The following is a 144,179-nucleotide window of genomic DNA, read 5'->3' on the forward strand; positions in this document are numbered from 1 at the left end:
TTTTTCATTTCCGACCCTATAAAGTATATATATTCTAGATCCTTATAGATAGCGGAGTCGATTAAGCCATGTCCGTCTGTATGTTGAAATCAATTTTCTGAAGACCACAGATATCTTCGGGATCCAAATCTTCAATAATTCTGTCAGACATGATTTCGATAAGTTTGCTATTTAAAATCAGCAAAATCGGTCCACAAATGGCTGAGATATGAGGAAAAAACTTCTATTTTTATATTTGACATTTGCAACGACGTACATAAGACCATAGTAAGTTGGACCTACAATGGGTCAAAATCGGAAAAAAAATATTTTTTTAACCCGAATTTTTTTTTCACAAAAAAAAATAATTGAAAAAACAAAAAAAAAATGTTAAAATTTAAAAAAAAAAAAAATGAAGGTGAAGGGTATATAAGATTCGGCACAGCCTAATATAGCACTCTTACTTGTTTTTTTTAATATGCGATTAAAATAAGTAGTAGTATTAGTGTCTGATCACTTTCTGAAAATAATCAAAATATATGAAACGGTAACAAGTTATCATTAAACACGTTTTATAATCGCCAAATCTGTGGCAAAATATATAGTACATACTATATAAAATGTCCAGTTTAGGAAAAGGGATGACACTTTATTAGGCTTCGACTGTATTTAAATAATTACTAATTAATAGTGTCTATGCTGTATATGAATGGGTATATACAGCATAGACACTATTAACAAACGGTTTAGTCTCTATTTATATTAAGTTTAGACATAAACCACTGTACAATATTAAAGAATGCTCAAATCCAGTTTAGCACGCACGTAAAAACCTTACGATAATGGGTTTTAGAATGCGCTTGAGCTAGCAATTACTGAAACCAAAATTAATATAGGTTGATGTCTAGGCTAAATAAAAAATGCGCTATGGAGGATTAAGATTTAACAAAAGTTTATTTTTTATTTCTTTATCGTAAAACTTATATAAACAATCCATCTTATAAAATATCAAATATCACAGTTTAGTTACAAAGGCAGTTATCAGGCATATGAGTTTTTTGTACATTTTCATATTCAATTTTATTTTGTTTTAAAAATGTTAATTTAAGAGAAAGAAATATTAAAGAAAATAGTAGACTTTAGACAAAAGCACTTATATATATCAAAGAAGATCTAATCTTTTAACTTTAAGAAAATATCCAAAAATATATAAAAAAATAACAAAAGTGAAAAATAGTGAACTGTAAGTTAGCGCTTAGGCAAAAAAAGGTAAATATATTTTATAACTTAACTTAACTATTTAATTAAAACATAACAAAATTCAAGTTTTATTGGTTTCTAATCGAAAAATAAAGTAATTCATTAGGATCATTTCATGTTCAACGTAAATACTAAGAGGCAAAAGGAACTTAAACATATTTAAATATTAAAATTTAAGTGATTTGCAAGGCAATATCCGGTATATAACTAAAATCTAGTTCACCATTGGAAAACGATAATTAATTTTTATCACAAAAGCACAATTGTAATTTATGTAATCTTTTAACATCATCTACATCTTTTTGTCTTTGAAAATACTCTAAAACATGATTAACGCATTTATTACTCTTAATAGTAAAAGTTATTAAATCTTCGGATAGGTTGAAACATAAGGGAGCTTTTTTATTTGCAGGTGTTGATGTTGGCACAGTCTCTTTTCGAAATGATCGCGATGTTGAAGGTATATTGTCATTAACATTAGATTTACTTTTAGATGGATAAAAAACTGTGCTGTATGTACCATGAATATCTTCATGTATTTGTTTCCTGTGACTTTTAGAGTTTTTGATAACTTCTATTGGTTTTAGTAAATCACTTTCCTCATCTTGTTTGTCATAGTCAACTGTTTCATCATCGGATACAATTTCTAATACTGTTATAACTTCCTCCTCCTCTTCCTCCCCCTCCTTTGCAGCATCCTCATCTAGAGGTTCTTGTTCAATTTCTTGTTTATTTCCGTAATGATTTTCATATGCACAAATTTCAGGTTTAGTATTTTTATGTTTATTAATTATTTCCATTAATTCATTTTGTATATCTTCATCGGATTCTTCTATTTCATAAACAAGTTCTATCATTTCACTGTCATCATCTTCCCCAACAGCTGGTGTATTAGTTGTGGTGCTATTTTCTACCTTAGAGGTTTTTTCCGACATCGTATCTAATAGTTTATCATTTTGTTCGATTTTAATTTGTGGACAACTGTAATTACTTAACTCTTTTTTAATCAAACTTCTTTCAATTTCAGTTTTATGCAAATCATCGGATTCTTCTATTTCATAAACAACTTCTAGCTCTTCATCTTCCCCAACAGCTGGAATATTAGTTGTGGTGCTATTTTCTACCTTAGAGGTTTGTTTCGACAGTGTATCTAATAATTTATCAACATTTTGTTCAAGTTTAATTTGTTGACTGTAATTAATTTGACAACTGTAATTATTTAACTCTTTTTTAATCAAACTTCTTTCAATTTCTGTTTTATGCAAATCATTGGATTCTTCTATTTCATAAACAAGTTCTATCATTTCACTGTCATCATCTTCCCCAACAGCTGGTGTATTAGTTGTGGTGCTATTTTCTACCTTAGAGGTTTGTTCCAACAGTGTATCTATTAGTTTATCATTTTGTTCGAGTTTAATTTGTGGACAACTGTAATTATTTAATTCGTTTTTAATTGAACTTATTTCAATTTCAGTTTTATGCAAATCATTTGCATTTTCTTTATTATCAAGACCTTCATCATCTTCGTCTTCAGTGTCCACAATTTTATAGATATCAATGTACTCTGTTTCATCATCCTCCATAAATTCCAATTCTGGATTTATTGTTTGCTCATCTAAAATATTCAGAAATTCTTCAAACTCATCAATTTCATCATCAATTTCATTTTTGATTTGTACTGGTCGAATGTTAGTTCCATTTTCAATATACTCCCAGGATTCCTGTTTAATATTGTGACTTTTTGTATTTTCTCGTTCCAACTCCAGCTTTATGGTCTTCAGGGGTGGAAAATCTGTGAATTTGTTGGTTTTTTTTTAATTGATTATTTTATTATTAAAACAAACACATAATTGTTTTGCAAACTTGCATACAGTGTTAGTGCAAAAGCAAAATTTTAGAAATAAAAAAATATTTATTTACAGTATTGCCATTAGCCAAGGTTATTAATAATTTTATTAATGAATTAAGAGAAAATATTTTCTATTTGATACATATGTATGTAAATAATAAAACAAATATTAGTATAAGCGTAATTAGTATACCCTTCACCATGAGTGATATATATTGTTACCAAGTTGCAATAACGATTTGAAAATGGACTGCAACGGCTGATTGCAACATTCATCATGTTTATAAACATTTCCAGTGCTCGATACTTCTACTTATCAACAATGTTGCTAACATGCTTTTATTAACATTGTTTGTGGGTATGGCAACATTAACTGTTAAAGTTGCTGACATTAAAATTAAAGCTTCTAAAAGCTCTAGTAATAGAACATTCTAGTTTTGTCCGTTATAAGATAGTTCATGAAACTATTTAAATAGTGGCAGCGGATTAGAATAAACATCAACTGCATTATTGTACATTATAAACTGTGTAATTTTAGTGTGTGTATTTCTGAGAATTATAAACGTGTATTTGTATAAAAACACATATCGCTGGCTTAACATGCAAAGGCTCTAAGTCCATATTTTAAAATTTTACAGAAGAGACAAAAAACATTCAAACTTTTTTTTGCGTAAATATTTTTGAATTCTGTAAACGCAATTTTTTTTGTATTTTTCTTTGTTTGCGATGTGCGTAAAAGAAAAATGATAACATAAATTTTTGCCGAGATAAATGGTTTTTTGGACTTAGAGCTTTTTCTATTGCTTAGTTTGTAATTTTTCTATGGACTTAGGTCTTTTTCTTAGAACTTGTCTTTCATTTCTTATTTACTATTTTTTATATCTGGATTACTAAGTCATTAATATAGACAATATTGGTATCTAATGATAGAAATTTGAAAGTACTTTGCCACGATTTATATAAGGCTAAAAGTTTGACCTACAATGGGTCAAAATCTGGAAAAATTTATTTTAACCCGAATTTTTTTTTTTCATCAAAAAAAATTTTTTCCCATAAATTCTTTTTTTAATTTTTAAAAATTTAAAAATATTTTAAAAATTTTTAAAAAATTTAAAAAATTTTTAAGAAGGATATATAATGTTGGTATACACATAAAATTCAACGCAAATAACTTTGATGGCGATCGGTCCATAATTAGTCATAGCTTCCAAATAAGACCCTCTTCCGAAAATTACTTTTTTAAATTTTAAAAGAAAAAAATGGTTGGGCATCTCCAGATAAACAGTGGTTGACAATATATACAATGAAACATTTTCCAAATATTAATACCAACACAAAAAGAAAATTTAATGGTGAAAAAAAAAATTATTTAAAAATTTTGTGAAAACAAAAATTGGTGAAAATAATTTTTTAAAAAAAAATTTGAGAAAACAAATTTTAGTGAAAATTTTTTATTGAAAAATTGTTTGATGAAAAAAAAATAGCAAATGAACCAGGACTATATTAGATATATTGATGTATAAATCATATTTGTAAGTTGGGGATATTCGAAGTTTGATTTCAACAGACTATGACTATAGCGACATAACAGCCGGTTCTACGCACCGGAATGACCCGAGTTCACTCGGCCAAGGGCTGTCAACTCAGCAATCACTGCTGCTACAACAACATATATATTTTATGAGGTCGCAAATGAAAAATGTAGAAATTACTAACGGAATGACTAACTTAAACATATGGGGGATTTCATGTCAAGAGAACCAAATTTTGAGATAGTTCTCTGAGTTAGAGGGGGTAAAAATTTGACATTTTGGCCAAGCAGGTGTTTTTCTCATCCATGTAACTTATTACCTATTGTTCTTAGCAAAATGTGTCCCAAAAAGTTTAGATGAACTTGGGGTCCAGTCTCTTTTTTTAAAGAGTAGTAACACTCAGGCAATTAATGACTATTTATAATTGTGTTACTTTCATCCGCAAGATGAAGAAAAAGGTGGTGAAAGAAAGAGAAAAGCTCTCTTTTTCGTCTTACAAATGTTCTAAATTGCATTTCGATTCATCAGAAAAGAAAATACGAATCCATTGCTATATCGGTCAGTTTAAATGTTCTTTGGCAAATAGTATACGAGTGCACGGTTTTTTTTTAAGAAATAAAAGTTTTTTGCAGGCAAAGCAGTTTAAGAACAGTCTGGTCTTTAAATAATTTCCAATTTTAGAATATTGACAACATCTTGAAGGTAATTTCTTAAATTATCTTGTCTTGGGTTAGTTTTAAGATACTTGTATCTCGAAATTTGTATAAAATTTTTGAAATAGCTGATAAATTAATTGAATATTTATCACCAGGGAAACCGAAAATATGCTCTAAAAAAAGCGTTTTAAGCGCTTTAAATATGCAGTAAAAACTTTAAAATATGCTCTTAAAATTTAAAAAATATGCTCTTAAAAAAACAAACTTTTACATAATGTTTAACCAAAAAAAATTTACTTAAATTTTCAAATAAAAATCGTTGTCTATTGGATCTGAAAACATTTTTATACATAGAAAATGTTCTTTCGACATCAACTAATGTTACAGGAGCAAATTTAAAAGACAATATTTCTTTAACACTTAGAACGGTTAAGTTTGAATTAGAACTAAAATTTTATATTTAGATGGCGCTATTATTAAACTAGTGCTTATTTATTAAAACAAGTAAGAGAGCTATATTCGGCTGTGCCGAATCTTATATACCCTTCACCAAATTATACTTCAAAATAAAAAATTTAAATATTTTTAGATGAACAAAATTTTTTTTTCAGTTTTTTCAATTTTTGGAAAAAAAATTTTTCGAATTGTTTTTTTGATTTTTTTTTAAATTTTAAAAACAAAAATTTTGTTTTTTAAAATTTTTTTTTGGTGAAAAGCCATCTATTTTTTAATTTTGAATTATAAACAAAGGATGTAAAAACCTGTAACACAACAGCGAAAAATAAGTAAGACCAAACTTGTTTTTGATAAAGTCAAAATATGCTATTAAACAGTAAAATATGCTCTAAAAACGCAAAAATATGACATAAATATGCTCTTAAAACAAATATATGCAAAAATATGAATTTAAGGATAAAATATGCAAAAATATGCACTAACAAATCGATGCCAAAATTCTTAAATAGTTCTGGAACGTGTAAATATCTTATCCATGTGCTCATTCGACTCACCAGAAAAAACATGCATTTGCATATTTTGGTTTCCCTGTTTATCACACATAGTTTTTTTTCTTCAATACAGCACTAAAGTAGTTTATTATTTTGGTTTTTACATTTTCTCAAATCTTTACTCTAGCCACTTATAATAACTAATTAAAAAACTTATTGTACGATAAAAAATTACAAAAAGAAATGATAAAAATAAAATAAATACTGATATAACGCTACAACATGATGATTTTTGTATCGTTTTCTTACACAATTTTTTTGTTTTATTCTTCTTTCAGAATTTTAAAAATTTGCATTGTTTTGGCAATGCTAAGAAGTAAAAGCACATTCTAAAATATATTTTTGTTAAACTTTAAATTAAATTTAAAATATTTTAATTGAAAACCTAGTAAATTTGAATTTATCTTAGAAATAAGCAGATGGGGTAAAAGATCATGGCTTTGAAAACTAAAATTACGGAATATAAACTTTGTTTAACTACAAACGAGACAACAAGCAGAGGTAATAATGTTATATGTGAATTGTAAATATAAAAATTAATAAAAATGTTGATTTATGACAAATGTTAATATAAAAACTGTTCAAATGGCAAAATCTTAATCTACAAAAGTGCAAAATTATATATAAAATAATTCTAGTTAATTTGTTAACATAAAACTAAATCAATATACATATATATAATCAAAAGAAAATCACTCACCCATTAATGAAGTCGCATATCTTTTTTCTTTACGGACCGAGACAGGTGAAGAAGGCTCTTTTTTAATTTTAACAATATTATTATAAGCAGCAGTATCATCATTTGTAATGTCTATACACTTGATAGGCGTTTCAATAAAAATCACATCTTCATTACTTTCATTTAATATATGTGTTTCTTGATGTTCCATAGTTCTGCTTGCATCGTTATTTTTATGTTCGGAATTTCCTTCTTTTATGGAGGAACAAGATTTTTGTAGTTTGATTGGGTCTAGATTTATATTTTCAGAGGACTCTATAGCTATTCCATTTAAATCTGCTATTTGTCTCCAGCGTTCTAAAATTTCATTTTGATTTTGTAGTATAAAATGGATGTTTATTAGGCTTATATTAAATGTCTTCTTTATATCCAAAGGATTCTTTACCCGTTTCGAGAGCGATATGACTTTAACCATTTGCTCAAGATTAATAGATTTAATGTTCTGTAACTTATGAGAAAAAATTAAATAAATTATGGACAACTAATTGGAAAGGTTACATGTTTTCGACAAGATGTTTTAGTAGAAATTTTATACAAAATTTGATTGCAAATATGTATGCTAAAATAAATTGTTATTAAACCCACAATAAAATACAGGAAAATGATCCGGACATCCAAATACCTATATGCGATGACATACATATAACACAACTACAAATAGTTTAATGTAGCGCTAAACTGAGCTCCCTATTAGAATAAACACTATAATAATGCGCCACAAAAATTCCAGCATGCACTTTCTTGTTTAGTACCCACATAAAATACTTACCTTATCCATTATATGTTTTATCCCCAGGTGCGGTAAAAGCTTTATTGATTGTGTTTATTAAATATTTAAGTCATTTATAACGAATTTTTTATATTATTAAAAAGATTTTCAGAATTAATCAAAAAATTAAACAAACCCGTAAACAAATTGTTGTAATTGTAGAAATAAAATATGAGTTGGCAATGCGGCCACTACAGAAAGTCTACATAAACAAACAGCTGTAGAGATAAATGTAAACAAAATTATACACTGTAAAAAATAGTTGTGAAAAAAACAGTTGGCTTTCAAACACCGGCTCACATTGAGCAAAACAATTTTTAAATTTTTTTTTCGTAGTGAGAAATTGGAGCTCTTCAAATCAACCAGTCCCTATGGATTAACAAGAAATTTTCAAGTTTGTTTTTTTAAATCCAACGTTGGAAACCGATTTGAAATGGCAAACGGTATTTTAGCTGTAACGGTAATTTTGGTCTGACTTAAATTTATAATAAAATCTACAAGAATTAAAAACAAACTGACGTACATAGGTTATATTAAACATTAAAATATAAAATTTGTATTTGTATTTGTAGCAGCAACGATGGAAGTGATGGTATCGAAGATTTTATTGGTAACGGTATTTTAAAGGCTATTGCAGTTATTTTTTTAACGATATCTTAGCGATAACGGTAGTCAAGCTGCATGGGTATTTTAGGGGTAACGGTAGCTTAGCGGTAGAGGTAGTCAACCTTGGTAAATACATTTTTCCTAAATAGTTGAAATGTTATCATTTGGTTGAAATAATCGAGTTTATTTTGAAACAAAAAAATTAAATTTGACTTTTGAAATCGGCATAAAAAATTCGCTTATATTTTCAAAATAAATTGCAACAAGATTAGTAAAGACACAAGCCAATATTTTATAAGATTTGTTATTATGTAAACTAATTATTCTTTGTATTGTTAATTACACTGTCCTCGAAATTGACACTTTTTTCTGTCAAGCGGTCACCCGGCGGGTTAACTAAATTCGAGTACGCTGAATCCAGTGGTGCTAACCGTTTTCTTAGGTTAGCTCTTGTTTTCGAGATATACCGTTATTTCGGAAATGTAGGAAGTTGTACAACATATTCGTGTAAATCAAAAACGGTATAACTTATTGAATAAACTAAAAAAACGAAATTCCGGAATAAAATTACCTTTAATTAAGATTGAAACTTTTTTTAATCGGCTCAGTCATTTTAGAAGTTAAAACTTTTGGCAAAAAAAAAATATTTTTTTTTAGTTAAATTTCGAAATTTTTGTTTCAAAACGGCAAAACCGTTGCTTTGACCAGGGCGGCTATTTAAAGAAAGACTGAGTCACTATAAGGACCAGACAGTTTTTTTTTTAAATTTACATACAAAATTTGTTTTATAAACCTATAATCAGAGCTTCAAATTAATTAATTAATTAAATTTGAGCTTGATTCACTAACCCCCAGTAACACGAAGTCTGGTTATGTGTTAACTAATAGTTATACTGACAGTTTTCATACAAAAATTATTTTAAACGACAGTATAACTATTAGTTAGCACCTAACCGGACTTCGTGTTAATGGGGGTAAGTAGGTATGTGAACTCAAATGTAAAATTTCCAACTACATTTGCATTAATTGTGCATAAAAGTAAAAAAAAATAAATTTTTTAATTATAAAAAATTCATCCCACTGGTCACATAATAAGCTTATCTATGAAATTTCCCAATAAAAACTTATTTTTCATTGAAAAATGTTGCGTTGAAAAAAGAAGACTAATAAAATTATAATGAGAGGCACAGTTTTTAATATTGTGTAATATGTCAAATATTTATTTCTTTCTTCAATGATTCTACTTCGTCTAGTGACGATATTTTACGTTTTCGAACATTATTACTATGTTTATTACTATAATTATTTCCAAGTTCCCACCATTTCCTAAGTAAATCATCTTGTTCAGCTACAATACCGTATATATCTTCTACACTGAAACATCTCTCCATGATAGCAATTACTGATTTTATAGAGGGATATTCTTCACAATAGTTTAAAACAAGAAGTTTGCGATAAAGTTGCAAGGTATCCGGTAAAATTGTCTAAAATTTATAAATTAACTTAAAATTAAAATATATTTGAGTTAATGGGTAAAAAAAAACTTACATGATTTTTACCATTGACTTGCTTAAAAGCCAACCGCAAATATATTTCACTGTATTCTGGTAGTTTATGATTCGATTGCGTTTTACTGTAAATTCCAAAAGAAAATTTCTTTAAGTGCATTAAATGTAAACAACAAAAATGGAGTTCATTTTACTCACTCCAGCATATTGACATAAGCACTTATTATAGAGTCCCCGGCAAACTTGGTCATTTTTTTTTTAATTATGAATATTTAGTTTTCTTCTATATTTTTGTTCTTTTATTATTATTTTTTTATTTGTTTGTGATTGTGTAGCAAAAATAAATAAACAAAACATGTAAACACCCAATGAATACAAAAAAATCTATAATGATGCCATCTATAAAATTACAAGTCTCCAAAATAGTGTTGGAAAGTGTAAATTATTTAACTGCTTGGGTACAGAGATGTAAAAGTGCATAATTTTTAGAAAATTGGAAAAAATTAGTGGGAAATTTATGTTATTTTAAATCTTTTTGAACTTTTAGAGTAATTTTTATAAAGTTTTAAGAATTTATTTGCTAATTTTATGCTATTTAATAGTTATTATACAAGTATATAAACGAAATTGGATCTGTAGCAACACATATTTTGATTTAAAATAGTTTTCTAAATGTTAAAATGGTGTTCTTGCCAATATCGGTGGTAATAATAAAAATGTTAAGTCATAACCCATAGGAAAATTGTTTGTCACACATGAATTTGTCTAGTGTGGAAAGGAACTTATTATTGACAAAAGGTGTCCAAACAAGAAAAATACATGTGCATACAAGAATTATTCTCTGAGTGAACAAATTGATTTCGTGTCAAGACGTGTCCAGGCGTTATATCTTAATATTATAAGAAACACTATTTTTTTTAACAAATTTCAAAAAGATGCTGCCTATTTTTGTATTGAGGATGTGTTTTTTTCCTCAGTGTAATAGTTTGTTGATAGAATAATCTTAAATTATTTATTGCAATTTCCTTCCTGTTTTATTACTCTAAAAATATATACATTTAAAATTTCCCTAAATAACATTCTAAATTTTCTAGAATCTTAAATATTTTTAGTATACATACTTGAAATTCAGTAAGAAAATGCATACAAGTTTGTATGTATCTTGGAAATCCAGTTCAAACTGGAGTTTGAAACTGCTTTTGCCCTTAACAATCTCTACACTGTCCTGTGACAGTGTATTTATATATTAACGTATTGCAACACTCTTTTTTAAGTCATTATTCTATTGCAGACGCGCAAATTTTGCCGCTGTGTTGTGAAATTTCATTTTGCTGTGCAAAAAACAATTTTTTTCAAATTAATGTTTGTGTATTTTTGTTTATCGTAAATAATAAGTGTAACTCAAATATATATTTATCGAAAGTATTTGTTTAAAAAACCCAAAAGTGTAAAATAAAGAGTGTTTCAAAATGTCTACCATAGAAAGGCTTTCTATACAGGGCATTCGCAGTTTTGGTGGTAACGCTGGTGATGCACAGGTATACATTGTTGTTTTGTATGCAACTCTTTTTTCATTTGCTTTTTTTGGTTTACATACACTATGCTAATGCTAATAATTGCAAACAACAAAAATACAGGTTATACGTTTTAGTTCGCCGGTTACTTTGATTTTGGGTGAGAATGGTTGTGGCAAGACGACTGTCATTGAATGTCTTAAATATGCATTGACGGGCGAATGTCCGCCCGGCAGTGACCGCGGTAAAAATTTCATTCATGATCCCAAGATTTTCAGTCTCACCGATGTCTTGGGACAAATCAAGCTGGAGGTGCGCAATGTCCAAGGAGCGCGACTTTCGATCTGTCGTTCCATGAAGTTGGGCCTGAAGCGTAATAAAATCACCTTTGAAACGTTGGATGCCACTTTGAACTATTTGAATGATGACGATAAGAAGAGCAGTGAATCAATAAGCAAACGTTGTGCCGATGTTGATCTGGTCATGAGTCAATTTATGGGTGTATCCAAGGCCATTATTAATAATGTGTTGTTTTGCCATCAGGAGGATTCCAGCTGGCCTCTGGATGAGCCCAAAAAGCTTAAGGAAAAGTTTGATGCCATTTTCGGCATCACCGAATATAACAAGGCTTTGGATCGTATTATTAAAATGCGCAAAGATGAAATGGAACAATTGAAAATTAAAGGTAAGTAGTAAGTTAGTGTTGTTTTTATGTATAAATTGTACAATATGTCGTCCTTTTCACTATTTATAAAGAATCTGATTTACGGTTTGTGGAGCATTTGAAACAAGAAATGGAGGGAAAATCTTTGGGTCTTCAAAAATATCAACAAAAAGCCAAAACCATTGATGACAATTGTAAATTGTGTGAAGAAGAAATGGCTCCAATTGAGGAGCGTTTGAAGCAAATTCATAAAATTGAATATGATGTGGGAAAATATCAGGCCCAAAAGGTGGAATTGCAAACCAAGTAAGTATCCAAGAATTATTTATACTTTTAATTAAAATTAAAAAAAAATCCTAACAAATTTAAATCAAAGTTGGCCGTTACCGAAATTACATCAAATTTTGGTTACGATTAACTTGTTACATTTACTTGTCTAAAAGAGCTTTTGAAACTATAGATGGAAATATTACACAAATTATAATTTCATTTAAATTAAAGTTTATTTTCTTTTTTTAGAGCATTTAAATGAAATTTTGTTTTAAAAAAGTTTTTTTTTTATTTCAATATTCGGAATTTTCGAACATAATTCGAATCTTTGAACAAAACTTATATTCTGAAACAAAGAAAACTTCGGAAACTACATTGAAAATACTTTTCTCCAAAATTTGTGCGTTCGAAATTGGAAAAATTTAAGAAATTAGCCTAAAATAAAATTAAAATTATTTTTTCAAGAATTATTGTAACAGCTTTCCACAAAATATGCCTAATATACATCGAAAATTTTAAATAATTCTTTATGCGAACTATACTCTAATTTTCAATGAATCGGAAACAGATGAACAGTTAAGTCTAGCACAAATTCAATTTATGCTGTAATAGCTAAAACCCGTTGTTTTTCGCTACCCGTATCGTAATGAAATAAAAGTTTAGAGTTAAACAATTATATGTAAAATGAGTAACTGTTTACTTTGTATGGGAGGTGCCATACCCCTAGTACCGATGCCTCCCAAACTACGTATAGTGATAAGAAATTAATTTGTACAAAGTTTAAATTCTTTTACGATTATAGTTCTTGAGATATTCGAAATTAAGGATTTACATTGTATGGGAGTTGCCACGCCCACTAATACAATACCGCCCATTTTCAGCCAAACTATGTACGGTTATGTAATTGAAGAATTAATAAAAATAATAACAATAAGGGAGATATTTGAGTTAAATTTTATGACTTCCACAACTATAGTTCTTCAGTTATTCGAAACTAACTATTTTGTATGGGAGGGACCATAGCCCATGTTCCGATCCATCCCATTTTTGAGTAAACTTCATGCAGTGATAAGAACTTGATTATAAAGTTTGTAGATTTGTATAAAGTTTGTAGACTGTCACAATTATAGTTCTGCAGATATTCGAAAATAACTATTTACTTGGAATGGGTGGTGTCACGCCTATTTTTCCAATTCCACTGCATTAATTATTTTGGCCTTTTTAGGCTTTGTATTACAAATAAATGAAATAAAATTAAATTAAAAAATTAACATATACAAACAATATGGAAATTCAGAGCGAAAATGTCTCAAAATCGGAAAACATTTTAAATCCAATTTTTATACCCTTCACCTTCGTGAGAAGGGTATATCAATATAAGTTTGTCATTCCGTTTGTAATTTCTACATTTTTCATTTCCGACCCTATAAAGTATATATATTCTGGATTCATGCTTTCGAGAAGTTTGCTATTTAAAATCAGCAAAATCGGTCCACAAATGGCTGAGGAAAAAACCAGGACAACCTCGATTTTTGACCTATATCTGGATTACTAAGTCATTAATATAGACAATATGATATCGAATGATAGATATTTCAAAGATTTTTTTTCACCAATAGTTTTTTTTTTGCTAAATATTAAAAAAAAAATTAAAATTTAAAAAAAAAACAATTCGAAAAAAAATTTTCCCAAAAAATTAAAAAACTAGAAAAAAAAATAAATTTTGTTTACCTAAAACTATGTATTTAAAATTTTTATTTTGAAGTATAATTTGGTGAAGCGTATATAAGATTCGGCGCAGCCGAATATAATAGCTCTCTTATTTGTTTTTCCATAAAAATTAGTTTTTCACCAAAAGTGTTTTAAATTTTTTTCGATGAAAATTAAAATTAAAAAATATAAAACATTTAAAACTCCAAATTAAATAATAATTTTGTTTAAATAATAACCTAATTTCATTAATGGTGTTGTCGGAGGGCATCCATAAATTTTTGGTTGCCAATTTGGCAACAGGAAATGATTGGAAACAGACAACGTAACTTCAGTTCGGTTGCCCATAAAATTCCATTAATATTGCCCACATCGATAACACTTCTTGACTTTTAATATAATACTACCCACAATCATTATTTTCAGACAAAAAAATTGTACTGAACAAATGAACGGACTTAAGAAGAAAATTAAGAAAATGTTCGAAGGTACCATGGAAGAACTAGACACTGAAATATCATCGTTCAACCAGAGAATCTCTGAAAAACGTGTGGAACGCAAAGAAGTTGAAGACAAACTCAAGGGACAGAAAGTGGAGGAGAAGGGAATGCAAAGCAAGCACAATGAAATCGACAAGAAACGTGTTGTCATTCAGCAACAAAAGCAAAAAGAACAAGATTGCAAGCAAAAAAGAGCCGATAAATTGAAAGGTCTCTGTCAGGAATTAAATATACCCATTGAATTTGATTTAATGAATTCGGTCAATGAAATCACTGAGTTGTTAGATGAGATACAAGCAGTTTTAACGTCCGAACAATGTAAGATAAGCGAAACTGTAACACAACACGACAAGGAGGATCAAGAGCGTCAAACTAAAATTGATCAACTTAGAGTTGAGCTAACCAAGTTGCAAGAGTCTGTCTCCACCATGCAAAAGCAGAAAAAAGCCTACGAAAAGGAGTCCGAGCAGATAGAAAAGAATATTTTACAAACAGAAAAAGCCACCCAACAACTTAAAGTGGTTACCGAAAAGCTCAAAGAAACTGAACAATGTTATGAAGAGTCGCTGGCAAAATTCAATCAAAATGAAGTTCGTGAAACTTTAAAGAATGACAAAGAAACCATTAAGAAATTGGAAGCCCAATTTCGTAAAGTAGATGAACGTTTAACATTCCTTAATTCCATATCGAAACTGGTGGCCGAATTGAGCATTAAAGAGAAAGAACTTGAGAAACGTGAAGATGAAATGCGCAAGGTCAAAAGTAAACACAGTGACAACTTCCGCAAAGTTTTCGAAGAAGGCCGCAACATAGAAACAAATTTCCATCGTCACTTAAAAGCGTCCTATGAAAAGTCTCGCATTAAAATTAAGGAATACAATGAAAAATTAAATTCTCTAAAATTGAAGCATCAACGGATTGAGATTAAGCGCAAAAACCTTAAAGATGACTTGCAAAAATGCGAAAAGGAGTTGGAAGATTGCAAAGAGAAAATCTTTGAAAAGTGTCATTCTACGCCCTACGAAGAGATGCTGGCCAAATCGAAGGCCTCAGTCAGTAAATATCAATTGGAACATGGCGCCCAAAAGTCAGCTGAAGTATTTTATAAAAATTATTTGCAAAAGATTGATGAGGAACCCTACTGCCCCTTGTGCCAGAAGTGTATGGACACAGATGAGGTAATAGAAAGATTTTTTTTAATTTTTATTTTCTAACTTCATTAAATATCTTTTTTCTTTAAAGGCCTCTAATCTAACAACGGAATTAACTGATAAAATACAAGATTTACCGCAAAATATTGAAAGAGTAGAGAAGTTACTCAAGGAAGAACAAAAGAAATATGAAAGTTTATTGCACTTAAAGCCAGTCATCGATAAAGTGGCTCGCCTGGAAGCGGAAATACCCCAAAAGAAGGAGGTCCTGAAAACTTTACAAAATCAATTGGCCGAATCCAGCAGTCTGATGGAAAATACACAAACCCTGCTGGCCGACCCCACTACCGTTTTGGATACCGCCAATTCTATGATGGGAGATATGTCACTCTTGGATGAGTCCATTAAAGAATCGAATCGCCTTAAAAACGATATCGAAAAGTTGAAAAGAAAAATGCCCCAGGGCACTGACAGCGACAATGTCTCCATCGATGAAGTACAAGCGGAAAAAACCACAATTTCTGCAGAATTGGAGGAGAAACGCAAAGAGTTGGAAAAGAATCAGCAATATTATGAAAAGAATATGGATGCTCTTAATAAATTAAGAGAATTGAAAAATTCGTAAGTAGTTAAACTATTTAAAAGGTTACAATTTATGCAGTTTTATTTTTTTTAATTAGTTTGAAAGATCAGCAAATAAAACTACAAGAAGGCATACAAAATCTACCCCAACTTAAGGAACGCAAAAGCGAACTTAGTAACCTGTTAGTTACCATGCTGGCCGAAATGCAAGAGAAGCAAACAAGAGTTGCCCCCTTAAAGCAGCAACTAAGTGCAGCCAATTCGGAAAAATCCCAGCTGAAGGAGAAGAATCGCGTTAAAATTAATCAAATGCAAAAGAAACTGGATAATTTTAGAAGAATGGATCATGACATTAATAGGTAACTCTATCATTCATATATATTTGTTGAAATATTTCCTTAAACAAATAGTATATTTAAAGGCTGGACAACGAAGTTTTGGATTACCAACAATTAAACTTGGATCATAAATTAAAAGAGAAAGAGGAGGCCCTAACTGCCAGCAAAGAGGAACTTAAGAAAATAGTAAGTAAAATTTAACTATATTCGTCAGTGCCGAATCTTATATGTATCATTCACCAACTAAAAAATTTAGTAATTACAAACGGAATTAAGTGAATTTAACACTGACAACTTGTTTGCTTTTTCAGGCTCAAACCATTTCCGAGACCACTGAAAAGTTGGATGCCATTAAAGTGGAAATTGCAAATCAAGAATCTATGGATCGTGACTTTAAAGACAATCGCGAGCTGAAAATATTGGAGGAAAAACAAAAAGATTTAAATGTTAAATATGAGGCCCTCTGCGAAGAGCTGGGCAAATTAGATTTCTCCACTGTCTCCAAAGAGAAATCAGAGTTAACGAAAAAGCGTGACAAGATCACCGTACGTAAAGGTGAACTATTGGGTCAGCGAGGTGAGGTCAAGCATCAAATACAAAAACTTGAACGTGAGTTGGCCGAACCGAAATACCGCGATTCGCTGGTAAATTATCGTCGCATCTTCTATGAAGTACAGTTGACCAAGAAAGTGGTCAATGATTTGGGTCAGCATCGTGTAGCTTTGGAATGGGCCCTCATGCAATTCCACACCGAGAAAATGCAAGAAATCAATCGTTTGATACGTGAATATTGGCGCCTTATTTATCGTGGCAATGACATTGATTACATACAAATTCAAACGGAAGAGGGCAAAGATTCTGCCTCACCCATGGATCGTCGTCGCAGTTATAACTATCGTGTTATACAATCGAAAAACAATTCGGAAATTGAGATGCGTGGTCGCTGCAGTGCCGGTCAAAGAGTTCTGGCCTCGCTCATCATACGTATGGCTCTGGCCGAGACCTTCAGCAGTAACTGTGGTGTTTTGGCCTTGGATGAACCCACCACCAATTTGGATCGCATGAATATTCTGTCATTGTGTGACGCCCTCAATCGCATTGTCGAAGATCGCCAGGCTCAATCCAACTTCATGTTGATCATAATCACTCACGATGAAGCCTTCATTTCCACCTTGGGCAAAATCAATAGCTATCACCGCGTTTTCCGTAATGATGAGTGCAAATCGGTAATACGTCGTGTTGAAGTAGCCTAGATGTCCGTTCTGTCGTACGTACATACAACATACAAATATGCGTAGTGGTAAGCAATGTCAAAGTATAAAAGTTTTATTTATGTGAAAATAAACGGATAGAGATCTAATTAATTTTATTCAAAACTTTTTGTTCATTTACACAATCTAATAGCTTTTGCTTAATACGATTTTGATGAAATCTGGGTAATTTTAGGGTAGATTTCAGCATGTTTTCAAAGTATTCTTTTAAGATTGTATCATCCTCATCTTTATCTAATAACACTAATTTACTACACTTATTAACTTGCTGTTGCTGTTCTTCATTTTCATGAAGTAGTTCCTTTTTTTGTGATGGTTGAAGATCATTGTCAAGCTTTGCGTTGTGTTCATTTTTCCTATCGACTTCTGCCTCAATGCCATCTATTATCAAATCTATTTCACTGGGCGTTATTTCCATGCGATTTCCGCCATTAGTGTTATGTTTGCTAGCTGCATATTTAACGTATGGCACCACAAATTCCAATTCTTTGTAGAAGGACCAATCGGTTAATTGTACGTATTTATCTTCGGGATTATCGGTGACGGGTATATAACGTCGTATTTTCTTTTGGGAGACACTATCCAGATGCTGGCGCAGATAATTGATTAACGAACGCCATTTGCATTTTGCGTCTTCAGCTAAAAGTAAACGAAAATAAAAAGAAAAAAATAAGCTGGAATTAAATTATGTGTTTTTAGTGATAAAAGAAATTTTTGGTTGGTTGGATTTGTTACACTATGCTCGTGTTGCAGTTGTTTTAACAGGTCCGTCGATGTTCGAAATACTGCTCCAACCCGCTCTAAATTTTACCAGAATCATACGATTACCAATCGTCAATTACGCTAACTATTCCGAATCAATATAAAAGATGGCATTGACTAATTTATGGAATCAATACCCATGATGTCTTCTGTGAACTACATATGAGATCTGTACAAATGACAACAGGACAACCAAGGAGGTTCAAACGTTGATTTAGTTGGCACGCGGTAAATTAATAGAGGCTGTCTGAAATTACCCCTAGCTATCTTCGTTTCGGCAAATGATCTGTGATAATGCTGAATGGCTTTGTTATATTTTTAAAGTTGTTAAAAGGCAGGCATTACGGCTGTTTTAAAGCCAACTGTATGAGTAAACACCACCAATCATTAATAGAAGACCGCTTGCAGAAACCGGAATGTACCTGTCCCGGATAACAAAAGAAGATTTAACAACAGAATGGGTTTATCGTTTATTTTCATAAAACTATGAATAAACAAGTTAGAAAGAAATAATACCATACACTAAGTAAAAGACCAAATTATTTTTCTTTTAAAATTTCAATAATTTATATTTTTGAGTGAGTTTCGGAAGTGGGCTTTATATGGGAGCTATGACCAATTATGGACCGATCACCATGAAATTAGGTCGTGTGATTTATGTCTATATTAAAGTTAACTATGTTGAATTTTTTGTGTATACCAACATTTGTAAGCGATTTATGCACGTTAAAGTGATTTTCGGAAGCGGGTCTATATGGGAGCTATGACTAATTATGGACCGATCGTAACAAAATTTGGTGACATGAATTTTGTATATATAAAACTTATTTGTAGCGGAATTTGTGGAGATATATATACAAATTAAACATTTATGACCGATAAAGGTGAAATAATGGACCGATTTCAGCCAGTTTCAATAGGCTTCGTCCTTGGGCCGAAAAAATAATATGTACCAAATTTGATCGAAATATCTTAAAAATTGCGAGCTGCATTTTCTACCCTACCATTAATAATCTTGCATATCCAAGATCAAATGTAAACATCATCAATATAAAAACATTTATGTTTCCCGCTAAATTGTATACCTATTTTTAGAATTGCTTTAAGTCCACTGTAAAAGCTTTTGTTTACCATTCTATATGTATGCATTTTTTTTTATATGTACGCTCATTCATACTCACTCTTCTCAAATCCCGACTCTTGTGCAATTGTATCCCAAATTTGTTGTTTCTCATGACGATGTAAAAATGGCGTACGCAAAAATTCATTTTTGTACAGGCGAGGATGTTTACCAACATTTTGTATAAGAGTTATACGTTGATCTTGCGCTCGAGGAGTTGCTTGTTGTGGTTGATATTTTACGGTAGATGTTTGTTTACGAGACATTTTTATGTGTGTGTTTAAATAAAACAAAATAAATAAAAGCAGCCAAACAACCCTCCTCACCACATGAAGAATACAAATGAACTAATCCAAAACAAATACATAGTATGTATAGAATTGTGTTGTTGTTGGTGTTCTTATGTGTTTATAAAATGAACACGTTCATTTTAACAACTTTAGTTAATTCAGCAAAAGCTTTATTTATATTAACAAAGCTTTCAAGCTCAAAAACAATGGGATGGTATTTGATTTGTGCAAAGCTTAAAAGCTTGAGAACTTTTTTTTTTATAAATAAAATGGCGGAATAAATGAATTGCTTGTTAGAAATGTAGAAGAAATGAATTTGTTAGATATTTTTCAAACATTGAACAAAAGAGTAAGATAGAGAAGTAGGTAAAAAGAAAGTGCTAAGATAAAGGAAATAGATTAATATGTATTTTTATATATGTATAGAACAGTGTATGTACATTTGGCTGGGTCGAATTGTATGGACGATAAAAAAGTAAAAAATCGTATAGCAGAAACGCAATCTACGGAAAATTCTAAGAAAGTTTCCTCAAGAAACCATAGGTCTAAAATGAAATCCTATCTTCCGCATTTCGACTTTTATCCAATGATATTTCAGTATACATATTTGTTTTAATAGTTTTTTTATTGGATAAAAGTCGAAATACGCAAGATAGGATTTGATTTTAGACCTACGGTTTCTTGGGGAAAATTTGTTAGAATTTTCCGTAGAATGCGTTTCTGCTATACGATTTATTATGAAAAAAATCTACCCAGCTTAATGTACATATTTTTTTTTAACAAACACAAACTGCGAAGCGTTTTGCTTGTCTACAGATAAACCCAGAGTCTCTGGCGGGAATCGAACCCGCAACCCTCAGATTGATAGTCCAGCACACTAACGTGTAGTCTATCTGGGCACCCGAAACTGACTTGATTTATTAATAACGATTCAATACGGCATATTACATTTATGTATACAATTTTTAACTTATGCTATCAAAAATATCGACAGTCGAAAATCGAATTTAGTTCATAATAGGCACCATAAGTGCACTTAATGGGGTGTCATGTTGTTGTAACAGTTCGACTGTGACCGATTGTTCTTTCCTGGGGAAAAAACTTTCGGTTTGTACCTACAGCTGTCGCTGAGTTGACAATCTTTGGCCGAATATTATTCGGTTCGTTCCGGAACGGAGATCCAATTGTCGTGGGAACGTGGGTATGAGGTGTCATCGGGGTCACAGCTGATTATTGAACAATAACGCTAAAATGTCAAACTACACATATACAAATATTCGCTTGAACGCTTTTATGCCAAACTCCACAAAAAGAAAGAGTTCGCCTATATTTCCTTGTATTCGCCTCTCAGTGTGAATATAATAAGGTGACAGCGCCACGACACAAGTACTAGGCAAAAACATCATCCGTTTGTATTTAAGAAAACCTGCAATCAAGGCGTATTTATAGAAGGTGACCTCAGAAGAACAGCTGATTATTATACCCTTCACCATGAGTAAAGGGGTCAATTGACCCATTTGGATTATAGTGAGACTGGTCCAAAGTAGTCAATGCAGTGGATTCACATAATGGAGAGTCAGTTACCTTACTAGCTACCTAACTGGTAAGTTGTTCATCAGCTACATATTAAGTAATTTGAACATGTAAGATAAATAAACGTTTAAAGTTACTTTTAAGGTTACTTTTGGTTTCAGAAAACACAAATTATCATAATGACATACATAAGACTCATAGCATTAAGAGTACTTTAAAAAACATTTTCAACAGTCCCACTGTATACTACAGTGGGTACAGTCTTTAGTAATTTAAAAATAAATAGTAGAACCACGACAAAATCAAAACCTATACATAGAAAACCAAAACAATAAAAACCGTTGCTATTGTTTTTCTTCTGTTTTGCTTTATTTATGAATTTCTTTTTCAAAGAGATAAATGGACAAGCATTTCAGAGCGCGCACTTTAAAAATTCAGTTTAATTTTGTCGCTCAAGCCAATCGGTTTGTTTGTCAAGCATATTAGTTGGAGAGTAGTGCTTGCTTTGGCATTTTCTGTACATTTTATACTAAACAACAACAACAACACAAAAAATACTAAAATAAACAAAAGCACCAACCGACTGAATAAACAAAACACAACAATAACAACGTTAGCAAGAGGAAGTATTCTATAAAACCAAAACAATGTCGACTACACATCGGCAATCAATACATTCCATACATAATAAGAAATTTTGGACAGAATTCTTTTATCTATACGAATCGTTGCCGGCCCTCTGGGACATGAACAATCCGCTGTATAAGAATCGCCAGGTGAAATGTGATGCCTACGACATAATGGTCGATAAGTTGAGGGAGATTGAACCGAATGCGGATCGTGAAGATGTTTTGCGTAAAATCAATATATTTCGCACAAACTATAGACGTGAGTGTTCACGCATTAACACGAGTCTACAGGAAGGTAAACATTACCAGTCTACATTATGGTATTTTGATTTATTGTGTTTTCTACAAACGACCGATACGCGACGTGATAGAAAACGTAAATTGGATGATGATGGTGAGAAAAGTATAATGGTGAGTTTTTGTTTTTTTTTTCCTTTATTGTTTTTGCATATTTGTTTGCATTTTATTGTATGTAGATAGAAGAGAGTTTGCTAGCAAACTGTAATTAAGAGTAATACATTTCAGTAGTAAATAAGAGAAATTAAAAGCATAATAAAAAAGGTCAAAGAACAATTTGCCAAGGTCACTTGTCAAATAAAAGCAAAATTTTGTTTATGCCTATGATGATTTCTTTGCTATAAAATTAACTGATTTATTTACTAACTTCATTTATAACATTTTTTTAAATCTAATGTATTTTAAATGAAAATATTACTAAAATTTTTACATATTCAAATTTATAAAAAAGACTACTGCATTTCCAGTTCAAATATACAGTATAATAAATTAAAAGTAGGGTCCCTAATCGGGAAAAATTCCAGGAAACTTAGTTATAAGATTTCATTTGATTATCAATAAGTTCGGTTATCGCAACCAAATCTATTTTCTCCGTGTGACAAAAACAGAATGTTTATTTAAAACAGGAAAATTAACATTTCTAGTAGGTCGACTTAAACTTTCTAGTAGGTCGACTTAAACATATTAAGTTCTTAAAGGAATTATTGAGATGTTTTTCATTACAACTCTCTACAAATTAATAACTACCTAGGTATGTTGATTTGAAAAAAACAAATATCTTTCGAAACGATTAACACATTTTTACCAGAAAGTTGACGATCATGAATCCGGAAATAAGAACCGGCAACTATATTCGGCATAAAAAGCTAAACATCTTTTAAAACAAATTGGTTAAGCCCATAAACTAGATTTGATCCTAAAACCCAATAAATGAAAGAAATTTTTAAAAATTTTAATTTTGTTTTCTTCAATATTTCAGCGTAAACGACGTGGCAACAACATTATGCATAACTCCTCCGATCAGTTTATGATTACTCCAAAAAAGGAACATCTAATCGAATATCCAACACATTCCACGCACGAATTTGAGTATGATCTCGATGAGGATCCGGATTATGACTATGTACCCGATGAATTAGCACATACGCTAGTAGAATCTAAAAGTGATAGTACCTCAGAAATACAACAAAATCCTTTAGATGATGAAGACGAACAGTCGCAACAAGACTATCAACGTCATCAAGATGAATTTCAGAGTTACGCATTACAACGAAATATTCAAACAAATAATAATCAAAAAATCCAACTTACCGGCGAAATTATTACCACAGAGACCTCGCTAGAAATGAATGATGAATCTCAAGAGCAACACGAATTCCAGGAATATGCTGCCGACAATGAAAATGAAACGATGCAAACTGCTCAATGGTGTATAAAGACAACAAATGCTCAAAACATAGCATCAATACAAATGCAGAAACCGGAATTACATAGTGCTACGAACTGTGTAAACCTTAATGAAACAAAATTTGTGCGAGATGTTAAAACAATGACTTCAAGTAACTCCCAACACTGTTGCAGTAAACTTTTAGAATCATCCGAAATTTTGGCCAAATCATGGGCTATACAGTATGGTGAACTGTCTCAAGATCAAAAACTTTTGGCACGCAAAGCTATCAGTGATATACTCTTTGAGGGATGTATGGGTAATTTAGCTATAGGCAGCAATGGTCGTGTTACTATCGATGGTGCAGATTATAGAAATGTAAAAACTAAAGAAAGTTCCGTAAATGATGATGTTGAAAGTGGTGAAATTTATGAACAGTCAACAAACGTAGCAACGCCTACAAAGTCTGGTATAGGAGCTGGTGCAACTGGAAGTGTAGCCTCTACTTCTAAAGTTCATACGGCTGATGAATGGCTAAAATTATGATTAGTTGGTAAATGTAAGCTAATGCAACAGAGATATTTATTAAATAGTACTTAAAGGTAATTTAATTAGCATATTATTTTGTATATTAAAGAAAAATATATTAAACCAATTAATGACTATTGTTCGATTAATCAAACAATATTTTGTTTGATTCAATTAATTTTATATATCAATTTAACAACAGCCATTACAGTAGATTATTATATACAGTGAGCGAGAATACACTAGAAACTTTATTTAAATTTTCAAAAACATGACTGTTTACTAAATATGTCTACATAATTATGTTTATTTAATTTATTCAGAATCAAACCCTAAGGGCCTTTGTTACGCATTTTAGAATGTAGTTATACTAGTCAGCATTTGCAAAACAATTAAACGTTTGCTAGAAGACTAAACAAAAATAATATTTATGAAAACCATGGTAAAATTTACGAAATTGTTGTGAAAATTGATAAATATTTGACTTTCTCACAATGAAATCCAAAGTTTCTTGGAATGATCCATAGAACAAGAATCGAGATGCGCCTTGGAAAATTTTATCGGCTATCTTCAATTTGAACCACCCTGTAAGTTAAATGTATTTTAAATAACATACATTATTATTAATAGAGGGAATTAATATAATAAAATATAAAACTATGATTTTATTATATTAATTCTCATTTAGTTTTGTTTATTTATTTAATTATTTTCCAAAAGTACAGTAAGAAGAGAATTTAACATACACTTTCCTGAATTCAATTTATTGTAAATAAATGTGTATTACCGTGATATTACGATTTTTAAATCTTGTAAATTCTTTCACCTATTCCAAGCATGGTTGGGTACCATTACCTTTAAGCTACCGTTACCCATATAATACCTTTTCAGCTCAATTACCGTTTGCGAAATAACTGCAATTACCGCTACCGATGTAATCGTAAATACCGTTACCGATATTCTAGAAATAATTTAAATTATAGAAATACAAATTTTTAATTTGAACCCTTTAACACTAGGCAATTTAGTTGCGCAAGTCTATTTATCATTTTCAAAAACATGAATGAAAAAACAAACCAACTTGCCGTGTATTCGATTCGAAATTTTCAGGTGATGGTTTGTAAAAAAAATAATTCAATAATTCGAAAATTTTAATTTTCAATATATTGCCTCCTTTTTACTTTTTTGGAGAAACTTGAAAAAAAATTCTCCATAACCCGACCTTACCACTGACATCTACATTAAAGTGTCCAAAAAACCGCCATATTTAAAAAACCGGTTTAACCGAAAAAATGTGTTTTTTTTAAACCGGTTTTGATTATTGTCTTTTAAGAAAACCGTTTAAACGGTTTTGAAATAAATACAATATAAAAACAATATGAACTTAAGCTATATAGCTTATATATATATAGCTTTTCATATGAAAAGGCCTCGAGAGGTATTTTTTGATGATATTTTATATAAATATAAAGTCACTTCTTCAATTAAGGTTATTGCAATAAATTACAAAATATTGACTTAAATTCTTAAATAAAAATCGTTGTCTATAGGATCTGAAAACATTTTTATACATAGAACTGAGGTTATAGGAGCAAATTTAAAAGACAATATTTCTTTAACACTTAGAACGGTTAAGTTTGAATTAAAACTAAAATTTGATATTTAGATGGCGCTATTATTAAAATAGTGCTTATTTTATATTAAAAAAAGCCATCTATTTTTCAATTTTGAATTTTAAACAAAGGAATTAAAAACCTGTAACACAACAGCGAAAAATAAGTAAGACAAAATTTGTTTTTGATAAAGTCAAAATATGCTATTAAACAGTAAAATATGCTATAAAAGCGCAAAAATATGACATAAATATGCTCTTAAAACAAATATATGCAAAAATATGCACTAACAAATCGATGCCAAAATTCTTAAATAGTTTTGAAACGTGTAAATATCTTATATACACATCTGCTCAAAATAATAGATACACCTAATTGGAAAAAATTTAAATGGCGGTAACATTGAAAATTTCCTCGCAAGCGTTAAGAATACATCATATTATTAAAATTTCTATCTGGCAATGTCATGTCAGTCAAAAATCTGGCAACTATTTGCTTTCATGTTGATTTTTAAAAACGAATTTATTTGAATTACAAAAAATTATTTGCTCATAAAAATAGATACACATCAGTAATTTGTAATTTGTTTATATACAATTTTTTTTTTGTGCAATTTTTTGTTCCTATTTACGTGAAACAGTAAGTATAATTTAAATTTTAGCAACAATTTTATAAAAAATAGGACTCTTTTGAAGAAAATGGGACGAAATCATCATTGTACCGAAGATGAGAAAAAAATTGTTCAAACGATGAGAAATCAAGGAAAATCATTACGGGAAATAGCAAAGAGCATAGGAAGATCTTTACATTTTGTCCAAAATGCTTTATCTAAAAAACAAAAAAGAGAAACTCGCGGTAGACCAAAGAAAACCAGTCCAGAAACAGATAGGCGGATCGTCCTTATGGTTAAAAAAGACCCTTTCATATCATCGAAAGCTATTTCTGCGGAGCTATGTAACGAAATCAGTCCACAAACAGTTCGTCGTCGTCTTTTACAAGCTAAATTGCAGGGAAGAATTGCCAGAAAAGTGCCACTAATGCGCCAAAAAAATATCAAGACAAGATTAGAATTTGCTAAAGAGCACTTACAATGGTACGGGTGTGAAGGCGAAAAAAAATGGAGAAATATTTTATGGAGCGACGAAACAAAAATAAATTTGTTTGGAAACGACTGCCAAAGAAATGTACGCCGACCAAAAGGAAAAGAATTCCACGTTAAATTTACAAAAAAAGACGGTAAAACATGGCGGGGGAAACATAATGGTTTGGGGTTGCTTTTCATGGAATGGTGTTGGTCCGATATTCCGAATAGAAGATACCATGAATGCTAGTGGGTATAGAGACATATTGGAAAACGTAATGCTTCCATATGCATCGGAAAATATGCCATTAATATGGACATTCCAGCAGGACAACGACCCAAAACATAGTTCAAGATTAGTTAAAAACTGGTTCTTGGAGAATAACGTACCTGTTTTAAGCTGGCCCAATCCCCTGATTTAAACCCAATAGAAAACTTGTGGAGTGAATTAAAGATAAGGCTTTCGAAGGAAGTTTTCAAAAATAAAGACGATTTATGGGAGAAAACGCAAAAAATATGGTACGAGATTCCATTGGAGAAGTGTCAGAACTTGATATCCAGTATTCCCAGAAGAGTGGAGAAAGTTTTACAAAACAAAGGTGGATATACTGGATACTAGCTTTACTTTAATAATAAACTAATTTTTTTAAGATAAAATTTATTAGCTTTTGTTTAATAAGAATTTTTAAAAATGTATCTATTATTATGAGCACCAAATTTTTCGAAATTTAAGAAATTTAATTTACTTTATAATATTTATTATTAATTATGAAATATTTTGTTTTTGTTTTTTACTCTCCTTTTAACTATAAATAAAAATCGACTGAATTTTTTTTATAATTTTACAATATACCATTATTTTTTTTCGTTTTTAAAAAATAAATTTTGGTGTATCTATTATTTTGAGCAGATGTGTATGTTCTCATTAGACTCACCAGAAAAAACATGCATTTGCATATTTTGGTTTCCCTGTTTATTAAAAAGGTGGTCATTTCTATAAATATAATGAAGTGCTATATTAAGTATATTTTAACATAAATTGGTAAAAAAAACTGTTGGTGAAATTTTTTTTTTTTTAAATGTTGGTGAAAAAAAGATATTTTCAAAAACGAATGGTCGAAAAATGTTTGCTAATCATGTGGATTCGATTTACAGAACACCAAAAAAAGAAGATTCGATTTATAGAACAGGGGGTGGTATATCTCAATCATTTGTGGGCCGATTTTGAATAGAAATTTACAATTTATGTTGTTTGTTCAATATTCAGAATTCTGAAATAATTTTTTTTGATATCTTACGAATAAAAAAAATATTTTTTTATTAATTTTGTTGACTTGAATTAAAAAACCGAATATTAATGAGAGTCACTGGAGAACTTTATGGCATCGCAAATGAAAAATGTGGAAATTACAAACGGAATGACAAACTTATATATCGTTATAGAAAGGTTCTTGTTTTTTTAAGTCGAGAAATAAACGGTATAAAAATGAAAAATTTTAGATATTTTGATTCTTAGCGTTTTTTTTTTTTTGTTTAAAATGTAGTATTGAAATTTATTGTGTGAGACAATAAGCTTTGGCCTTCTAAGACCATGCTTTGCCCTTTCAACCCCGGTTTTCGGATCTGGTAGTCATTGTGATTAATATTTTAAAGGAACCATTACTTTACAATAACTGCATCAATGTCATATTGAATTAGATATGTTCTTTCCAATCGAAATTTAAGTTTGATTTCTTAAAATACTGTATTACGTATTAATATTATCTGGAAACATGAACTTTTGATAAAACTTGTAATCTTTTGAGGACTACACACATAGTAGGCAAAACGCAATAAAAACTTTTTATTTTATCCGTTTTCTGCTTAACAATAGACACTGTTTTGAGAGCTAATCCAAAAAGAAACCGTCCTCGGAACACTCTCATGTACCTACTATGAAGCAATAAATAACAAAGAATTTTTATTTTTACGATGTTTCTTTTTTTTTTTTGCATAACAAACCCAGCATACATTTTCTGTAGTCTTTAATAAGTTAGTGTCACTACCTGGAAATGTATTCCAATACTTATATTTTATCAGTTTTGTTTACTTGGCACACTGTATGCAATTTTCTGCAAACAATCACACAAAATATAGAGTGTAAATGGCTGGCTGGCTGGCAGGCTCTCTTTTTTGATTTAAAAAATAAGCAAAACAAAAAAGTGGTGTAATGGTTGGAATTTACGAAATACACTATGTACAAACACTCACTCTCCCTTTATAAACACAAACAGTTGTCATGCCTTTGCCATCATCATCTGTTAGCAGGCACACAGGCGGGCATTTCTTTCTGTACGCTTTGCCTAGAGCTTGTTTATGAGTCTCACATGTTGTGGCCGGGCGGTTTATTTAGTTCAAATATTCTTAGTTCCATAGCTCGTCTCTTTCTGTTGCGCTCTCTCATTTACGAGTGCATAACTGTGTGGATTTCCACTCTCAACCTCTTTTTTTGGATTCGTATATTGTGTGTATTTGGACGCTGCCTTGTGAGACACTTTTTGCAATTTATACATTTAGTTGTATTTCACAGTCCTTGTGTAGTTCACGTGTTGGCGTTGCTTTTTGTGGATTCGGGAAAGTGTTTTTTTTATCTGTTTTTCTTTAACTTGTTTTTGGTGCCAACAGAGAGGAGGGTTTAAAACAAATTGTGTATAGTGGTGGTTAGCAGCTGGCACGGTGGAGTTTGTTTTAGAACAAGTTACATTGAACAGGCAGACGAGTGAAAACATCATAGCGAGACTTAATAAAATGGGAAAAAAGGTATGTAGATATGTGCTCGATGTGCTTTAAAAACACACAGAAACAATTTGAACAAGTTTGAGGGAACAATTGCCATTATATCGATTAAAATATTAGAGGCACAGCTGTGTGTCTTGAATATTTTGAATGCGAATGATAAATAGGGTTATAAATAGAGTGAAGGTTTGTTTTCTTTTTTTATTTTTTTGCATGTATGTTTTGTATGTAATTTCGTTTTGTGATAAAGGTTTTTTAGTTGAGATGAGACTGCAGCGGTAATCTCTTAAATATGATTTCATAAGCGACCTTGTTATTTGTATGATTCTCATAGAGTTGCCGTGTGGACTAGATTAAGCTTTTTTCAATCAGCTCGAAAATCAAGAAAAAAATTTATACATAAGAGATAATTGTTAATGGTCCGAAAATTGCTTGTATAAGTTTAACATGATTACAGCTACATATATCGCGGTAGAGAATTTAAATTATCTGTTTTTTTTTACTCAATTTGGCTGTAACATTACAAAGAAAATTCGCACCAAAAGAGACTAGACTCGAAAATGTTTATGACTAAATTTAATAGAAAATTTCAAAATTTTTTTTCCAGTTTTAATTTTTTTTAATAAATGGCTGATGAATATTTTTTGAATTTATTTCGGTAATATTAAACCTAGTATTAAAAAAGTAATAGAACTTTTGGGTTAAGAAAACTTATGTGAATCACATAATAAATCAGGGGTTCTCACAAGATTTTGCTTCACGGCCTCAGACCCATATTCATATACACCGAGTACATCATTATAAATTCTTTTAAAATTTATATGGGAGCTATGAATAATTATGGACCGATCGTTACAAACTTTGGTGACATGATTTGCGTATATATGAAACTTATTTGTATTTTATTTGGATACTAACATATTTCATAGATTTATGCTCATTAATGAAAGTAACTTCCGTAGAAAAACTTGGCTTTAGAAAAAAAAATTTTAATTATTTTCTGAAATCGTAAAAATATAGTATATTTTTTTTAGAACTTATAATATCGTTAAACTGATCTTAATGAAAAACCCAATGTATTTTCTATCACTCCTAGCCCTGTCGTTATGTTTTGGAACGTAGAAAACTTAAAGACAGGCCACGTAAAATTCTTAACTTGGAAGAACGTGTTCAAGCCATACGCATGTACGATGAAATACCAGTATATCAGAGAGTAGCATCTGCGTTTAAATGCAGTTGGGAACAAATTAAAAATGTCGTTGCCAATCGTAAAGATATACTAAAATACTACGCCAGTTGCCAAATCATAGATGTCATGAAGGACGACCCAAAGGTAGTGCGCCATAAGAAAATCAACTTTTTGGGCAATTGCATGTACGAGTACATAAAAAGAGCTCACTATCATAAAATGCAAACGGTAACGGATGATGTTATACGTGATCGTGCCATGGAATTTAAAGAGATCATAAAAATTGAGAAATTTTTTCCGAATCGAGCCTGGATCAGAGATTTTAAATCGGTGTTTAATATCAATTTGGATCACATTAATCAGATTATTATAACAAGAAAACCTCAAAGATCACTAAACTGCAAAGATATTATAACATATTGTGCCAAAGAAGTTGATAATGCGCTGTCTTCGCAGCCGGGAAGTTCAAGAAATCAAATTATACCAGAAGGTGATGGTAATACCATAGAAATCGGCGATGAAGGTGAGAATAATGATGAAGATGATCCATTGGAAAGTTTGGATGATGACGAAGATGTCGACGAGGAAGGCGCTGATGATGAAATGATTAATGAAAATGAAGAAGGTCCTACTATAAATTATGGAGACTATGAAGATTACCATGACGAGTCACAGGAAGATGTCAAGCCCGACATAAAAGAATTGGAAGATAAACTAAATAATGCAAGAGATATTGCAGATGTTATAAGCCCTGAAAATATTAAAGAAGAACCTAATGACAATCCCTCTATATTAGAAAGTTGTCTTTTAGGTATTGACAAAAATTCTAAGCGAAGTTTTCAAAAACCACCCTCTAAACGTCCCTCTTCCTCCTCATCTTCCACCTCAACAACATCTAAGCCAATACCCTCATCTATAAGTAGTTATGAGGAAGCATTGAGATTGATGCGGCCCCTGGAGGAATTTGCCATATTCGAAGAGGATTTTAAGGCCATAAATCTTTTAAATCAATTGGCCCAAGTGTATGAAAAAGCGAAAAAACGTAAACGTTTCGAGTAGTAAAGATGTGGCTGAAAATTTCATTAAGATTTTAAAATAAGATTTTTTTTAATAAATGTGATAATCATAAATGTATTATATCCCGAAAATATAAATTCTACTGAAAAACAAAACATTTTGTATGTATAGCTTTTGCAAAGGGCAACAAAATAAAAAAAAGATTAAAATTCATTCCACATGATATTTTATATTCTTAAAATTGTAAAGTTTATATGAATAACTATTAACATTAATTATTAAATTAAAAATTTTGATTAACAGTTTGTAGATTAGAAACTAGCATTTCGATATGATTTTCTTTGATTTTACGTCTACAATATAAAAAATTGGTTTAAAAGTTAATAATGAAAAAATGCCTACACTGGGTTGTATCGGAAACTGGATTCTCTGTTGAATTGCGTACAATTTAATTATTCATTATATATTCTAAACAAAAAAATAATATAAATTGTGAAAAATTTCGTTTATAAATATAAAATTTTTTACGTTTTTGAAACACTCTGTCATTCATTGATAACACAGTGAATGCCCAACGAATACATCTCTGACACTTTGAAAGAAGAAAAACAAACGAGTAACTATTTTCTTTGGACAGTTATTCGTTGCTATTTTTTATCGGTGATGCTAACTTTTTCATCAAAACCCGCTAGAAAATTAAAAATTTGTCTATACGTATGACCAAGGAGTATTAATTATTTCGCCTTGCGTATAACAAAGGAAAATGGCATTATTTAAAAATGTTTCCAACAAAAAGAGCTCTATTTAATACAATACCTCATAGACCTTTTTGTCTGATGATACCTAGGTGTAGGTTAAATTTTGATTATATTTTATAGCTATGGAGTTTTGAGAAGTTTGAAGAAACTTGTTGAACATTGTAAAATTTCGATATTTAGATGTTATTTTTAAGTAGAAAAAAGTTCATCCAAGGCTAATTGCCTTGAACTCATCTATTCAATATGTGCGTCAGGAAAAATAACTATTTAACAATAGCAAAAATTAAGTATTAGCTTTTTTAGATATATGTAATTAAGATGTCGTATGTAAAGTATGACTTCCATTATTTTTTTGTTGGATAAAATTTTAATAAGACATTTTAAAAGTTTAGTTTTTTTGACAGCAGAATTAATTTTGTTAATATTAAGTATCTGACTCTCAAGGTATTAATTCTCTACAGCATCTTTTTTCTTTGTGTGAAATTTTGTAATTTTTATCAGCTATCAAAAATCGCTGCATTACCATCATTGTATAAACAGCTTTTTGCATTTTTTGCACAGTTATTCGTTGCTGTTTATTTTTGTATCGAAAGGCGGATTTTTAGTTTAGTAGTTTTCATTTAAATTCCATTTAATATCAAGTAAACAAAGAATACCTACAGAAATATGTCCACAACACAGGCTACCAAAAATTGCATCACTTTAAAAGGGTCAGCCCAAATTATAGCAGAATATCTAAAGTACGGCATCAATTCCATACTCTTTCAAAGAGGCATCTACCCGGCGGAAACATTCGAAAGTACACAACAGTATGGCCTGACCATACTAATGTCAAAAGATCCTAAAATAGAAGAGTTTTTGCAAAAAGTTTTGGAACAGACAGAAGGTAACTAATCACAAAGAATAAAAGATGTCGGAACATTAACTTTTATTGTGTATATTTGCAGAATGGTTGGCCAAAAATATGATCAACAAAATATCGATGGTCATAACAAATGCCCATACCAAAGAAGTGCTAGAATGTTGGGATTTTAAAATGAATGCCGAACTGGGGGATGGTGATACAAGTGATGGCAGTAAACTGACCTCTTCCAAAGAACTGAAACGCATACAGAATGAGATTCGCGATGTTATGCGTCAAATATCGGCCACTGTTACCTATTTGCCATTGTTGGATTGTATTTGTACTTTTGACGTTATGATTCATACGCTACAGACCTGTGATGTACCAGAAAGTTGGGATGAAACTGGTCCGGCGTTTATACAAAATGCCCAAGCTGTACAATTACGTTCCTTTTCGACCGGCTTGCATAAGGTCGATACTGTAGTTAATTATAAAATGGCGTCATAGGATTGAGTTGGTTGTGTTTGAAAACAATTCCAACAATCATTTGCATCGACATCAACCTCATTTTGTTTCTCGTCTTAAAGTATGTAATTTATTTTATGTGTTTCTATTTTATAAAGAAATTGATTTGACTTAAAAATTGATTATTAAGATTTATACTTTATGCAAACAAGAGTATGTCACTGGCAATTTAACTAAAGCAATCAATGAAGATTCTTTATTGAAGAATGTGGTAAGTGATGTTAGAAAACCGAACCGAACTATAGTTGCTTTGTTCTGGTTGCCAATTTGGCGCCAGAAAATTGTAGCTGTCAGTTGCCATCTGTAACACCATTTTGGAAATTGACAAATCAACTTTAGTTAATTTGCCATCCATAATAGACCCATTACTTTTTGTTGATAGGTGGGATTTTCATCTAAAAATGCATAAACAGTATACATTAAGGTAGATCGTTTTAGAAAATAAAAATTTTAGTGGCATTTTCTAAGAAAAATTAAACTATCGTTTTGCGATAACCGTTAGTGTGCTGGACCATTTTTAAAAACTGTCTCCTTTTTAGTTTTTTCAAGACATTTTTTTCGTTCCAAGAAATTGTATACAAAAGGGGTATCAAATGAAAAATATTTTAAAGACGCATATATTAGATTACATATAGTTTTGGTTCAAGTGTTATAATGCAAATCGTTAAAAATTAATCGAGCAACTTGATACTGATTCAGAAAAATTGTATTAAATATTATATACCCTTCACTAAAGTATAACTACTTTAAGATAAATATTGAAAACAATTTTTGTTAAAACAAGAGAGCTAGATTCGGCAGTGTCGAATCTTATATACCCTTCACCAAATTATACATTAGAATAACAATTTTAAACATTTTTAAATAAACAAATTAATTTTTTTTTAAATTGGTTTTAAATTTTTTTCAAAAATTTGGTTGACTTTTAAATTTTTTTTTAATTTATTAGTAAAAAGAAATTATTCAAAATTATTTTTTTTTGGTAAAAAAAAAAATTGGGTTAAAAAATATTTTTCCCCAGTTTGACCTATTGTAGGTCCACCTTACTATGGCCTTACATAAGTTGATGCAAAGGACCATGAAATATCTATCATTAGATATCCATATTGTCTATATTAATGACTTAGTAAACCAGATATACATACACTGATAAAAAATAGGCTTTGTTCTGGTTGTTTCTTTATATCTCAGCCATTTGCGGTCCGATTTTTAATATCAACCGAATCGGGTCTATGGCTGATATATTGATGTATGAACCATGTCTGTAAGTTATTTGGGAACTACGGAAAGTTGATTTCAACATACAGACGGATATGGCTATATCGACTCCGTTATCTATAACGATCGAGAATATATATCGCTATCTTAAATGCGAACGGACGGAACTACATAAAAATTCAAAATCAGACCCCTGCGATCAAAAATTACAACTTTATTAAAGAAATTACAACTTTTTATACAATTTATTATTGATTGTATAAAAAGTGTGGTTACGTCCGTTTGTAAACGGAATGACAAACTTATATATACGCTTGCCACACATAGTGAAGTATAAAAAAAATAGTTGGTGAAAGTATTTTTTCCGAAAAAAAATTTTCAGTAACTAAAAACCTTTTGTTTTATAAATTTAGAAAATTAATTTGAATAAGGTGGTCAAAAAATAAAAGTTTCTTAAGAATTTTTTATGATTTCGACCTATTAATTGAATATTGTAAAAGTTTCCTTTGTATTGTCAACCACTGTATGTCTTCCTCTACTTAATCATTTTGAATTTAAAGTTCATTTTAATCTGCATACAAACCATGATAGTGTATATGTATAGACTATTAGTTCATCTCTTTTCTGAACGCATATTTAATGCATAAATAATTTCATCCCATCAGTATCAAGCGAACAGCTTTAGTCATGCGATTACTTTGATGCATCTTTCTAATCATTAAAAGTTAACTTTTAATTATTATCATCTTTAATAAACTACAAAATTCCGAAGTGTTTATTGTAAACGTTGGCCTTTCCGTCTGTCTATATTTCGTTCGTTCAATCGCTATCAGCAAACAAATAAGTGGATTTAATTCTCTTATTTTTTAGTGTGAAATTTTTGTTTATTTTAAATAAAACATACATAAATGTCGTTTTAATGAGTTTTTTTTTTCCATTTGTGGTTGTTGTACTCTAGTTGTAGACCTGCGCACTAATTATCTGATATGATAAGTATGTAGAAATGAACGTAGAACATGTGGCTTTATTTTTATCAACACAATTATTTTTTTAATGCGTCTCCGCTTTGGTTTATTGGATATATTTATTTAGCTGTTTTATGTACATATGTATATGCAACTCAAGACTGAAAAAATTTAAGAAATTTTTAAATAGCTACGAAACGAAAAATTTCGATCAAACAAAGAATTTGTTACTCTTCTGATTTCAATAATATATGTACTTGTTTTCCATGGCCATTTCATATTCTCCAGAATTTCGATATTCGCTTTAGTTTGGTTTTTATATAGGTTCAAGTGCAAAAAAAAAAAAAAGTTGAAGACAAGCCAATGCGAATTTGTTGAGCAACTTCAAATTTTGTATGACCACAAAAATCCTGTGTACCAAATTTTTACAAATTTGGAACACGCAAGGTCCGTGTCTTTGTCCAACATTAGTATTTCCTTCCAATAAGCAATTGTCTGATGATGTTTCGCTATTAAATTGTTTACTATCGCTGTTAAAATAACTGAATCCAAATGAAGTCAAATATTCGTAATAGAAATCACTGAGAATTCAAACCAAATTACACAAATTATTTAGAATTTTTTTTTTATTTAAGCACAGCTTGGTTTTTTGTATTATTTACAAACTAAATTACATATAGTATAGAAATTCATTTTCTTAGAAAATTTTGTTTTAATTTGGATCATGTTTAATCATATTTACATATAAAATCATTTGAATATAATCACAAACTAACTTAAACAACTATGTTAACAATAAACACACTTTGGCATTTAATTTTTGGTACAAAAATAGAAATAATGAAAATGTATTGTAATAAAAACCACCACACCACCTCTTATCTAATCTATATCAACATCATCATCTTCATTGTTTTCTTTACGATCTAATTCTCTTAGTACTTCATCGGCTCTGGTTATTAGGCCGATCAAACGGAAATTCTCACGTTCCAAAGCGAAATCTTCCAAGAGTTTCAAATATTTTCTACCCTCGGCATATGATCGAATTGGTGGTAAAGCCGGCTGGTCTTCGTTCGATCTTAAACGTTTATGACTAGAGCGGTTGGTAGGTGGTACAGGGGTAAGAGAAGGAGCTGGAGTTTCTTTAGGTGATGGCGTTGAAGAGGTGGTATTTCTTTGGGTAGGAGCTTTAGTTAAAGGAGGCATAGGCGGCATTTCCACAGGTCTTGAGGATGATGAGGCTGCTGTTACTGATATTGATGCCAAGGGTGGGGGAGAAGAATTTCTTTCTGTTGGCATAATCTGTTCGGCCGAAGGTTCTTCAGTTTTGATGCGTTTTCTTAAAGATGACAGTGTGAGATCATCTAGGGAATCATTTGTAGACTCTTCTATCATATCCTTGTTGGCTAAAGGTATAGCTACAATATGTGTAGGTGTGTTGGATTGTAGGGCAGGTGTGTGTTGTTGTTTTGCTGGAGTCTCTGCTACATCTTCATCATCTGTTAGATATTCTTTCTTAATTTGTATAATTTCCTCTTCGGTTTTTTTCAATATATCATCATCTTTGGGTTCCTCTTTGATTTCTTTTTTAATTTCCAGCAATGGAGGCGGTACAGCTACTTGCTGATCTTTTACATAGTTGTTGCTACTATTGTTGTTGTTATTATGGGAGGTGGAGCAAGTTGTTACAGATGTTGTGGCTGTATTTATAGCATTTGAGGGTTGAGCTAAAGAGGCCAATGGTATAATAGTCATGGTCATGGGTGTTGAACCCTGCTTTTGTCCCGGAGCCACTATTGGCGTAGCTACCAGAACCTTTTGAGACATGCCTGGTAGACCATTTGATTGTATTGGTAGTCCCACCAACTGTCTTAAGCTCTGCAATTGGGCATGTGGCATTATTTGCACTGTTTTAGTGGTGGCCTCATTGTTCGGCATTTTCTGAACATTTTTATCCGTTATTTTCTTTCTTAACTTGCTCTTCACTTTCATCTCCCCCTCATCACTGTGAATGCTTATGCAATCGTTTTCACAATTACCATTGTCCTCGTCATCCCCGTCCTCAATATATTCCACTTCATCATCATCATTGTTGTCATCGTGATCTGGAGAGCACTCAGATAGCACATCTTTCATAACATCCTTTATTTGCACCGATTGTCCCTGCGTGTAGCCAATATTTAGCAATTTACTGTCGCATGTGGAAATATTATAGGTTGAACGAAATTTATCACACCACTCCTGGTGGGGAAAGAAATTCTGCAGACCCATGGAGCTCTTAAACTGTAAAGCCATCTTTTGTATGAGACCATCCGTTATTAAAATATCCTTGTAATACATCATTCTACGGATCCATTCATAGACGGCCTTTCCCAACATTGACACCTTGACCACTTTCATTTCCAATGTCTTGGCATCACGACATTTGCGCGTTCTCTGTTCCCACGCATTTAATATCTCACCTTTTTGCTGTACTATACGTTTTATTTGATCGGGACTGCAGTGAAACATGCGTCCGATACGTTTGTAGACGGGACGTTTTTCATATTCCCGTATGGCAGCAACTTTCTCATTTAAAGCCAATACATTTTTGCGTTTGATGCGATTGTCAAAGACCACTTTTTCCACGCGTGGTACCTGCAAAGAGATGGAAAATTTGAATTAAAGAAATCTTGAATGACTCAATAAGTGATGAATTCTATTAAGAAATAATTCAATACGTTTGAAGTACTAAGAAATTAAGACAACGAATTAATTCGTACTGAATGGTTTAAAGGAATTATTAAGAGGATATATAATTTGATTTTTAATATTGAATTAAGAAAAACATAATTCTTTTGAACCTTTGCTTTATATGGTCACCTAAAAAGCAAAAGGGCCTATCATCACTTTTTAAAATTTTACAGGAGAGACAAAAAACTTAATAAAATGAAATGTGTTTGGGTTACAAATATGATTATCTTTATTTAATAAAGTCGTTATTTAAAAAAAAAAACAGAAAGCTAAAAATTTATGTATCTTGATGAGCTGTGTCAATATCTATCTTTTGCATATCAGGTGACGATATGTACTCAACAATACGTAAGAGAAGCCATTAATAAATACACATAGATTGGAAACTCTCCTGTCAAAGACCTAACTCAGTTGTGAGAGTGAATTAGTAAAAAAATTAGTGATTATTTTGAGTAACTTTTATACCCTTCACCTTCGTGAGAAGGGTTTATAAATTTTGTCATTCCGTTTGTAATTTCCACAATATAATTTTCCGACCCTATAAAGTATATATATTCTAGATCCTTATAGATATCGGAGTCGATTAAGCCATGTCCGTCTGTCTGTTGAAATAATTTTTCTGAAGACCCCGGATATCTTCGGGATCCAAATCTTCAATAATATTGTCAGACATGCTTTCGAGAAGTTTCCTATTTAAAATCAGCAAAATCGGTCCACAAATGGCTGAGATATGAGGAAAAATCAAGGACAACCTCGATTTTTGACCTATTTTTGTCAAAATCGGAAAAAATATTTTTTAACCCGAATTTTTTTTTCATCATAAAAAAAATTTAAAAAACAAAAAGTTTTTAAATTAAAAAAAAAAAAATTTTTTAAATAATTTTAAAATAACAATTCAAAAATTTTTTTTCCAAAAAATTAAAAAACTACTTTGGAAAAAAAATAAATTTTGTTTACCTATAATTTGGTGGAGGGTATATAAGATTCGGCTCAGCCGAATATAGCTCTCTTACTTGTTTAATTTCAGTTTTTTCTAGTTTCTGCTCTATGTGTTTTCTCTATGACAGTGTGACAGTGTGGATCATGGAGTAACATAAAGCGGAAACTAGAAAAAAAACTATAACAAAAAAAATTACTAGGTTTCTGAGGTGATTGAAATCATTTTAAACTAGATTTCGGGCAGATATAAATGGACTATAAGAAAGAAAATACTAAATATAACATTCAAATTGGAACAATAAAAAAACTGTAAACAAAACTTTTCACGTTTAGTTGATAGTTTCTTCAGTTATTAATTCCCGGGATTCCCGACTAAACATCCCGGGAATCGGGTAGTGGAAAATTGGCAAAATTCCCGGGAAATTTGTACCGGGAATTCTCGGGATAAAAACCCTACTTGCAAGCCACTTGAGCTAAAATAATTTTGTAAATTTAATGGGAATTTTTTATTAATTATATCAAATGAATTATGTGGAATAAGGGAATCTAATGGAGTGATAATTTATTGAACTTTTCGTCCGAAAGTGTGGCAAACATTTTATATTTCTTGGCACCCAAAAAACGGGAAGCATTTAATAGGTATGAGTTTAGAAATAAAGTTATAAAAAAAAGAAGCTGGGAGTGTATGGTAGCAACTAAGTTTTTTTTACTTCTGAATTTAAGAATTTAATTTAAATTTACTTTTCAAATTATGTACTTTGTATGGTGCACTCAAATAGCATGTGCCCCAAACAAAATGTACAGACACATTTACAAAATAAAATGTCCATTATACATGCAACACTTAATGTAAAACGAATTATAGTTTCTGCTTCGGCGCAGTTCCATTGTCTGTTTTACAGCAGCAAAACAAATAGCTTTGGACACAAATTAATACAAATGAAAAATACCTGAAACTCATGAAAAACCTAAAGTGTGGGGGGTAAGAGGCATAATAAAAAAAATAAATAAAATAAAAAATAAACAAGACTCACCTTATTGTGGTCATTGATGGTTGTAATTGTAACATCTTTAGCATTATTGTTATTATTATTTGTAGTTGTTGTTTTCGTTGTGGGTTTCATGTTGTTGTATTTGTATTCGTAACAACAATAATTTGCACTTTAATTTATGCAAATTTAGCAAAACTGATTAATTTTAAAGTGCAAATTTTTTTTCTTAAAATTTTTGCGATTAAATAGATTTTTGATTTTTGCTGATTTTATTAAAGTCAAGTACAAAATATATAGCAATGTTTAAAATCTATTATAGGTAGGTAATTATGGAGTGTGGAGCTTTATTTTGGAAATATGTAGCTACTCCTCTTTTGGTTCATATAGTGACGTTTTTTCTTCTTTTGTTTTTGTTATTTCATTCAGTCAGTTTTTAATAAATATGTAAGTGTATGAGAGTGTGTGCTTTGATTTTCACAACTGTGTTGTTGATTTTTTCTTATTTCGATTCCATTAGTTTTTTTTTTTTGTTACTTTCCCACCTCCCTACTTTGCGCCTGTGTTGTTTTTCTGTTGTTGTATATATAGAACAGAACAGATATGTACTACATACGTATGGATGTAAGCAAAACCGAGGGCTTTTTCGTTTTTGAAAGCAACAACACTAATAGAAAGACAGCTAGTAGAAAAGTATGAATGTTTGTATAAAGTCACAATGGTACACTTTTTGTATAATAAATATGTAAGTACATATGTATTTCACTGTTTGTTAATCACTTCCCAGCCACCACACACGTTTATAACACAACGTTTAATATACAACTAGAACATTGCGTTTAGTCAAAAGCGGAAACAACCCGTGTATCGTTCCGTCGTACTATGTGGTGCTCACTTAAATGGAAATGTTCGTTTTCCACCGCTAAGCGGAGAGTACATTAGCTTGTCAGAGAGAGTTTTTCCACATATAGATTTTGCTCCATTTTTTTCTATAGATTTTTCCCAATACACATGCACTGCTCTCACGCTCATTTATCATTGTCATAGATGTGATAATGCGCCGGTGCCAGGGTGTTGTATCAGCTCTTTTTTTTCTTCTATATACAAACATTCATATGTACACACCACGTACTTTTTATACATTCATTATTACGAGGTTGGGTTGGGGGGTTTATACATGCTTACTGTATATTTTTAGTCAATGTGTTTTTTTTATTTTATATATGTATGTATATTTCAGCAGCCAGCCAGCCAGCCAGCCAGCCTACCTGCCTTTCAGTCAGTCAGTCCGATATTGTAGAAACTGATAAGCATTCGTTTTTATTTGTTATATATACTATGTACTACATATCGTGTTTGATTTGATATTTTCATCATACCACCACTTGGCTTACAGGAGAGGGGGTTGCTTGTGACTATTATTATAATTTTTTTTATTTCTACAGTGCAATTTAATTTTATTTTTGTTAAACTCTCTTTCTCATTTCTCTCACTTTCTGGGAGTGCAATGATTATTTATTTGTAAAATGCATTATTACATATTTATATATTTCTTTGTTTTTTTTTCCAGTGCACTTGTTAATATAAAAAATTCATATTTTTTATTTTCTTTTCATTACTCGTCTCTTTGTTAATTTCTTGCGCATAATCAGCTCAGTGACTGCTGGACAGAACTTACTTATTGACTATACATACCCTACAAAAGGTATACCCAACACCCAGGCATACCCATAATAAGTTCGGTGTAGTGGGATGTTTAAAACAAAAAAAATGCTCCCACGATGTATACCAATAGACTTAGAACTATTTTTGATACTAGAGCCGAGCCGAATCTTATATAACCTTCTTAAAATAAGAATTTTAAATATTTTCAAATAAATATAATCAAATTAAAAAAAAATTCCAATTTCTTTTTTGATAAATTTTAAAAAATTTAATGTTTTTTTGATTTTATGGCAATTTTTTTTTTATTTTTTTAAATAATTTTATTTGTGAAAAAATTTTTTGGTGAACAAATTCTAGTTAAAAAATATTTTTCCCGATTATAGGTCTGAAGTACTGTGAAATATCTGTCATTAGATATCCATATTGTATATCCAGTTATAGACAGATCAAAATTCGAGGTTGTCCTGCTTTTTTCCCTATATCTCAGCCATTTGTGGGCCGATTTTCTCGATTTTAAACCTTGTCTATAGCGGATATACATATTGATGTATGAACCATGCATATCTTTCGGGGCTACGGAAAGTTGATTTCAACATACAGACGGACACGGCTATATCGACTGTTATCTATAACGATCCAGAATATACTTTGGGGTCGCAAATGAAAAATGTAGAAATTACAAACAGAATGACAAGGGGTATAAGGGTATAACAAGTAAGAGTAAGGCTGTGTGAATATTCTATAGCCACCATCAATCAACATGAGGGTATTTTTTATTTATTGACAATAAAATATTTTTCTAATACATAAATGAGTAAGGTCAATTATAGACTGTTCCTCACAAAAATTCGTGGAAAGATTTAGGTTCATATAAAACTTATTTATGTCAAATTTCATAACGATTATTAAGTACAGTAAGCGATTTTCAAAATGGAAAAAAATAAATTTATTTAATTTATTTTAAATTTATTTTAATTTATTTTTTAGTTTTTATCATTACAAAAAAGAAACATATATTTAAATTGTATACACTCAGGTCTCGTTTTATGCGGATTCAAATTTATGCGGTTTTTAAATTCACAATTTTTTTTTTGGAATTTTAACAGATTCTAAAATTTTAGATGTTTTTTTTAAATTCTAGTGATGAAAATGATATTTTACAATATGATATATCATCTAGTGATGAAAATAAAGTTGAACCAATTCCTAAACTATACCGACAATTATTCAGTCATTCAGATTGATCATACATATTTACAGAATTTCCTTAAAAAATGTTTTAGCTTATTTTTTTTGATAATTTTCTGTTTTTTCTGTTATTAATGAATTAATATTATATTTTTGTTTATTTTTTGTTTTTACTGTTTAACCCCCATTAACATGAAGTCTGGATATGCCTTAACTAATAGTTATATTGTCGGTTAAAATTATTTTTGTATGAAAACTGTCAGTATAACTATTAGTTAAAACATAACCAGACTTCGTGTTACTGGGGGTAAGTATTTTTGCTCTGGATTTTTAATTAAAATTTGAATTTATGCGGTTTTTCAGAATTTTGGAACGAATCATTAGTTTTTATATGACGCTAGAGTATCGCTTTATGCGAATTCAATTTATGCGATTTTTTTTGGAACTAAATTGTGGATTTATGGCATAAATGGCTGACATTTTTTAATTTCGAATTAGGATTTTAGTACTTATGTGACGGAATATATGATTCGTCACAACCGCATATACACTCTTATTTTTATACCCACCATCAAAAAAAATTTTCTCATTCCGTTTGTTACATATCGAAATAAAATAATAGTGTATAATTTTTTTACCATTTCGAAATAGGTAATTGAGTTTAAAATGTTTGGTGTTAGTAGACATCTAGAACAAAAGGAATATTTCAATTGATTTTTTGACCCACTTTGTGGATGAATTTCACAAAATTTTGACCACATATAGAATCAGTTATGTAGATTCTTATGCAATAAAAAAACAAGAGAGCTATATTAGGCTGTGCTGAATCTTCACCAAATTATACTTCAAAATAAAAATTTTAAATATTTTTAGTTAAACAAAATTTATTATTTTTTTGCTGTTTTTTTCATTTTTTGGAAACAAAATTTTCGATTTGTTTTTTTAAATTTAATTTTTTTAATTTTTTTTAGTATTTAGCGAAAAAAAACTTGTTGAAAAAAAAAAATCTGGTTAAAAAATATTATTTTCCGATTTTGACCCATTGTTGCTCCAACTTACTATGGTTTTATATATATGTATATGTCATTGCAAAGGTCTTTGAAATATCTATCATTAGATATACATATTGTCTATGTTAACGACTTAGTAATCCAGATATAGGTCAAAAATCGAGGTTGTCCTGGTTTTTTCCTCATATCTCAGCCATTCTCGAAAGCATGTCTGACAGAATTATTGTAGATTTGGATCTAGAACATATCTACCCTTCTCAAGAAGGTGAAGGGTATAATAATGGTGTATATGCTTATACACTATTGTTTTATTGAGGGGACGATATATTCTGGGTCCTCATAAGACGATATAGCCATGTCGATCACACCACAATAGGGTTTGTTATTGAAAATGGGCAACATCGGTTCATGATTTCACCTATTTTTTTACTCTGAATTGAAAACTATTCACAATACAAACTTCAAAATATAGCTGAAGGTAGTTGATCTTGACATTTTTTTTATTTTTCGCGATGAAATATGTATTGTGCGTTTGAAATTTTCCTTCACCCGGGAAGTTATATTTAAAAAACAATGGAATATTGTAAAAAAAAAAGTGTGAAAAAACTTGACTGTCTAGAAGTATTCTTTTAAGATCCAATAAATTTAGTTAGCAATATGTATGCCCTCGTTAAATATGCGCTTCTGATGTCAACTAAATTCTCATAATCATGCAAACACGATGATTTAAATTTAGAATTCCATGTTGTACAAAAATTTAGTTGATAATGTACATAAATACATACCATACATACTGCCCATTGTTTTATGTGTTTATTATTTACACGTTCATACTTAATTCACTTCAATTAATTTCATATAAGAGAACTACAAAACAAAATAACAAAAAAAAAGAACTCGTGTAATGACGTGTGCCCAGAATCTATGAAAAATACAAAAGTGATGCGCATGTCTAGCAAATCTTATTGGCGGCATTCATATTCTCACTCTCATTTGTACATAAGCAAAATAAAAAAAAATATGAACAATTAAAAAAATACACTTTGTTGTTTTTAGGGGTTAATGCAGTTTAAAGACGATGACATTTAATGACTTACAAATGTAAACAAAACAGAAAGCTGTATGTAGTTGAAGGTTTTTTTCTTCATTGTGTGCTTTCGTTGTGCTGGTTTGTTTACATTTTTTTTATGTAGCATGTATTTATTGTTAGTGAGAGCTTAAAAGCTATAATTTTTCTTTGCACAATGAAAACTTTAAACTTTATATAGCTTTTAAAATAAAAAATAATAGCTGAATAAATGAAAAACTTTAAGAATGAACCAAGGGGTATTAATAGAAGGAGACAACAGAACTACAACATTTACAAAAACAACAGACACTTTGTTTTGGTAAAAAATAGTTGAACTGCTACAGCAAACACAAGTGAATTTGACAGATCAAACATCTACATAAGTAAAGAAAAAATTAATCAGCTGTTCTTCTGAGGTCGTCTATAAATTCTCTTTTGATGAACACTTTTATAATCAATATACAAACATACATTCATTTTTTAAGTTATGTGCGGCAGTTTAGTAGTTTATCTTTTCACTTGTGATTTAGGTAGACTTTTGTCGTATTTCTTTCTGTTAATTATAAATAAATGTTAAACATTTATGTTGCTTGATAAATAAATATGTTCGTACTTATTTGAATGTATAAAAAAAACTTCGTAAGTAATGACCAAGAATGAATGATAAACTAAAGATTACGATATGCGCATGTTAGCTGACGCAGTTATTCCTTCTTAAGGGTTGTCAATTCTATTTCATATATGAGACTGACACCTTTTTTACTTGATATTGGCAACCCGGCAATTAAAATTACATTGACAGTTTTCAAAAAAATATTTCAAGAACCGATATAAATAACGAATTTCGCTTTAAATTTATTGAAAAACACTAAAAAAATAAAATTAGAAAAGAATATTTGGTAAATAGTTCCAGCTCCAAGAAAAACTAAACAAAATATAACATAAACATGAAGTGTGCTGTGGGCAAATGCAAGCAAAGTAACAGCATAAAAACAAGTGAGAAATTATGAGATTAAAATGTTGCGTGTTTTTAATGAAATATTTATTATTTTTAATATAGCTGTATCCTTTTACAATTTTCCGAAAGATGCAGCACAAAGAAAGTCTTGGGTAAAGTTTTGCAATCGATGGAAACCCATTAATCTTCAAAAAGAGAAAATTTGTGCATTACATTTCAAACAGGAGGATTTTGAAAGAAATATGAAATTTGAAATGGGTAAGTTATCATAAATTTAATTTATGCAGTACATTACTTAATACTTATGAATAGGATATAGTAATCGGCGTGCACCAAAATTGAAACCGGGAGCAGTTCCGACAATAGAGTCCAGCGCTACTGCAAATGTAATTGAAATTCCAAATGAAATTGAAACATGCGACAAGAGAAGCTCTCCAATAACGACTGACATTAAGGAAGATAGTTCACAGCAGTACATGTTTGTAAGTATTTACAAAGTTCTCAAATACTTCATTAAAATCGTGTCTAGAGATGCTTTGCGCTCGGAGAATGCTTAAAATTTTACAAAGTCAATCAGTAATCAGAAAATATTTGTCTCATCAGTTTTGCAAACGTAAATCTAGGGAAATAATTGAGACGTCAGTTTACTAAAGCCAAATAAAAAAACTTAAAAACGGACAAAACTTTACAAAAGCAGATATTGCATAATCAATGTCTTTGTATTCCACAAGTGACAAGGCTTACAGTTTGTTAAGGAAAAAATATGTTCCTCTTCTGCGGTGAGAACATTGCTACAAAAAAAATTGTCGTGATGAATAATAACTTGTCCCACTGTTATATTTGCACATAAACATAACCCCTGCATATACATGACATATAATTATCATAAAAATTAATGACATTTGTTGTCAGGATAAAGTTATCTGAGCATAAGCATTGACAATTGTGCCATAACACAGCAATAACACTAACACATGGATTCTATACCTGATCATTTTTTTAAATAGACAACCATTTTCACGTTATGTTTTGTATACATATTTATTTTAACAAATTCCATATCAATTTTTTAATTTAAGTGCATTGTTCATACATAAGAAACATACGATTTCTTATTAATAATATTAAAAGTAGCTAAAATAGAGTATATTTGTCATAATTTTTAGACGGAAAAAATCACAAATCTCTAGTTGACAACACGGATTTGTTGTTTTGTTTATAAAAAAATGTAAACAAATGAACAAGGCGAATTCAATAAGGTGGTGTCAGTTCTACAAAAACAACGATTGGTCTTAACAAATGTCAAAAAACCAAAATGAAAAATTCAACAAATAAGTATTTAAACTTAATATAGTGTAGATAATTGAATAGTGAGGGCTTTAATTATTTATGTAAACAATAAATTTTTTATTAATAAGCTTAGTATATGTAGATATTTAAATATAAAAACAAGGTTTGACAGTTGTTAGAACCAAAAAGCGAAAAAAGAAAAAATTATCAGCTGTTTGACTGACTCCACCTTGTATAAATTCGCCTTGCAAATGAATCTTTAGTTGAAACGTAAACTTCAAACTAAAAATGTCCAGAAAAAAGGTAACATCTTTATCAATAAAAGAAAAAATTCAAATAATTAAAGAAATTGAAGAACAACAGATTGCAAAAAAAAGAATTTGTTTAAAATATAAATGTGATATTTCAACTGTAAACCGTATTTTAAAAAGGAAAGATGAAATTTATAAAGCTGCTGGTACAACAAATTTAAAGCAAAAAAGAAATCGAAAAGGCCTCCATGATAATGTTGAAAAGGCACTGAGACAATGGTTTGATCAACAGAGAAGTAAAGGTGCTGTTGTAAGTAGTATGGCACTCCTGAAAAAATCTAAAGAGTTTGCAGTAGAGCTAGAAGAAGACTTTGAGCCAGACAAAAATTGGCTATTTAGGTGGAAGAGACGTCAGAATATTAAAATTCGTCCAATTCACCGGGATTATATACACTGCTATGGACATTTAACTGAAACCGAAATAATTGATGTTATCGCCAATGACAACTCAGATATTGGCATAGAAAATGTACCCGAAGATGATGAAGGCGATGAGGAGGTAGATATAGTTCCTTGAAAGCATTAAATGTTGTTCAAAAGTATTGTTTTTTGATATACCCATTGATCAAATAGAAACAGAAGTGGAGAAATAATCTATAAAGCCAGTTAAACAAAAAACTTTAACTGATTTCTAGTTAGATTTAGTTTTCATATGCTAAATTCCCAATTTAATTATTGATAAATTCACTGAAATTTATTGTTAGGCTATAAGCTAGTTCCTATGTGCATTTCATTGGTTGCTTAGGCCAGATCATCAGGAAACCTTTTCCCAAAATGCATTAGAAAAACTAAAGACTTATACAAATATAACCATAAAGTGAATGAGAATTACAGACACTCAAGCTTTATTTATAAAAATATTAAAGCTTAAAAAAAAACATATTCCCTACTATAATTGTGTGGTTTCTTGTCGACACAAGTTGTAGTTATTGTTATCGCAAGAAAATCAAAATAAAGCGAGTTGCCAGTTTAGTCTTGAAAATCAGAGCTATGAAGAGTCATATCGACCCCTTTGCGCGAAATTATCGAATGTTACATTTATACATAGTAAAATATTATAATTTACTAAATCGGTTATTGTATCGCATATAAAATTTGGTATTGATGATACCAGCCAAAGCAAAGAAATTTAATAATAAAGCTCTCCTGTAAAATTTTGTTTTTGTAACATACGATAATTTCGCGCAAAGGGATCGATATCTTTAAGCCTGAATCGATATATTTAAGCCTGAAAGCCCCTAAGTCACGCAAACAGCTGCTTGACTAACGGTCCTGCGCAATGCTTAATCTATTTATTTGATTATAATGTACCGTATAACTCAATCCGAAAACCCCATAATTTTCGAATTTGTGAGCTAAATACATTGGCGCATATTCATAAACGATCACCAAGTGTTGACTTTTTTAAGTACCTATTTAAGTTATTCACAATTGGTTACTTTCAGCACAATTAGTTAGCATTTAATCATGGGTGAAGTTGTAACTAAATGCCAACTACTAATACATTCAAAAAACAGCTGATTGATTTCATTTTAATACATGTACCTATACAAAAAGAAAATAATCTTGAGATGTGTTTTTTTTTTGTCAACAACATTCTATTGAAAAATTTCATTCTACATACCCTTATTTTAATTGATTTACATACAAACTATAACTATAAATTTTTTATGTACTTTTGGAGAACAAAAATAGTCTCTTAATAGCTTTATAAGCCTTTTAATTAATTACAGTATATATCGATCAAAATATTATCGATATTTTGTTTTCTCTATATGTCAAAGCAGTAACTAAGCTAGTTATGAATTGTGAATAAGATCTACAACTATATATGACTATTTTTTAGTTTCTGTTTTACTAGTTCCGACTTTAGTTATGATTTCTGAATATGCGCCATTGAATTTGAAACGATTTCCTTCTTTTTTCGCAATTTTCATCTTGTTGCTTCATATCTGGCTGTCAAATTTCTGTAATGTAAAAGCTGTAATCTGTGGTAAAAGCTTTAGGCAAAACCAAAACAGTATTGAAAAAATGTCTGTCTATCAATTTTGTGTGTGTTTTTTTTAAATTTTAATTATGAACATTCTCATCACGTAGATTTTTGATAATTAGTTTGCATCTCTCTCTTACCCCATGTTTTATTCAGTGTTTTGTTTTATGATTTATATGACATAAGCTTAAAGCTACTTTTTGTTCGAGAGCCAATATGAACTTTAAGCTATAATATAGCTTTTAAATATATATATTTAATGCTGAATAAATGCTAAACTTTTAAAAATGAACACTTTATATAATTCTAGGTATTCATTCAGTACATGTTCTTTTTTTAGTTTGGTTTCTATTCATGTGTGATTTGGGAATTTAATGTGTGTTTCTTTATGAATTAATTTTCACTAAAACAAATAAAAAAAAACAATTTTAAGGATTAATAAATTAAATGCTTTCGAATAGGTGAGCTGTAATAATTTTAGGTTTATTATTTAAATTCTCTCTTAATATGTACTCCAGATTTTATTAACAGCTCTCTCTCTCTCTCTTTATCACAGTGGGCTTATTTTGTACATATTTTATTAATATTTATTTTTTTAAATACCGAAATTTTATGAAATAATTACTTTTAAATATTTTTTTCTTTCTTTATTTAGCTACCAACAGAAATGAACTTAAAATATGATACTTTTATAAAACAAGAGTTTTTAAATGATGAAGACGACCTACTAACAACTTTACCTAGGTCAAACTTAAATATACTGGTTAAAAATGAACCGATCTCAGATGACATTTCACCATTGGTAACGATAAAAACTGAAGAATTCTTGGAAGAACCATTAATAAAGGAAGGGGTAACAGTTAAAACTGAAAATCAATTAACAGCATCCGAAAACAGTTTTATAATCTATGAATTGGAAACACCGCCGCCATCAACTCGCACACTACCTCCACAAATCTTACAAAATGATAAACAAATAATTACAGAATCAAAACAAATAAGTCCGCAAATGCAAGTCTTATCTATACCACAACATAATCAACTGGCCATCAATACAATTCCAGCAGTAAAATCCCATTTGCAACATATACCCATAAGCAATAAAACAGTACCTGCAGTAACATCATCCCCGCCAATTTTATTAAATTCTCAATTCAGAAAACGTCATAGGGTGATATTACCAGCAAACGCTATACATAAAAAAACACGTTACAATATTGACAGTACTACCACTGAATCATTAGCCACACAATCTGTTAAAAGAGATCCTATGAGTTCCACAAAAACTTTAAATAAATGTCGATTATTAAATACAGGAAGCAGAAAAATTATTAATCATTATTTAATTAAACCTAAACGCAATCAAAGCCAACAGGAGGAATCGCCCAAAATCTTAGATAATGCTTTAACACAAGAAGACTCAACTGAAAAGTCAAACCCTCTTATAGAAGAACCAATTATAGAACCGCAAATTGAACAAACATCAGGAATTACCACACAAACTGAAATTAATCCATCATATTCGTTAATAACGCCTGCAAAAACAGAAAATTCATTAATTCTTCCAAAGGAAACAAACGATGATCCTCCTGTTATGCCTGAATTGAGAGTGAAATGTTTATGCAGCTTAACCGCTAATAGTGATACCTCAATGGACACAACTGATTTAAAGGCTTTCTTTCAAGAAATGTTTGAAAAGACCCGACGTCTCAGTAAAAAACATCAACGTCTAGTGAAAATGACTCTTTTGGAAGCTGTATCAGAAGCTGAAGAGTTAATGGAACAAGGCAAATGTTGCGGTTTTTAATAATGATAAAATATTAATTAAATAAGAGATAGAAAGTTATCACAGAGAACTCAATTGGCTAATAACTGTTATTATTTTAAAACAATTCTATAATTATTATATTTTTACATATTAAATTGAAGATATTTAATTTACATTAAATAAATAAACAATTTTTAAGTTTTTAAAGTAAAGATTTTCTAGTAAATAATCGGGAGGGAACAACAATTTTGGATAAGGTAAAGGACCATACTCGTTCCATATTTGTTAAAACTTTGTACACAGTTCCTTTATAAATAAATTTTATCGAGATTCAAATTTCAAAAACGACAACTTTTTTCAAATATATCCCTAAATTTCAATTATCTCTAGAATACCCCATGGTCTCATTCTGAATTTTATATATAGATGTTAATCGTACAATTGCTCACATTTAAGGAAAATCTTGGGAAAATGGAAGACACCTTTTTTGATATCTTCTTTGTTCAATGATGATCTATGATATATCCTGTTTCGATGAGAAATGGATTTCTAGAAAAAACCTTTAAAATCTATGATTCATTAGCTTTATTATAAAATCATAATGATAAAATCTAACAGTTCTAAAGTTATTAACAGTTTCACTTTAGATATTTTGTACACATCTACTAAAAAATGTATACTTCGAACCTGAATTTCGAAATTCTCGACAACTTTAAATTTAGTATGGCCACGGAAAACATGTATACCAAATATCAAAATCAGAAGAGTAAAGTTTCAAATTTTTATTTTATTGAAATTTTTCGTTTCGTTAGAACAATGAAGCTCTCAAACCTTTAAGTGATTGGTCTAAATTTGTATGTACCAGCACTTTTGTTGTGGATCTAATTTAATGTTTTTACAGTAAAAAATAAATTTTGGTCAGCTATATTCAAGCATTTTCCTTTTCCCTATACAAATTAGTAAAACTTCTCAATATTTTTATGTTTGTAAACTTAAATATTTTTGTTTGTTTATTTTCTTGTATAATATAGTTGCTTATAAAACTAAATTTTAAAATGTATTACATTTAATTAAAATAAATAAATTAACATTTAATGAGATTATTTGTATTTGTGTGTTTTATACAGTTGTTACTAATCCTACAATAAAATTAAAATGTATTTAAAATAAATTCAGTCATACAAGTACAAAAAAATAATACATAAACAAATTAACAAAAAAAAATACTTAAGGATCTAATAATTTTCAATATAAAATCCACAAAAGATCCTTTGATTAAATTTAAAAATAAATTATTAAAGAATTTTTAATTTTTTATACAAAAAAAAAATTGTTTTGTTTGTTGTCATTTTCCAAGTTAATGGAGGGGTTTTAAAAACTGTTTTGTTTTTTGTTTAATCTCTAATTTGAGGAATTTTATTTGTATTTTAAAATTAAATAATAAATACTATTTACAAAGTTTGCTTTTGGATAAATTTGTTCATTCGGCTGCAATACTTTTGGTTACTGATGGCTTGTTGGCTTTTTTCAATATAATCTCTAGTTGGGATATTAAACCAATGGCCCGGAAATTCTCTTTGAATAAAGCAAAATCTTCCAAGGGCTTTAGGTATTCGAGGGCCTGGGCGTAAGTCTCTAAATCTTTTGTAGCATTAGTCGATTGACTGGGTGTGGGTGAGGTGTTGCCATTGGTGGTTTGGCCATTGAGGGATTTGGGTGAATTCGAGCGGGAATTTAGGATATTGCCTTGAGAGTTGGGTGTAGAAGAACGCTGAGAATTGGCACCGCTACTGCCGCCACCGCCGCTACCATTTGCCAACGGCAATTTGATTTTAAAACTATTATCAATGTTGTTGTTATTAATGCTTTTGGTTTCTCCAACTCCATTTTCTATAACCGTTGGAGGACTTTTAGATGTGGGCCGTGGGGGTGAGCTTGCTGCTGAAACATTGACTGGTGAAGTTCGTGAACTTTTCGTGGGGGGTGGTATTTCAGTATCTGGTTCGATGGAACGTGGTCTTTTAATTGCGCTAGGGCTAGCGCCATATGGGCTGGCTCTGTCGGCCATCGCTAAACCATTCTGTTGTGGCGGTGAATGGGAAGGAGGTCGGCTGGGCGTTTGCGGTTGTTGCTGGTGCTGTGCTGCTGGCATAGGGACTTGTGTTTGTTCAAGATGTAGCTGTGGCTGTACAGGATGTGCTGCATAGGCACCATTATGTTGCTGAGGATGTTGCTGATGATGATAATGCTGCTGGGGATGTTGTGGACGTTCATTATAGTAATCATGATAGCTGCTGTAGGGCGCTCCGGGATGCATGCCAGCATGTGGATGATTGTTATAGTGATGATAGCCATTTTGTTGTTGCTGGTGATGTTGCTGCTGCTGTTGGTGATAATATGATTGGGCGACTTGCTGTTGTTGATAGTAAGATTGAGCTGCCAATTTGGTATCCTGACCATAGCCATTATTTTGCTCCTGTTGATAAGTCTGTGTCGGTTCTTGTTCACTGGGATCATCTTCTTCCTCATATTCACCATACTGTTTCATATAGCTGATGTACTGTTCGGGAACATTTTCAAAGTTTTCAATACGCTCTGCACTGGTGGGTGGAAATAGATGGGCCAAATCCTGCACAATATCGGGTATCCATAGGGAGGGTCCTATGGGCTTCAACTGATTGGAAGCCAACTTTTGGGCAAAACCAGTTAAGTGGGTCTCACGGAAGCGGTTCAACCAACGATTATCGGCCGTAAATGAATCACAGCCTATAATCTGCTTGGCCGTTTCGGCTTTCTCCTTTATCATGCCATGTGTTATGGAACCTCTAAGCTGGGGATTTAGATTCGCCCTTACAAGCCATTCGTATACAACAGCATTGATGTAAGCACATCTTCTGCTTCTCTCAATTTCCTCTACCATAGCTTGCTGTTCGACGGCCTTTAAATTTGAGGGCACCTCCAGCTTTAAAGTGGGCACCGCACTGCCTGTCAAACGTCTGCCTCCTATGCACTGGGGATGGAAGTGTAAAGCACACACAACCGGCTTCTTAAAAGGTAAAATACGGCTCAGTGAGGCCTGGCAGGCTTGTGTCCAAAGTTTGTAGAAGGGATTATCTGGTCGGGGGAATTGAAAAAACTGCAAACTGGGAGCTTGTCGCGAATTAGACATACAGCCCACTATACAGCATCGTCTAACAGTAGGCATTTTTTAACAATTAACTTTATTTCTTATTCTTTATGTTTGATTTTTAATAACGGTTTAAGTTCTGCAAAGAAAAACAAAAGAAAACAAAAAAAGAATTAGTTAAATGTCAAATAACAATGTTGCATTTTGCAGGCAAAACAACAACAAAAAGCTTTTAATATGAAAAAAATATGGCAGCATTGTTCAGTTTTTCTTTTACATTTGTGCAAATCGGTTGGTTTTAGTGAACGGGAAATTTAGTTTTACAAATTAATTAAAATAAAGTGTTGTGATGTTTTAAAATGTACGCAAATTTGTTAAATATTATACAATTTATATAATAAAAGTGAAATTAGTGTTATAAAACAATTATTTGCTAAATAAATTGTGTCCAAACAAAGTTGTTCACCGGCAATACTAGTTGCATGTAATAATTTTTTTTAGCCGGCATATATGTGACGTTGGGTAAGTGTGTGTGTGTAATGAGAGTGCATTAATATGTATTAAGAGAAAAAGCGCGGGAAATGTTCTTATTGGATATTTGTTAGCTTTTGTTTTTTTGCGTCCGCTGTTTGAACGGAAATGTCAAAATGTTTGTTTTGTTTTATTACCAGCATTATTGTTTGTATGTAAAGAGTAGGATAATAACAACTCTGTTAGTGTACTCTAAATTTGGCAGCATTTTTTAGTGATAAGAAACAAACGAACTTGCTTGAAAATTTTATTTATTAATACATAAACCCGGTTTTCTGTAGTAGAACAGCGATTGTCTGCGTACTGCGGCAGCAGAGCCAGAGATAATGCAGGACGACGACGACAGACAGACGAGACAGATGGACGGCCGGGGAAAAATCCCTCCCGGCCGCTGAGAAAAAATTCGTTGCAATTTTTTGTGGTGAAAAAAGTGAAGTGAATAAAAAAAATCGTGTTGAATTTTTAGAAACTCACCACAAATACCGTTATGTCAAATTTTTCAAGTGTATTCATTGCATAAAAGTAGACAATAGTGTTTTTTCAGTTTTTTTTATGAATTCGAAAGGTAGTCCATCCTTGAAAAATTTCCAAATTTGTTTTCTTTTTAAGTTCGCATAAATACCACGAACCAACCAACCCATGCCGGTTTTCTAGAATGTAGTGTTTCTGCTGCGGCAGCAGTGCCAGCAGCAGCGACAGAAAGAGAGAGGCGGAGGAAAAACAAACCAGACGAACGGACGACAAACGTTAGTCTGGTGAACTGTAGAATTTTTAAAAAGTATACTAAATAAAAATCGTGGTGAATTTTTAGAAATTCAGCACAAATACCATTATACAAATTTTTCAAGGTCCATTGCAAATTTTTCAAACACCATGTTTGCTTTAACTCAACTACAGTACACACACAAATTTGGCAGCACTGTGAAACTGCACGTTATTTAAATTTGAATTTAAATAGTTTAAATTGCAATTTTCTTAGCAAATTAACTTTGCTTTATTAATTAGTTGCTAACATACATCATATTTCAAAGTTTTGAGTTTAAGTACAATATATTTTATAAAAATATAAAAATACATTATTTATTTTTCTAATTTTTTTATATTAAAATTAAAAAACTTAAAATTTTATTTCAAATATTAAAGTGCTTAATATAATTTTAAATTGAACATTTTCTTTTAAGCCTTTCTTCGTACATATGTATGTATTTCTATTACTCGAAATATTGATTATTTTTATTCAGAATTCTACCTACCTACATATATTTTGTGTATACACACAAAATTGCTTTTCTTTTTTCTAATTTTTGAAAAGTTTTGCAAGTGTATATATAAATATCCTTTTGAAATAATGCCAAATTAAAGTCCCTTCATTACTTATGAAAACTTTGCCCTATCCTTCAAAGCTAAGCATATACCAGAATATTTTCTCGTACATACCAACAAACACAAACATTTTCTATATAGAAAACTCTTCTTTTAAGGTAACACAAAAATATGGTTAAAACAAATTTTAAGACAGGGGATAAGATAAAACCTTTCCATAAATTATTTATTTATCTATAAGTACACACACATAATAAAACTTTTTCAAAACCTTTTTAGAAACAACCAAGGAAAGAGCCAACAAGAAATGAAAGACTGAAAGCAAAAAAAAACCTACTCTATCTGGTTTTATGTTTCATTTCTGTATAGTACTTTTTCCTATACCCCAGTTACTAAGGGAACATTTCAAACACCCAGGGCTTTATATAGTTACAACAATACTAGTTCGAAGAACACGCAACATGATAAAATACCCAGATAGAATCGTACAACGTTGAACGACTAAAGCAGCAAAACAAGAAAGAAATAACAGCAGCATGTTTGGCAAGCATGCCTCCTCTCGCCTTTAAAGCGCCCTATAGAGAGGAAAAATACAAACATATCTCGTTCAAGGGAAATAAATATTGTACACGTTCCACCTTTGTGTTTTGGGAAACTCAAATTTCTTAGCGTCATTGCTGCTGGCATGGAATGAAGTATTATATCTTAGGAATTAGTTAGTAGTGATGGTGGATGAATAAATGTTGGGGTGTTTGCTCAGCTGGCAGCCATTTTATATTTTAGATATTTAATGATGATGAAATATGATGAATGATAAAAAGATTGAATTTAATACATAGAGAGATATATACCTATACATCTTTGAAATTATTGAATGCAAAACTTAATTTATTGCTATGTTGTATATAAGAATAATTATTTCAAATATTTGATTGAATTTGTTGAATATTTTGAGATCAGTTTGTTAAAGAATTAATTCTTAAGAGTTAAATGATTATTGGGGACATTGAACAAAAAGATTAGCCTGTAGGGAAGATTTGAAACGAACATAGATTTGAAAAACTTATACATTTTAAAGAGTTTGAAGTTTTTTTTACGACTTACATTCATTTTAGGCCAATAGTAACCACTATGGTCAAACGAAATTGTGTTATGAATATATTTTGTCGTTTGAAGCCCTGGCAACTGGAAGATTAAAGAAATTTTTGAAGCAAACGATTTTAAAGCGATTTTTATATTTGCTGTATTATTTATAAAAATCGACTTAGCATGTTTCCACAATAAGCTATATTCTATAAATCGTCGTCGATTGGTTTTTGTAATTTTGAATTTTCGAACTTAATTTTAGGGCATTAAGAGAGTAGTTCTCGCCAAACCATAATTGAATCGTCTATTTCAAAAACCAGTCAAGTAACATAAATTAAAAAATTTAGTTATTGGCCGATTACTGTTTTGTAAAGGTTAATGCATCGTTTAATGCAAAAAAAATTTAATACTGCCTCCCTATTATGGTGAAGCAAAGCCGAGAAAGGCTTGACTGGTTTCTGCCTATGTTATACTAGGACGTAATTTTTATACCCTTCAGTGGCAAGGGTATATATAAGTTTGTCATTCCGTTTGTAATTTCCACATTTTTCATTTGCGACCCCATAAAGTATATATATTCTGGATCGTTATAGATAGCGGAATCGATATAGCCATGTCCGTCTGTGTGTTGAAATCAACTTTCCGAAGCCCCCAAATAACTTATATACACGATTCATACATCAATATCTCCAAAATTCTTCAGGCTCGGTCGCTATTTAAAATCGAGAAAATCGGTCCACAAATGGCTGAGATATAAGGAAAAAACTAGGACAACCTCGATTTTTGACCTATTTTTTATCTATATCTGGATTACTAAGTCATTAATATAGACAATATGAATATCTAATGATAGATTTTTCAAAGACCTTTGCAACGACGTATATAGTAGTTGGACATACATACAATGGGTAAAAATCGGAAAAAAATATTTTTTAACCCGAATTTTTTTTTCATCAAAAATTTTTTCTTTGTCATAAATTCTTTTTCCAAAAAAATTAATTAAAGAAATTTAAAAAAAATAATTTTGAAAAAAATCTTAAAAAAAAATTTAAAAAAATTTGGAAAAAAAAAATTTAAAACATTAAAAAAAAAATTTGATTTTGTTTAAATAAAAATATTTAAAAATATAATATTTTTAAGTATAATTTGGTGAAATGTGAAAAAAATAAAAGATTTACAAGCTCTAAGACCTTACTTGGTGGGATATAAAGAGTTTTATCGGAATATTTTTCAGTGGCCTACAACGGAACCAGAATGCACTGTAGAAAGAGTGTATAATGCTAAAAATTCTTTAAAAAGTTCATTTGTCTTTTTACTTTCAAAGTTCCTAATAAAATTTGAATATTTCGTATGAAATTTACAATAGTGATGATTGTTTGTTTCAGGAACTAGTCAAGTGTAAACTTTATATTAATTTTTAATTACCCTAGGTCTCCACGTGGCAATTTTTATTGCTACACACAAGCAATAACGTCGGCAGAACAACAGCACAGCGATTGCTTGTTGCTTTAGGTGGAGGAAACGTTCGTCACAAATATAAAATTTTCAACGAGAGAAGTTCTATGAAAAACTGATGTGTATTTTGCGTATATTTTATGTTGAATGATTTTTTTCACCAATTTCTTTGTTTTTTTACTTTTGGTACTTAAATAAATTAAATATGTATGAATTAATCGCACTGAATCATAGAAAGATGAAATTTTGAATTAATGACAACTGAACTGACAGCTTATTGCTTAGCAATAATTGCTCAATCAATCAGTAAAGCAATCATTGCGGAAAAGAATGCTACATATGGCAATTTGCGGTCTACACTCGCAAATATCATTGACGCAATCAAATTTGACAATTGCAGCAATAAATATTGCTACGTGGAGACCTAGGGTTATATGTTAATGTGTTTTATGTTTATGAAACAGTTACATAAATGGATAAATTTTATAGGAAAAAATATAAATTTTGTAAAAGTAATTTTTAGGTTGCTAGGAAGTTTTCTTTGATTTAATTAAAATCATTAATTTGTTGCTTGACTGGTTTTTGAAATAAACGATTGAATTGGAGTCACTGCTTTATGTCGAACGTATTATAATGCAATTGGTTGGCGCAGGTACCGAAAATAAGGCGTCCACTTAATTGCATAGACAAATTTTAGACTAATTTCTATAATTTCCCCGAATTTTATTACTTTTAAAGAAAACATTCCTTTTAAATTCTGCCGAAATACCTAAATCATATACAAATTTTCCTTTCCTTTTTTTAAGTTAGAGAGTTTCAAGGATTATTTAAGAAATAAAAGGTAATACTATACTTTATTTAATCCCCTAACAAAATGACGAAAGGAATATAACATTAATTACATTCTTAGAATTTTGTAGTCATACAAATAATTTCACAAATATCTTGGTTGTGTCAGCCAGTTAGAGAGCAGAGTATATAAGTAAGTAATACAATGTACAACTTATAACTAAGCATCGACTCTCGATTGAGTCATCAAGTATTTCCACTTTATATACAACATTTGAGTCAGTGTCAATTACTTATGTGGCCTCATTTGGCGATGTCGATACAAAATAAAATTACCTTTTTAAGTAGACTATAATGAGATTTGTTTTTAATATTCGTATGGCATTTTATAAACTTGTAAAGATTTACTACTTCTTGTTGGGCTGGTAGTTTAGGTAAAATCAATATATTCATTAGAAATCGTGCTCTGCTCTTCTTTAGATTGTAATTCATTTTACTCAAATATGGAAAAAAAATAAGAAAGAGTATTTTTTAGGTATGACTAAATCTGGGGGTTTATTAATCTACATAAATCTTGTAGAATGTAATAAGAAGGGGATTTTTGTTGTTGTTTAAAAATCCAATAAACTGGTTATTGCTTTAGCCAATTCTCTAAATCTCTTCAAAATTTTGTATGTATAACTACATTTTGAGTTAATGTGGTTTCCCTCTAGCAGACTCCTCTCACCTTTGGGTATTTTTTTGTCTTTGTTGTTTTTGCTGGCCCTCTAGGGGTTTCTATTTTATTATCAAGAAAAATTCTTTGACATCATTATCATCTTCATCATTAGCATGACAAAACGTTGGCAAAAATCGTGAGCTACATAAAATCTCTAAACGAACGAGATATCTTCTATTACTGCACGCTTTAATAAGCAGGTAGTCAGCCAGTCAGTCAGTCACTCAGGCAGCTTGTTGTTCGTTAGTTGCCATTTTTCATTTTATATCCATTTTGTACAACTCATGCTCATGCCCATGAGCCGTTTTGTATTTCCCACTAATTGTCTGAACGTCCAACTGTTGTTCAGTCTGTGTACCCACCCCTCCTCTAGCTATAGTTTATTTATGGTTTCTCCATGTCTAACTCTATACTCGTATAACTAGTAGTACATGGAGATTCATAATATCTTTCTTTCAACTCTACGAGTACCTAACTACAACTGACAAACAATGGTGACTACTAATATTTATATGTACGAGTCTATGTGCCACGACGACCAACGTCTATTATTACTGAAAAATTATTATTTATTTTTCTTCTTACTACTATTTTAATATATTACGGCACGATATTATATTACGTTCTACTTTTTCATTTTTTATTTTTATAAATTTATTTTCCACTTTATATCGTTCGTTCGTGTTTTATTTTGTATATCTAGCATTTTAAGAACTTTAGACCTTGACGAATTTGTAGAATTAAGTCAGCACACAATATACACACAAAAATTTCATATAGAATTTTTCGGATTTTCGTTTTAGAATATAAAATATAATACTTATAATGAGGGTTGGAAAGATACGTATTGTAGTTGTACTGTGTGTATTAACGATGATAAAATCGCATTTGATTGGGGTGTTCGAGTAGGTACATAGAGGTTACAATGAAATGCATTATGTATATAAGGATTTCCAGTTTTTTTTTTTAAATTTATGGAACCATATGTGCACTAAGATAAGAAATTATTTTAGAACCAGTAGGGTGCATTAACGTATAATAGTTTTTGTTTTGAACGAAAGTATACAAAATTTATCTTGATTGCTGATAAAAACTCATTGCTTTGAAAGGGGATTATAGAAATATCGAATAATTTATTATTTAGGATACATATATTTTTTTATTTTTATAAATTATGTATATAGATACACCTAATAAAGCAGAGTCGAAAAATATAGGTTTTAAAACGTTGGAACATCAATCAGAGGTCGGAGCCCTTTGCCGAAAATTAGATTAAGCTCATTTTCGAACAATCAGTGGAATGGGGAAGGGGACTTTATATTGCATATTTATAGACTTTGCAAAAGTCTTCAATATTTGTGGAATTCCTTTGCACTGTATCACTGTGGTTCCAAATCAAAATCTAGGTGGACAAAATTATTTGGAGCTCTTTTTATATAGAATTGGTATCTCCGATTTCAAAAAAAAAATGTTTAAAATATCAATATTAACTTTTTTTCAAGTTACAGTAGGGTCTAGCTATACATATAAAACTCATTAATAAAACATTTAAAAAAATACGTTTTCATGTGTTTCTGAAACTAAATTTTTAAAAAGATCTGTATTTACTATATTTCAAGTTACAGTAGGGTCTAGATATATAAAATTCCATAATAAATAAAGAAATATTTCTAAAAATTCCATTCCATAAAAATTAAAAAAAAAGTATTTCGGCGAGTGCTGGCGGCTACAATTTTTTTACAAATACATTCCCCAGAAGTTTCTTTAAATGATGTATATAGTCATTGGACGGGCTTCGACGGTCTTTTTTTTTGGCAAGCTATATCACATTCTTAGAAAAAAAAATATCAGTATATTTGAGACCCAAGTTTAAAGGACTATAACTGGAAAATGGAGAGGCCCATAAATATAAGATATACACTTAATAAAAGCCTATATCAATGTTTATCTATGTTTTGAAGTATGAATTTCTATATGGTAAAACAATTGAGATATATCTAATTTAGTAAAGCAGTAAAATATTAAAAAAATTAACGAAAATATGATTCAAAATTTGTTGAACTTCTGGCGCTTCTGTCGAGAAAACGAAATGTCCAATTGAAAAACCCATTTGTATTTGACGAGAGCAGATTGTCAGCTTTCGAAAAAACTTAGTTTTTCCAAATTCTGAAAATACCGATTTTCATAATTTTGTCCACCTAGATTTTGATTTGGAACCACAGTGTGTATGCATGAATTGATCTAATCCGTGTCCTAAACCGGGATTACACATTTATGGTCTTACATGAATGAAATCTAGGAAGACCCTTTAAATTTAACGCAGTTGTACGACAAGATTGTGTTTTATCTCCATTGCTGATCAATATAGTAATATAGATAATGCTTGAAGCAACAATCAATAGAAGAGCCATCACTTGGAGCCTATCTCCTAGCCCACATATTCAACGATATGGCAGCCAAACTAGTGAAAATACAGACCACGACAAGTGATACTGGTTTACATATTAACATAGTAAAGACCAATGTCTGGCGTTTAAATTCCAACAACTCCCAAAAGTTCCAAATAGACAATGTAGATCTTGAAGATGTCCAATCGTTTATATACCTGGATAGTGGCATAACAGCATCAGGCGGCTCACAAGAAAATATTGCATTAAAAAGACAAACCAAGCACTGCAAAAAGTATGGAAATCAACCTAAATTCATTTGAAGACCTGGAACAACATAGCTAGCGACATGCAATCCTCGTTACGAAAACTGCTCAAGATATTTTGGCCGAATGTTATCTCAAAAAGAGACCTGTGGGAATGAGCAGGTCAAGCACCAGATCATCAATCGTAAATGGAACCCCCAAGGCTGTAGAAGAAGAGGCAGACCCGCTAAAACCTAGAGGAGACAAATCGAAACTGAAACAAACTCAACTGGAAAGTGAAGCTGATAGCACATGCTAGATCACAATGAAATAACTTTTTTTTGGAACCACAGGAATCAATATAATATAAGTCGGCTTGAAAATAGTCACGATGTGATGATTTTGTCAAGGAAGACGAAGACTGCTCAGGCCAGACAAAAAAAGTTTGAAGTCCAAGAATTGAAGGCATTACTCCATGAAGATTGTTGTAAAACTCAATAAGAACTTGCAAAATCATTGGGAGTTACTCAAGCAGCAATTTCAAAATGCTTGCGAGCAGCAAGCAGGATCATTCAAAAGCAGGGAAATTGGTTACCATACAAATTGAAGCCGAGTGACCTAAAAAGACGATTTTGCATGTCCGAAATGATGCTTGAACGCTATAAAAGAAAATCATTTTTTCACCGAATCATTACTTGCGATGAAAAATGGATCCATTACGATAACTCGAAGAGTAAGAGATCGTATGCCAAATCGACATAAAAGCTAAATATTCATGGCGCTAAGGGAATGTTCTGTATTTGGTGGACCAAAAGGGTCCTATCTGCTTAAGAAATTTTTTATTTGCCGAAAAGCGCACAGAATACGCAGCCAGACTTAAAACCGTAATATTCCATCATCACAATGCTCGGCCACATGTTGCAATACCTGTTAAAAAGTATTTAGAATAAAGTGGTTGAGAAGTTTTGCCTCAGCCGCCTTATACTCCAGACCATGCCCCGTCCGACTACTATTTCTTTCGATCGATATTTCTGCTCTCTCTGGGATATGCTTCTCTTTAGAACAGAGTATCCGATATTGTTGCTTGATTCGTTGTTGGCCTCAAAAGATGAGCACTTCTTATGGCTCGGAATCCATATGTTACCAGAAAGATGGGAAAAGGTCATAGCTAACAATGACCAATACTTTGAATAAGTTTATATTGTACACATTTTTCAAAATAAAAGTTAAAAATTTCAAAAAAAAAAATTCCGCGATTTTAAAACACCCATTAAAAAGTACGATCGTATCTACTTTTCCATCCATCTTAATCGGAGGAGCCAAATTGTGTGACCTTGTTGAATATCTAGTTAATATTGATCTAGTTTCTTAATACCATAGATTGATCCTGTCAAAACGCAATCATATCGATTCTGCTTGATTGCTGGCGTGCAGTGTGGTACCACGTAAACCAGTGGTCGGCATAAAGACAGTCATTCTAATTTTACTGACTGAGTCTTAAGGGCACTGCTACACGTTCAATATATATTGACCGCGATCAAGTATCTCGATATTTATTGAACGTGTAGCATGAAGTATTGATGGATCGGGATCTAAATCGCAGAATAAACTAATCACAAATATCACAATATATATTGAATGTGTAGCAGTGCCCTAAAATATGTATTTATAAAATACAACACAGGTGTTTTTGGCCACTGCTACACATTCAATATATATTGACCTCGATCAAGTATCTCGATATTTATTGAACGTGTAGCATGAAGTATTGATGGATCGCGATCCAAATCGCAGAATAACCTAATTTTGCGTGATCCATTACAATGGATCGCGATCCAAATATCACAATATATATTGAACGTGTAGCAGTGCCCTTTGATTTTAAAGTCTTCTCTTCAACTTCTACAAGATTATCAATATGCTATTGTCAAGCTTCACAACTACAAGCTATTCAGAAATAGAACCTTTTAGACCTACAGATCTAAGCTCAAACCATTTTTTTTTATTAATTTCAATTTAATTTACAATACTTATTTGCTAAAGATAAAAAAATCATTATTATTTTTTTCCCCAGTGCTGTTTTATAAATTCAAATATAATTTCAAGCTGTTTTGAATAAATCGATTAACCCCAAAAACACATTAAAAAAACGTTACGATCAGTTAGTTGTATTTTCATCATGATCGTACCATACTATCTATGTAACTTGTATTTTCAGTTGTATGATGTGGGTATTAATAGCGACTGAATATCATGAGTAATAAAATAAGAATTCTTTTAATTAAACCTCTTTTAAAATGCTGATGAATCAGAATCTAGATCTGCCGCATGAGCTAAGCTTCTAATGGCATCGAAAAAATATAAAAGATAAATAGTAGATTGTCGATACAACATGGTTTTAAGCAAAAGACACGATTCTGTTTTAGGAAACACTGAGAGAAATGTGGATAAATGTGATAAAGTTTAAAGGTTAAATTAACAATAATAAATATCTTAGTTCTCTTTGCTCTAGGTAATCTAGTTGACAACTCTTAACATTATTCTCAATAAAAAAGGTTGGCAATATTATGCCAATTCTTGATTTTTGAATTTCAATATAAAAACCTACTCATTATTTACATATAATTTTTATTATTTATTTTTGAGAATTGTTATTTATAGCAAAAAGTTTGGCGTAAAATTTCCAAAAAAAAAAAAATATGAATTTTTTTCTTTTGAAAATGCTGGGAATTTGAGAATTTTCTTTTATAGCTAATTGCAGTTATTTCATTTCATAGGGAAATGTGTTGAGTTTGCGCGTTTTTGAAAATGCAAATTGAAATTCTTTGTATGAGTACTTTAATTTTTATCTGTGTATTAAGTATTTTGTGATTTAATCAAGGCTATTAAATCACTATGGGCTTGCAATATTCATATATATATAGTATGAGATATACATATGTAAGTATCTGTGAGTGTGTTTCAGCATGAGTATGAGTGTAAAGATACTATATACAGGTGTGAGTGAGTCAAGCTCGAATTCTTAAAATGGTTAAACTAACGGTAATGCAATCGATAAAGAAATTTTACTTTATCAACCGGAAGCTCTATAAATATACGTAATAAACTTTAGTTTAGTTGAACATTTATTTTTGTAAAATGTTATTTTTATTATAAAAATGGGGAAAAACATCTATATATTTTTAAAATTAATTAATAGGAATGGTCAATTTGACAAGTATTTTTTTAAATTTAGGATTTCTGAGAATTGTATTAGTGGTTTTAATTTTCACTTATTTTGAAGCAAATAACTTGTATTATTCTTATATAGTGGAAAAAACGAATTTTTATGTGGTTAAAATAAGTCTACTCATGAAGAATACCGGTTCGAAAGTATAAAGGTCAGGAAATCCATATGAATCATCTCATCTGACATTCTAAATTATTAATTGAGAAAAAGTGGAGAATATTTTGCATGAACGTCACTTAATCGAATACTATGTAACTAACTCTTGCTAAGCTTATAGTAGGATTAAGCTCCATTTTCTCAATCCCTGGTTATTTTTTAAACTGACAGTTTATATTAATTGAAAGTATATCGTTATCATAAACGATTACCAGAGATTGAGTAAATGGGATTAAGAATTGTGAGGGGAAGCTGCCGCTTTTTATGTCAAATAGTTATTATTGGGTTATTATTGGAATACATCAGGTCATCTAAATAGAATGCATAGACAGTATTTGAGAACATCAGAAGTATGGCTTTCAGAGTGGAAAAGGAAATGAAAGAGGAGAGGAAGAAAAAAGGAATTATAATAAGACCTATTGGGCTCTATGGACGCTGGTTTCTTATTGGAACCTGTTTCACTCTTATAACCCAACCTAACCATGACAATATCGAAGAAATACTTTAGAAGTAAAATTAGGAGTTTGGCTTTCAGAGTGGAAAATGAAGTGAAAGAGCACAAAGAGATTAAAGGGAATTATAATGGCACTTATTGGTATCTATGGAAGCTGATTTTTGATTTGAAATTGTGTAATTTTTATAGCCTAACCATGACAATATCGATGTAATATTTTAGAGAAAGAGTCTAAAGAGTTGGATTTTGAGAAGGTACTTCAGTGTCATATGAATCACTTTATTTTGAACTTCATGGCCTTAACCCTCTAATACCCAAGCATACCCAAGACACTCATCTCAAAAATGCCAATAAATGCAAAACTCATGTAACAGTTGTTAAAAAAGGCACTTAAATAATTTTAAATAGTTTTCGAAATGAAATACCAGTTATATTTGCATTTATTCGCATTTCGCGATGAGTGCCTAGAGGCATGCTTAAGCATTAGAGGGTTAAGAAATGGTGGAATATCGTGATATTGACTACTGTTGTGATATTATTAAGTTATTTGAGAAAAAATGGAGAATATTCTGCATCAATACCAAATGTATGACAACATCAAAGGGGTACTTGGGTAAAGACTTGTTGGAACGTTTGGAGAAAAGCCGAAAATTGTAAATTTTGAACCGTCGCATTAGTTCCATGTAAATCGCCTTATTTTAAACATCTTGGCCTGATTAAATGGTGAAGAAAAATAGTGATATTCTTCTAAATTATCACTTTTATGTTAGTTAAGTTATTTGGGAAAAAGTTGAGAATAATTTGTACGAACGTCGGCGTATGACAACTTTTGAAGAGGTACTTGACAAAGGAGTTATTGTAATGTTTGAAGCAAGAGTCGAAAGTGGTGGATTTTTTCAAGGCGCTTCAGTGCCATACAAATAATCTCGTTTGTGAACTCCCTGGTCGGAACAAATAATGAAAAAAATCATGATATTCACCCCTATAGCGAATCAATATTTCACATGAAATATGTTCCCTTTTTCCCATTTTTCGTTCAACAACTTTGTTCACGTGAAAAAATTTCCCATGTTGTGCAATTTTTAGATGGAATTTTGTAAACAATAAACAGCTGTTACCAACAAAATCAACTATTGTGAATGAAAAGTTCATGGGAATATCAAGATAGGAATTTTAGCTTCGAGGGAAATGGATGTTAAAGGCTACTGAGCAGAGACCGGCGCCAAACTGCTGTAAACCGAGTGAACCTAATCAATGAAAATTTTTCATCTTATGTAGGCTTGAGAATAGCCACCTTTAGTAATTTCATTAAATTTTCGGAATTACACTTTGTAATTTTTACAATTTCAGTAATTTTCTTTAGCCGGCTGACAGGCGTTTTGAGCAGTCGCCGATCTTTTTTATAGTCTGCCGCCGTCAAATTTGGTCACTGCAGGTCTTTGTCACTGAGAGTAAAGTTGAGAACATATGTATTTCAAGAACACAATCCATGGTAGACATAGTAAGGTTGCACACATGCGTAGACCAATAGGCGTAACATATAGTCCCCTGCCACTGAGTTTTGTTGCCAAAATTAAAGAAATAAATGGAAATAGATTAGGCTCCCATAAGAAAGTAAACCACTTTTTGACAGCATTTGACAAATATGTATTTATAAATTTTGAACATTCGGAAACCATTTTCAGATGGCCCTCGTACATTAACAATTCCACAAATGATCACTTATATTTCAGATAATTTAGAATTTTATTTTTTTTTATTTTTAATCGAAATGACGATTCCAATCCAATTTGCCAATTACATATTAATAAAATTTAAAAACACTTTTGGGCATTCAAAATACATTTTCAATTGGCCCTCGTACATTAACATTATCACAATTTAAAAGGGTTGGCTACTGATTCAAAACGGTATAAAAGTAAAGATAACTCTAATTTGGATTATTTCGGTAACGGTATTTCATCGATAACAGCAATTTCATGCTGAATTAAATTATTAATACAATTTACAAAAAAAAAAATAAATTAAGTTGAGAATGATGGCATTTTTAAAAATCAATTTTTAAAATAAAAAATTTTATTTTTATAATTTAAAATTATTTATAGAATATCGGTAACGGTAATTGCAATTATTTCGCAAATAATCATTTATATTTCACAATAATTTTCAAATATACCTCGTACATTAACATTTACACAAATTGTTTTAAAAACTATATTATTTTCAAACTGAATGCACTTTTTAGCCGCCTTTTTTGTTTATTTGCAAAAACAATGCAAAATATAAAAGGAAAAACAAAACACAAACAAATTGTTTACAAAAAAAAACATAATAATGTTTATTTGTTTACCTTCTCTTAGTTGAAATGCTGTTGTTGTTGTTGTATGCGTAAAGAAAATACACACATACACATGTGTAAATCTCAAGACCCCGTTTGTTTATTTGTTTTTATTATTGTTGTTGTTATTTATTATTGATGATGATGATAATGATGATGTTGTTGCTGTAGTATTACTGTTTATTTGGTGAATGTTTTTATTTTTACATACACTTTCACATAAAAACCGTTTAGTTTTAGTTTGTTTTTTTGTTTATTTACTCTTACATTTGTTATTGTTCTACCTTCACACACTCTGATTCATGCTCATATAGTATGCATGCACAAAAACAAGTACTTCATTGATACACTTTATAAACAACAACAAAGAGTACATGCACTCTTGCTTTATGTATTGCTATATATATCTACTTATGTATAAACACAAACAATTTTCTTTAAACCACGAGAGCGACAAATAAAAACACGAAGAGCATAAAGTAAATGTGAATATAAGTTGTAGTGTGGGTCTCTATATGAACCGATTTTATATAGAAATTTTTATTATACTCAAAATGTGAATTAAAAAACCAGAAAAGTTTTTCAAAATATGTATTTCGCACATCCGATATAGAATATTATACAAACGTACCCAACGACTGCTCAACACAAAATGAGACGAGCCAAAAGACCCAACAAACACACGATTTTCTACGACTCGTACATACCAATCAAGCTAAAAAACTATAGCATTGGATGATGTTGTTAGCAGTACGTAAAAACTCACACAGATACACACACACACATGCACACACACCCATATAAAATTCATTCAAACATCCAAACATTCAGGCACACACAGATACAACATCACCGCACAGTCACACACACACACCTAAACCCATCTGAACATTAACAGCAGTTGTTGTACGTACGACTGACTGCCTGACTACTCAAACTGAATACTCTGTGTGCGAAGGGAAAGACAAATTTTTATAATATATAAATCCCAATATACCAACCATACCAGGCAGACCAGGCCAGACCAACCGAACCAAATATAACAAAAAAAATATATAAAACAACCACTCGACGAACGTTTAAACGACAAGAGACTAAACAACGGAACGTCAATCGTTAAGATGGTGAGTGAGACCTAACGACCGTCTGAACGTAGTGGTGGTGTTTAATGCCCTGTTTACTACATACAGCTGGGTAGAAAATGACTGGTAAGCGAGCATGCAAACCGTAATAATAATTACAGTATTACTTCGATATAATGCATTTTAATACAACTCATATAAGACAAGAAGAGTTGAAAAAGAAAATGTTTGTAAAACGATGACATTAGATTTCCCCTACTTTAAATAGCAACCGAACCGGGACTAAGTTATTTTGGGGTTTCGGAAAGTTGATTTCAACAGACAGGCGAAAATCGCTGTATCTATTCCGATCCAGAGTATATATAAATACTAATCTGCTAGACCCGATGTATTTCTTAATGTATTTCTACTGACGCTGAAAGGAAAGTTTGTCGACATTTTAACTAGTGCAATTGTCTGTAGAGAAATAGTATTGACATAGAGACATATGGTCCTAGGCTGACTACAGGGTAACGAATTTGTTTTGTTGGTAATAGTTTTGTTGAATGAATTACTAATATCATTTAGTTCTGATTTACGAACTAAATGATTTTAGTAATTCATGTTAGTAAATTGAATTCATTAATTCAAAGCTCTGGTAAAGGAAAATTAAAAACTTTGATTAAATTTACTCATTGTTTGCAACACGTACGAGCCAATTCTTCTTTATTTTCCAACCTAAGATGGAGAATGTTAGAAATTGCGAAACGAAACTGTTTTCTCAGTATAGGTTCCTATTTCAGTTCACTGGATTTCCTGGTAATGAAGATAGTGTAACGAGATCCTCTACATGATCCTAATCGAGACTAAACTAATCAGTAGCATATTTAAGCAGATGTGCCTATCAACTAACAATACAACAAGCCTAGTAAAAGATAACGGTCAGCGTTTAAATCGAATGCTAAGATGGCGTAGATGAAAAGGGTGACTGAAAAGGACGCTGTAACATCTTCTACTTCTCATTGTGAAAACTCTTACAACTCTTACTTGGATCCAATCATTCCTTTCTAGATGAAAATATATTTATACACAACGTATTTTCTCAATCACGAATTAATTTCTCTGTGGACATGCGTGTCAATTATTTTAAAATTTAAATGCACTAGCCACATGCAATTTTAGCCCCAAGGAACCAATCACGTGATAAGTTCTGTGTCGGTTCCCTTCCCTTTATTGTTTATTAACACAAACGTGAAAGTAATTTGTAAAACTTGTTTTCATATTAAAAATGCGGGATTTTTTCAAATGTTTATCATTTATTTCGAAATATTTCTACAATATAAATTTATTCAAAATATTGGCTATTGTTAGCTATGACCTCTTCTCGTCTTTTTGGCAACGTATGGATTCCGAGCAAAAAGAACTGCTCATCTTTTGGGGCCAAGAAGGAATCAAGCCAATTTCGGATACTCTGTTCTGAAGTGAATCGTTTCCCAGAGAGATCGTTCTGCATCGATCGAAACAAATAGTAGTCGAACGGTTCACGGTCTGGACTATAAAGTGGGTGAGTCAAAACTCCACAACCACTTCATTCTAAATACTCTTCAACATGTGGCCGAGCGTTGTCATGATGGAATATTACGGTTTCATGACTGGGCGCATATTCAGGGCGCTTTTCGGCCAATGCTCGCTTCAAACGAATCAGTTGCGTACGGTACAGGTTCCCTGTGATGGTCTGGTGAGATTTCAGCAGCTCGTAATGGATAGGACCATTTTGTTCCCACCAAATACAGAGCATTACCTTAGCGCCATGGATATTTGCCTTTGGTGCCGATTCAGCTGTTGGGCCGAGCTTCACATACGATCTGTTACACATCGGGTTATCGTAATGGATCCATTTTCCTTCGGATGTAAAGATTCGGTACAAAAATGATTTTCTTTTATAGCGTTCAAGTGGGATTTCAGACATGCAAAATCGTCTTTCAAGGTCTCGCGGCTTCAATTCGTATGTTACTCAATTTCCCTAATTGTGGATGAAACCTGCAGCTCGCAAACGTTTTGAAATTCAGGCCCTAATTTTGTAAATCACGTCACCAAAGTGATATTTATGTGCAAAGCAAAAACAACATTTAACACATTTCAAAAATTTGTTTTTGTTTTATGTACAAATTCTGAACCAAACAAACGCACAAAAATTCAAGCGTTGATTTGCCTTTCATAATTTGAAAATTGTGTACACAAAACAAAAACAAATTTTTAAAATGTGTGAAATGTTGTTTTTGCTTTGCACATAAATGTCACTTTGGTGACGTGATTTATAAAATTAGGGCCTCAATTTGACAATAATCTTCATGGATAAAAGACACCCACCATATGCTTTTGTGAGCAACTTTTTCAAATTAAAGAAATAAAGCAAAACTTCCAGCATATGACGCTTTGTTGGTACAGAATTCGTCATTTTCAAAGCAAAACAAACTTTGTTTATACTATAATGTTCAATAACTAAAGCTACGTTTCCGCATACACCGTAATCGGCACCGAAAAGTTCGTTTAAGCGGAAACGTAGCTTAAGTGAGAACAAATTATATACTACGTTTATACGTGGCCTATTCGCAAATAAAAATTATTTGTAATTAACTAACTCACTGTTTATAAGTCACTTTGGTTACCGAAATTTTTGTTTTTATGAGATGCCGGATGGTAAACTTTAATAATTTGGTAGCAATGTTATTGGTAAAATTATGATACATTTTTAATTTTTTTAAATGCGAAAATGAAATAATCTAAATTTCTTGTTTGGCTTGCAATAAAATTAATGATGATTATGTTGAGATATACGAAGAATATGATCTTCAAAATAATATAAGTGATGTTATACGACACTCATAACAAGGGTGTATTTAATCAATTGACAGTGCTCTTCCAATTTGGATGACCTTAGGCACATATTCTTCTTCCATGTTGTCAATTCTGGCCATTGATGAGGTACACACAGCCTCAGAAGTGGGTTTACACCAGTGATTTTTTGATTTTTTTAAGATCATAAAAATCATTATATTCCGACTTAAATCTTTTTTTTTTTGAGAACCGAATCTATTATTCAACTCAATCTCCAACATACCGAAACTTTTTAATTTGAATCGATGGATAGATTTTAGGATTTTCAATATCTTAAAAAAAATCAAATAATTTTTGGTGTTTACTCACTTTTGAGGCTCACTGTATATTCAAAATTTCTGTTCTAAATTTCATACTGGATAGTTGCTGTAAATGTTCTATTTTGGTTATTTTCCAGACTGTGACGTATAATTTAGATTAATATCTTCATAAATATTCATTCTACTATCTAATTTCTTCTATTTGAAAAGTGCATTGCTCAAAACTTTTAAAGAAAGATTTCATAGAAAGTACATATTATTAAAGTTTGAAATGAACCTGAACCGTTTGAACCACGATTCCAAGAAAACAAAAACATACAAACACCTTATATACCGATGCAATTACAAAATTCGTGGCTTTTGCTACTGTGATACAAAAGGAAACCAAATGAAAAGAGTACTGAACATTACTTTAGCTATTTTTATTATCATCATCATTTTGAAGATTTCATTATATCAACGTTTCACTGTAATTACTGTGAGGTAATCGCAGTAGTAGTATTCGAAATAGAGGAAAGCAAAGCCAAAATTAACTGAGTATGGATGGCGATGTTGATGATGAATGATATTTTTGTGAGGGTAAAATATTATACATTCTACTCGTACTCGAATGCTGGCTGTAAGGCTGGGTTTGGCTAAAAATGCTTATAACATTCACCAAAAATACATATAAAAACTTTGCCTGACTGCCTGACATACTTACATTAAGAGCGATGTAGCTGAATTGTTAGTTGTCTGACAGACAGTCTCTTCGTTCGCTGTTTCGTCTAACTGACTAACTGTCCGTCTGATGTTGAAGTAGAGTAGAGTGGAGTGGAGAAAAAAAGGTTTAGCTTATAGGTCGTAGAGACAAACAGTCGTTGGTTGGTTCTGTTCGGTTGGCTGTTTGCCTGATGTTGAGTTCTACTATATATTTTCAATGCCTTTGGGTGCAGATTATCTTGATATTTTGTCTAAAACCATCTCTTATTGTCTTCACTACAACAACGACTATGTCGTAGCCATAGTAGTCGATGTTGACGATGATGATGATGAAGACGACGACGACGTCGTCGACTATAGCGACCTTTTTTTTCCATTATAATTATTTTTTTGCTTTCGAAATATGGAATTTTAGTATACAGAAAATTGTATACTATTGTAGAATACATAAAAAGTATGTATCTCTACTTTTTGAGATTTTTGTGTTGTTGAGCCAAACCCTCTAGAAATTATTTTGAATGTGCAGAATGTGTTTTATTTTTCAGTTTCAGTTTTAGTTGTTTTTGTTGTTGTTTGATTTTGGTTTTTGTTTTCAGTTTAAAATCGTCTATATACCAGGGTTTTAATTTACATTTTCTGAGTAAATATTCGTGTGTATTTATATCTATAGTATAGAATTCGTTTTGTGAAAAAGGAAGCCGTAAAATGTGCAATTTCATAAGTTGGGGTTCTCATATTGTGATGCAAGTTGTATTTTAAAGCACCCTTCTACCGTTCGACTGCTCGATTTTACTAATACAAACAACCACAAGTCGTCGATCCGAAAACATACAAAAATTACAATTATTATCATGCACACAAATACATATACTATAATATAATATAATATAATATAATATAATATAATATAATATAATATAATATAATATAATATAATATAATATAATATAATATAATATAATATAATATATACTACATGTTTACTTGTACATAAGCACATACATACAAACATACATATATATATATATGGATGGATGTGTGCATACAAATTTAGTTAGTTATAGTTATATCCGCCTATATAAATATATATATTGATAAAACCCAGTTTTTCAACCAAAGATACAGGGCGTTTAAACGAGACAAGTCTTAAAAGATCTTTCATACTAAATCAATTTTAGGAAAAAATATTTTGTCTGTCTATAATACAAATTTTTAACAAGCGACGCAAGGCTCAAACGTTTTTTCTAACCAAAAACAAATTTCAGAAAAATTTTATAAATCTATCTTAACAAAACGACTCCATAAAGTATTTGTCCGCTGTATGTTGAAATCAACTTTTCGAAGCCCTCAAATAACTAACATACCTAGCTTTTTTTAAAAAAAAAAAAACATTTGCACAATATAAATTCATTCAAAGTGTTGGCCCCGAGAACAATCCGGGAACTGAATCTCGAAAATTCGACTATACATATCCACTTAGACAGCCTTGCATCAATCAAGGCTCTTAATTCCAATGTTATTAGGTCGAAATGTCTTCTCAATTGTATACAATCACTGGCACAACTGACACAACATCACGTCGAGTTGATATGGGTTCCAGGACATGAGGGCATCCGGGGAAATGAAGTATCTGATGAATGCGCAACCAACGGGTCGTCCCTAGACGTAACTCTTGTGCAAAGGGACATTCACACTCACTTGATGACCTTATCGAAATTGATAGATGAATGGGCTTTAAGTGAGACAGAACTCAGGTGGTCAAATATCATCACTTGTAGAATATCCACAATACTCTGGCCCACTCTGGCAGAGGATAGGACCAGGACTCTTTTGTCTTTTAGTATTAATTTGATTAGGCTTCTTACGGGTATAATCACCTTCTAGTCAACGAAATTAGGGAGGGAAACTATTCTCCCTTTATGTATGAATTCTCAGCATAAGGGATAGTGTTTCCAAGGGTGCCACAATGCCTCCGAGTGAACTCGCTTACTTTCGAGCAACCCATTTAACCTAACCTAACCTATTGACCATTGTTAGCAATGACATTTTCCCATCTTTCTGGTAACATATGGATTCTGAACCAAAAACTGCGCATCTGAAAGAACGAATCAAGCCAATATCGGATACTCTGCACAGAGGGATTTTGGTGTCAAAAAGTCAATTTTTCAAACACTAAATTTTAAAAATCAAATGATCCAGTTTTGTAGAGAAATGTTTAAAGATGAAATGTACACTTATTGTTTTAAGAAAAATTTAATTTTATTTTTAAAAAATTGAAGGAAAGATATCCCACTCGCATCCCACTAAGGGACTAAAAATATCTTAAAGGAATGGACCTAGGCTTTCTTTTGAGCAAAAAAAAAATTAAAAAAGGGCCCATATTGGAAAAAAATTTTGATTTTGCAAAAAAAAATTAAAAAATTGTATGTCTTGCGTTACAAAGTATTTATTTTGATAGATATCCCACTCGCATCCCACTAAGGGACTAAAAATATCTTAAAGGAATGGACCTAAGCTTTCTTTTGACTACAAAAAAAAAGGGCCCATTTGGAAAAAAAATCGTATTTGCAAAAAAAAAAGTCAAAAATTGTAAGTCTTGAGTTAAAAAATATTTATTTTGATAGATATCCCACTCGCATCCCACTAAGCGACCAAAAGGGTCTTCAAGGATAATATCTAAGCTTTTGTTTGACCTAAAAAAAAAGATTAAAAAAGGGTCCATTTTGAAAAAAAAAGTCAACAAAGTTTTTGATTTTGCAAAAAAAGTCAAAAATTTTATGTTTTGAGTTACAAAATATTTATTTTGATAGATATCCCACTCGCATCCCACTAAGCGACCAAGTAGGTGTTCAAGGAAAATATCTAAACTTTATTTTAAGAAAAAAAAAAAAAAAAAAAAAAGAGAAAAAATTTTAAAAAAAAGTCAAAAAAGTTTTTGATTTCGGAAAAAAAATATTAAAAATTTTTTATTTTTTTTTTTAAATATTTTTTTTCGAAAGATCGAAGAAATAGCTATCTATACTATTTGGGACACATTTTGCTAAGAACAATAGGTAATAAGTTACATGGATAAGAAAAAACCCCTGTTTGACCAAATTGTCAAAATTTTACCCCCTATAACTCAGAGAGTTCTCGACCGATGTTGTTGAAAAATTGTGTCTGAGTTACTATCCAATAGAGCTAACCTTGGTGCAAATTTCATCCCGATCGGAAGACATCGATTTCAGAAGTTGGTTCACTTGACATGAAATGCCCCATATGTATAATTTTTCTAATGATACCATTTACCTTTAACATATTTGAAAAATATAACATTTCTACATAAATAAAAAAAATTATGGGGATATCATAAACCGTTAAGAAGATATGCCCAAATCTATAAGTCTCTAAAATTTATTTTATTTTTGATTTTCCATGGAGAAAAAAAATGTAGCCCAAAATGAAAGTTGGGAGTGTCTTGTTTCGATTAAAAGAAAAAATAGTTTTCGGAAGTTTTCGGAACAGAATGAAAACTTGAAATTTTTTGTCGAATAATAAACGAAATATCCAAACAATTCATATCTATGTATGGGTTTCGTGGCGGCATACGTTCTTCTTTTGTTTCAAAAAATATATTTACCAAATTTCTAGACTTTTACTTGGATAGGAAACTGCCCATTTGGACTGTATGGGCAGTGGGAGTTGGGCGTGGTCGATTTTTATAAAATTTTATTTTTTTCTTAATTTACTCCATATAATTCAACGCTTTACGACCACTCCTTATAATTTTTGCCAAAAAATGTATGAAGCCATCCCTCTGTGCTCTGTTCCAAAGTGAAGAGTATCCCAGAGACAGCGAAACAAATAGTAGTCGAACGGGGCAAGGTCTGGACTATAAGACGGGTAAGGCAAAACAACTTCATTCTAAATACTTTTTAATAGATATTGTCCGCATACACGGGGCGTTTTTCGGCCAATGCTCGCTTCAAACAAATCAGTTGCGTTCGGTAAAGATTCCCTATGATGGTTTGATCAGATTTCAGCAGCTTTTTGGGCAAACAATTTTTATTCTCCAAAATTTGTTTTTAATATTTATCACGATCGTTTCGAAAAATGGTCTTTGTGTAGATTAACATACCTGGACATTTTGTTTATATTTGTCGAAATAAGCATGATCACTAAATATAGATGTTTCTCATTCTTTAAACAAATAATGATTTAATTAAAAATATCTTTAATTATAAAATGATCACATCAACCTATTTATAAATGGTCACTAGCTGTTTGATATAACTAAAGTAATTTTAGATCAAATAAGCAATTGGTATTGTTATCACCCCCTTTTGTGCTCCTTTGATTATTATTTTTACTGAATAATATCAATAAAATGAGAACTGGCTAATTGTCAGTTTTATCCATTGTGTTGACATAATCATGATAATAAGTTGCCAATTGGTTCAAATGATCACGACTGTGATTTAACTTATGTGTCGATTATGGATGGCAACCGAACTTCATGAAGTTGCCATTTGTCAACAGAAAATGATGCTGCCAGTTGCCATCTGTAATACCATTTAGGCAACTGAAGTTCGTTTGCCATCCATAATCGACCCATTATATTTCAACTCAAAAAGTATTCATATAAAATTCTTCATGTACTTTCACTGTCGAGATTATCGCATGTGCCAGATTTCAGTGTGGTACCCTTCCTAGGTGAGGACAGTGATACCCAAATTCGTCCATTGAGGAAAGGGGTTAGGTCGTAATTTATTGGATGTAATACTCTCGGAACTTATGTAGATCGCCCGAAAATCAATATTTACCAATTATTCTTTTCCTTTCAATTTCAATGATTTTTGAACATATTTTTATACCCTTCACCATTAGTGGCAAGGGTATATATAAGTTTGTCATTCCGTTTGTAATTTCTACATTTTTCATTTCCGACCCCACAAAGTTTATATATTCTGAATCGTTATAGATAGCGAAGTCGATATAGCTATGTCCGTCTGTATGTTGAAATCAACTTTCCGTAGCCCCCAAATAACTTACATATATTATTCATACATCAATATATCGGAAATTCTTCCGGTTCGGTTGATATCTAAAATCGACGAAATCGGTCCAGAAATAGCTGAGATATAAGGAAATAACCGGGACAACCTCGATTTTTGTCCTATTTTTGATCTATATCTGGATTACTATGTCATTAATATAGACAATATGGATATCTAATGATAGATATTTCAAAGTCCATTGCAACGATGTATATAAGGCTGTATATAGTAAGTTGGACCTAAAATTGGTCAAAATCGGGAATAAAAATTTTTAACCCGAATTCTTTTTTCATCAAAAAACTTTTTTTTTTGTCAAAAATTCTATTTGAAAAAAAAAGAATTTGGAAAAACTTTTTTAAAACACAATTTCGAAAAAAAATGTGAAAATCAATTTTGAAAAAAAAAATAATTTTGTTTACTTAAAAATATTTAAAAAAATTATTTTAAAGTATAATTTGGTGAAGGGCATATAAGATTCGGCACAGCCGAATATAGCTCTCTTACTTGTTTTACCTTGACTTTGAAGTCATCTTACGGCAATGCTGATCAGTTTCCAATTTAGATAATCTTTGCAGACATTCGTCTACTTTATTACCACTATATTATCTGGCCGAATTTTTGGATAATGCTAGGGCCAAATTACCGCATTCGATATCGAGTAAAATTTATCGTAATTTTCTTATTTGAAAAATAAGAATAAATATATAATAGAGCAAGAAATTTAGTACATTTTATCATAATTTCGATATCTAAATTATTTTTCGATTCGATAGCTCATTCGATCACGAATGGACTGACTGTGAAATCAACTTGAACAATCTTCCAGCTACCGTTTACGAAAGTATACGGCAAAATTTAGTTTCTTAAACAAACCCATGGCTATAAATCATTGATTTTTACTCCTTGACATAAATAACGATTTGTGCGATCTACCAGGAATTCTATCTCAAAGTCACGATCCTTAACCTGATCAGGAATGATACGTGTTATGTAGACACGTGGTAGATTTTAAGGCTTCAACATTTGATCATCTTCATTAATCATTACCTGATTTCAATTGCAGGTTGTTGTGAATAGGTTAGCATCAACCTCGCATTCCTGCATAATACGAGATGAGACTCTTCACATTGTTCGAGTGAAGAGTTGTATGACATTGCTTTCAAATTCACGATTTTTTCACGTTCAATAACACAGCACAACCAAGTGGAGGTTTCTTAAATTTTCTGTAATACAAATGGGTGCCAAAACTACGCGGTATCTTTACGGCAACGGTAAAGTGGGAAAAGATCCATTCTTAAATTTGCGACACCAATGATCTGGCTGGAGTCCCGTAATCATCCTGGCCAAGATAAACGAGTAATGGAGTGAACGATATCAATGAAGATGATGAGATGGGACCACCATATGAAGGTAGATTATTGCTGGAATCTTTGTTGTGATCTTAAGCGTGCTCTTTATTCATGAAAATCCTATAAGAGACAAATTTTTAAGTATTCTCATTGACGCTGTAAAATAAATTTTGTAAGAATATTTTATTTTTATGTGAAGAGTTGTTTTCTAAATATTTTAGGACCTTTTTATTGGATTTACATTTTTTTTACTAAAATTAGTTCGTTGGAATATCTAGATTGCGCATACATTGAATAATGGGTGAAAAAATTTTACATTTCAATGTTTTAAGAACGAACCTTTAAAAACATAATTTTGAAAATCCTTTGCAAGTTATACTCACCAATGTGACTCCACTTAAATAAAGAGATGTGACTCCACTCAAATGAAGAGAAAATATTTTAAGGTTTGGAAATATTAAGCGAATTATACATAAAATGGTGAAAATTATGCAAATATTAAATGTCACTATAATTCAACTGGTTTCTACGCTGCAGCGTAGTGATTGCACTTGTATGGAAGAGAGTGACAAAGATATTAGGAATAAAGATATAGTGTTAAAGGGCCGGATTTATATGCAAATGCATATTTTTTCACGAACATCCAAATACAATGGTGATTAATTATCTATTCGAATCTCACATTTTGCTGTAAAATGGCATCGATTTGGTGCATATTTTTGCATATTTTATTAATAATGCTTATTTTGTTATATTTTACTTTAAAATGCATATTTAAAGATATAATTTTTTGTAGTCAATGGACAACATATTGTCTGGGCAACATTTTTTTTGTCAAATTTATTATAGAAATAGCGATAAAAGTTATCGACTTATTTCTTTCGATATCGAAAAACTGGCATTATGTTCTTCATTTCTCTATCAGCAATTAAAAATTATAATTTCAAAACATTTTGCTTCAAAAAAGTTTAAGGGTTTTTTTAAGTATGAAAAATTCATTAAATGTATGGAAAACATTCATATTTATTTTCATTTCAATTTTGATTTATAAGAGATTTCGTTATCGAAAGCTTCACAGCCATTTCCCAGCTGTTTTAGGAGACTGTCCTGAACTAGCGATTTTACCTATCTTTTAGGGTGACAACTAGTTACATAACTAGCTACGTGACTAGTTATCTTAACACATGCATGTACTAAGCAGTAGGTCAATTGACCCTTTTTGATATCTTAGCACTACCCAATTAACCTTTAAAGTGACTACACTATAGATTACTAAGAGACACTTAAGTGACAATTGTCTTTACGCTAGATTTTATGGGACCAATTGACTTCTATCTGCGTTACAAATAGCACATACATCAAATGGCTTAATATATATAAATTGGAGTCAGCCAAGTCATAAAACATTAAATATTAGTGACAATTACTGTATATTTTACGATCCATAATTTATTATTTTATGTTTCTGCACAAAAATATACTTGCATATTTTTTAAATTAGGTCATATTTTGATTTTTTTATGCATATTTTTCAATAATAAATGCATGAATATCCGCCCCCTACTGATGATATTAAAACAGCAGCGCTGCTGCTGCGATTTAATTTCCTTTAGTGGATTGGAAAGAAAACATTACAATGACAATCGTTTTATTTTCGAATTGGTTTTCACTTACCTATGATTTCATGATGTTGAACTTCTTCTTGGGTTCGTTACAATTTGTTTAATTTTCTCATTTCAGTAATATGGCAATAGAAAACAGACAAAAGAAAATGTCAAAATAGCTGTAGTTTGGAAAGAGGAATAAATATATATCACACTCGTTGCCTATTGAACATTTTATCCTCTCGCTCTGCAAATCACAATCATTGAAAAGTGGTTGTAGAAAGTCAAAATAACCATACGGTTTGATATTACATTTTTGACAACTGTCATTTGTTGCATATCTATAATAATCTGTGCCGAATTACCTAATATAGTCCCTCAATACTTTTAAGATTGCCCTCATAAAATATAGGTATACCATTAAATAAAATATAGACAGATGCCATGCCTCTGCCCATTATTTTCTAATCGTATTTCAAAAACAGCTGCAATTCATCGTAGTCGTCGTTGCTTTTGTGGTTGTTGTATTATTATTATATCTATCATACTATTTTTTTGGTATTTCAGTGGGTTTGGGTATTCGATATATATAAAAATGGTTGCTAAAAACATTAATAATTCGTTATGGGGCCTGAGTATATAGACAAATTTTCTCTGACAAAAAAATTTCATTATAGCTATGTACAGAGGCAGAATTGATATTAAACACGAACTATTTGACGACGAACCATTAAAAAATCGTGGCACGTCTAAACGAAGAACATCACGATTTTTTCCTATACATATTGTATGAGTACCTATCATTGTTATTGTTGTTGTTGTTGGAGCTTACATTTCAGATACACAAAAACAAAATTAGAGAAAATGAAATAGCAGCAACAAAAACAATACAAAAATCATTCAAATTCAAATTACCTTAGGCAAAAAAAAATCAATGATTAGCGGATATATTCTCATATAAGTAGTACCTACATATAATAATTGTGACGCTATGACGCTAAAAACCTCATTCCCCGAACTTTTGTTGTACGTATGTATAACAAAAGTTTTATATTAGGGTGGGCAGATTTTGTTCACAAAATATCATAGGGGGAGCCCTAGAAACATAGATCCAAAATGGAGTTTGATTTTGAGAAAATTTAAAAAAATGCATAAAAAAAATTCAAAAATACAAAAGTTTTACTTCTGAAAAACTTTGCAAAATTTGGAGGCAAATTGATAAATGAATGAAAACACTCCAGAAATTACCCTAATTCCCAACACTTGCCTGTCAACGCAAATTTTACCCAAACTTAGCCGTGCTTCACTACTTACAACCTATTTTTGTATTTCCGCAAAATCAAAATCCTTTCTAAACCTATGGTTTCTAGGGCTTAGGTACTTAGAATTTTTGATAGAATCAAAGATTTTTTATTTTATTATTTTGCCTCCATACACATCGATCCACCCTAATATGCATCTATTTGTAAGTGAGTGTTATTTGTTCTAGCGTCAGCAAATTTTGAGCTGAAATGTAGGGGCCTATAATTATACATATTTGCTATTTTTCAGACTTTATTGATTTGACCTTAAAATGATAAAAAAAACCTGCATACGAGTGTGTTTGTATGCACTATATTAAATACATATTTCAAAATGCCGATAATCGTATTTGAATAGATACATATTTAAGATTGACAAGCGATTTTTTTAAATACACTTTTAAGTGTAAAAGGAAAATTTTTCAAAAGTTTTTGTGTATCTCGTTATGGAAACGAGTATTTATTAAATGTCTACTTACATATATAAATATTTGTTTAAAACAAATTATAAATAAATATGAAAATAACGCTTTAGATAGTTATAAAGCTATTGTGGTTTTAAACTTGGGGTCATTAGTTTCAAGATTTTCACTTGTAAGTGGATACATACATTGTTTAATACAGCTGAAGGCAAAAGTATTCGTGCATTTATGACTTAAAAATGCAGATTTTTTTTGAAATTTTTATTTTGAAATATTTCACTGTGGTTCCAAATCAAAATCTAGGTGGACAAAATTTTGAAAATCGGTATCTTCAGAATTTGGAAAAACTAAGTTTTTTCGGAAGCTGACAATCTGCTCTCCTCCAATATAAATGGGATTTTCAATTGGACATTTCGTTTTCTTGACAGAAGTTCAACAAATTTTGAATCATATTTTCGTTAATTTTTTTAATATTTTACTGCTTTACTAAATTAGATATATCTCAATGGTTTTACCGTATAGAAATTCATACTTCAAAACATAGAACAGTGATATAGGCTTTTATTAAGTGTATATCTTATATTTATGGGCCTCTCCATTTTCCTGTTATAGTCCTTTAAACTTGGGTCTCAAATATACAGATATTTTTTTTTCTAAGAATGTGATATAGCTTGCCAAAAAAAGACCGTCGAAGCCCGTCCAATGACTATATACATCATTTAAAGAAACTTCTGGGGAATGTCTTTGTAAAAAAATTGTAGCCGCCATCACCCGCCGAAATACTTTTTTTTTAATTTTTACGGAATGGAATTTTTAGAAATATTTCTTTATTTGTTATTGATTTTTATATATCTAGACTCTACTATAACTTGAAATATACTAAATACAGATCTTTTTAAAAATTTAGTTTCATGAAACACATGACAACGTATTTTTTATTAATGATTTTTATATGTATATCTAGACCCTACTGTAACTTGAAAAAATGTTTATATGTATCTTTTAACTTTTTTTTTTTGTAATCGGAGATACCAATTCTATATAAAAAGAGCGCCAAATAATTTTGTCAACCTAGATTTTGATTTGGAACCACAGTGCATTTGTACAATATAAATTTACTCAAGGTATTGGCCATTGTTAGCTATGAACTTTTCCCATCTTTCTGGCAGCATATGGATTCCAAGCCAAAAGAACTGCTTAACTTTTGACGCCAGGAACGAATGAAACAAATATCGGATACTCTTTTCTAAAGTGAAGAGTATCCCAGAGAGAGCGTTCTTCTTCGATCGAAACAAATAGTAGTAGGACGGGGCAAGGTCTGGACTATAAAGCGGGTGATGCGAAACTTCCCAACCACTTCATTATAAATAATGGAATATTACAGTTTCATATCTGGTCGCATATTGTGGGTGTTTTTCGGTCAATGCTCGCTTCAAGCGAATCAGTTGTGTTCGGTACAGGTTCCATTTTCTGGTCTGACCTTTTGGTCCCACCAAATACAGAGCATTTTACCATAGCGCCATGAATATTTAGCTTTGGTGCCGATTCGTCTAGTTCGCCGGTCTTTACATACGATTTCTTACGCTTCGGGTTATCGTAATGGATTCATTTTTCATCACAAGTAATGATTCGGGGCAAAAATGATTTTTAGCGTTGAAGCAGAATTTCAGACACACGAAATCGTATTTCAAGGTCTCTTAGCTTCAATACGTATGGAACCCAATTTCCCTGCTTTTGGATGAATCCTGCTGCTTGCAAACATTTTGAAATTGTTGAGTTTGAAAACAATCTTCATGTTTGAAGACCAAGCATTGGAGGCATATTTTTGGTCCTTAAACTTTTTTGGCTGGCCTGGGTGATCTTTTTCTTCCGTGTCAAAATCACCACTTATGAACCGCACAAACCATCTCTCGCATATTGTTTTGCTATTTCTACTTTAAAATAAAACAACATAAATTCACAATTTTAAAAATGTTTATTAAAACATTAAAGTTGGTTTCTATTACTTTTTAAGATGATATCGTCAAGTGTTCACCGATATTATCGATGACCAGTTGGAATATTCTCACAGCAATTACAAAGGATCTGATGAGAACTTTGGATGATAAGTTGTATGTATTTAAAACCTTAACTTCAAAAAACCTAATTGAAAGAAGTTTAGAGCGATCAAATCTGACGATCTTGCCATGCTCTGCAAATCGGCAAAACGAGAAATTAGTGACCTCACATAATTCGAAATGTTTTTAAATTTGCAGTAATTTTTTAAAAATTCCGGTCTGATGAGACTTCCGTAGTAAATAGTGTGATTTTGAATGGACGTGGATTTTCTGGGCCACAGAACCTGTAATTATGTTGTCTTCATGCTCGCTTCAAACGTATCAGTTGCGTTCGGTACAAGTTCCATGTGATGGTCTGGACAGATTTCTGCAGCTCAGAATATACATATAGGATGTTTTTTGCTCCCACCAAGTACAGATCATTACCTTAGCGCCATGGATATTTGGCGTTGGTATCGATTCGGCAGGTTTTGCCGAACGATACGATATCTTACGCTTCGGGTTATCGTAATTGATCCATCGTCTTTCAACGTCTCTCGGCTTCAATTCGTATTTTACCCTATTTCCCTGCCTTTGTATGAATCCTGCTGCTCGTAAACGTTTTGAAATTGATGCTTGAGTAGCTTCCAATGATTTTGCAAGCTCATGTTGTGTTTGACAACTATATTCATGGAGTAGTGCCTCCAATTCTTGGTTTTCAAACTTGTTTGGCTGGCCTGTGTGTCAAAATCACCACTTCAGAGCCGAGCAAACCATCTCTTGCACGTTGAAACCGATGGAACACATTCACCATAAGCTTTGGAGAGCAATCGGTGTGCTTTAGCTGCACTTTTTGTCAAAGTAAAGCAAAACTTCCCGCATATGACGCTTTGTTGGTACAAAATTCGACATTTTCGAAGCATCACGATATTAATTATTATAAGACAATTATGAATGTTCAAGTCATTTTCTGAGGGGGGCCTTGTATGGGGACTAGGGACAATTGATGCACGATTTTCAGAGTACTTAGAACTAATTTGTGCAAAATATTATGAGGATATCCGCACAATCAACCGATATTGCCAAACAAACCTTATCAACAGAGATTATTTGTGGAAAATTTCAGCCAGCTAGATCCTTTCGTTGGGGCCCTATCATAATTTCAACAGACAGACATAGCTAGATCGTCTTAGAATCTTATGAGGACTCAGAATATATGTACAAATGTGCGACAAATATTTTGATGTTTTACAAACGGAATGACAATATTTTTGATACAACATACATACTATTTGAAAGTCTAATACAATTTTTGTTTAGACGATTTTTGGTAGAATAATTGAATTGTTTTAGGGGTTTATTCTAGGAATCTTCCTAAGTAAGTTGGGGGCTTCGGAAATATTATTTCAGCAGACATAAGGACGGATATATATCGTCTACCCTACCCTAAGATAAACTAAAATGATACAGAATGTAATTATCGAGATCGCAAATGAATATTGTGGAATTCCAAACTTATCACTTATAATTAAAAATTAAAAAGTCATTGTGACCTTTCATTTTGCTCTGAGGTGTAATTTCACCACACACAGTCGGTTTGAATAATGTGCATAAGTTGATTTTAAGTTTAATTGTAAAACATCTGTGAAATACAACTGGTTCATAAAGGTCATATTCCACACAAATGGGTAATGGCAATTTTTTTATAATGATTATTTTATATTTCTTTTTTTTTTTGCGAAATTATGAAACAGCTCACGAATTTCACAACAGATAATCAGAATCTAAAACCTCTTAACCATAGAATATAGACGTCATAACAAATCTGACAATTAAATGATGTTTTTATTATTTAGTATCTGAGTATTTTCAAAATTTGAACGTAATTAAAACACATTTAAACATATATAATACGAGGGTAATCTCAACAATTACAATTATAGAGGAAGCTTTTAAAGAAATTTAAGAACTTGCTGAAATGTGGCAATAGAGGGTAATACAATTTTCAATTACATTATACTCGAATCAGTACACTTATTAGGGCACAACGATCAATACTCGTAAAAAGGTAAAGATCGGTCAGCTTCCATTATCATAAAGATTATTTTTAGAGAAACGTCTCTGACGAGAGTCATGATGGTCAAACGGGCCTCACCTTAGAGGAGTGGTAGATCAGTTCTACGTTAGTGTCTGTGCGAGATGTCCTGCAAGCGTGTTCGGATGGTTTTGTAGTTTTATCATATATTTTTAACTACTGCTACGTGTAAGTCCCTAAGGATGTTCTCATTTCTTATGTTCTATGGTGAACCAGTCATGGACCTAAGAAGTTTTAGCACTCTATATAAGTTCAATTAGAATTACTGAGCGTAGCCCAAAATTAGATTCCATATGTCCAAATTGGTTTTAAAACACTGTTATATAGCATGAATTTATAGACCAGGATTAATTTTGATTGTTCATTGATTAACCAGTGAAGGCTATAGGCCTTTAAGTTCATGTAAAGTCTCTTGAATTTTATATGACAACGTCAAATAAGTCGTCTATCCAAGTATGTAAATACTATCTGCGTGTTTGCATGAGAGCAAAGTATTCATAATTTTCTGTTACATAATCACAATATTTCACTCTAAAACTCCATCTGATATGTAAATAGTCTTTCATTGAGCGCTTCTTATCTTTAAATTTAAATAAAACAAAGTGTGTGTGAGCTATCATCGACATTTTTTATTCGTTTGAAAGGTCTATCGATGTCATTTTGTATGGAATACTCGTCTAACGTTTGAAAGGTCTATCGATGTCATTTTGTATGGAATACTCGTCCAAACATCTACCGCGGCTTTGCTGGGTTCCTCGCATATTAAATATCCAAATTCCCATGACTATGGCGCATAAATCATACTGAATTTGACCGATGGCATGAGTTTTGTTGGCTTGTGGCATATTCGCATAGACCTGCGACTTAAGAAAATCATACAGAAAGTATAATGGAGTCAAATCGAACGATTTCGGAGGTCATCCACGAGAGATGACCATGCCCACAAATCGCTCGTGCAGAATGTCCAATGTGGCATGAGCTGTGTGGCATGTTACAGCTTCCTGTTGAAACAACATGACGTTGGTGACCATACCATCCAATTCAGACCAAAATATGTTGGTAATCATCGACCTATAGCGCTCGCCTTTGACTGTGATGGCCTGGCCAATGTCGTTCTCAAAAAAATATGGACAGATGTCGAAGCCAGCCTAAAATCCACACCAAACAGTCACTTTTTCGGGATGCATTGAACGCTCTTGGATCTCTTGTGCATTGGTATCGTCCCAAATTCGACAATTTTGTTTGTTGACATACCAGAAATTGGCCTAACCGTAAAATGGGCTAAGCGCGCGGAACGTTTCATGTATTATTGAACATTATATCATGCCATAGTGATTGTAGCTTCAAAATATGCGAGGAGTTTTGTTTTACTTCTTTAATTTGAAAAAACAGAGCCGCTGAAGCACACCGATTGCTCACCGAAGCTTATGGTGAATGTGTTCCATCGGTTTCAACGTGCGAGAGATGGACAAAGATCGCCCAGGCCAGCCAAACAAATTTGAAAACTAAGAATTGCAGGCATTACTCCATGAAGATTGCTGTCAAATTCAACAAGAGCTTGCAAAATCATTGGGATCTATTCAAGCAGCAATTTCAAAGCGTTTGCGAGCAGCAGTATTCATCCAAAAGCAAGGAAATTGGGTACCATACGAATTGAAGGTGAGAGACCTTCAAAGACGATTTTGCATGTCCGAAATGATGCTTGAATGCTATAAAAGAAAATAATTTTTGCCCCGAATCATTATTGGCTATGAAAAATGGTTCCATTACGATTACGCGAAACATAAGAGATCGTATATGAAGCCCGGCCAACCAGCCGAAACAACACCAAAGCCATGGCGCTAAACTAATTCTCTGTATTTGTTGGGGGAATTAAAAACTATTATGAGCTGTTGAAATCTGACCAGACCATCAAAGGCAACCTGTACCGAATGCAACTCATTCGTTTGAAGCGAGCATTGTCGGAAAAACGCCCAGAATATGCGGCCAGACATGAAACCGTAATATTCCATCATGACAATTTTCGGCCACATGTTGCAATACCTGTTAAAAAGTATTTAGCCCTATCCGACTACTATTTGTTTCGATCGATGCTGAACCCTCTTTCTGTGGTACGCTTCTCCTTGGAACAGAGTATCTGAAATTGGCTTGATTCGTTGTTGGCCTCAAAAGATGAGCAGTTCTTTTGGCACGGAATTCATATGTTGCCAGAAAGATGGGAAAAGGCCATAGCTAACAATGGCCACTACTTTGAATAAATTTTTACTATACAAATGTTTCAAAATAAAAGCTAAACATTTAAAAAGAAATCCGTATTTTCAAAAAATTAAGAAATGTTTTACAAGATCAATCGCGTCCAATCTTGCCAATTCCAATGTGTTTAGTCATGCACAAACCACTTTCTATTCAGACCTCGTATACACATATCAAATACAAATACAGAAACTCCAAACCGGATTTTGTAAATTGTTAGTCATTTCCAAAAAAAATTTCAGAAAATCTGTGATTTTTCAAATTTTTGTATAGCACAACAATAAAAACAACTTGTATCGATCGATATTCCAAAACTTATATACCAACCAATTGAGTGCCCTGGTTTCGTCAGGGTACTTATGTATGTGTTGCGCATACCATCCATCTACTCGTTAAAATTTTGCTTGTGTTCTTCAAATGGAAATCCAATCGTACACTCCAGACCCCTAGAGTAAATAATAATAATACAAAAAATAGTATCTACATGTTTTTTTCCACTTCAGTACATTTCATTCCCTTGACTTGCCCTCCCCTTTCAGTTTTATTTTTCGCATTCCCATGAGTTTTTCGCTTGATTTTTTTGTTTGTCGTCCCCCATTATTTGAACTCGTATTATATTTTCTGTATACCCAAGCCAATGACTTGGTAGTATAGGAGAACAAGTACTGTGGCTCTGTTCTGTACGCTGTATGTCTCTCTGTTATACACACTTGAATCGCAGCCAGCCATATCTGAAATTTCACATCAACTTTTTGCCGCCGCTACTGCTGGCTGCTAAGAGTGAGGTACTGACTGTTTGCTGGTGATAATGATGATGACGATAATGATGATGATGATGGTAGTGGTGTTGTAGTTGTTGCTGTTCCAAATATAATCATCATCATCATCTTATGACGATGAATGAATTGAAAAAAAAAACAAATCTAAAAATGGTTTTAACAGAGCAAACATATATAGTAGTAGTATGTACTTAGAACCAACTCTAATAATGGATGGGTCTCATGATTTGACGTCGTAGCTGTTGTCGTAATTGTTGTTGTTGTTTCTGTTTTAGTCATTATTCGTGCCAATTTAAAATGAGAAAAGTTGATAATACGTATTACCAACTACAAATACTGGATAGTTTATACCTATAAACCGATGCATAGAATAACAAGAAATAGAATAGAGAATATAAAACTAGCTTTTGCCAAAAAAAAAATCTATTTTATAAATGGCAAATAATGCCATCATAGTTACTGACTCACTCACTCTTAGCAAATGGCTCGCCTACAATGGTTTAACCCATACCCACATAAATATTTTACTTACCAGGTTGGGAAACTATAAAGCAACCAACTATAAACTCGTACCTAAAACTTAGTTACATATAGAAATCATACCAAGTCAAGCCAAACCAAAACTAAAACCAAACGAATGGCTGGAAATCAAGCCAACTGAAGTCATGGCGAACACAGTATGGAAAAAGTTATCAAATCTTTCTAGAAATTTCTATATACGAGTGGAAGTATTGAAATATTGATGCTATGTGCCAAGAAATAGTCTTATACGAAGTATGTAACTGGAGCGTTCGTTATTAATCGGCTTTTCGTGAATTGTTGCTGTTGTTCTTGTTATTTATAATGCTGATATATTGTTTTCGTTTGGCACGAAGCTGCTGAATTAAAAGCAACAACAACAACAAAAACAATCATGATAACATTAAGCAAATAAATCTACTACGATTACTCTGTACATTAACGTCACGCTGTTACAGTGCACAGTGGGTTAGATGTGTGCGAAAAGTTGTTTTAAAAGTAATGTTATGCATTTCCGTAATAAATGCATAATGGGGGGTAGGGTCAGTTATTAACAGATCCTCACAAATGTTAGTGAAACGATTTAGGTTCATATAAAACTTGTTTATGTCCAATTTCACCGCTATAGTAATAATTTGAGATGGACCTTGTATGGGGACTAGGGACAAATGTTGGCGGATTTTCATCATACATTAGAGTATAATTTCAGAGTACTTAGAACTAATTTGTGCATCATTTTATCATTTAGGATTACCGCAATACCCCCAGTATTTTAGGGGGGCATTTGTATGGGGGCTATGTGAAACCGATATTGTCCATTTTTAATACCAAACAAGTAAGAAAGTATGGTCGGTCAAGCCCGACCATATAATACCCTACACCAAGTAAATGAGTAAAAATATTTTTCTTATAAAATATCAATAATTTATATTCGTGAGTGATTTTCGGAAGAGGGCCTTATATGGGAGCTATGACCATTTATGGACCGATCACCTTAAAATTAGGTCGTGTGATTTATGTCTATATGAAAGTTATTTATGTTGACTTTTGTGTATATACCAACATTTTTAAGTGATTTAAGCACGTTAAAGTGATTTTCGGAAGCGGGTCTATATGGGAGCTATGACTAATTATGGACCGATCGTAACAAAATTTGGCGACATGAATTTTGTATATATAAAACTTATTTGGAGCGAAATTTGTGTAGATACATATATAAATTAAACATTTATGACCGATAAACTCCAATTTCGAGAGGACATTTGTATGGGGGCTATGTGAAATAATGGACCGATTTCAGCCAGTGTCAATAGGCTTCGTCCTTGGGCCGAAAAAATTATATGTACCAAATTTTATCGAAATATCTTCAAAATTGCGACCTGCACTCTGCGCACAAGGTTTACATGGACAGCCAGCCAGACGGACGAACGGACGGACATCGTTTAATCGACTCAGAAAGTGATTCTAAGTCGATCGGTATATTTTAAGGTGGGTGTTAGAACAATATTTTTGAGCGTTACACACATCTGCACAAACGCATAATACCCTCCCCACTATGGTGGTGTAGGGTATAAAAAGACCTTATCAACAGAGAGTATAGTGATAAAAAATTTTTTCATACAAAGTTTAAATACTTTTACGATTATAGTTCTTTAGATATTTGAAATTAACAATGTGCAATGTATGGGAGGAGGTGCATAATTTGATTACTTCCACAATTATAAAATAGTTGTCACAAGTTCTTGGTTAAGCGTATCATTCAGATTTTGCATCATTGCCCCAATCTCCGTCAGGCTTGGTTTATAATTGAATAAATATAAAAATTGCAAATGTTGCTGTCATCTGCAAATGACTAGATAGGTTTGAAAGTTTGACTTAGAAGAAATAGAGTAGTAGAAAGAACGGAGCCTTGCGGTACCCCTGAATTGATCTAGAACTCGTTTGATGAGATTCCAGCTATAACAACACGCATAGTGTGATCTCCTAACAGTGAAATTGTTATTGCTGTTGATTTTAATGTTCACAACTCCTCTTGGCTTCACCATTCAGGTCATACAACTACAGAAGTCCAATATGTTGAACTATTCGCGGCGCACAATCACGCAATTAGTGAAATAACCAACGCATATTTCATGTGTTGATGGGCATCATAATAACACCCTCGACCTTTTTCTAACTTCACACCCTGACAAGTATGAAGTAGATGTTTTTGCATGTTTAACTTCCTACAGACCAGCTACGAAACGTTCAACTTATATTTACGAAAAGGCTCGATGGGCTGAGCTCAACGAGTTCTTTCGGCATTTTAATTGGAAACTCTGTTTCTTAGACAATGCCATGGCGAAAATGGTCGAAAACAAAATTATGATGGGAATCAAAACATTCATTCCATCAAGGAAAATTTCGATTAAAATTATGGAAACATCCTGGTTAAAACAAAAATGCAAAAACTGATTCGCTGCGCTAAAGGGCGAGGTGTGAATTCTTACTCTTTTAAGGGATGGCCAATCATTCACTGACCCGGTTGATAAAGCTAACCTTTTGGCTGAATTATTTGCAAATAATTCGAACTTTCCGGAAAGCACTATCCGAGCTCGAAAGAGTATCAATTACTCTACCGAATATATTATTTCGCGCTAGCGCAGTTAAAAGGGTTTTAGCGGATCTCAACATAAACAAGTATCCTGGATTTGATGGTCGATTATATTATTTCGCGCTCGTGCAGTTAAAATGGTTTTAACGGATCTCAATATAAACAAGTCAGTCTCCTGGGCCTGATGGTGTACCAGCACTGGTCTTGAAGAAGCTTTCTTCGACGATAACTCGTCCATTAGCTAACCTTTTCAGCAATTTATACCGTGCCGGCAAATTTCCTGTATGTTGGAAGGTTACTAGCCAATTCCTAAAAAGGGAGAGACAAATAACCCTGGAAATTATCGCCCAATTGCAATTTGTTCTGAACTTTCTTTTAAAAAAAGTAAGAGTCTTATATTGGGCTGTACCAAATCCAGTATTCCCACCATCAATATGTATAAAATATTTTTCTGATTGAGGTTATATGGGATCAGCTATGGAACGATACTCACAGAAGTTGATAAAAAGACTAAGGTTCATATATAACTAGTTTATGTACAATTTCATCACTATATTAATTATTATCAGACTATTATGAATGCTCAAGTCACTTTCGGGGGGGGGGACCTTGTATGGAGACTAGGAACAAATGTTGCCCAATCTTTGCCATAATTTACAGTATAATTTCAGAGTATCTAGAATAAAATTTCTGCGAAATTTGATCAGGATTGCCTCATAATCAACATATTTATGACTGCTCAAACAGAATTCTGGGGGGACATTTATATGGGGTCTAGGTGAAATAATGGACCGCTATGGGCAATTTTATATACCAAACAAACCTTATCAACAGAGAGTTTTTTTCGTTTGCTCCCTATCGTGCTTTCAACAGACAGACAGACGAACGGACATGGCTAGATCGTCTTAGAATCTTTTGATGACCCAGGATATATATACTAGAGTGACAGCCGATTTTTTTTTTTAGATTTCAAAGAGTGCCGGGTGGAATATTGTGACACTAGGCCTAAATGTTAAGTGCTGAAAATTTGAGCCAAATCGGGCAACGATTTCTGGACGCGCATCGAGGCAAAGATATATGCAACATTTTACTGTTAATATGGAATAAATAGGTGAAACTCGTTAACTTTCTGCATTGTTTTCTAGAAATATGTAGATTTATTTATATTAATGAATATTACATTAAAAAAAAGTTTTGGAAATTAACCCTGTTTCTCCTTTGGTTCAAAATGACCTAAAAACTGTATTATCGCCAAAATTAGAGAAAAATGCAAATTTTTCAGTTTTTGAAAAAATTTTACTACTAAATAAATACTTTTGCATTTGAATGCAAAAGAATCGAAATATGTACGTAATTATCGTTGTAATGAGATATAAATGACAAAATTTGATTAAAAAATTTTAAAGTTATTACAAATTCGCCAGACCATTAACGTGTTTCAGGCCACTTGAACAAAAAATTTAAGAAAAAAATTAAGATATTTTGAGAAAAATTAAAATAAAAGCTATTTTTACTTAAAATATGTCCATATTTACTTGTATATGAGTTTTTGTCTTCGTAGGATACCGTTAACCTATTCGCAGGTATGGCCAACAAAAATAATTTTTTTAACGGCTGTTTCAAAACTCCATTTTCGAATTTTTGAAAATTTTGTTAAACAAATTTCAGATTTTTTAGATCATCACATTGGGGTTTATTGAGATCAAAATAGGGAATAAAAATATGAAAAAATTATGTCAATACCTCTTACAGTTTTTCCGTACCTACGATTTAAATTTTGCGTTTTTCAAGAAAAACTAATTTTTTGTCCATATTTAGGCGAATAAGCCCATTTTCCTTACTGTTATAAATTTTAAGTAAAACTTATTCATAGTATTATAATCCTGGTAATTTTAAATATGGTCTGAAAGTTTTACTAAAATCGGAAAACGTTAACCTTTAAATCGTGAAGGTCAAAGGTAAAATTTTTCAATATTTGGAATTTCTAATGAAAAGATAGCGAAATGTTATATATTTTTGGGCCGATTTTCATGAAACTTGAGGAAAAAATCTGTAGTGTCCAAAAACAATATAATTGATCATTAGATTTCCTTTACTCAATGTCTGAAAAGGTTTTATTGTCAGGTAATGATCTTTGAACGAGCCGCAGTTCCTCAACTAGTGTAATGATAGCATAAGTAAAAGAAAATTTTGTATAAGAACTAAAAAATAAACTGAATGGTTTCTTAAGTATTTAGCCCACTGTATAACAACCATCGTTACAGTGCTGCAAACTGTTCATCTCTATAGATACTTTTAATATAGTTGCTGTTGTGTGAGTGTTTTTAATGTTTGTAGCTCAGTTTGTATTCAAGCACATCTACCGGCTAAACGGACTTAACGACTCAACGACCGTCTGACTAACTGAGTGACTGTCTAACTGTTGTACAAACACACCAAATAAAGAAGTATCTTAATGTCGGGGTTCTTTGGTTTATAGTCCCGCGCGCGCACACTACCTACTTTCTATGAATGAGTAAGCGCATAATAATGGGCTCCTCTATATACGTATTCTCTATATGAGTTGAGTTTTTTGTACACTTTTTTTGAAAATTAAATGGAACGCTTGTGGCACCATCATTATATTTCACAATTGCTTCATGGGTATGGAATATAATTTTTCGAAAAATTATTATACGATTTTTGTATACTTAGGTATATACGAGTACACACTCGTATAGCTAAAAATGGTTGTCTGTCTGACTGACTGGTTGGTTGGTTGGATGATTCGCGCTAGCTGACTGTTTGGCATACTGGTTCGTTTGTTCGCTGGCTGCCAGTTGTTTTTATTACTCTAGGGGCAATAATCACTGAACACAGAGTGAGTGGCAAGGACAGAGGGAAGCAGTGGCATGCATATGAACCATTTCCATTTCTCTAAACGACTAAAGACTACGACTACATATTGGCTGCATCTAGTCGTAGTCTGTGTAAACTTTAATGGCTTTTTCAGTTTTTGTTGGGGCGTTCGGTATTTCGTTTTAATTTTATATACATTTTCTGTATACTATAGCAGTCAGTAGAGTGGTCTGGTTGTACATACAGACTTTTGTATGTTTCCAATAAATATCGATATTTTTCTATATTAAGTTCAGTTGATTTGGGGTTCTGTTTAGTGTGTATTCCTAAAGTCTTGTTATCTCAAAAATGCATGAAAACTTGTTCAACACCCTCTTCAGATAGATTATTTGAAATTTTAAATATGAAATTGTACATAAATGTAGGTAGAACGAGTGTCAGCGACTGATAGTCATGCCAATCAAGTGTGGGTTTTTATTAATCCATGACTTTTAAACAATATGCAGCTGTTATGATGATGATGATGATGGCATCATGCTCTTTATTCGTATACGTTTGAAGAACGACTATGAAATTAAAGATGTCTTGAAAACTACCAGCTACCCATCATTCACTTTAACCAAACAAGACCATCTGCTCTTTGTGGCTGTCAAGTCTTCTTTGTTCAATGCTGGGTCTTATTTCTTCTTTTTGTTTCTTTATTCCATCATTCAGTCATTAAGACTTGGCAATTTCTTGCCAGAGGTTCAAAAAGGTCTTACTAACAAAACTGTATATATTTTCTTGGTAAAATTTAAGTTTCATTTTGATTTTCTTTTCTTGATAACCCAGAAATTCTTGGTTTTCTTGTTTCTGTTTCTCGTTAAACAAAAAAAAACACAACTTTATTCCTCTTGACAGTCGCTTGGGTCGTTGCTTCCCTTTTCCAAAAGGAAAGAAATTTTCTGCAGAGAAGCTCAACTTTGAAAAAAGTCCTTGAAACAAGTTATTTGCTATACGATATTTTGTATGTGCCCCAAGTGTTAACGTCAATATAATCTATCCTCATTTTTAATGTGTTTTTTTGAGGAGGGTTGCAAAAATAAAACTTTTACTATATACCTCAACCAACCATTTATATAACTAAGGATACGAGTATTATAATATATACTGTGTTATATGTACGAGCGAGCGAGTATTCCCCGCTTTGGTGAAACTTGTATTAACAAAAAAAGTGGGTGGCATGCGTTAATTCGCCTTCTTGGGCTTGGTAACCAGTTCTAGTCAGTTATTCTCTGTGTATGGTTAAGTTGTTTCATTCATTTTGGGTATCTGCCATTTTTAATATTAATGACCTTATCTCCTATGGGGTCATTTTACCGTTATTTTGTATAAAACATTAATTATATTTAATGCTTAGAGAGAGAGAGAATATACGCACATCGATTGAAATTCTGTTATAAAAGTTAGATTAAGCACACGCTATATTGGGTATTGATGGAATTTGGCGAGAGGAGGAAAATGTTATTCAGCTACCTTTAGATTTTTAGTTTTCATTAAAACGGGTTTTTAATTATTTCTTATATATCCATGGCGCTAAGGTAATTCTCTTTATTTGGTGGAAGCAAAAGGGTCCTATCTATTATGAGCTAATGAAATCTGACCAGACCCTCACAGGGAACCTGTATCGACAACTGATTCGTTTGATTGGCCGCAAAAAGCCCAGAATATGCAGCCAGATATGAAACAGTAATATTCCATCATGACAACGCTCGGCCACATGTTGCAATATCTGTTAAAAAGTATTTAGAATGAAGTGGTTGGGAAGTTTTGCCTCACCCCTTTATAGTCCAAAATAGTTGTTTCGAACCGATGCAGAACGCTCTCTCTGGGATACGCTTCACTTTGGAACAGAGTATCCGAAAAGATGGGCAGTTCTTTTGGCTCGGAATCCATATATTGCCAGAAATATGGTTAAAGGTTGACAATATTTTGTATAAATTTATATTGTACAAATATTTCAAAATAAAAGCTAAAAAGTTTTTTTAATTTCCAAATAGATCAATTTAGTAAAAGCATTGCTTAATGTGAAGTATGTTACTGTCTTTCGGGGGGCAAGGAACCTTCTATCCATATTTGGAAACCTTTCAAATCAATTCATTGAATAGTATTGATCATATCTCCTGACAATATAACTTCAAAGTAAACTAGTGATAACTGTCACAGAATTAGCCATGTATGTGGTTCCTAGGCGATGTTGGATACATCATCGTTGCTTTGATAAAAGTTCTGCTGAATAAGGAGAAAGGTAATTAGAATGTAAGAAGCGGAATAGTTTGGGCTGTATCTATCCAGTCTGTCAAATTTCTATTGGACTTCCGTGTATTATTATTTCATTTTATATTGTTGAAACAACTCAAACGATTATTGATCATTCAAAGCAATTGTTTCACTTTTTCAAAATTCATTAACTTTTTTCTTAAAAAATATAATTTTGGGCTGCTCCTTTATATCAAGTCAGTAGGTTTATAGTCCGTCTTTCTACATATCTATAAAAATCCAACGGCACCTTATATATATTCACTGAACTTAATCCACTGAACTAGAACCTGAATTAGAACCTGAATTAGAACCTGAATTAGAACCTGAATTAGAACCTGAATTAGAACCTGAATTAGAACCTGAACTAGAACTGAACTAGAACTGAACTAGAACTGAACTAGAACTGAACTAGAACTGAACTAGAACTGAACTAGAACTGAACTAGAACTGAACTAGAACTGAACTAGAACTGAACTAGAACTGAACTAGAACTGAACTAGAACTGAACTAGAACTGAACTAGAACTGAACTAGAACTGAACTAGAACTGAACTAGAACTGAACTAGAACTGAACTAGAACTGAACTAGAACTGAACTAGAACTGAACTAGAACTGAACTAGAACTGAACTAGAACTGAACTAGAACTGAACTAGAACTGAACTAGAACTGAACTAGAACTGAACTAGAACTGAACTAGAACTGAACTAGAACTGAACTAGAACTGAACTAGAACTGAACTAGAACTGAACTAGAACTGAACTAGAACTGAACTAGAACTGAACTAGAACTGAACTAGAACTGAACTAGAACTGAACTAGAACTGAACTAGAACTGAACTAGAACTGAACTAGAACTGAACTAGAACTGAACTAGAACTGAACTAGAACTGAACTAGAACTGAACTAGAACTGAACTAGAACTGAACTAGAACTGAACTAGAACTGAACTAGAACTGAACTAGAACTGAACTAGAACTGAACTAGAACTGAACTAGAACTGAACTAGAACTGAACTAGAACTGAACTAGAACTGAACTGAACTAGAACTGAACTAGAACTGAACTTGAACTGAACTAGAACTGAACTAGAACTGAACTAGAACTGAACTAGAACTGAACTAGAACTGAACTAGAACTGAACTAGAACTGAACTAGAACTGAACTAGAACTGAACTAGAACTGAACTAGAACTGAACTAGAACTGAACTAGAACTGAACTAGAACTGAACTAGAACTGAACTAGAACTGAACTAGAACTGAACTAGAACTGAACTAGAACTGAACTAGAACTGAACTAGAACTGAACTAGAACTGAACTAGAACTGAACTAGAACTGAACTAGAACTGAACTAGAACTGAACTAGAACTGAACTAGAACTGAACTAGAACTGAACTAGAACTGAACTAGAACTGAACTAGAACTGAACTAGAACTGAACTAGAACTGAACTAGAACTGAACTAGAACTGAACTAGAACTGAACTAGAACTGAACTAGAACTGAACTAGAACTGAACTAGAACTGAACTAGAACTGAACTAGAACTGAACTAGAACTGAACTAGAACTGAACTAGAACTGAACTAGAACTGAACTAGAACTGAACTAGAACTGAACTAGAACTGAACTAGAACTGAACTAGAACTGAACTAGAACTGAACTAGAACTGAACTAGAACTGAACTAGAACTGAACTAGAACTGAACTAGAACTGAACTAGAACTGAACTAGAACTGAACTAGAACTGAACTAGAACTGAACTAGAACTGAACTAGAACTGAACTAGAACTGAACTAGAACTGAACTAGAACTGAACTAGAACTGAACTAGAACTGAACTAGAACTGAACTAGAACTGAACTAGAACTGAACTAGAACTGAACTAGAACTGAACTAGAACTGAACTAGAACTGAACTAGAACTGAACTAGAACTGAACTAGAACTGAACTAGAACTGAACTAGAACTGAACTAGAACTGAACTAGAACTGAACTAACCACCACAAGTGGTGAATGAGGGTATATATAAGTTTGTCATTCCGTGTGTAACATTGAGAAATATTCATCTGAGATCCAACAAAGTATATATTTTCTTGATCCTTATGAAATTCGATTGAGCCATGTCCGTCTGTCTGTGTGTCTGTGTAAAACACGCTCACGTCCAAAATACGCAAACAAAATTGGTAGACTTGGAAAAAATATGTTTATTGTTGTCCTAAGCAGTTTCGTATTGAAAATCAGCAAAATCGGTTCAGTAGAACCAGAGCTATGAACCAAAATGTATACCGTTCTAACTTGTTTAAACTAGAATGTTACCCCGGAAGAGAGTATTGTGACATGTGATAAGAGGCTAATTTTTGGCTTAACGCGTTTGTTAATAAACAGAATTTCAGCATATGGAGTGAGACCGTACCTGTCAATTGATCGTGCGTCAATTGGTCGTGCGATTTGACACCTATCGATTATTTCCTGTAGTGACACGTGAATTCACTAGTTTATGACAATAAACCAGCAACAATTGAGGCCAATGCTGTTCGTGTTATTCGTGATATCCGTGTCTCAAAATTGGACGTTACAATTTTTTTTTAAATATTTGATTAAAATTTACTTTTTTGTGTTATTTTTTACAATTTCAATTGGGCTTAAAAAACACCCTTTATATTCTGGATCGTTATAATGGGTCTTCAATAGGGACTTCCGAACTTGAACAGTTGATAGCGGCCATATTGTTGAAGCTAAGTCTGTCGAATTGATTCTAACTGGTTTTGCCAAATAACCATTAAAGGATATCAATTGCAAGTGAAAACGATAAAATAGTTTTATCAAAATTAATGTTCTGTTCGGACAACATTCCGCTCACTTTGTCAATTTTACGCGATAAGGCTAATTGATCTGGATGGATGGGTATGTTAGCAAACAAATTTTTCGAATTTGGGACGGCATCAATCCATATGAGATCCAAGAGCTTCCTAAGCATTCCGAAATAGTCACTGTTTGGTGTGGATTTTGGACTGGTGGCGTCATCGGTCCATATTTCTTTGTGAACGACATTAATCAGGCCATCACCGTCAACGATGATTACAAATTTTTTGGGCTTGAATTGTATGATATGAACACCAACGACATGTGGTTTCAACAGGAAGGCGCTACGTGCCACACAGCTCATGCCACATTGGACATTCTGCACGAGCGATTTGAGGGCATGGTCATCGCACGTGGTAAACTAGGCACCATGATTGTGCGATTTGAGCCCATATTCGATTTATCTAAAATATGTAGGTTAAACATTAAAGTTATCACAAATATGTTTTAAGAACTCTATTTTAACAACTTCTGTAGAAGCTGTCATAACTGTTCTCGATTAAATGAGATTTGCTGATCTATGTCATTTGAAATTTTAACTAAATCTATAAGCAAGATAAACCATAACCATAAACCATAAACCATAACCATATAAACCAGACCATTTGAGACCTTAACCTAAAATATAATGTTTTTTTCCAAATATCAATATTCAATTACTATATTGTTATTGCATGTCTTGAAACTTAGCGATACTCATATCGCAATTATTGTATTACATCAGAGATAAGAACTAAAACAGGCCTCAATTTTATTTTGAGCTGTATACATATTTTAGACTCTCCATAACGTAATCTAGACTTACTTAACATACACAGATAGATAGATACTCATGCATACACTACACTGGTTTAAAATTTTAAGCAAAGTATCTACATCTCTTATAATACTTATGTACTTAAATATATAGTACGACTATTCAAGTATGAAGTAAATGTAATTATACTTTGCCCAGACCGAGTCTAAGAGCAGAACATGTTTTACCATCCACTAAAAATAAAAATAAAAAAAATAAAAAACGTCCGTCTGTTCGTACTCGTAGTGCCAATATGTACTACATAGACGATGACGGATGTGCTGTTTAATGGAAAATTTTGTAAATTAAGTTTTACTTGTACGAGTTTTTATTTACTTTTACTACTTACGATAAACCCATTTTTATATCCATAATGTGTATAGAGGAGCATAGTGTATAAAGCTACAAAATCCAACTGTGAGATACATCAATTTTGTAGATACTTAATCTAAAAGATACTCGACATGGATGGCATCTATGTATTGGTAATGATGGAAACGCTGCAAAAGAAGGGAGGGTTTTCATTATTAGTATTTATTTTTTTTTGTTAAAAATATTATGGATTAATGGCATAAAATTTGATGTCATGAGGTTTCAAACATCGATTCGTTCAGTTTATTGTGAAACGAGAAAAATATAAAAATTGTATGTGCTACAAGTTGAAATGTTCGTATATATTTTAGGGATTATGGCAATGGCTCAGCAATAAGTTGTAGTAGTGGCACTAAAACGAAGACCGTAATCAATTCTCAAACTCACACACATACATACAAGCAAACACACCTACACATACATTCACAAATTTATATAATTTCATTATGTTGGTGTATTTGTGGATTTACAGTGTTGGACAAAATTTGCTTAATTAGAGGTTGATTTTGACATTTACCGTACATTTTAACAAAAACAAATTGCCTGTTGTTTTTGCATTGTTGTATTTGTTGCCGGGACGCACTCACCTTGTTAATACGCCTTGTAACAAACTTTACTCATAACTAGCATAACACGATGTGCTTCGCACCCCAATCGTAATAAAATATTGGGTGTATGAATTAATATTGAGGGATTTACTATAGATGGAGTATCATTGAACGCAGTTTTTGTTTTTAATAACTTTGAATGTTGCATAACTGTCATTTAATCTCACTTAGGTACTGAACATTGTAGTGTAAACGACAAAGTTTTTTTTTGCTTCGTAAATGTCGAATTTCGTGCCAACAAAGCGTCATATGCGGGAAGTTTTGCTTTACTTCTTTAATTAGAAACAAGTAAGAGAGCTATATTCGGCTGTGGCGAATCGTATATACCTTTCACCAAATTATACTTCATAATAAAAATTTTAACAATTTTTAGATAAACAAAATTTATTTTTTTTTCCAGTTTTTTTTTATAATTTTTTGGAAAAAAAATTCGAAGTGTTTTTTCTTTATTTTTTTGTTTTTTAAATTTTGTTTTTTTTTTAATATTTAGCAAAAAAAAACTTTTGGTGAAAAAAAAATTCGGGTTAAAAAAATATTTTTTCCAATTTTGACCCATTGTAGGTCCAACTTACTATGGTCTTATATAGGTCGTTGCAAAGGTCTTTGAAATATCTATCATTAGATATCCATATTGTCTATATTAATGACTTAGTAATCCAGATATAGGTCAAAAATAGGTAAAAAAAATCCAAGTTGTCCTTATATCTCAGCCATATGTGGACCGATTTTCTCGATTTTAAATAGCAACCGAACCGAACGAATTCCGTAGATATTGATGTATGAATCGTTTATGTAAGTTATTTGGGGACCTCGGAAAGTTAATTTAACCCATTAGTGGACGAAGTTCCCTGGACACTTTCCTCAACTAATTTTCACCAACTATTAATAAAAATGATCCCATTAATTCATTTTGAAAACACTTTATCCAAAAAAAGTTCAAGTTTTGGAGTTATGGATCGTCCCTTATAAGGGACACTCCGCAGTAGGTACACTAGGCGTATGATAACTTTTAAAGCATTTTTTGGGGTGAAGCCCTTTTCATATTTGTTGCAAATAGAGTTTATTTTTTCCCGCAATGTCCACATCGTTTATCAGATTTTGAATATTCAATATGGTGGTTTCTTCCATCATATCGTGAATCGTGGCCACTGCTACATGTTCAATATATATTGACTGCGATCCAGTATCGTGATATTTATTGAATGTGTAGCATACAACAAAGCCAAATATCCATTGCGCTAAGATTATGCTCTCTATTTGGTGGGACGAAAATTGTCCTATCTATTATGAGCTGCTGAAATCTGGTCAGCCCATCATATGTACCGAACGCAACTGATTCGTTAGAAGCGAGCATTTGCCGAAAAATGCCCAGACATGAAACCATAATATTCCATCATGACAACGCTCAGCCACATTATGAAATGCCTGTTAAAAACTATTTAGAATGAAGTGGTTAGGAAGTTTTGCCTCTTCCATCTTATAGTCCATACCTTACCCCGTGCGCATAATATTTGTTTTGATCGATACAGAACGCTCTCTCTGTGATACGATTCACTTTGGAACAGTGTATCCGATATTAGCAGAATTCGTTCTTGGCAGTTCTCACAATAATAGCTCAACAAATATTATATTCTATCTAGGATGCATGACCATTGTTCCGATCTCGCCCATTTTTAGCCCAACTACTTGCAATCATCGGGAAGTAATTCATACGACGTTTGAAGATTCTCACAATAAAAATTCTCCAGATATTCGAAAAAACTAAAGGGTCTTCCAATAGGGACTTTTGAACTTTGACAGATAATAGCGGCCATATTGTTGAATCTGCATCTGACGAATTGGTTGCCATTTATTCAGTTTTGTTTTGCCAAATCACCAATGGACGGAGATAGCGTTCAACAGTACATGCAAAATGATGAAATTGTTTTATCAAAATGTGTAAAATGTTCCATTTTACATTGGGGCCCATTTCTGCTACATCAAAAAAAAATTGTCGAGTTTGGGACGTTACTAATCCACATGCGATCCAACAGCATCCCGAAAAAGTTACTGCTTGGTGTGGATTTTGGGCTGGAGGCGTCATCGGTCCATATTTCTTTGAGAACGACATTGGTCAAGCCATCACCGTCAACGGACCGAAAAAATTTTCTGAAACGAACTTTTTTTCGGTGCAAATGTATGGAATTTCGTTTTCGGTTCCGATTACGGTGTATGCGGAAACGTAGCTTAACGCTATAAGTCGATAACTACCAACTTCTTTTGGTCTGAATTGGATGATATGGAAACTAACGACATGTGGTTACAACAGAACGGTTCTAAGTGCCACACAGCTCATGCCACATTGGACATTCTACACGAGCAATTTAAGGGCATGGTCATCTCATATGCGAAAAATTCCTACAACGAAATTTTCTTTTGTGGAATATTATTATTAACAATGTCCCTCAAAGCCAACATAACCCATGTCATCGTTAAAATTCAGACTGATTTATGAGCCAGAGTCATGGAAAATTGGACATTTCAGATGCGCGATGTACGATATTATATTCTATACATAATGGCATCGATAGCGATTCATGAATTATCTAAGAGATAAAACTAGAATGTTCTATTTCTACAGCTTTTAGCAGCTTTAATGTTAACGTTAGCAGCTTTAACAGTTAATATTGTTGTACTTATAAACAATGTTAATAACAGCGTGTTATCAAACAAAACATTTTTTAAATTTTCTTTTGATACTGCATTCGTGTCCACACAGTGAAGTTTGTGCTTTTCAGTTTTTGACATTTCTGTACAGAACGAATAAATGTGGATGACATACTCAATAAAAACTTCATGTACATGAAACAGAGTACCCTTTTCCATTCCTCTTTCCCCTTTCCACAATAAACTCAAATGTGTCACAGTACACAGAGAAAACAGATTCGTGATAGCAACCGAATTTGTTTCCATGTTTCCAATCGAATGATTCTGCCTTAGTGAACGAATTTTACAGTTGTGGCTACAAAATTTTAGAAATGGTAACAAAAGTTTGGTTGCTTCAACCGAAATTATTCTTTATCCACTGAATTTCTGTTGCTAGTAATGAAAAATTCTATGTGTGCAACCGAATCATTCGATTGGCAACAAATTCAGTTGCTATTACGAATCTTTTTTCTCTGGGTATGGATAGGGACTTACAGATCATTATATTAAAATTTATAATTCAATTTCGTAACAATATGTCATGTTGATCAGTATCATTTATATTGACAAATATTGGGATATCATTTGCAAAGTGAGTGCTGTATTCCGATCTCAGGAATTCAATTATCAATCGATCCTTTGAGCACGATGTTACGCAATCGTGTTGACAATTTCGCAGAGAGATATTTTATTATATACTTACAAGGTTCTTCGTTGTCGTTTCGAAGCTACAAAGCTGGACCCCGTTAAACTAATTCTAGATTTTTATGAATTTCCCGCATAAAAGATCGCTAATAATTATGTATAAATTATTATCGATTATTCTTATAAAATTTTGGACACAAGTATGAGTGATCACAGATCGAGAGATCAAACATTTGATTTTTGTCGCAAAATGTTCAGTAAACGTTTTAGTTATTAGTAATGATTAATGATTTTCGTATAATGGAGGAAGATTTAACACTTTTTTTTAATTAAAGATATAAATAAAATATAATTTTCATATAGCCACTAATATTTGCCAAACTCAACTACTAACTTAACAATTTTGCTTGTCACTGTAAATATATACGATGTTGTCGGTTTCCTGCTTGGTTGCCAAGTCACTCATTCTGTTACTGATTTAATCTGCCTCTGGTCGGTCGTTCGGTTGCATGGTCTGTATGTCAGTCTCTTTGTTGTTTAGTCATTTAAACCGATTGGGGTTCTACCCATAAAAAAAAAATATATTGTACGATAAATGACAGCCAGTTTTAAATTGCTTAATGCTTTATATGGAATACATACTTTCAAAAACGAAAAAAAGGCAAGGTTCAAACATTGAACAGAGAGCGTCAGCTCCAAAACACATCATGTAGTAAAGGCAAATAATTTTAGTTAGATGTTCGTGCTAGTACTTGTGTACATAAGTGGGCAGATATTCAAACTGAATTCCGACTGATAAACTCAAACGCCCATCCGGTTGTTGGCTCTCTGGTTTTAGTGTATGTATTCGATGATGATGATGTTGTTGGGACCATTTATTTTAATTTGATTAGAGTTTTTCCTGGTTTACAGTCTTAGAAAATATAAAAGAATCCCTTTACAGTTTCAAAAATAATACTAAGTATTCAAGGCAACCAAACAGAACATGTCACGTTCTTAATTTATATCCTTGAAGTTGGGTCGTTTGTTACGATTATTATTTACTTATATATACACCATTCCATTTCCTCAGCATGTACATAAATATTTAATAATGTATAGTATATAGAATGCAGAGAAATATCCTTCTTTTTGGGCAATGTTTTTTTAGGGGTTGTTGGCTGACTGACTGGCTGGCTGCCTGGCAGGCTGCCTGAATGGTTTGCTGTCTGTACTCTCGTATATAGAAACGGCATCCTTCTGATTTAATTTGTCAGAGCTATGGGTGTTTTGAAATACAATTAAGATTCTGTATTGGTTGCCTTGTTTGATAATTTATGCAAAAACATTTTTTGTTCGGAGTGGAAAATTATCGATTTTTGTTTGTCGAGTTTTTAGGTGTTGTTTTTTGTGGATGGCGTGAGAAGTGTTCTTTATAATCTTATCAACTGATATATATAATAATTTAAATTATTTGGAAACATAATATAATGAGCGAATAATTCTCAATAATTAAGACAACACCTTAAGAGCTTCATTGTCTGGAATATAAGTGATCACAGATCGTGCTCGTTTTCTAAATTAAATGCATATTTACAAAGTTATTGATGATTTTAGATACTTTTACAAGATATCGATTTTTGGTCAGAAATATCAATGATCGATTTATATATTTACATACAAAGTTACTGCCAATTTAAGATTTTCTTAGAAACAATAAATTTTTATTAAGAAATATTCATGATCACAGATCGAGCTTCTCTTATTGGAAATTCTTATTTACAAAGTTATTACAGAATTTAGTTTTTTTTTCAGTTTTTCCTATAAAATATTGACTTTTGGTCAGAAATATGAGTGATCACAGATCGATCTCCTTTTTTCTATTAAATGCTTTTTTGTTTCAGTAAAAAATATGATCGAACTGTTTTTTTTTTTGATTTAACGCCTGCTTACAAAGTTATTACTGATTTTAGATTTACATATAAAAGATCGGGTTTTGTTGTGAAATATGAGTGATCACAGATCGAGTTTTGTTTAAGATTTTTGATCAAGTTCCTTTTCTCTTATTAAATGCATATTTAAAAAGTTATTGGTCATTTAGATTCTTTGATTATGATATGATAAGACAACTATCGTCCAGGCCAGCCAAAAAAGTTTGAAGACCAAGAATTGGTGGCACTACTCCATGAAGATGGTTGTCAAACTCAACAAGAGCTTGTAAAACCATTGGGAGCTATTCAAGCAGCAATTTCAAAACGTTTGCGAGCCGCAGGATTCATTCAAAAGCAGGGAAATTGGGTACCATACGAATTGAAGTCGAGAGACCTTGAATGACGATTTTGACGAAATGCTGCTTGTACGCTATAAAAGAAAATATTTTTTTGCACCGAATCATTATGTGCGATGCAAAATCAATTACGATAACCCGAAGCATAAGAGATCGTATGTGAAGCCAGTCCAAAGCAAAATAGCCATGTCGCTAAAGTAATTTTCTGAATTTGATGGGAGCAAAAGGGTCCTATCTATTACAAGCTGCTGAAATCTGGCCAGACTATCACAGGGAACCTGTACCAAATACAACTGATTCGTTCGCAGCGAGCAATGAAAAAGGCCCAGAATATTACATCATGACAACAGTCTTCCACATTATGCAATACCTGTTAAAAACTATTTAGAATGAATTGGTTGGGACCAGCTTTATAGTCCAGACCATATCCCGTCCGACTAATATTTGTTTCGATCGATGCATAACGATCTCTCTCTGGGATTCGCTTCACTTTGGAACAGAGTATCCGAAATTGGCTTGATTCTTTTTTGGCCTCAAAAGATGAGCTGTTCTTTTTACTCGGAATCCATCACCCCTCTAGGCAATTACATGTGAAATTTATGTTCCTATGAAATATTCATTTCCCTCGAAGGGAAAACTGCTATGGTGATATTCCCAAGAACTTTTCATTCACAATAGTTGATTTTGTTCTTCACATCTGTTTATTGTTTACAAAATTACATGTACAAATTTCACAACATTTGCGAATTTTTTCACGTGAACAAAATTGATGAACGAAACATGGGAAAGGAAACATATTTCATGTAAAATATTGATTCGAGATAGGGGTGCATATGTTGGCAGAAAGATGGGAAAATGTCATAGCTAAAGGCTAAAAATTAGATAAAATTCCGCAATTTTAAGTCATAAAATTTAGATTATTGTTCAGAAATATAAATGATCACAGATATAGCTCATTTTCCAATTTAACGTTTATTTATAAAGTTATTAACGATTCAAGATTTTCTAATAACAATAAATCTTTGGTTGAAAATATGAGAGATCATTGATCGTACTCCTTTTCATGATTAAACTTATTTATGGCGTATTGAGTTATTGACAAATAACTAGAAAATCCGACTTTGTCGGGTTAAAATATACAAAAAATCCGATTTTCGGTAGATATCAGATCAAAAGATTTACGTCTCGGCAGCTCGAGGTTGTGTGGCCTTTAAATATGAATACGTAAAATTGAACAAAAATATTAATTTGGCAGCTGCGGTTTGAAGAGTCAAGCTTTTCATAAATGTTTAACAAATTACATCAGAATTATATATAAAAAGAGAGTTTGGAAAAGCGATTGCTGTCATTTATAAGACATCACACATCTGATACAAATTGTTAGCCAAGTTGTCATTACTCAATGACAAGTTGTCATTACTCAAATACAACTATGAATTGGTATAATGAGTATAATATTGATGTTATACCAAAACACATCAATTAAACAAATTACCCAAATCTTCGTCCAATCGAGATATATTGGGCAATTGTTAAAAGTAAATTGAAAAAGAGTGCAGGTACAGTAAATAACCAGATTTTGATGAGAACAAAGTGGAATTATTTATTCCACTTAGAAGAAGTGGGAAGAAAAGTTGTGCGGCTATTAATGGGAGGCATAAGAAGAAAAGCCAGAAAATTTATTCGCAATAAAGACACATAAACCTACAGTTATCTATTTTTTAAAACTTAATACCTTTAATTTCATGTATAAAATGTTAACATACGTTGTTTCATTTAAAAGTTATATTCGCTTTAATCCGTACGGATTTTAAGTGGCCACTTCTTTATGGCAATATATATATTTTTCAATGTGGTCCATACTTCCCTAGTTATACCAAATTATATATCCAATATTTAATATTAAATATTTTTTTTATTTTTTATCCAATTACATACATATGTATATCAAAAAATATCTGGTGTGGCTGCAGGCCGTCAGTCAAATAAACAATTTTATGTGCAGCCGGTGTTCTATTAGATTGATATAAAAAACATTTTTACACATGGGCATTTCCATGACATCCTACGTGACATTTGTACGCCTATAGATTTTGCAAAAATAACAGTAACTGAAAAATAATTTGGTCCTTATGTTTCATAAAAAAAAATTAATACATTGTTGTTCAAAATATCGAGCGATATAAGGGTAAATCGTACGTGACATAAAACGGAAGTAATTTTGTGTTACATGTAAAAATATGCGAATCGAGGGAGGTTAAGTGCGTGACATAAAACGGAACTAATTTTATCTGTTACGCGGTATAGTTAGACGTCGCCAAACATTAACCAATGCTAGTGAAACTCAAAACTCTAGAATGTTTTTTGCATGGAGTAACAACAAGAGCGGAAACTAGAAAAAAACTCAAACCAAAATCTTACTCAAAATAATCACACAGACGAGTGTTGTTTTTGTTTTCACATTATTTTATTTACTAATACATACTCACCACTTAGGTTTTTGACAACTGAGTTAGGTCTTTGACAGCAGAGTTTCCGCTCTATGTATATTTCTCTATGGTTTTTTGCTTTTCTCTTTTAATTTCTTATACTAAACCAAATATGTTTCCTTTACAATCCGTTACATTTAAAGAAAAACAACAATCTTTGGCTGATTTTATAAGAATACCGCGATGATTTTTCTCCTATAGTAATAAAATATAAATTCTGTTAATATGTATAGAAAATTAGAAAAAATAAAAAATCAGTGTCAAATTTATTTAATAATACATATGAATAAAAATTCAACGGGAGTTTTTTTTCTCTTTTTATACCCTTCACCATGGCAAGGGTATATATGTATAAGTTTATCATTCCGTTTGTAATTTCTACATTTTTCATTTTCGGGTCGTTACAGATAACGAAGTCGATATAGCCATGTCCGTCTGTATGTTGAAATCAAATTTCCGTAGCTCCCAAATAACTACAAACATGATTGATACATCAATATATCGGGAATTCTTCCGGCTCGGTTGCTATTTAAAATCGAGAAAATCGGCCCACAAATGGCTGAGATGTAAGGAAAAAATCGGGACAACCTCGATTTTGGGCCTATTTTTGATCTATATCTGGATTACGAGTCATTAATATAGGCAATGTGGATATCAAATGATAGATACTTCAAAGTCCATTGCAACGATGTATATAAGGCTATAGTAATTTGGACCTACAATGGGTCAAAATCGGAAAAAATATTTTTTAACCCGTTTTTTTTACCCAAACAAATTTTTTGTCGTAATTTTTTTTTTTTTTTTAATTAAAAAAAAAATTTCGAAATTTTTTTTTTTTAAAAAATTAGAAAAAACTTTTGAAAACTTTTTTTTTTTAATTTTAAAATATTTTTTTTTCGAAATTGTTTTCAAAGTCCTCTACAACGACGTATATAAGGCCATAGTATGTTAGACCTACAATGGGTCTAAATCGGGGAAAATATTTTTTAAACCGAACTTTTTTTATCACCAAAAAAATTTTTTGTCATAATTTTTTCTTTTGTCATACATTTTTTTATATTAAAAAAACTAATTTTAAAAAATTAAAAAAAAATAATTAATTTTGTTTACCCAAAAATATTTAAAATTTGTATTTTAAAGTATAATTTGGTGAAGGGTATATAAGATTCGGCAAAGCCGAAGCTTTCATATAAAAACAAAATAAATTTAGAACAAATTTAAATTTTTCCCCCAGCAAATGGTTGACCTGGATCCTCGCCTGATTTATATATATACATTTTGGTTAAAAATCATTTTTTCACACTCAATACATATGTATGTGTACTATATTTAATATTAAAGAACTATGTTTGATGATTTTTTTCTCAACCTTTAGTAATAAACACGTTATAAACATTTTATTTAAATATAATTATGTCAATTTATTTATTAAATGGCAGCTCTATTTTCCATATCCATCACTGACATCTGGCTCATAAACAGCTGACTGTTTTTTTTTTATTAATTTGTTGATGCACCAAATGTCAAATTTGCGTGTGTTTGTATTTGCCAAACAAATACAACAAAACAACAGAACCGGCCTCTTTAACAAAAACAAGCAAATAAATACTTGCTTTTTGTTGTTGTGCACTTTGTTTATAACAAGCTCCAAAAGTAATTACAATTTTTAAATTTGTTTACGAATAAGTATATAAAAACAAACTAGAGAAAAACAACTTGTACGATGTTTTTGAAGTATGTTTTCAACCACTTTGTAAATAAACTTCACCACAAAACGAACTGTTGTCGTGTTTACGAATGCCGTTAAAATTCAACAAAATTGATGTACATTTTTAGTTGGACAAGAAATTGTGTTGTATCTCATCAGGGATGATAAATCTTGTACTTTTTATACCCTTCAGCTTCGTGAGAAGGGTATATATAAGTTTGTCATTCCGTTTGTAATTTCTACATTTTTCATTTCCGACCCTATAAAGTATATATATTCTGGATCCTTATAGATAGCGGAGTCGATTAAGCCATGTCCGTCTGTCTGTCTGTCTGTCCGTCTGTCTGTCTGTCTGTCTGTCTGTCTGTCTGTTGAAATCAGTTTTCTGAAGACCCCAGATATCTTCGGGATCCAAATCTTCAATAATTCTGTCAGACATGCTTTCGAGAATTTTGCTATTTAAAATCAGCAAAATCGGTCCACAAATGGCTGAGATATGAGGAAAAAACCAAGACAACCTCGATTTTTGACCTATTTTTTTACCTACAGTGGTGGCCAGGAATTTAAGACAAAAATTGTTTGCTAAATTCCACGTGATTGTCAATTATTTTTTCAAATATTTCCACACATATGTATGCATGAGGACTGTTTTAACACACAAGTGTGTTTTATTCGACTGTGTCAATTCATACATATCCACCACGAACACATACAATTTTTCTACAACTTGACCAAAAAAATTTTTTTTTAAATAAACATATTTTCTCACATTTATATCATTATATTTTTATTATTATAGAATATTAGGACCAAATTTCGTATTTTTAGTTCCATTAGTTTCGGTCATATCATGTTATTAACAGCGGATGTTCGCTGAGGTGGGTCAACGTATTTCCACATATCTTTGTCCATATATGTTTTACCGATTTTTCCAAACATTTTTCAGAAATTAGAAACATTAATAATAAATTTCATACCCTTAGAGGTCCTTTTATTTAGGCTATATCGCACTTAAAATTAAGTTGATGAAAAAAATTCAAGTATTTGTCTTAAATTGGTGGCCACCACTGTATATCTGGATTACTAAGACATTATATAGACAATATGGATATCTAATGATAGATATTTCAAAGACATTTGAAACGACGTATATAAGACCATAGTAAGTTGGACCTACAATGGGTCAAAATCGGGAAAAAAATTTTGAACCCGAATTTTTTTTTTTTTTTAAAAATTGAAAAAACAAAAAAAAATTTTTTAAATTTGAAAATTTGAAAAAAAAAATTTTTAAAATTTAAAAAAAAAAATTTTAAATAACAATCGAAAAATTTTTTTTTCCAAAAAATTCAAAACACAACTGGAAAAAAAATTAAATTTTGTTTACCTAAAAATATTTAAAATTTTGAAGTATAATTTGGTGAAGGGTATATAAGATTCGGCACAGCCGAATATAGCACTCTTACTTGTTTCAGTACAATTTGTATATTTTAATAAATTTTAAAACTTTAGTCGTATCCGAAATAATTAAAATGTTGAATGTAAATTTCATTATGAACTAATTTAATGAACAATGAATTGTATTCGAATAGAATAGTAATAAACTTAGTAGCAGTAGTAAATTTCAGCTGCTAAATTTCATTGAATTATTAGTTTAACAATCTCTGGTTATTTTTTAACGTGACGATAAACTGGCAGTTCTCATACAAAAAAAATGTTAATTGGAGGTTTATCGTTACGAAAAACGATAACCACATATTGAGAAATTGGGGAAAGTCTTTTATCAGAACTTATCGAAATTATTAAAAGTTTTCAAAATATAAAAATGGAGTTTTTTATGAGCTTAATGGAGGATTTTATATGCTTAGAAAAAACTAAAAAAAATCTTATTTTTTATTTCTCCAACATCTACAATCAGCGAGAAAGTTTTTTCCAAGTCGAGTTTTAATAAAACTAAAGAAAACTTTTTATTTTCAGTTTAAAATTTAAATAGAAATTATTCGGTTAATCGAATAATTTAAAATTAAACGATTATTTACCGATTAAATTTAAACACCGATTAATTATTTGCTCGATTAACTGATTAAACTAGAAGCCCGATTAATTGAATATCCTGGTAGGTACCTTACACGTTTTGTAGATCCACTAAGAAGGCATATTTGGAAATTCGAATTTCAAGGGGGTAAAAATGGTTAAAATCGGCATCTCTATATCTCCAGAACTAATAAAGATAGCACTAAAAGTCGAACTTAATCTAAATTTATGCAAAAAATAAATGGACAGGTGTGTGGTACTTTTTGATTTTGGTACTTTTAAAGGGAAAAAATGGGCGAAACCCAAGTTTTACAACTTTTTTGTATCCCGTATCCAAGAAATTCTATATAAATGGAATAGTAGTCCATCTAAAAAAATCAAAAATTTTGACACTTTTTAGAAATTTGAACTATAAGGGGTTAAATAGATCCCTCTTTTTTGGTACTTTTTATATATTAATATGTTATAAAAATGTTTATTATATAGAGTAGTAGCTATTTAAAGCTTTTTCCTATATTAAACATATATTTTAGCTCTTATTTTGAAACATTTGTACAATTTATTGTAAATTTATTCAAAGTATTGGCCATTGTTAGCTATGATATTTTCCCATCTTTCTGGCAAAACAAATGGATTCCGAGCCAAAATAACTGTTCATCTTTTGAGGATACGCATCACTTTGGATACTCTGTTGCCCGTTTTCGTCTTTGACAATTTTGCTTCTCACTTTTGTTTTTTATGGTCCCTGGTGGTGACCATAAAAAACTCAACATTAAAATTGGTGGGGTACCATTTATAACTCGAATTGCAACACAACGCAACACATAAACTAGATGAGTACGATTATCACTCCTGATATTAATCGAAAGGTTTAAGCTTGCTATATGAAGATGTAGATCGACTAGGGACGTACTTGAATCGACGTGGGATACCCTGGCATTTTGCATTTTGCTTTTCCATCAACTGCTTTTACAAAAATTATTATAATTGTAATAGATTTTTCTGATTTTCGTTTTGTTATTTTCTCATTTGTTTTTACGGGGAATGTTTAATTTAGAACTTACTTCCTAAACATTCTACCTTGTATAGTTCCACCATGATCTGAAAAACATCTATATTCCTGTTTTTTCAGAATTTATATTTATATCTTGTATTTTTTTAGCTTACGATTTCTTAAATAACTATTATTAATTAAGCAATAAAATAACGTAGTAAATAAAGGAACTAAAAGCTTTTGTTTACTACTAATTTAATTCTACTAACAAAATACATTAACGATTTTTAGAATTTTTTACAAAAATTACATTTAAAACAAGGTAATTTTTGGTTTGTTTATCAAATATACATATGTAGGCTCAACCGATAAACTCTTCATCTCCGGTATTCTCTGCTTCGGGATCATTTTTCAAAACCTCTTCCAGCTGGGTTATCAGACCAATAGCACGATAGTTTTCCTTAAGCATGGCATACTCCTCCAAAGGTTTGAGCAGCAAAAGAACATCTCTAAAACTGGTAACATGACGTGGTAAATCCTCGTGATCGTTATCTTCCGATTTATAGGATGATGGTTGAGGAGGATAATGTTGTTGTTGTTGAGGTGGTGGCGATAGGTAGGAGGGAGACAGTTGCTGATGAACTTTTTGTATGCGCAATTGTGGAGGTGTTGTTATGAGGGTGTTGGTGGGCAATATATAATTATTGTCCTCCAGGGACTCTTCTTTAATTTGCACATTCTCTGGTTGAGGTGCTAGGCGTAAAATATTTTCTTTGGGTGCAATAGCAGGAACTTTTTGTATGTAAATTATGGTTTTTGCCGGTGGTTTGGCTGGTTCTTTAGGCATTTCTCTAATGGTGAGCGTGGGCATTTTGCGTAATTCAATGCTGGTTTGAAATTTACGCTGTAGTTCCGGATCATTGTTAATCGATTCAATTTTACGGATTTTCAAAGGTGGCGGCTGTTCCTGATGAGGTCTCTCCACTCTTATTTCATTTATATCAGGCTTGACATCCTTTTCCCCAGCGCCTTCCTCATCTAAATAGATAATGGGATTTTGTTGAAACTTTAAACCAGAATCAGCGACATTTTTCCCTGGATATTTGGGCATAACACGCATTTGTAATGCTGTCTCTTTGGGTGTCAGTGTAACGGTATTGTCTTTAGCTTTGTTCTGCATACGACTGCAATAGCTCAAGATGTCCTTTAGATCCAAACTCAAAGGCGGTCTCTTGATATGTGTCAGATCCTCTTCTCTATCGCACAGTTTATTAAATTCTACAGTCCATTCTGTAGTGGGTTCAAAGTCCTGCACTTTTAGAATTTCATTAAATTCCCGGGCTACACGACGCAATGATGCCGGATCCAATTTCATTGATTTATGATGAAATTTAACCCTAAGCGAATATTCCTTAAGAGCCTCTTGCAAAAAATTCAACTTACGCAAACGTTTCGTTTCATATTCCACATTCTTAACATCATCCTTACTGTACTTGGTCAGCAAAGATCTACCTGTTTTCACTTTGGTACAATAGGTCATAATATCTTTTATATCCAACGAATGCTGGGGTTTAGTGTATATGGAAATCTGTTTATTGGACAACGAAATATTATAGGTGGCCTTAAATAGATTTAGCCATTTCTTGGTCGGCGAAAATCCCGGTATTCGTAAAACATCTTGAAATTCCAAAGCTTTGTGTTTTATCAACTCTTCGGTTATGGGCAATTTTGCATGATATTGCACACGCTGTATAGACTCGTACACACACTCTCCCAGAAACTTCATTTTTCTCTGTTTTAAATCCATTTGCATTTCATGATCAGCATCGATCTTTTCTTTTTTACTTTTCGTTTCGTTATAAAAATCCATAACGGCTGTACGATTTGTAACGATATTTTTTATTTGCTCCCAACTACAGTTAAACATGCGCGCTACTTTCTTGTACATGGGACGTTGATCGTAGGCATGGATAACGGCCACTTTTTCCTCTAATGTCAATATATTACGCACACGTTGGGGGCTGGGATTAATGGTAGTGTTGTCGACATCTATAAACTGATCAAAATCATGATTCTGTAAGAGAGAGGAGAAGGAAAATTTTAGTTTTACGATTAGACATACATATTTTAAGGGCCAGATTTAGAAATACGACCGGAAAACAATTTTAAAGTGTTTGTGGAAAAAAAAAACTCAAAAATTATTTGAAAACTGAGTGTTTTTCATATAGAAATTTAAAAATTGTTTTCCGATCGGTTACCATTTCAGCCATAGAGAACATAGAGCGGAAAATAATCACACATACAAGTGTTGTTTTCATGTAGTTTTTTTTACTAATACATTCTCACCACTTAGGTTTTTGACAACTGAGTTAGGTCTTTGACAGGAGAGTTTGACAGGAGTCTTTGACAGGAGAGCTTTCAGTAAACTTATTAAGGGCTTAAGTTTCTCATTTGTGCAAATTTGCGCGATGTGTTTCATGAACCCACTTTTCAATTTTGTGCAAGTTTATACAGAAAATTTATATTTGATAAAAATGTCAAATAAAAATATATTCAACAAAAGCTTTATCAATTTGTTTTTTTCAAATTGTGTAAATTTTAAAAATGTTGAATGAAAGTTAAATCTTTGGAACAAATGGTGGTATACATAGTATGGAAGATTTTGTTTATGTTCTAGCAGTTGGTTAATGTTTTCATACACAATACCATTTAATCCAATCATTCTGTTCCAAAGTTGCACAATTTTCACATGTACAAAATATTCATATTTTATTTGATTTTTATTTCTTATAAATAAAAATAAACAAAAGCAGCTGATTCATTAAATGCACAATAAATTCAAGTTTGCGAGTCTAAATTGTCGCGCAAACTTATTGGAGTTGTGCAAATGAATTTCCATACATTTTTTGACAGTTCATTTGCGAGAGTGTAAAAATGCACAGATTGCACAGTTTACGAGGCATTTAAGCGTTTACATGAGGACCCTTATTACAATTTTTTTGTGAGTCGGTCTAAAATACATATATCAACTGAGAGGTAGTTCAAAGGCATTTCCAAAGAATAAGGTAATTTAGAAATTTGCATGGATAATGGATCAATTTTTATGTATCATCCGAAAAGAGAACAGTATTCTCTTTCTGTTTCGTCCAGTCATGCGTCTAACAGTTTGAGAACTTATATCCAATTTTAGACTATTGATAAACTCCCGGGTAAAAACTTTTGAATGCGGGATTTGCAATAGATGGCGTATCTTTTGAACGCAGCTTGTGCTTTTAATAACTTATATGTCATTTTGAAGAGTACAAATCTGTCATTTATTCTCACTTAGTTATTGAAGATTATAGTGTAAACAACAAAGTTTTTTCTTCAAAAAATGTGTCATATGCGGGAAGTTTTGCTTTACTTCTTTAATTTGAAAAAAAAATGCATCTAAAGAACACCGATTGCTGACGAAAGCTAATAGCGACAGATGGTTTGTGCGGTTCAAAAGTGGTGATTTTTGATACGGAAGACAAATATCGTTCAGGCCAGCCAAAAAAGTTTGAAGACCAAGAATTGGAGTTATTACTCCATGAAGCAATTTCGAAATGTTCGCGAGCAGCAGGATTCATTAAAAAGCAGGGAAATTGGGTAACATAATGTTACGAAATTGTACTTGAATTCAAATATAACGATTTTAAGGGCTGATTTAAAAGTGCTGTAATAGCAAACTGTAACATATCTGTGGGCATTATTAAATAAAAGCTTTCAGTTGATTTTATCGTAAGTTGGCAACGCTGTATTCGAATTCGAATATTCAGGTAAAGAACATTGTAGAAAGTACACCACAGATGGCGTATGTATTAGTAAGATCTAGAATATTCGAATTTTGTGGCAGAGGTTGCAGTCGTGAGTTATAAACATCAACTGAGTGCCTTAAAGCAGTCATGCCCAAGCCCTATACTCTTGGTACTCTTTTGTTATTGTAATTGCTCTTAGCTATAGGCTGTGTGTTTTGTATACTCACTAGAGCACTCAGCATTAGCAATACAAAATACACAAACAACTTTGTCTTATTATTTTTTTTGTCGTTCTTCACTGAATACACGCATGTTGAAAGCAACAACACTTTCGTATGCTTGCTGGTAAACATTGACGACTGCGATCATCCATGTAGATTTTGTTTTTATTTATCGTATGATTTTTTAAAAATGTGTGTGTTGAAAGTGAGTTTTTTTTTTTCTTTTTTCTTTGTATGAATTGGTTTTAGCAACAACAAATATTGAATAAAAAGTAGCTTTTCTTTAACTGTATTGGTGTTTACTCTTCCATAAGGAACTTGTGGGCACCCCTGCCTTAAAGTGTCCTGTATTTTTCAAGTGAATTCGTATACATTATAAAGTGTCTGTATTTCTGAGAATTTATAAACGTGTATAAAAAACATTGAGTGACTATTTAATTCCGTTCCCAGCAGTTCTAGGAGTCAGTACCGAACTAGTGATTGTACCCATCATTTAGGGTGGGAGCTAGTTACTTCAATAGCCACGTGACTAATCATTTTAACACGGGCATGTCCTAGGCAGGGGGTCAATTGTCTCTTTTTGATTACAATGGGACTGTCTAATAGCTGGTCCAAAGTAGGCAACACATTGGATTCACAAACTGGTTACATGGCGTCAGTTACCTTGCTAGCTTTGTAACTGGTTACTTGATCAGCTACTTGACTAGTTATTTTAACATGTGCATGTCCTAAGCAGGGGTCAAAAAAAAGTTTGAAGTGACTTCACCATAGGTTACTAAGAGACACTAAAGCAGGGGTGCCCACAAGTTCCTTATGGAAGAGTAAACACCAATACAGTTAAAGAAAAGCTACTTTTTATTCAATATTTGTTGTTGCTAAAACCAATTCATACAAAGAAAAAAGAAAAAAAAAAACTCACTTTCAACACACACATTTTTAAAAAATCATACGATAAATAAAAACAAAATCTACATGGATGATCGCAGTCGTCAATGTTTACCAGCAAGCATACGAAAGTGTTGTTGCTTTCAACATGCGTGTATTCAGTGAAGAACGACAAAAAAAATAATAAGACAAAGTTGTTTGTGTATTTTGTATTGCTAATGCTGAGTGCTCTAGTGAGTATACAAAACACACAGCCTATAGCTAAGAGCAATTACAATAACAAAAGAGTACCAAGAGTATAGGGCTTGGGCATGACTGCACTAAAGTGACTATTGACTTCATGCTATGTTACATCCGATATCAGTATACTTAAGCAAAAATAAAAATAAACTGTATGAGAATTATATTAACACAATTTGTAAAAAACCAGTTTGTACGAATTACTCACAAAACGTTTAAAGTGACTACACTCTCGATTACTTAGAGACACTTAAGTGACAATTGTCTTCACGCTAGATTACTTGGGACGTATAAATTATCCAATTGTCTTCTCTCTGCACTACAAAGTGCACACACGTGTCAAATGACCAAAATATATAAATTGGAGTCAGCCAAGTGATAAGACATTTGTGGCAATTACTGTCTTTAATGGATACATTGACTACTTGCTTAACTGCTGGGTTGTTGTACATTTTAAATAAAGAGTTGTTACAATTTTCAAACTACTAAACGGCTTTTATTTGCAATCAAAAGTATCCGGTTTATTTAAAGGAAATAAACTAATGTTTTGAAAAAGTTAAAACGTAACAATAAGAATTGAAGCAGAGAGTCGTTGTAAGACTATTTTGCATCCCCGAAAGGATGCTTGAACTCTATAACAGAACATCGTTTTTGCACTGAATCATTACTTGCGATGAAAAATGGATCCATTACGATAAACCGAATCGTAAGAGATCGTATGTGAAGCCCGGCCACTGAATCATTACTTGCGATGAAAAATGGATCCATTACGATAACCTGAAGCGTAAGAGATCGTATGTGAAGCCCGGCCAACTAGCCGAATCGACAGCAAAGCCAAATATTCATGGCGCTAAGATAATTCTCTGTATTTGGTAGGAGAAAAAGACAGGATATTATGAGCCGCTGAAATCTGACCAGACCATCACATGGAACGCAACTTATTCGTTTGAAGCTAGGATTAGCCGAAAAATGCTCAAAATATACGGCCATACATGAAATCTTAATATTTCATCATGACAACACTAGGCCACATATTGCAATAACTGTTAAAAACTATTTAGAATGAAGTGGTTGGAAGGTTTTGCCTCAACCGCTTTATAGTCCGGACTGTGCCCCGTCCGACTACTATTTGTTTCTATCGATGCATAATGCTCTCTCTGGGATACGATTCACAATGAAACGGTATCTTGTTCCATATCAAAACATGAGATTGGGAAGTTTTGCCTCACCCGCTTTATAGTCCAAACCGTGCCCCGTCCGACTACTATTTTATTCGATCGATGCAGAACACTCTCTCTGGGATAATAGCCTGTAATGATATTTTGTAAATCCAAAGACTTTTATAAATAAAATGAAAATGAAAAAAGATAAGCTTCACTTTGGAATAGAGTATCCAATATCGGCTTATTAACTTACACGATTCATACATCAATATCTCCGGAATTGTTCCGGCTCGATTGCTATTTAAAATCGAGAAAATCGGTTCAGAAATGGTTGATATATAATGAAAAAACCAGGACAACCTCGATTTTTTACCTATTTTTGACCTATATCTGGATTACTAAGTCATTAATATAGGCAATATGAATATCTAATGATAGATATTTCAAAGACATTTGCAACGACGTATGTAAGACCATAGTAAGTTGGACCTACAATGGGTCAAAATCGGTAAAAATATTTTTTAACCCGAATTTTTTTTTTTTCACCAAAAGTTTTTGTTTCGCTAAATATTAAAAAAGATTGAAAAAACAAAAAAAATTTAAAAAAAAATGTTAAGACAAAATTTAAAAAATTTAAAAAAAAAAATTTTAAAAATTAAAAGTTTAAAAAAACAATTGGAACATTTTTTTTTCCAATTGTTTTTTTTTTTAAAGTTTCATTGTTTTGCTAATGTCATACTTTAGACCTGTTGCACCTATCTTTCGGAATGGTTATTATTCCAATCGATTTTGTTTTAGCTTCTTCAGAGTCCGTTTGATTTTGTAAATTCCCAATATATGCAGTTTATAATTCTGAACTTCCAAATTTAAGTCAAGTTTGTGGTTAAGAAATTATTTAAAAATATGAAAAAAAACAAATAATTACACATAACAATTCTAATTAGAAAACTGAAAGTGGTTTCATTCCGAAAGAAATTTTCGTTTTACTTTTTCTAAAGAAGCAAATTGTGGAATTAATTCCACTTTCGATCGGAATGGAAGAATTCTGTGACGTGGTGGTTTAAATGTATTTTATTCAACTTTAATACACAGAAATTTACTATATCTTAATTGAAAACTTTGTAAATTTGAAAATATTATTAAATATATTTGTAAAAGTGAAAAAAATTTCCATTGTATTGTCACTCACAGTAGGTATATCAAAAGAAAGGTATTTCAAGGGACTTTCCAATGAATAAGGCAACATAAAAGATTTGCATGGACAATTACCGTTATTAAAATACAGTTACCGCTAAATCAACATTACGGAAATAATCAAAATTTCGGTTAGAGAAAACTTTTTACTGTTTCGAGGCGATAGTCAACCTTTTTCAAAGTTGACTACCGTTTCAAATCGTTAAATAGTAACGGTAATGCTAATTTGGTTTATTTCGGTAACGGCATTTTAAAAATATGTTAAGAAATTTGGTATTTTATTATTTATATTTTAAATTATTCTGTAGATTTCAATAAACTTAATTTTTATTATAAAAAAAATATTTTTATACATAATTGCAAATTCTATATATTGTAGAACGATATTTAGAGTAACGGTATTTATGATTGTATCAGTAACGGTAATTGCAGTTATTTTGGAATCGGTAACAGTAGCTTTAGTGGTAACGATAGCCCACCTTGATTTTTTTTAGTATGTATTCGGTTTTAAACATATTTGTAACTATAAAATCAATATAAGGTTCACAAATTTGGTTGAGTTACCCAATATTCAATAATTCCGCCAAAAACACTATAAATTTTACAAATAAGTAGAGGTATTTCAACTAAATTATTGTATTATTTAGCCACTTGTTAGTTTAGCACACTCTTTAACACTTTAAAATTGAAAATAACATTTAGCACTTTATTATTTTAATGTCTTGCATTTTTCAAATATTAAATTTACTGTATTTTTTATTATATTTTATTTTTTTTTGTTGAAACTCACCTGAGCCATATTAGATCAACGACTAAACTGTTCAAAGTTGTTGGAAACAGAATTAAAAAAGTAAAAAAACAACAATATTTTACGTTGAACAGAGCCAAACTTGTTAGCAAAAACCACAGCAGCAACAACGGCTGCGACGGCCAGGGGAAAAAATGTTAAAGTATAAATTCAGTTCAGTTCAGAAATTAAAAAAACCGGGTAAACTTGTTCCGTTTCGAAAAACCAGTTTTATTTAAATTCCAAAAAAAGATGATATTATAGCCCAATAATACGTTAGCCAGCTACAGTAGAGCCAATTTAACAAAAAACAATATATCGCTAAACGGCCTCTTTGGTAAATGTTGTTTGTGGTGTTTGTTATTATTGTTGTTAATGTTGTTGTTGAGTTGTCGTTTCAAAACCAGATTTTTAAACTATAATAAGAAAGAGAAAAAACCTGTTTTATTTTAAAATATAAAAGTCTTGCTAATGAAAAAAAAATTATTAAAAGTATAAAAAAGGCATAGAGTCTCAAAACCAGTTTACAAATTCAAGATTTGCCTTGGCTGCATACATGAAAAATTGTACCCCTCAGTTACTCTCCCCCCTAAAAACATATGAAAAATAAAGTTCTTTATACAAATGTATTTTTTTTTTGGTTTTTCGGTTGTTGTTGTGTGTTTTGTTTTTATTTTGATTTTGCATTTGGCTCAACAGCTGTTTTTTATCAAAGAAGAAAACACATACAACAATTTTGTAAATAAAGAAAAACGTGCTCACATCAAATGCAAACAAAAACACAATTTCAAAATAAGAGGAAGACATTAAAGAAAATAACAGGACCGGCAAATTTTGTTGTTGTGTTATTGTTTTTTTGTTGATATTTTCATTTGTTTATGTTTACGTTTCTATCAGTTGTTGTTGCTTTTTGTCGATTCTGGGTTATCATAAAGCAGGGATGATAAATAACAAATAGTACTAAATACATTGATGTCAAAAATGGTACTTTTAATGAATTTATAAATTTATCAGAAATTCAAGTTAATTTAATACCCTTCACTAAAGCATAAAAAAAATATTATTTTGCTTATAGGCATCTCAGCTAATTGTGGACAGATTTTCTTGATTTTAAATATCAATCGATTCAGAACTATACTCGACTTACATTGTATGTATTGATGTATCAATCATGTTTGTAAGTTATTGGGAGGCTTCTGAAAGTTTATTTCCACAGACAGACGACAACTCCACTATTTATAACGATCCAGAATCAAAAGTAAGTGTGAATTAAGATTTTAAGATAATAAAAATCCATCCAGTCTATCCATCGATTAAAAATTAAAAGTTTCGGTTTGTTTCAGATTAGGCTGAAGTTTATGTTTCGTTCTGAAATAAAGGTTGGACTTTAATGATTTTCACTACCTTAAATAAATCAAATAATGGCAGAGTCCAAAGTTATATGCATTTGAATATAAAAAAATTTAAAAAGATCATTTTTCGATAATTTTTTGGGAAAAAATTACTTTTTTTCTTTTTAAGTTATCTCAAAGAATTTCTAAGAAGATGTATAAAGAATTTATACTTTTCCAAAAGCTAACTTTACATCAAATATTTTAAATGAAAACAAATTTGAAAATTTTTGATATCGAGAGAACCAGGTCCATCCAAAAAACCTGTAAAATTCATCTTTAGGGCAAACATTCTCAAATCGCTTAGTCGATATCAAACTATAATAACTCATTTTAGATAGCCCAATCTGTTCTTAATTATCTTGTAAAGGGTTCCGATAACCCTGACCTTGGTATGGATATTATAGCCCAAAAACTAAAAAAAAATAATTTTTGGGATTTTTCAAAACTTTTGGAAATTACTGGATTCCAGATAACAAATTACAAAATTTGTTTTCAGTTTTTTATTTCCAATAGAAAAATTTACATAACTTTAAAATTTCATTAAAAAATATTTATAAACAAAAATTTAATTTTAATTTGAAAAATTTGTATCTATGCAAAAACTTAATAAAATGATTTTTTTTTTGTCATATTTTTCAAAAAACTATTCCATGAATTTTTTAATTGTCAAAAGTTATATATACATACGGCTTATATATACATACGTTATTTTGCGCATGTCAAATTTAATTCAAACCGGACTAACCGTTTAAATGTGACAGATTTATTTCGATCTATTTTTTTTTCTATACAATCTTTTGCCTAGTGAGAAAACGTTCTAGTGTCCAGCAAACAATCCTGTAAGTATCTCAAGTCGCCCTTGTGAAGCGATAGTAGCTTTCAAGATTTACTATTGGACAGTGAGATAAATTGGAAAGTGAGATAAATCTGAGCTCTTTTTTATGATCTTACAAACCTTTGGAAAACATTAAAAATTACTAGCGAAATTCTGAGTCGGTGGTCTCACTTATAAGCGCATACTCCAATTTTTCAGCCTACAAGCTGTACTATAGAGGATAAATTCTAATCAACATATTCAGATTTTAAAACTGCTGTGACAGTGAGACTATGCACCTGTCGAAATAACGAAAATAACTAACACATATAACTAACTTCTTCATTAAAAAAAGGTAATTCACAACAATTTAGTACTTTGCGTTAATATCTTGAATCGAATTATTGCTTGTGATGATAAATGGATCAATTGCGATAACCCGAAGCGTAAAAGATGTGAAGATCGGCCAACCAGCCGAATCGACACCAAGGCCAAATATCCATGGCGCTAAAGTAGTGAACTGTATTTGGTGGCACCAAAAGGGTCCTATCTATATTATGAGCTACTGAAATCTGGCCACACCATCGCAGGGAACCTGTACCGAACGCAACTGGTTCGTTTGACCGACAAAAAGCCCAGACATTAAACCATAATATTCCATCATGACAACGCTAGGCCCCTAGTTGCAATACCTGTTAAAATCTACTTGGAAAGAAGTGGTTGGGAAGTTTTATTTAACCCGCCTTATAATCCAGACCTTGCCCCGTCCGACTACTATTTGTGTTTATCGATGCAGAACGCTCTCTCTGGAATACGCTTTACATCAGGACATAGAATCGGAAATTGACTAGATTCGTTTTCGGCCTCAAAAGATGAGCAGTTTTTTTGGCTCGGAATCCATATGTTGCCAAACAAGATGGGAAATAGTCATGGCTAACAATGGCAAATACTTTGAATAATTTATATTGTACAAATGTTTCAAAATAAAAGCTAAAAATTTAAAAAAATCTCGCATATACCCAATATACCTATCAACCAAAGTTTTCGAATTCAACTAATTCAAAATTAAATTTAGCACACGAGTTACATTTCAATAATTCAATTCTGGCTTAAAGGGGGGTCAGACGACATGTATTGCTTGTGTTTTGTGCCATGTATTGGGACATTTTTCCATATGTAAACATATACATACCGTGTGATCCATATGAAACTTTGTGTATGTAAAATACATGTGTATTACACGTGACATTTTTGGCAATTAGAGCATGTTCTATTTTCGTGTGTATAACAGTGTTGTATTTTGAAATACAACACTGTGTGAGTGCAAAATAAAAAACGTTGCCTTACGTTATAATAATTTACAATATTGATTGTAACTATACTAATTTTTCAATATACAAAATAAGTGATTAAGTACATACATATATACACCATTGTTCCCTTTCTTGCTTTAATTGTACCCAAAAAAGTACCAGCTATTTCATCCCTGTTACGTACCAACAACAGCAAACCATGTGCCTCCAAGTTATGTGAAGAAATTTTGTGACGTATAAAATAAAAATATTCATTCCAACACATTCAATCTATTACACACACTTACCTATTACGTATATAAAAATGTACTCTGTATGTATATAACAAATATATAGTACGTTTTAGCTTATTTCTTTTATTTCCACATGAAAACTAAAGATCTTAATTTTCACTACACTATAATAACATGTACGGTGTTTTTACTGTCAAAGCTAAAATACAACTGAGACTTGACAGCCAGCAAAGAGTGTTATTATTGCTGATAAGAGAGGAAAATTGTGTACTCTTTTAACACGTTATTCATGCTCACACTCTCCTTGTTTTGGTGGTGTGATCTCTCGGGTGAAGCGAACTACATATTAATTATATTTTTTCCACTTGTAATGAGCTCAAAAATAAAATGAAATAATTAAAGTGTTTTTTTTTTGTATTATCAGCTGAAAAGTTCTCTGAAAATTTAAATATCTATATGTAGGCTAGAAATGCACTTATTTAAATTTATATATTAATGGGTCTGGTATTCATATAATACAAAAATACATTCCTAAATTATCAGTTCTTGATCATTTTAGTACTAAAGTGCAAACAATTTGTGTGTCAAATTGGGTCATTGTAATTATTGTTAGGAATTTGCTTTTGATTTATCGCGTATAGTGATAAAATATCAAACGGGTTTCAAAAGCTTTTAAGAGTTGAACGAAACGTTTGTTAGCTTGTGTACAGTGTAGCTGAAATATGGCGAAATTATAAATTAATGTTAACATGCTTGCTATATGTGAAAAACTTTTTATACTCAAGGATTAACATCCCAGAATTGGGATGTTAATCCAAAAAATTGTGGACACTTGATTGCTGAAAAGGATACAAATTTTCATTTAAGTGTGTCTAGAATTTATTGGGGAAATATTAAAATTGTTTAGCATCAATAACAATTGGTATAAATCTGTGTAATTCTGAACATTAATTTGGGGTAGAAAATTTTTATAATCTTTCTTTGAAATTATTCTGGTACCAGTTCCTTAATCAGTTAAATTTTATTTGATATTGTCACCCCGGAACTAGTTCTAAAGAATCATTAAAGATAAACCACCCTTTTTTATAACGGTTCTAGAACTAGTTCTTTCATCAGTGGTATCTATTTGAAATTATTACGGACGAAAGTAGTTATGTGGAACATTTGAGGTCAATTTATTGATTCTTTGATATTATTACAAACCAAGTTTCGGTTCATGAATCCATTCTAGCTCTACGTAAGGAGTTCCGGAGCCAGTATTTATTTCTTGTTTTTTTTTTTTGAGGAATGAAATTTGTTTTAAAGAATAACCACCTCATTATTAGTACTGTACAAGAACTAGTTCTTCCTTCAGTGATGTCTGTATAAAAATTGTCGGTCATGCAACTGCATAAAGCAACTGAACTTAAGAGTTGCGGAGCCACTATCCATTATTTCCAGTACCAGTGGTACCAGTTCTTTAATTGAAATTGTCATCCACGGAACTAGTTCTAATGTGAGGTAAAAGAACAACCAACTCATTTTAGAAGGTTCTTGCACTAGTTCTTCCATCAGTGGTTTCGGTTTCAAATTATCGCCCATGGATGGCGTATCTTTTGAATGCGGTTTTTGTTTTTAATAAATTATATGTCATTTTGAAGGGTACATATCTGCCATTTGAACAACAACAACTTTTTTTTTTTCAATTCGAAAATGTCGAATTTTGTGCCAACAAAGCGTCACTTGCGGGAAGTTTTGCTTTACTTCTTTAATTTGAAAAAAACGTGCCGCTGAAGCACACCGATTGCTTACCGAATCTTATGGTGAATATGTTTAATCGGATTCAACATGCGAGAGATCAGAAGGGGTGATTTTGTCACGGAAGACAAAGATCGCCCAGGCCAGCCAAACAAGTTTGAAGACCAAGAATTGGAGGCATTACTCCATGAAGATTGTTGTAAAACTCAACAAGAGCTTGCAAAATCATTGGGAGCTTCTCAAGCAGCAATTTGGAAACGTTTGCGAGCGTTTGGGTACCATACGAATTGAAGCCGAGAGGACTTGAAAGACGATTTTGAATATCCGAATTTAAGTTTGAACACTATAAAAGAAAGTAATTTTTGCACCGAATCATTACTTGAGATGAAAAATGCATCCATTACGATAACCCGAAGCGTAAGAGATCTTACGTGAAGCCCAGCCTACCAGCCGAATCGGCACCAAAGCCAAATATCCATGGCGCTAAGGTAATGCTCTGTATTTGGTGGGAGCAAAAGGGTTCTATATATTATAAGCTGCAGAAATCTGGCCAGACCATGACAGGGAACCTGTGCCGAACGAAACAGATTCGTTTGAAGCAAGTATTGGCCGAAAAATGCCCAGAATATGAGATCAGAAATGAAACCGTAACATTCCATCATGATAAAGCGCGGCCACATGTTGGAATCCCTGTTAAAAACTATTTGGAATGAAGTGGTTTGGAAGTTTTGCCTCACCCGCCTTATAGTCCAGACCTTGGCCCGTCCGACTACTACTTGTTTCTATCGATGAAGAACGCTTTCTCATCCGAAACGCATCCGAAATTGACTTGATTCGTTCTTGACCTCAAAAGATGAGTTCTTATAGCCAGAAAGATGGGAAAAGCTCATAGCTAATAATGGTTGCTTCAATCGAAATAATTCTTTATCCAAAGATTTTCTGTTACTAGAATCGACAAATTCTATGTATACAACGAATCATTCGATTGGCAACAAATTGGGTTGCTATTTCGAATCTGTTTTCGTTGTGTATATAATTTTCTCTACAACTTTGTATTCTCTTTAATATGAGTAAAAACATGTAAACTTTTTTTTTGGATTTGAGGGTTTTTTGTGGAATTTACTTTTCACTTATGAGTTTGACGAAAAAAGAAAATGGCAGCCCTAAATTGATCTTTTATCATTTTCTTCTCTCTTGCTTTGTTAACAAATTTTCTCATTCTCTCGTTAATTCTTCGTTTCCATTGTTTACTTTATTTCTTTTCTTGTTATAAATATGAAAAGTATGCTTAGCATTTCTTTCATAAGTAGTTTCGATTTTTTTTAAATATTTGCTGGGGGTAACTTCTAGAGTTGTAAGATGTGGGTACTTTGAAAAATTCTGAAAAAATATTTGAACATGCAATGGTGTAAATTAAATAAAAAATGTTTACAGCTGACACTAAAATAGTATAAAGCAAAAAATGTTGATGATAATATAAGCTGGCTAGAAAATCTATTATTTTAATAATATTATAAATGTAATTATAACATTAATTTTAAATTAAGAGCCAGGAATATGGCTATTATGAATCCTTTTTCTTTATTTCCTTCTATGGATTATTTGTAATTTTAACATTGCTATTTACAAATTTTAAATTAACATGGTAATGTAATAATTAAATATCAATGAATAATGTGATATTCATGACTCATTTTAGCTTTTTTACATTTCTCTTAATTTGTAACAAGGCGCATTTATAGAAGGTGACCTCAGAACTCGCCTTGATTTGTAATATAGGCAATTCCATATCATCGTACGTGACATTTGAGTGGAATAGATTTAGCAAAAATAAGAGTATCTGAAAAATAAGTTGGTCTTTATGTTCCATTCAGAGGGTACTATATTTTAAAATAACAAAAAGTTCTTACGAAACATTGTTGTCCAAAATATCGAGCGAAATAATGGTATATCGTACGTGACATAAAACGGAAGTCATTTTGAGGTACATGCAGAAATATGTGGAAAATTTTCGAATCGTGAGAGGCGTTATATTTTTAATTTCTTACACCATATTTAAATAAAAGCAATCTTTGGATAATTTTATAATAAATAAAATTTAATATCGTACGTGACAGATTTTTCTCTTATAATAAAACAATATATATTCTGTAAATATACATATGTATACAAAAACTAAAAAAATTAATAGAAAATATACATTCGCTTTCAATAAACAATTTTATAATAGCAAATAAACAATCAGAGTCTAATTCTTTTAATACTATAGGCTTAGTTTTAACCGCAATTTTAGCCTAAAACATGTCAATTAAATTAAAAAATTAAATATAGTCAGTTTAAGTTATTATTTTTGCCAATAAAATGTTGTAATAAGCTCTAAATACTTACACATAGTAATATTTTAGTGTTTTCATCATCTTGAAAAAAGTTTCAAAGTTTTTTGGGTTTTCAGTCGTGATAGTCATTCTCGTGGAAATGCCCATATGCAGGAGAGAAACCAAGAGAGTTGTTCTAGCTATTACTTATTGAATAATATAGACATCTTATTAAAATTTAATAAAATGCCGATTCTGTTGTAATAATAGTTTATATACCTTTATTATACCGATGTCATATTTCCACAACTGGCTTCGAAAGGGCGTATTCTGGCAATCGTATTGTCCAAAACCTTGTACTCAGGATCGAAACGTCCAATTAACACCATCATGACGGAATGTATGTTATTAAGAAATGCACTTCTTTTATAAATTCCAAATGTTTTTCTTATTTTTTCTAATAAAGATTTTAATTATGCATGGCTATATGTTGTAATATTGTTTGATTATTATGTGTAATCATCATTCTAAGGGCCTTGGAAATTATGATGACACACATTTAATAATAATATTAAACTTATAAATAAATCAAATTTACCACTTAGTTTAAAATTATTAAGAATTCAACAACAACTATCAATGGACTATATATGATCAATGCTTACCGAGCAGCTCCACTAGATCTATAATTAAAAGCAATGGTTCGAAGGAATTAATTCTTAAAACATTCATATCGAATTAACTCATAAGCTTAATTCCTTAGTATGTATTGTACTTCAAATGCATTGAATTTATTCCATTAAGAATTCATTCTTTTTTAGAACTAATTCCTATAAAATCATTATTTTTTTATACCCACCATCAAAAAAGAAGGGGGATATATTGTTTTGTCATTTGTAACACATCAAAATATTAGTCGCATACCCACATAGGTGTATATATTCACCCTTATCGTGGTTGGCGTAAACGTCATACGCCTACGACTGTTTCGTACTAGATTAAAGATAAAATGCAAACTGTTTCTTTAATCTAGTACGAAACTGTCGTAGGCGTATGACGTTTACGCCAACCACGATAAAGGGGATTATGTGTCCTCATACGATTCTAAGACGATCTATGAAAACACGAAAGGAGCTAGCTGGCTGAAATCCATTCCACAAATACTCTCTGTATATTCATGACAATCTCGAAAATGTTTACCTCTAATAAAGTGTACATTATGTTTAGTACAATGATATTTCAAAGGACTGTTAACTTAGAAATTTGTATCGAAAATAGGTAATAATAATAGCCAGTAGATTAAGCTTTAATTTGATGCATAATACGATAATACACGTGCTCAAATTCAGGAGATATTAGTCGACCAAATCTAGTCTGTATGGTTTCTACTTAAAATCGGGGTCACAAAAAACTGTCGGCATATGAATTAACTTCTTTAAACAAGCAATGATTTCTTAGGAATATTTTAGTATAAAAAGTTAGACAATTAAGTCTGAACGTATTTCTTCAAATTATAGTGAATACAAATCATTAGAACCAATTAAAAGTTATGTAGTTCTCACCAATCTAATTTGAGTCTTAACTTTAAGGTCATCCTGTATAGAACCGTTTTAAATCCAATATGGACCCATTGAATCTAATTGGGAGGAACGGCCAGCAATACCAGTATTGAACTTATACAGATGGCGCAATTAAAAACACTTTGGAGTTCCAAATTTGTAGCATTATAATTCCAGCAAAAATTGGTTTGTAAGAGAGAGAGAGAGAGAAAAGCTAAATAAACCTGCTTACAAAAGGCATGATTTTTATTGACGAATTCCTACTAGGAAGCAATATAATATGCTTCCTTGTAAGGGATAAGAGTAAGTCTGCTTTTACATAGGGCAAGTTTTCTTGCCACAAGTCTAAGTTTATAGAAGAGAGAGGCAAGAAGAAAGAAGAAGGGTACACATTTGCTTGTACTGGCAAGTCTCTTCAATTCACTTTTGTTTTTTCATTTTCACTATGGCGTCATATTAGGTTTTGACCAAGACGAATTTATATACAAGGTGGTGTCGGTGGCGAATTCATGAAAATACGAGCGAATTCATGCATTTTTTTATATATGGAGTTTGACATTCGAAACAATGAGAAAGTGGGTTTGAATGTCAAACTCCATATATAAAAAATTAATGAATTCGCTCGTATCAAGGCGAATTTATAGAAGGTGACGACAGAATTGAATTCGACACCGACACAACCTTGTACATAAATTCGCCTTGGTTTTGACATACCAACACAGACGAGCAAGTTTAAAAGAGAAGGGACTTGCTTCAAGTAAACTTGCTGTGTGTAAAAGCAGACTAAAGCTGAATTCACCCATGAGTTTCTGAAACATTTTTTGTTCGGAACAATTTTTTTTTATATGTAGTTTGAAGTCTCTCTCAAAAATAGAACGTCAAACTACATTTAAAAAAAATGAACTTCAGCTTAAGTTCAATAATTATTGAAATATTTCTACTTCACTTACATACTGCTTCTGTGTAAAGGTAGGATCACACGATTGCCGCAATGAACCAATTTAATACAAATTTTATTGTGCTGAATTGGGGCCCAATAAAGAAATTGTCCCAATCAAATTCTCTGCAGTCACATGATTGCTTCATTTTATATAAATTTGATTGTCGTAAATCGGCGCAAAGCGATTTAGTGGCAATAATTGTCGCATTTCAGTCACACGATTGTTCTAGTTTACGGCAACTCAGAGAAACAGCTGTTGTGCTAGATGTTAAATTTTGTTTTGTTTACATAAATGTAAAACCAATCTATTTTTGAAAAAAATATTTGTTAAATAAAAAAAGAAAATTGCGTCGGCCTTAATTATCATATAAAAAAATTAATAAAGAAATGTTAAAAGATGCATGTGGGTCAGAGAGTGGCTCACAAAAACAATATTTCATTTACAAAAATTAATATTGGCGCTAATTGTCTTCTTTGATTGCCGCACTAGAACACAATAAATATTGGTGTATTTTTAACTTTTTTATTGGTGCATGTTGCCTATCAAGCATTCACATGATTGCCGTACCAGGGTTGCATTTGATTGGGCCAAATAAGCACAATATTGTTGTGGTTTGACATATGAGCCAATAAGTTGTGAAATCACACGATTGACGTATAAAATAGACCAATAATTGGTGCATTGCGGCAATCGTGTGATCCTACCTTAAGGGATAATAGAAAGTTTTTCATGTATTTTTGCTTACATTAATACAAAAATCCATTCATTATACCCTCAGTCCCTCTTTAAAAATTGTACCATAAAAGAGCATTGTCCTTTTCAAGAAAGAGAAGAACGAAACAATAAGAAAGATTTATAGAACAGGGATGTTAGTTAAGTACTAATGTACTCGGTACTTCCATGAAATATTACATTAAGTTCTTTTTTCCGAATTTTAATTGAAACCTATCGAGTATGCTGGCCGATAAATTATTTAGTTAATCACCACCTGGAACATAAATTCGCCTTGCAAGTAAAGTAAACAATAATCTGATGTGATATCAACAACACCTGGTATATAAATTCGCCTTGGTACTTTCGAGCTACAAAAAGTACTCTTTTGTATCGCCAATAAAACCATTGATTGATCCTTAATCTGCTTTTATACACAGCAATTTTTCTTGAAGCAAGTCGTGAGTTTTTAGGAGAAAGAGGAAAGAAGAGAGGTACATACTTGCTTGTGCCGAAAAGTTACTGCAATTCTATTTTGTTATTTCATTCTCATTATGGCGTCATATTAGGTTTTTGACATAAAAAGTGTTCACAGACTTGCTATTTTAAAAGAGAATTGAAGAGACTTGCTTCAAGAAAAATATCTGTGTGTAAAAGCAGACTTATTACAGATCTTATCTACTGTCTTATCTACCTACTTACCCAAGAACAAAATTTTTGAAAAATTTCGAATTTAATTTCAATAAAATATTTATTTATTTCTCTTTCTTTCTATACTTACAGATTACACTTTCGCGCCAATAGGTAAGTAAATTTTACTTTAAATAAATTATATACATATTAATATTTTTAATAGCTAATAACAGTATTTTTAATTAAAAAAAAAATAACTTTAATTCTAAATATAAATAATAATTAAAAAAAACTTCAATGGAATGTTAAAATTATACACATTAGAAACACATTTAAAACAATGTGTTAACGCGCCAGGGAATATTGATGATTGGAAATGTTACGGTAACATTTCACTTTTCACATTTATTTTTGACTTGTTTCTTGAAAATCTGCTCCAATTGCGTTAACAGACCAATGGCTCTAAAGTTGTCTTGCAGCATGGCATACTCCTCCAATACCTTGACATGTTGCAGGGCCTCATCCACCGATTCTATATCGGGCAGTGGTGATGAAGCTCGCCGTTTGGTGCTATATTTTATGGACTGCGTGGAGGAGGTATTGTGTTTTATTGAGGCTTTGGGCGGTGAATCAGATAAATGTAGTTTTTGCAATTCCTCATCCTCTTCTTCATCTTCGATTTCATAGATAATCTTGGGCTCCACACTAATGCGTTTCTGGTTTGGCAAACTTAATTTTCCATTGCCATTTATATCGGTCTTTGCATAGGTTTTGGGGCCAGGCTCTTGGGCTTCCTGTTCCATGCGGCTGACATATTGTATCATATCAATGGCACTTAAATGCGGCCGTTTGGCTTCCGTGATGACGATATTATTGCGCAAAGATTGTAAATCAAAGGCGGGTATACCATAAGTCATTTTGAAATTCTCCAACCAGTGGTAGGTAGGCTGGAAATTTTCCACTGCTATGCATTCTTTGATCTGTAAAGCTTTCTGTCTCACTTTCTCATCATCAATATTGTAGTTATAGTACAATACTCTTTGAATGTACTCGTACATGACTTTGCCCAGAAAGGCGATCTTCTCTTGTCTCTTTTGCAGGCCATCATCACGTGTGTTAATTTCTTTTTGGGGTCCCGCATCACCACTTTTGTACTGCTGTAAGATCGATTCACGATTGATTAGAATGTTTTTGATTTGTTTCGAACTGCATTCAAATTTCTGGGCCAAGCTTTGGAGACTGGGTCGTGTCAGATGGCTATCGTATTCGCGTATGACTTCAACACGATCGGCTAGACTCAAAATATTGCGTGTTTTGTATTCATTATAAATATGCGGTGCAAAATTCGTTTCCATATTGTAAGTGTATGAGAGTCTTAATTATCAACTCAAACTCAATTGGCGCACACACACACACTCGATACAAAAATGACAAGTAATAAATAAACACACTTTTCACTATGTCTGCTGGCGCAACAACAAGATATTCTTGAAACAAATGACAGTTGTTTGTACGTACGCTTGATATGAATGTTAGACGTCAGTTACTGTTGAACGCGATCACGGCTACGACTGAAGTAAGAGTGTACAACTGGAGGCAACGGCGACGGCAGCAGCAGTAAAATACAACACAACCTTTCCCAGTTAATAACAACAAGAGACTAATAATGAACGTTAATGCGTTTGTCTTTCTTACTCTCATACGCTGGTGGATTGTTCGTTCGATCGGTCTTTCGTTCGCTTAGATCGGCCTGCTCTCTAAGGCTTGCACTCGGCTCTAGTTCGTCGTCATTAAAAGCAACAAGCAAAGTTCGACTTTGTACGATCTACAGTGTGTGTGTGTGAAAAAATCAAAAAAGCTTTTAAAGCGTTTTATCAACTCTGTGGCCAGCCCATGGACGACGACAAGACTGTGTCAGCTGTATACAGAGGAGACTACTTGCATTATTTTTATTATTATTATACCTATGTAATTTGCGTTTATACTATATAGAATGAAAGTTCAACAAGTGGTTTTTTCTGCTTCCCGTGTTTGCGGTCGTAGCCATAACGCGTCATCATGATCGTTGTTGATCTTCATATTGTTATTTGTTGCCGTAACCATATGGGGGGATATAAATGAAAAACACAACAAGCTAAATAAAAGCATTGTAAGGTTGGTTTTTGCGTTTCGATTTCACAATCGAATTGTAAAAGTTTTTAACGCTCATTTTAAGCAATGGCCCACTAATTGCAGTCGCAATTATCATGCCTTTGTCTCTTTCCTAACTCCCTCCCTCTCTCTCTCTTTTTGTCTAAGGCCTTTGCTCTGAGAATTTTGTTATCTGGTTTTGATATTGGCCTTTGCTGCCTGCCTATTGTGTTTATATTAGTTGTGTGTGTAGACTACTATGATGTGGCGTGAGTCTTGGAAACTTCATAGACCAGCTGCTGTTTGTTTGCTTAATGCCCCTCTAGATTTTTCGATTACATTTTGTGGTGTTTTTTATATATATTTTATTTTTTGACGACGCCATTAACTCTACAAGAGCATAAAGCTTTGGTTTGAGGAATTTAGGGCGTTGTGATTGCATAAGCAATATTTAAGAGGTTGAGAAAGCTTTCAAGATAGTTTGATTGGAAAATACACTGAAAAAAGCAAGAGAAAAATGTGGTTGAGTTCCTCAAAAGTAGGGTTCAATTATTTACAATAATACTATGTACAGAATCGTCAAGTTATAATGGTAGGGTAATTGCAAAATATATCGAACCATAAGAGAGAACATACAGTGCAATGTTTTCTCTTATGGTTCGATCAATTTCGAGAATGATTATAATACGAAAGTTAGGCTAGAAAAAATTAGCATGGAACTTTATTAATATCCTAACATATTGGTTTATGATATGCGGATTTTACGGATAGTCATGTGGTTATAAAAACTGTAAGAAATGACAATGTTAAATCTATGAACGTTTTACAGTATAAAGCTAAGTACTCTGTTCAAAATTTCGTGCGAAATGCTGTCAAACTACATATAAAATATTTGGAATGAAATATATGCGAAATAATTTCGCAAAAGCTGTACTCTGTTCTTATTGTGGAAAACATATGAAATACAACTGGCAACCTTATTTTTCCACACGAAAAAACATATGTAAGCAGCACTTCTTTCGCACGAAATTAAAACCAACAGCTGATCATGTTTTTGCATATAAAATTTTTCGCATGTGGTTTTTCATGCGAGAAATTTTATATGCATAATTAGGCTTAAGGATGAAATATGCATGTATGGATACTCTCAACCTGTAATATTTCAAACCTTTTACAAAGGTTAAGAACTGACTTAAATAATGGGCAATAAGAGAACTGGCAGAACTCTATGGGAAAACCCAAACCAAGATAATGCAAAGGAGATTCTGAACCTAAATATACCAACACTCAGCAGACTACACAGAGAAAACAGATTCATAGTAGAAACCGAATTTGTTGCCAGTCGAATGATTCTAACTTAGAGACCTAATTTTTCAGTTGTGCCTACAAAATTTTAGAAGGGGTAACTTTCCGTTGATAGAACCAAAAAATTCTATGTGAGCAACCGAATCATTAGATTGGCAAAAAACGGTTGCTACTACAAATCTGTTTTCTCTGTGTAGTTATTGTAGTCACGTTCTGCAGAGCGTGTGAAGAGGCGGACGAAATGCTGAATATTGTTACGTTTTAACCTTTTCAAAACGTTTGGTTTATTTCCTTTAAATAAACCGGATACTTTTGATTGCAAATAAAAGCCGTTTAGTAGTTTGAAAATTGTAACAACTCTTTATTTCTTTGAAATGTACAACAACAGAATTAAATAGCCACTCAATGTTTTTTTATACACGTTTATAAATTCTCAGAAATACAGACACAATTTATAATATACACGAATTTACTTGAAAAACACAACACACTTTAAGGCACTCAGTTGATGTTTATTCGAAAAGCATCTCTGATAAACTCACTAACGACTGCAACCTCTGCCACTATTTATAACACTGCCATCTGCACTCTAGATTGCTCTTTAACTGTCAAAGTTCGAATATTCTAGATCATACGCCATCTGTGGTGTACTTTCTACAATGTTCTTTAACTGAATATTCGAATTCAAACAGCGTTGCCAACTTACGATCAATGGTCAACTGAAAGCTTTTATTTAATAATGCCCACAGATATGTTACAGTTTGCTATTACAGCAATGTTATTTGAAAGCATTATGCTACTTTTAAATCAGCCCTTAAAATCGTTATATTTGAATTCAAGTACAATTTCGTAACAAAGTAATAAATATTTGCTGTGTCGTTATGGATAAAAAACTCAAAAGTATTATTTTCTTTAAAGAAATTATAATGTCGAAGTGCGAAGAGAAAATCTTTCAAAATAATATTAAATTTTAAGCAAAAAGCTTGAAGAATTTGCTCTGCAAGCTTCAAAAGAAGCTGTTCGGCAAGTAAAGGTTACTTTAGAACTTACGAAAGGGTTAACTGTCAAACAAACTATCAAACTTCGCTCACGTTTTGATATTTATGGCCAGTATACTATGGCAAATCATCGTGTGACTTGAACAATGCTACCAGATTATCAAAATTTACTTTGAACATCAGTCATCGATTCGCGAAACTTAAAGACAGCTGTTTTATCGCTAAATTTAGCGATGAGGCTCATTTTTGGCTTAACGGATTTGTTATTAAACAAAATTGTCGCATATGGAGTGAGAACAATCTATAACAGACCCTACAGACTCCATTACATTCAGAAAAATTTATAATTTTGTGTGATTTACTCGCTGGTGACCTTATTTCTTCAAAAATGAAGCAGGAGCTCTCGTTGCGATCAATGGAGATCGTTACCGCACCGTGATCAATGATTTTTTGTTTGAAAATATGGATGACATTGATGCGGGCGAGATGATGTTTGAACAAGAGGCACTAAGTGCCTTACGGCGACCGCAACCATCGATTTATTGAAATCAAAATTTGGCGATAACTTGATTTCGAGAAATGGATCAGTCAATTGGCCTCCAAGGTCGTACGATTTGACACCTCCCGATTGTTTTTTGTGGGCCACGCGAAGTCACTGATTATGCTGATAAACCAGCAACAATTGACGCCTTGGACGCCAACATTGTTCGGAAAAGTGGTGCGCTTCGTCGAGAATAGCCTCGGAGGCCATACACGCGAAATCATTTTAAAATGATAATGTCAAGTATTGATCTTTCGAATAAAAAATTGTGTTTGATTCAAATACATTTTTATACCCTTCACCTTCGGGAGAAGGGTATATATAAGTTTGTCATTCCGTTTGTAATTTCTACATTTTTCATTTCCGACCCTATAAAGTATATATATTCGGGATCCTTATAGATAGCGGAGTCGATTAAGCCATGTACGTCCGTCTGTCTGTTGAAATCAATTTTCTGAAGACCCCAGATATCTTCGGTATCCAAATCTTCAATAATTCTGTCAGACATGCTTTCGAGAAGTTTGCTATTTAAAATCAGCATAATCGGTCCATAAATAACGGAGGTATGAGCAAAAAACCGTTACAACCTCGATTTTTGACCTATTTTTGATCTATATCTGGATTACTAAGTCATTAATATAGACAATATGGATATCTAATGATAGATATTTCAAAGTCCATAGCAACGATGTAGATAAGGCTATAGTAAGTTGGACCTACAATGGGTCAAAATCGTGAAAAATATTTTTTAACCCGAATTTTTTTTTCATCATACATTTTTTTCCAAAAAAAAAAAAATTTAAAAAAAAATTAAAAAAAAAAAATTAAAAAACAATTTCAAAAAAATAAAATGTTTGAAAAACAATTAAAAAAAAATTAAATTTTGTTTACCTAAAAATATGACATATTTAAAAAAATTTATTTTAAAGTATAATTTGGTGAAGGGTATATAAGATTCGGCACAGCCGAATATAGCTCTCTTACTTGTTTTTGTGTTATTTTTTACAATTTCAAGTTCTCTAGGACTTAAAAACACACTTTACATTTTGAAGTCGGATGGGCCGCCCGACTGCTCATGTAAACTAAGACCTTTTAAATTAAAGTCTTCATTCTTTCCGGAAATAAAGTGTGGAAATTCGTTTATGATTTCACCTAATCCCCGTGAAAACATTCGTTCGAAATAAGTTTAATCTCTTTAGGTCACATATAAAAATTACATTATAAACTATAGTTTCAAAGAATGAATATTTTGGTTAAAAAAACAATTCAGCTTAAAAAATATTTTTCCCGATTTTGATCCATAGTGGGTCCGTTTTACTATAGCATTATGTACGTCGTTGCAAAGGCCTTTGAAATATCTACCATTAGATATCCATATTGTCTATATTAATGACTTAGTAATCAAGATATAGATAAACAAGTAAGAGAGCTATATTCGACAGTGACCTTCACCAAATTATACTTCAAAATAAAATTTTTTAATATTTTTAGGTAAACAAAATTTTTTTAATTTTTTTTGAAAATTTTTTTTTTAAATTTTAAAAAAAGTTTTTGTTTTTTCAATTTTTTTTAATATTTAGCAAAAAAAAAATGTGTCGATTTTGAC

At 31.8% G+C, this 144,179-nt stretch overlaps 12 protein-coding genes across 12 annotated transcripts; 5 read left to right on the forward strand and 7 right to left on the reverse strand.

Annotated features, from left to right (window-relative positions):
• Positions 1-1,478: 1,478 nt before the first annotated feature.
• LOC135955402 (glutamic acid-rich protein-like) lies at positions 1,479-7,800 on the reverse strand. The gene is made up of 3 exons (XM_065505753.1): positions 7,792-7,800; positions 6,984-7,470; positions 1,479-3,031 (listed from the first exon to the last, which is right to left on the reverse strand). The coding sequence occupies exons 1-3, from the start codon at positions 7,798-7,800 to the stop codon at positions 1,479-1,481; spliced, it is 2,049 nt and encodes a 682-aa protein (XP_065361825.1).
• A 1,787-nt stretch (positions 7,801-9,587) lies between these two features.
• LOC135955833 (uncharacterized) lies at positions 9,588-10,258 on the reverse strand. Its single transcript, XM_065506198.1, has 3 exons — positions 10,104-10,258; positions 9,946-10,030; positions 9,588-9,881 (listed from the first exon to the last, which is right to left on the reverse strand). Exons 1-3 carry the CDS (start codon positions 10,154-10,156, stop codon positions 9,609-9,611), a joined length of 411 nt encoding a protein of 136 aa, XP_065362270.1. The 5' UTR covers positions 10,157-10,258; the 3' UTR covers positions 9,588-9,608.
• Positions 10,259-11,189: 931 nt separating this feature from the next.
• Positions 11,190-18,010, forward strand: rad50 (DNA repair protein rad50). The gene is made up of 8 exons (XM_065505642.1): positions 11,190-11,443; positions 11,543-12,104; positions 12,176-12,389; positions 14,490-15,741; positions 15,806-16,335; positions 16,395-16,655; positions 16,718-16,820; positions 16,946-18,010. Exons 1-8 carry the CDS (start codon positions 11,375-11,377, stop codon positions 17,885-17,887), a joined length of 3,933 nt encoding a protein of 1,310 aa, XP_065361714.1. The 5' UTR covers positions 11,190-11,374; the 3' UTR covers positions 17,888-18,010.
• LOC135955300 (uncharacterized) lies at positions 17,984-20,075 on the reverse strand. Its single transcript, XM_065505645.1, has 2 exons — positions 19,849-20,075; positions 17,984-18,544 (listed from the first exon to the last, which is right to left on the reverse strand). Exons 1-2 carry the CDS (start codon positions 20,051-20,053, stop codon positions 17,991-17,993), a joined length of 759 nt encoding a protein of 252 aa, XP_065361717.1. The 5' UTR covers positions 20,054-20,075; the 3' UTR covers positions 17,984-17,990.
• Positions 20,076-22,072: 1,997 nt separating this feature from the next.
• Positions 22,073-24,608, forward strand: LOC135955299 (uncharacterized). The gene is made up of 2 exons (XM_065505644.1): positions 22,073-22,650; positions 23,516-24,608. The coding sequence occupies exons 1-2, from the start codon at positions 22,258-22,260 to the stop codon at positions 24,467-24,469; spliced, it is 1,347 nt and encodes a 448-aa protein (XP_065361716.1). The 5' UTR covers positions 22,073-22,257; the 3' UTR covers positions 24,470-24,608.
• A 4,855-nt stretch (positions 24,609-29,463) lies between these two features.
• On the forward strand, positions 29,464-32,281 carry LOC135955242 (uncharacterized). The gene is made up of 2 exons (XM_065505570.1): positions 29,464-29,944; positions 31,017-32,281. Exons 1-2 carry the CDS (start codon positions 29,933-29,935, stop codon positions 32,166-32,168), a joined length of 1,164 nt encoding a protein of 387 aa, XP_065361642.1. The 5' UTR covers positions 29,464-29,932; the 3' UTR covers positions 32,169-32,281.
• Positions 32,282-33,508: 1,227 nt separating this feature from the next.
• Positions 33,509-34,373, forward strand: mad2 (mitotic arrest deficient 2). Its single transcript, XM_065503483.1, has 2 exons — positions 33,509-33,770; positions 33,832-34,373. Exons 1-2 carry the CDS (start codon positions 33,551-33,553, stop codon positions 34,233-34,235), a joined length of 624 nt encoding a protein of 207 aa, XP_065359555.1. The 5' UTR covers positions 33,509-33,550; the 3' UTR covers positions 34,236-34,373.
• Positions 34,374-37,044: 2,671 nt separating this feature from the next.
• ebd1 (earthbound 1) lies at positions 37,045-42,201 on the reverse strand. The gene is made up of 2 exons (XM_065504678.1): positions 41,143-42,201; positions 37,045-39,073 (listed from the first exon to the last, which is right to left on the reverse strand). Exons 1-2 carry the CDS (start codon positions 41,230-41,232, stop codon positions 37,319-37,321), a joined length of 1,845 nt encoding a protein of 614 aa, XP_065360750.1. The 5' UTR covers positions 41,233-42,201; the 3' UTR covers positions 37,045-37,318.
• A 6,364-nt stretch (positions 42,202-48,565) lies between these two features.
• On the forward strand, positions 48,566-52,558 carry LOC135954910 (uncharacterized). Its single transcript, XM_065505153.1, has 2 exons — positions 48,566-49,087; positions 51,234-52,558. The coding sequence occupies exons 1-2, from the start codon at positions 48,566-48,568 to the stop codon at positions 52,383-52,385; spliced, it is 1,674 nt and encodes a 557-aa protein (XP_065361225.1). The 3' UTR covers positions 52,386-52,558.
• A 763-nt stretch (positions 52,559-53,321) lies between these two features.
• LOC135954997 (integrator complex subunit 3 homolog) lies at positions 53,322-70,831 on the reverse strand. The gene is made up of 2 exons (XM_065505266.1): positions 70,197-70,831; positions 53,322-55,612 (listed from the first exon to the last, which is right to left on the reverse strand). The coding sequence occupies exon 2, from the start codon at positions 55,549-55,551 to the stop codon at positions 53,827-53,829; it is 1,725 nt and encodes a 574-aa protein (XP_065361338.1). The 5' UTR covers positions 55,552-55,612; positions 70,197-70,831; the 3' UTR covers positions 53,322-53,826.
• Positions 70,832-117,845: 47,014 nt separating this feature from the next.
• LOC135953851 (uncharacterized) lies at positions 117,846-129,913 on the reverse strand. The gene is made up of 3 exons (XM_065503865.1): positions 129,758-129,913; positions 125,953-126,365; positions 117,846-119,754 (listed from the first exon to the last, which is right to left on the reverse strand). Exons 2-3 carry the CDS (start codon positions 125,959-125,961, stop codon positions 118,042-118,044), a joined length of 1,722 nt encoding a protein of 573 aa, XP_065359937.1. The 5' UTR covers positions 125,962-126,365; positions 129,758-129,913; the 3' UTR covers positions 117,846-118,041.
• Positions 129,914-137,698: 7,785 nt separating this feature from the next.
• LOC135953731 (uncharacterized) lies at positions 137,699-139,314 on the reverse strand. Its single transcript, XM_065503713.1, has one exon. It carries the CDS (start codon positions 138,952-138,954, stop codon positions 137,992-137,994), a length of 963 nt encoding a protein of 320 aa, XP_065359785.1. The 5' UTR covers positions 138,955-139,314; the 3' UTR covers positions 137,699-137,991.
• Positions 139,315-144,179: the final 4,865 nt, after the last annotated feature.

This window comes from Calliphora vicina, chromosome 3 (assembly GCF_958450345.1).
Source record: "Calliphora vicina chromosome 3, idCalVici1.1, whole genome shotgun sequence".
NCBI classification, from domain to species: domain Eukaryota; kingdom Metazoa; phylum Arthropoda; class Insecta; order Diptera; family Calliphoridae; genus Calliphora; species Calliphora vicina.

What these genes read in the sequence shown, in the direction of transcription:
- LOC135955402 (XM_065505753.1), bottom strand. An exon ending in ATATGCGACTTCATTAATGG is followed by an intron (nt 3,032 to 6,983) that starts GTGAGTGATTTT and finishes ACAAATTCACAG; the next exon opens with ATTTTCCACCCCTGAAGACC.
- LOC135954997 (XM_065505266.1), bottom strand. Translation starts at nt 55,551, where the DNA reads ATGCCTACTGTTAGACGATGCTGTATAGTGGGCTGTATGTCTAATTCG.
- LOC135953731 (XM_065503713.1), bottom strand. Translation starts at nt 138,954, where the DNA reads ATGGAAACGAATTTTGCACCGCATATTTATAATGAATACAAAACACGC.
- LOC135955833 (XM_065506198.1), bottom strand. Translation starts at nt 10,156, where the DNA reads ATGACCAAGTTTGCCGGGGACTCTATAATAAGTGCTTATGTCAATATG. An exon ending in GCTTATGTCAATATGCTGGA is followed by an intron (nt 10,031 to 10,103) that starts GTGAGTAAAATG and finishes TGGAATTTACAG; the next exon opens with TAAAACGCAATCGAATCATA. An exon ending in AAGTCAATGGTAAAAATCAT is followed by an intron (nt 9,882 to 9,945) that starts GTAAGTTTTTTT and finishes TATAAATTTTAG; the next exon opens with ACAATTTTACCGGATACCTT.
- LOC135955299 (XM_065505644.1), top strand. Translation starts at nt 22,258, where the DNA reads ATGTCGACTACACATCGGCAATCAATACATTCCATACATAATAAGAAA. An exon ending in ATGGTGAGAAAAGTATAATG is followed by an intron (nt 22,651 to 23,515) that starts GTGAGTTTTTGT and finishes TCAATATTTCAG; the next exon opens with CGTAAACGACGTGGCAACAA.
- mad2 (XM_065503483.1), top strand. Translation starts at nt 33,551, where the DNA reads ATGTCCACAACACAGGCTACCAAAAATTGCATCACTTTAAAAGGGTCA. An exon ending in AGTTTTGGAACAGACAGAAG is followed by an intron (nt 33,771 to 33,831) that starts GTAACTAATCAC and finishes GTATATTTGCAG; the next exon opens with AATGGTTGGCCAAAAATATG.
- rad50 (XM_065505642.1), top strand. Translation starts at nt 11,375, where the DNA reads ATGTCTACCATAGAAAGGCTTTCTATACAGGGCATTCGCAGTTTTGGT. An exon ending in GTAACGCTGGTGATGCACAG is followed by an intron (nt 11,444 to 11,542) that starts GTATACATTGTT and finishes ACAAAAATACAG; the next exon opens with GTTATACGTTTTAGTTCGCC. An exon ending in AAGGTGGAATTGCAAACCAA is followed by an intron (nt 12,390 to 14,489) that starts GTAAGTATCCAA and finishes CATTATTTTCAG; the next exon opens with ACAAAAAAATTGTACTGAAC.
- LOC135955300 (XM_065505645.1), bottom strand. Translation starts at nt 20,053, where the DNA reads ATGTCTCGTAAACAAACATCTACCGTAAAATATCAACCACAACAAGCA. An exon ending in AGAGTCGGGATTTGAGAAGA is followed by an intron (nt 18,545 to 19,848) that starts GTGAGTATGAAT and finishes GTTTACTTTTAG; the next exon opens with CTGAAGACGCAAAATGCAAA.
- LOC135954910 (XM_065505153.1), top strand. Translation starts at nt 48,566, where the DNA reads ATGTCCAGAAAAAAGGTAACATCTTTATCAATAAAAGAAAAAATTCAA. An exon ending in ATGATGAAGGCGATGAGGAG is followed by an intron (nt 49,088 to 51,233) that starts GTAGATATAGTT and finishes TTCTTTATTTAG; the next exon opens with CTACCAACAGAAATGAACTT.
- ebd1 (XM_065504678.1), bottom strand. Translation starts at nt 41,232, where the DNA reads ATGAAACCCACAACGAAAACAACAACTACAAATAATAATAACAATAAT. An exon ending in CCATCAATGACCACAATAAG is followed by an intron (nt 39,074 to 41,142) that starts GTGAGTCTTGTT and finishes ATCTCTTTGCAG; the next exon opens with GTACCACGCGTGGAAAAAGT.